The sequence below is a fragment of the Helianthus annuus genome, chromosome 14, assembly GCF_002127325.2.
Source record: "Helianthus annuus cultivar XRQ/B chromosome 14, HanXRQr2.0-SUNRISE, whole genome shotgun sequence".
Lineage (NCBI taxonomy): Eukaryota > Viridiplantae > Streptophyta > Magnoliopsida > Asterales > Asteraceae > Helianthus > Helianthus annuus.
The window spans coordinates 161,915,238-162,059,416 of NC_035446.2; the positions used below are offsets into that span (position 1 = coordinate 161,915,238).

At 35.3% G+C, this 144,179-nt stretch overlaps 13 protein-coding genes across 23 annotated transcripts; 1 reads left to right on the plus strand and 12 right to left on the minus strand.

Moving 5' to 3' along the window:
- Positions 1-4,216: 4,216 nt before the first annotated feature.
- LOC110907723 (G-type lectin S-receptor-like serine/threonine-protein kinase At4g27290) lies at positions 4,217-14,067 on the minus strand. Its single transcript, XM_035983148.1, has 4 exons — positions 13,251-14,067; positions 4,816-5,053; positions 4,580-4,730; positions 4,217-4,510 (listed from the first exon to the last, which is right to left on the minus strand). The coding sequence occupies exons 1-4, from the start codon at positions 14,065-14,067 to the stop codon at positions 4,217-4,219; spliced, it is 1,500 nt and encodes a 499-aa protein (XP_035839041.1).
- An 870-nt stretch (positions 14,068-14,937) lies between these two features.
- Positions 14,938-18,028, minus strand: LOC110907724 (putative F-box/LRR-repeat protein 22). The gene is made up of 2 exons (XM_035983149.1): positions 17,663-18,028; positions 14,938-14,994 (listed from the first exon to the last, which is right to left on the minus strand). Exons 1-2 carry the CDS (start codon positions 18,026-18,028, stop codon positions 14,938-14,940), a joined length of 423 nt encoding a protein of 140 aa, XP_035839042.1.
- A 4,152-nt stretch (positions 18,029-22,180) lies between these two features.
- LOC110907725 (G-type lectin S-receptor-like serine/threonine-protein kinase At4g27290) lies at positions 22,181-22,651 on the minus strand. Its single transcript, XM_022152663.1, has one exon. The coding sequence runs from the start codon at positions 22,649-22,651 to the stop codon at positions 22,181-22,183; it is 471 nt and encodes a 156-aa protein (XP_022008355.1).
- A 190-nt stretch (positions 22,652-22,841) lies between these two features.
- LOC110907726 (G-type lectin S-receptor-like serine/threonine-protein kinase At4g27290) lies at positions 22,842-23,414 on the minus strand. Its single transcript, XM_022152664.1, has one exon. It carries the CDS (start codon positions 23,412-23,414, stop codon positions 22,842-22,844), a length of 573 nt encoding a protein of 190 aa, XP_022008356.1.
- A 2,546-nt stretch (positions 23,415-25,960) lies between these two features.
- Positions 25,961-26,871, minus strand: LOC110907727 (putative F-box/LRR-repeat protein 23). Its single transcript, XM_022152665.1, has 2 exons — positions 26,549-26,871; positions 25,961-26,366 (listed from the first exon to the last, which is right to left on the minus strand). Exons 1-2 carry the CDS (start codon positions 26,869-26,871, stop codon positions 25,961-25,963), a joined length of 729 nt encoding a protein of 242 aa, XP_022008357.1.
- A 5,997-nt stretch (positions 26,872-32,868) lies between these two features.
- Positions 32,869-35,647, minus strand: LOC110904678 (putative F-box/LRR-repeat protein 23). 2 transcript variants are annotated; one of them, XM_022150522.2, is made up of 4 exons: positions 35,378-35,647; positions 34,970-35,153; positions 34,395-34,719; positions 32,869-33,689 (listed from the first exon to the last, which is right to left on the minus strand). In XM_022150522.2, exons 3-4 carry the CDS (start codon positions 34,715-34,717, stop codon positions 33,167-33,169), a joined length of 846 nt encoding a protein of 281 aa, XP_022006214.1. In that variant the 5' UTR covers positions 34,718-34,719; positions 34,970-35,153; positions 35,378-35,647; the 3' UTR covers positions 32,869-33,166. The 2 variants fall into 2 exon arrangements, with proteins under 2 accessions (XP_022006214.1, XP_022006213.1); XM_022150521.2 differs by lacking the exon at positions 34,970-35,153 and having other exon boundaries at positions 35,378-35,646.
- Positions 35,648-48,271: 12,624 nt separating this feature from the next.
- Positions 48,272-57,242, minus strand: LOC118486597 (F-box protein SKIP19-like). The gene is made up of 2 exons (XM_035983150.1): positions 57,107-57,242; positions 48,272-48,609 (listed from the first exon to the last, which is right to left on the minus strand). Exons 1-2 carry the CDS (start codon positions 57,240-57,242, stop codon positions 48,272-48,274), a joined length of 474 nt encoding a protein of 157 aa, XP_035839043.1.
- A 3,331-nt stretch (positions 57,243-60,573) lies between these two features.
- LOC110906189 (putative F-box/LRR-repeat protein 23) lies at positions 60,574-62,523 on the minus strand. The gene is made up of 2 exons (XM_022151422.2): positions 62,204-62,523; positions 60,574-61,081 (listed from the first exon to the last, which is right to left on the minus strand). Exons 1-2 carry the CDS (start codon positions 62,521-62,523, stop codon positions 60,574-60,576), a joined length of 828 nt encoding a protein of 275 aa, XP_022007114.2.
- A 17,028-nt stretch (positions 62,524-79,551) lies between these two features.
- Positions 79,552-83,271, minus strand: LOC110907729 (protein FAR1-RELATED SEQUENCE 5-like). The gene is made up of 6 exons (XM_022152666.1): positions 83,253-83,271; positions 81,669-82,503; positions 81,163-81,421; positions 80,391-80,960; positions 80,225-80,271; positions 79,552-80,161 (listed from the first exon to the last, which is right to left on the minus strand). Exons 1-6 carry the CDS (start codon positions 83,269-83,271, stop codon positions 79,552-79,554), a joined length of 2,340 nt encoding a protein of 779 aa, XP_022008358.1.
- A 3,195-nt stretch (positions 83,272-86,466) lies between these two features.
- Positions 86,467-88,671, minus strand: LOC110906190 (putative F-box/LRR-repeat protein 23). Its single transcript, XM_022151423.1, has 3 exons — positions 88,583-88,671; positions 87,946-88,270; positions 86,467-87,195 (listed from the first exon to the last, which is right to left on the minus strand). The coding sequence occupies exons 2-3, from the start codon at positions 88,263-88,265 to the stop codon at positions 86,655-86,657; spliced, it is 861 nt and encodes a 286-aa protein (XP_022007115.1). The 5' UTR covers positions 88,266-88,270; positions 88,583-88,671; the 3' UTR covers positions 86,467-86,654.
- Positions 88,672-92,997: 4,326 nt separating this feature from the next.
- Positions 92,998-100,292, plus strand: LOC110904680 (E3 ubiquitin-protein ligase MBR2). Of its 10 annotated transcripts, none has more exons than XM_035983464.1 (8): positions 93,010-93,140; positions 96,327-97,046; positions 97,180-97,914; positions 98,030-98,608; positions 99,110-99,480; positions 99,579-99,680; positions 99,766-99,900; positions 100,002-100,292. In XM_035983464.1, the coding sequence occupies exons 3-8, from the start codon at positions 97,818-97,820 to the stop codon at positions 100,131-100,133; spliced, it is 1,416 nt and encodes a 471-aa protein (XP_035839357.1). In that variant the 5' UTR covers positions 93,010-93,140; positions 96,327-97,046; positions 97,180-97,817; the 3' UTR covers positions 100,134-100,292. The 10 variants fall into 10 exon arrangements, with proteins under 10 accessions (XP_022006217.1, XP_035839357.1, XP_035839352.1 ...); XM_035983461.1 differs by having other exon boundaries at positions 93,013-97,303; positions 97,448-97,522; positions 97,759-97,914; XM_035983463.1 differs by having other exon boundaries at positions 93,013-97,046; positions 97,180-97,303; positions 97,759-97,914.
- A 1,473-nt stretch (positions 100,293-101,765) lies between these two features.
- On the minus strand, positions 101,766-104,957 carry LOC110904683 (tetraspanin-6). Its single transcript, XM_022150527.2, has 2 exons — positions 104,373-104,957; positions 101,766-102,205 (listed from the first exon to the last, which is right to left on the minus strand). Exons 1-2 carry the CDS (start codon positions 104,862-104,864, stop codon positions 101,894-101,896), a joined length of 804 nt encoding a protein of 267 aa, XP_022006219.1. The 5' UTR covers positions 104,865-104,957; the 3' UTR covers positions 101,766-101,893.
- A 3,135-nt stretch (positions 104,958-108,092) lies between these two features.
- On the minus strand, positions 108,093-111,196 carry LOC110904684 (serine carboxypeptidase-like 27). Its single transcript, XM_022150528.2, has 9 exons — positions 110,530-111,196; positions 110,338-110,433; positions 110,065-110,157; positions 109,883-109,968; positions 109,268-109,522; positions 108,997-109,124; positions 108,816-108,911; positions 108,611-108,716; positions 108,093-108,519 (listed from the first exon to the last, which is right to left on the minus strand). The coding sequence occupies exons 1-9, from the start codon at positions 110,888-110,890 to the stop codon at positions 108,364-108,366; spliced, it is 1,377 nt and encodes a 458-aa protein (XP_022006220.1). The 5' UTR covers positions 110,891-111,196; the 3' UTR covers positions 108,093-108,363.
- Between the last annotated feature and the right edge of the window lie 32,983 nt (positions 111,197-144,179).

A 144,179-nucleotide genomic window follows, 5' to 3' on the forward strand; every position in this document is an offset into this window, starting at 1 on the left:
AACTAACTGGCCTTGGCTTCTATCCACAGCATGCTTACACATTTTTACAGCTGAGACTTCTGCACTTGCGGTGATATCAACCAACTGGTCTTGGCTTCTATCCACAGCATGCTTACACATTTCAATAGGAAAAAGTCTTGTACCAAATCTCGGTATGTCGTTCATATTGATGACCCTCCACATAGCAGGGTCCTTGCAAATCTTACGCCAAGCAGCGCACACTTTCTGCGCATTCTCAAGTATGTCAACCATACCAATTCGGTTAAGTATATTGAACGTAACATCGGATGGGAGATCCAACCAGTTCCTTTTTTCTTGCTTCAGATTCAATTTTGATGGCACCATCACTTTAACATGTACAAAGCAAATGAAAATTATTACATGTTATTCACCTACTTAACATATATAAAAACAATAAAATGAACAAAAACCCTAACAATTTACATGCAAACTAACATGAACAGAAGAGAAACCTGTAACTAAAATATTACTTCACTAGCAAAGGACAAGCATTGTGCACACTGGGGTAACTAAAACGATTGAAAACAGAACAAATACACTAATTATGGCCCTTTCGGCTTTTAAGACATACATTCGAAGCAGAGTGAAGAATACAAAAAATAGCGTTTTCTACAATTATATTAGAAGGGACAATAAACCACAAATAATCGATCAAAATTTTTAATAATAATATAAGCAAATGATAAACCGTGAAAGAGAGAAACAACGTACCTTTGTTTGGTTTTTGTTAACCGTTGCGGGTTTAGTGGACTTATATAGCAGTAGGAAATGGAATTTCAAACGGTTCAACTACTCATAATGCCACCGCCAATCCCACCATTAATCCAATGGTTTATTTGATGTTCAAATTAATTCAAAATAATATTCTCAAATTACTTTTCCGGCTCTTACTCATTTTAATTATTAGACCATGTGTAGTGGTTAAGCCAAATAATGCCTCCACCATTGGGGGTTTTGCGATACGTTTCGATGAATCTGAAATAATTGTTTTACTGTTATAGAATATATTTCTCCACTAGAATCCAATGGAATTTGAAAATGAAGATATTTTGATTTGAATTGAAATAATTATCAAATCAAAAATTGAATTGAAATAATTTTCAAATCAAAAATGCGTTGCAGAACGATCTATAAAACAATTGATACCGTTTCATTCCTCAACTAAATTAGGAGTGCTTCTCCAGTCAGCATGGGACATTACTGCAAAAGTGGCGTAGTGGGAATAATGCCCATCATGAGGCGTTTTGCGACACGTGGCAGTCCGTTTATTTTTAATTTAAAACATAAAAAACTTCATTAATTTAAACAAAACACTACTTGAAATTAAAAAAAAAACAGAAAATAAAAAAACCGAAAAAAATAAAGTTAAAAAAAAGAAGATGATCTAGAGTCCATATTTTTCTCGAATTTTTTGGTGATGCATTTGCGCAAGGATCAACGCATCGCCTTGGAGGTGGTCGATCGGTTTGTACAAAAACTCAATGTCCTTTTCCATTTGCTTCGCCTCTTGCATCTCCTTAAACTTTTTTGTTTCGGACACTCGTTCTTTCATAATCTCATAACGTTGGTGGTCGAGGTCGCGAATGTCTTGGAGACGACGGTTCATCTCCTTGAAATCTTCCTTCAACTCGAGATCGGAAGACGACTCCACCGTTTTTTTTCCGGTTCGCTTATCCGTTCTTCTACCGGGTGGTCGGGTCAACTCTTCTTCAAGTTCCTCGTCAACGTCCACCATCTCATTTAGATCGAGATTGTGGGCATCCGATGTCGGTGTTTCAGGGTCAACGAAGGATGATGTTTTTGACCGTTTAGCTCGACGTCTACTACTAGACGTCATGGTACCTACTAGCGCCCACTTTGAACTTTTTCGTAGTAGATCCCAACATTTATAGTACGGGAAAGGGCATTTCGTTTTCTCGAACACGTCCAAAGTCTTCGTTAAAACCCCAACGTCACCTTCACCGCTCGGGCGATTATCGTAGTTACGTTGGTACACTTCTTAGAAGGCATGACACTTGTTGTTGATGTCGGTCCATTTGCTAGAAATGGAATCTTTGTCCCGATGTTCGCCTTGACCCCACGTGCTAAAAAAGAGTTCACGAACCCTATCCCAAAAAACGGGGCCCGTTTGAAAGTTTGCTACAAATTGATAAAATAAAAGTAAAGATATAAGTTGTATATTAAAAATATAATAAGTAAAAAAAATATAAAAGTTACCAATTTCGTGGTCCTCCGAAACGTCGAGCCACGTTCGAGTCAATGTGAATTCCTCGTCCTTCGACCATTTAAGGTGAGTATTTTTACGTCGAGGTTCGACCTTTTCCTTCTTCTTATGCGACCTTCTGCCGCGTTTCGATTTGTCCGGCACCTGTTCGGGTTGCGTCTCCGGCACGACATCGACTTCGGGTTCGTCTTGTTGTTGTGAAGGTTGCGACCCGCCGGCTTGACCATAGCTGAAGGTGGGAGGCACGAACGGAGTGGCGCCACTCAAGTAAGCCGCGTGCGTTAACACGCTCGGGTCCATGTCTTGAAGGTTATACGGGTGTTGCGGTTGGGTTGTGTTCGGGTTCATGGGTCTTGCGGGGACACCAAAGGGGGGTCGGAATGGATGCATATTTGTATAAAATATAGAAGAAGTAGGAGAGAAAATGTGAGTTTTTTATAAAAAATAGGAAGAAGTGGGTAAATTTTTGAATTAAAAAAAATAAATAAACAAAATGACCGTTGGCAACGGTCATATCTCGCCCCTCTGCAATTTCAGCGTTTTATATAAAACGCCACCTTCATTTTTTTTTTCAAAAAAAACGCCGAACAACGCCTACCGTAATGGGGGGGGGCGTTTTTGAGCTTTTCTTTAAATTTTTTTTAAAAAAAACCGCCCCACTACGGGTGGTCTTATATTTTTTTTCTTATTTTTAAATAATATATTTAAACAAAAAAAACTAGGGTTAATTAATAATTGAAACTAGTGAAAGATCCCGCGTGTTGCGGCGGATTTTTTCTCCATAAATTATATGCCGCAATTAGTTGGTTTTGAATAAATTTTAAAGCGAATCAACCAATAACAGGATTTCACCTAAGGCTACAAAGAAATGAATCAACGAATAAGTTGAGATTTGATAAATTTCAAAAGAGTAAAATGCACGGATAGTCCCTGTGGTTTGGTGAAATTTCACCTTTAGTCCCCAACTTTTCAGAATTACACTCTTAGTCCCTGTGGTTTGACAAGTTGTTACTCAGATAGTCCCTAAAGCGGATGAAGGTTACTCGGATAGTCCCTGTGGTTTGACAAGTTGTACTCGGATAGTCCCTGTGGTTTGACAAGTTGTACTCGGATAGTCCCTGTGGTTTGACAAGTTGTTACTCAGATAGTCCTTGTCATTTCACACCCACTTAACCAGAAAAACTAACCTCCATCCGCTTTGGGGACTATCCGACTAAAACTTGTCAAACCACAGGGACTAAGAGTGTAATTTTAAAAAGTTAGGGACTAAAGGTGAAATTTCACCAAACCACAGGGACTATCCGTGCATTTTACTCATTTCAAAACCACCATGTCATACTAAGGCTACAATATACAGAATGAGCCCCTAGAAGCTCCATTGTACCATCTCAGCTCCAAATCTCAATACGTTATCTGCCACTATCTCATTTCCTATACTTTATTTTTGAACAAATGAATAATATTCATTGATTGGTATACATAGTTTGTTTTAATGAAAACTAGCTAGCTAGAAAAGTGTTTAGACTCTGCGCACCTTATAAAGATTACATAGACACATAAACAAACCTAATAAAATATCACTTGTAGCAAAAGCTACTCGTAGGGTCTCAGGGATAACAAAGTTACCTTATAAGTTATAAAAACTAAACACATGAAATTCTTTTCCTTAGATATGTCATGTGTGATTTTATCAATTACTTCAAGGTGTCATCATCATGGAGGACACGCCTGAACGGCTGAACCTGAAGGATACATCACGTGTTGCTTGTAACTGTAGAAAGCAGAGCACAGTTGGATACAATGAAGGACACGATCATCTAACAATAGGATCGTTGAAAACTCGTTCTATAGAATTGTTAATGACTTATATTAATTTATTTCACCATTAAAAATATGACACTTGTCATGCAACAAATGGGAAGATGTAGTGAAACACTGTATGGTTTATGGACTTTGACATGAAAACTTACTCTAACGACCTGTTAGTGAAATAGTCACATTATTGACGGAAGGTTCTTGTCTCGTGTGTGCACACAGGTCGAGCTCAGGCTCCGTAAAAAATGCAAGTGATTTAGGTTGAGACAATACACCATCATTACCCAGCATCAATACCACAGATGACATTGTTGGTCTATCTTCTGCATGATTTTGCACACATAACAAACCAATGTGTATTGAAAGGAGTACCTCAGAGACAACACATGAGTCGAGTAAAGGTGCACCAACCAGATCAAGACACTTGCCATCCATATATAGTCTCCATGCCTTACATAAATTAAATTTAGTAAAAAATAATCGCAGATACTGAGATAGGCAATGTCGTAGTGAGCTTACATGTCCAAGAAGGTTGTCACGGTGCTTGTGAGAAGAAAATTCTCGGTTCTTCATCCCACTTACTATTTCCAGAACTAAAACACCGAAGCTAAACACGTCTGATTTTACAGAGAAAACTCCATGAACTGCATACTCTGGAGGAATGTAGCCGCTGCAAAGAATTTGACGAATTAACTGATATAAGCATATCAAATGGACTGAACTCGAAAGAGTGAAATTTGGTATAAGATTCTTACTAAGTTCCAACCACATTCTTTGTCTTAACCCGAGTCTCGTATCCTTTAAATCTTCTAGCAAGCCCAAAATCTGATATCTTCGGGTTCATGTCATTGTCTAACAAAATATTGGCGGCTTTCAGATCTCTATGTATGATGCGAAGGCATGAATCTTGATGCAGATAAAGAAGCCCTCGAGCGATCCCATTGATGATGTGGAATCGTTTAGTCCAATCAAGCATTGAACTTTTGGTCTCATCTGCACATAATTAATTAGTGAAGTTAATTGTGTCAACTTGCACTACTAGAAATTTGGTTTTTTCTAACAAGCTTTGCCGTCACAAACGCGTAGCAAACTCGGATTTGCTACGCATTTGCAACAAAACCTTGATGTTGGAAAAAGCCCCGTCGGAAACTAATTACTACACATTTGCTACGCAAATTTTAACGCAATTCCTACGAAAATATTGTGTCAGAAATTTTCCAACACATTTCCTACACCATTTCTTAAATATTATTACTAAAGTTTTGTGACGCATTTGCAACGGAATATTTGTAAAAAAAATAATTTGCAACGCATTTGTGACAAAATATTTATAAAATAAAGTGGAAAATCCTTTTTTTTTTTGCTAAAAGTTTAGGGAAACATCACACAAAACAACTGTTTTAAATTCACCATACATCAAAAATCATAGATAATGCAAGTTCCAATGAACTGAACGAGTGTCAAATACTTGATTAATTCATATAATTAACTGCCAAACGAGGGCACAAAAAGCTAAAACAACTCACTGAACGACAAAATACAAAAATAACACATGCTACTTGAGCCTTAGGCGACAAACTGCTCATGTGTTGCCTTGAAAACACGCTCCAAGGCCCCCTTGGCAACTAATCGACGGGAAGTGTGAATAGAGATGTCAAGTCCAAACACCACACTTTCTTATCCTGGTCCCTGTAATTAATGTAACACAGTCATCAATAGCTGAAACTTTAAGCCCAAATCTAACACAAAAAATTCATGTATGCGTCAAGTTTGACTCGTTTAACACCCCTAACGAATCAAAACTAATTCAAGGGACGCATCAACACTTATTATTTATTTTGACAAACTTGTAAATAGTTATTGTATTATATATGCTTAAAAAGGACTACTACAGATAATTATATTACAAGTTAATCTAGACAACAATCTTTTAATGTCCATGTCTAGTTTAGTTTGGCCACTTTAACGCCCTTAATGGGTCAAAACTAATTCAAGGGACGTCTAAACACTTGTTATTTATAGTCACGGACTTGTAAATATAATATATTATATATGTAAAAAAAAATCTACTACAGATAACTATGTTACAATAAGATATATATTGCTTTACCTCTGGTGCTTCAGTCACCGTCTTTTGACTACTCTTCAAGTCCAGAAGAAGCCGAATCAAAAGAAGAAGAAAAATGTTAACTTTGTGAAATCGACGGGAACGGACAAAATTGAAACGTTTGAAAATAAATCTAACTTAGATTTTGTCAAGAAAGCTACTGTTTTGAAAAGGAATGAACAAAACAGCTCAAAGCCTAGTACCTCGAGTTCACAAGGTTCAACATCATCAGCTAAGAGAACACATGATTCTTCGAGGTATGTTGAACGAAGATCATGTTTTGAGTGTGGAACCATTGGGCATATAATTCGAAATTGCCCTTACCTTCATAAGCAAAAAGGGAAGGTTGATGATCCCCGTGACAAGACTGACCGTAAGCCATCTGTTTCCACAAAACAAGATCCCCGACTTGTAAAAGAAAGGGAGATGAAGCAGAAACGCCAACAGGTCAAAAGGATCGAAAAAGCAATTAAAACCGATGTGGTTCAAAAACAATCTGTTTCTGTAAAATCAACAAATTCAAAAACTTCAAACTGTAATGAAGTTAAAATTTTAAAGAATGACACTGATAAAACAAAACAGACATGGAAACCTAAATCGGTTACTGAATCAGGGGGACCATCACAATTTACAAACCATCAAAGACAAGAAGTTATTGTCATTGATGAAAATGGAAGACCCAAGACCACAATGGCTTGGGTCCCTCTCTCCAACTAATCTCTGAATGAGTGTGCAGGAAGTTCCAGGAGGAACTATTGATAGTCTTAGGATTGTTGATAGTGGAATGTCCTTGCACAAGATAGGCGACAGAAGAAATTGTTGCCTTTGATGGAGAGAGAGAAAAGAAAAAGAAAATTTGGATGAATGAAGTTGCAAAATTCGACCAAATGAAGAACGTGTCAAAATTTGGTCAGTATGGTTTTTGATCGGGTCCTCAGGAACGAATGAAGTGAAATGTGTGCCGATGCCTTGGCATGGATTGAACATCCGCACACCATTTCTGAAAGAGAAAGTCAAAGACCTTCGCTGGTGGAATGTGGAAGACCAGCCGGACCCGGAGGTTTATGACTTTGTTGCTGTCAAGAGACTTCTCAGTAGCTGCACATTCGACCTTGAAGTTCACACCGGGTGAATATTAAGTTGGGGGAGTGCTTAGATTCCTTGCAATGCACGGAACAGTTGCAGGATACGCCTTTAAATCCTTAATCTCTCCTATACTTGTCGATATTTTAGCTGCTTTGTGAATTGTTATTATCTCGTACAGCACTCTTTGACCTGACACGTTGATCTCGGATATCACCTCACACGTGATTGTTTCAATGTGAAACTCATCAATGTTGTCATGGTTCGCACCGCTTACCGACATGCCAACTCATTTTTCCAAAATTTGTTAAATCTTTTCTGATAAAACTTAATTTTGGTAAACGGCATTAAGGTCAAGCACAAGAGTAAACCAACATCGGAAAATCATTTTTGAAAATATCTTTGTGTGTTTTAAATTTATCTTAGTTTATTGATTTTAGGGGGAGTATATCCAAAAATCTGAAAATCCAAAAACATCGAAAAATTCAAAAACACAAAAACAATAGAAAAACAAAAATGAGTTTCCTGGCGAGCAAAAGAGAAAGTGATAGTACATCAGTGGTCTATCCAAACCTCTTTAAACCTTAAATGAAAAACGATAAGCAGCTCTATATAAGATGTATCGGTAGGCTCACAATCATTTTAAAGTGTGCAGGGTGATATAAATCTTAATCGACTGAAGACCAGGTGGGAACCATTCATTGGCATATGGTCTTAGTACCGAAATTTCGTTTGATAGATTGCCGAGGTTCTGAGATATTCGGTCTTTATGCTGCTTATCATCTGGGTATCATGGTTGTATCTTTTACTGAAAAATAACGGGGACGCAAGTCTAGATCTTCCATGATACTATACATACGTGTACATATTGCATACTGCATTCGACCTCAATAAGTGATAAACAATCACATGTCCATATCAAATAAGTGATAAAATATCACATTTTTCCGGGTGTCAAGTTCGTCTCTCTGCTGTACGGAAGTACTGACCTGTTCACGGACTTGCACCTGTGCCCTCATGCATATGGAAATCAAGTTCCTCATCAATAAGTGATTATATCACAAAGGGCTTGTTTTCGAATCAAAATAAGTGAGTATCTCACAATTTATACGGTCAAACAGATGATAATCGGTATACTCACCGGTAAGATGAACTCTCGTGCATACCTTGATACGGGAATGTGTCGTGATGTGGATGAACACCGGTCGGTAAGTATAAATCATACATTAACGTATCCTCTAAACATGATTACATCTGATAAGTTGAGCTTAAGTGGACAACAATACCGATAATTGTTATAGGATGCTTATCTTAATGTTAACTAACTGAACAACAAGAGCGTTTTGGCATGACCGTACACTGATATGATTCTCTTACCCTCGAAACTCGCAAAAAGAATGTCTGTATATATTTATTTACTGCTTAACTTTTATTGTTTTCTCTTAAACAGTTTCGTCGTTTGGTGCATATCAGCACGACATTAGCGGTGATGTCGTTTGATAACACTCAAAGGATCTTAAATTGTTGTCTTTTAATTTCAAAAATACCAAAAAGATTTTAGGCTTGTTTTAATATAAACTTTATAAAAGCCAAAAAGATTTTATTTCTGCTTTATTTTCGATCGTACGATGTTGGAGCTCAAGTCTTCGTTACCTGAAACCTGACTGAAAACCGAACTGACTAAATCTTCATAAACGGTCGAAATTTGCATGTTTTGAAAGCTAAAAACTAAAATTGACAAATTTTATTAAACTTTCAAACTGTCGGACGGTGTTTGATTATGACATGGTCATTCGTGTGTCATTTGTTTATACTATATTCCAAGCAATTGTTCTCATTACGCGTTTAGATTTCTTGCATGTGCAGATTCTAAAGGCTAGGAGAACATGGTCGTTGACGAGCTTTGGAATGAAGACACGAAGGCACTCAATGAATGAAGATGATCGAGTTGCCGCTGGCCATCATCATCACCTCAAGGATCTTACTTCATAAAGTTAAAGTATTTCACGAGCATAACTCAAGGGGGAGCTTATGTTAAGGGGGAGTTTGTCAACACACTTCCTACATGATACGGGTAGTTTGTTGATACACTTTCTACTTTCAAGACGTGAAGACTTTGAAGACCCTCCGACATTGAAGACATGATAGGACATCAGAGTCTTGAAGACTTGAAGACCAAAGACCGTCGAAGTTCAAGACGAGTCTACACTTTTAGAAGAACAAGACAAAGATTAGAGATCAAAGACAAAGCTACAGCCAAGGGGGAGTTTGTTGGTGCACTTGTGTCTGTACTTTGTCTGTATTCGGTCTGATATAAACGATGTCCTTAGTAGTCTGTAAGTTGACCAAGTCAACCATCCTCCGGTTTGACTTGGACAACAGTTGAAAGATGTTCTGATCGAAGGATAGCCTCGAAGGATACACCTGATCCTTCGAGGTGATCGAAAGATATGGTTCGACCATGGTTCGACCATTAGACCTCGAAGGATGATCCTTCGAGGTCCACGCTGATCTTTCGTGTAACATGTGGTCGACAGATGATCCTTCGGACCATCTGTCGAATCCTTCGAGCAGACCTGCTGAGCTGGGTATATATACCCATGCATGTGTTGAGTGTGAGTTAGTTCTGAAGTTCTGCCATTTTCACACACCCGAGAGATAGAAGCTTAGAGAGCATTCTGCCCAGAACTCACTCACACACTTAGAGAGTTTATAGAACACTTCTGTAAACATTGAGCTTGTAACCGAAACCCTCATTGCATTAATACGACTAGTGTTAATCGGTGAATCTTTGTGTGTTTGTTTCTCTACTTGCTACTAACTCGGTTTGCTTGCTAGCTTGGATTCCGCACTCGCTAGTAGGTTTGTATAACAAGGTTTAGGTTCGTAATCCTCCGCGAAAAGGGACCTACAATCAACACTTATTATTTATTTTGACAAACTTGTAAATAGTTATTGTATTATATATGCTTAAAAAGGACTACTACAGATAATTATATTACAAGTTAATCTAGACAACAATCTTTTAATGTCCATGTCTAGTTTAGTTTGGCCACTTTAACGCCCTTAATGGGTCAAAACTAATTCAAGGGACGTACGTCTAAACACTTGTTATTTATAGTCACGGACTTGTAAATATAATATATTATATATGTAAAAAAAAATCTACTACAGATAACTATGTTACAATAAGATATATATTGCTTTACCTCTGGTGCTTCAGTCACCGTCTTTTGACTACTCTTGAATGCAAGACCAAGTTCCTTCTTAACATGTGTAATAACCAAATTCTATAAAAGCATCAAATATTAGCAGTTGCTTAATTAAGATGAAAAAAAACTAAAATATAATTAGTACAACGGTTGCTACACGACTTTTGGTTTCGTAACTTTCTCTTGAGCTACAAGAGCTACACCACTTTTGTCCTATGCGAGCATGGCCATAGTTATAAAAAGAAAAAAAGAATAAAAGCATCTTCATCACCCAACAACTTCAATGTTGGAGCCATGCTGATCAGCTGATGATTTAATCTTGGGAATCGAGTTTATATGGAGAAAATCCAAAATATGTTAAACATAACAGCTAATTGATTTGGAGTGTGAGCATCACCAGCTCCAACACAGCTAGCAATAATCGAACTTCAATGTATGGTCCAAGCAGGTAATCTACCAACCTTTTAGCCTTTGAATAAGGTAATTTCCTAACTACTTTCAACATGAGCATTACAGGTTCCATATTGTTGTACGATAACAATAACAAGTTCAAAAAAGGCTAATTAACGGTTTCTAGATTTAGCAAAGTCTGAAAGATTATACCCTCGAACAGCTGGAGGGCATACACTTTTCTTTTCAAAAACATTTTCATAGATTAATAATCTCAAAAATAACTTTAAACAAAATTGAACACACAAGAAACAAAAGTTTACAACCAAATAAATAATAAATGAAACTTTCTAAGTAAAAAAAAAAAACTTACACGGAGCAATGACTAAGTGAGCAGACAAAGGGGCCAAGTCGCCAACCGTGTCCTTCTGGTTCAGCCGCTATTTGCTGACGTTTCCTAAAATTCGGATGAGATTAATATTTAGTATGTATGCACAGTCAGCATCATAAAATAACTCAATATTTAAAGATTCGGACTCTGTCTCTCCCTAACAATGCATTATGAAAGTACATTAAAAAAGAACATATATAAAATTTCAGTAACATAGGGCAAAATAAGATTGCTTTATGATGAAGGCAAAAATTCACGTATTAAGTATTGATGTACCAGCATTAACAACTGTTTAAATGATAACAAAAAAGACACCATTGTAATATTTTGTGCAGCATGTATCGCAAGTGTGTGTCTATTCCGTAAGGTAGGATCCCCATATACTAGCATATATTCACTAAACAAGGCCTGATAGCGGGGACCATTTTGAAAAAAAAAAAAACAACATAAGGTAAGTTAGTAACACAGTACTAATAATGAGGTTATACTCGAGCAATATTGCTACAGATATAACTGAAAAGTGAAAATTAGACCTGCTGATATTATCAAGGGTAAGTTCGTCATTGAATAAGTTTGCAAATCCCAGAATTTCCTCGTTAGCAACAGAACCCCCTGCTCTAACCTGCATATCAGTTTGTAAGAACAAATGACCTGATCAATGTCTTGACCTTGTTCAAAAGAAGCTCATGCATTACACTACACAAGCAAAGAAGTACTTCCTGGCTCATGCTAAACATACAATAACTTCATTAGCACGGATCTCTTTGGATTTAAAACATCATATCTAGTTAAGCAAAAGATTGCATATTTCAAAATTTTAACTAGTGCCAGCAATCAATAACACTTAATCTATCAGTTAACGATACAGAACCATTGCTACCATCCATTTTACTCATAAAAGAGAGGGAAGGAACCTAACTCAACATATTGCCTGACCTATGTAAATCACTAATGCTTCATCTTCTAAACAAATTCAATCCCTAAAGTAGCACACTGTTCAACTTTATCTGAAAAACAACACGAAATGTTCAAATTACCTCCCAACCCGAATGTAAACAACAAATATAGAATTTCCTAACCATTAAATACATCAAACACACAAAAATACCGCATAAATTCTTCAAAAAACGAAGTTAACCAGTGAGAGCTAATTAACAATCAAAAAACAACAGCTATAGTATTTTGTATTGATTAAATGAATCAAATACACACAAAAACACTACATAAATTCTTCGACTCTTACAGTTAAAGTATTTCGTATCCATTAACCGCATCAAACATACATACAAAAACCGCACAAACTCTTCAAAACTTAAATAAATCACCTTCGGAAATCTAACTAACCGCATGTTAGGTGTGTCGTCGTTAGAGCAGTGTGATAGTGATTCTCATCGAATATGTGGATCTCGCCGGTGATTCTCGCCGAAGATGAGTGATGATCCACCGGATTTGTGTTTTTCCGGCGACATGATTGGAGTTTTGGTGAATTGGTGGATGAATTTGGGGATTTAGAACATAACGGGTGCAAATTTGGGGATCTAGGGTTTTGAATTTCAATCTGGCAGTATGGCTTATATTTGGGTTTGAAAGTTTAAAAGATGATGGCAGAAGTGTAATTAATTGGGCTATTAGGATTACGTGTATAATTGGTGGTAACGTGGCTGCTTATAAGGTGGTGAATTACAAGCGGTTTTTTTTTAATTTTTATAAGGATAAACAGTTCCGTTACAAATGTGTAGCAAATTGTAATTCGTTCCCGAAGCAACAAAGTTTTAATTAGTTTTTTTTGTTTGTGTTACAATTGTGTTGCAATTTTGTTTAAAAAACTATGGATTTTTTCTGTCAAAAACTCGTTGCAAATGTGTCAGAATTTGTATTTGTGACGCCTTTTTTTGCGTAGGAAATTTCCGTAGTAAAATGATCACTTTTCTAGTAGTGTTGTCACAGTACATTGATTAATCTTGTTCATTGGGATGTAATGAGTACCTCATTCAAAGATATTCTTACCAAATAAAAATGTATCAAGGCTTCTGTTGGGCATGTATTCATAAATCAACATGATTTCATGTTTTTGAGCACAGAATCCCAGAAGCTTCACAAGATTTCGGTGCAGAAGCCGGTGAATACATCTAACCTCGTTCATAAACTCGTCAAGTCCTTGCGTAGAAGTTTCCGACAACCGCTTCACTGCTATTTCTCTTAAGCCCATGCGCAGATCATACCATGAATGTCGGGTATCTGGCAATTTCACACCTGAAAGTTTTCGAAACGCATCCTCATTCCCACAATTTAACGATTTTTCACGTTGACAGCCACCTGACCAGTTTCCTGCATTCCATTGCACTGGAAATCTTGGTTCAAACCCTTCCATACAACTGCATGCAGGAGAACTGTTGATGTTACAGATTCCATATGCACCACAGAGTCCATATTGGGCACACATATCAACCGTTGTGACCAGATACGGCATCCAACCTTGTGCGGGATCAATCCAGTTCAAGCGCATTTCGTTGCCTTCTGGACTTAGATACACCCTCGACATAATTGAGTTATTAATAAGATGAAATATACTATATACCTCCTTTTCATTGAAGACAAAATCATACGTGTAGATAGGATTTGGCTTACTGGGAAAACCGCTAAATCGTACACCAGTCCACGGTCCAAACCTCAATTGTAAAACCGAACCTCGCTTTTGAAACGCTTGTGGATATCCATTCGTATCCATCCAACTTACATACAGACCTGGAGAAGGATCATCCGTACTTTTCCACGATGTCAAGTACCTGTCTACGCCTGTTACCAAATCCTTCCCGAATTTCATTCCCGCTAGCAATGTGTCGGTTGGGTAATCGAAACTTTACCAAACGAAATCTTCGTTAGTGCTACTATCGTAACACACAACAAGGTTCCCAGAATCAAGAAGCTTTGCTACAACGGGAGCATTACCAACAGATACCGATGAATTGGAAGACCAAATCACAGTATTATTGCCACTAAAAAGCAGTAGCATTCCATTGCTATTGACTTTGAGCACACCTGTGGTACTGGTGAGTGGAGTTTCTCTGTTAGAAACCCATACAACCATATCCCCAAGTATCGGTTCTTGGAGTTACTGGGGCTAAAGAATCCCAACTCATACGTTTCACCAGCCGAAACAAGCGTATCATCGTCTCTGAGTGCTTGACCTGTATATATGGTGTCTAATGCAGCAGAATACAACAAAACTGAGAATAAAGCACTAGAAAAGAACAGAAGTTGTGTTAAAGCCCTCATCGACGTGTTTTACAGTCTCCGGTTTCAGTAAAGAGTTGTGCAGGTTGAGACAGAATAAGGTTTGGCTCAATTATTTGATCAGAAATGTCTATAGAAATTAAATGAACTAAGACCCACAAAAGATCAAATCTACCCTTATAGTCCATTTGCGTTGACAACTTGGCATGGTCTTATCTTGATAGCATTATTTATAAGCTTAATAATGGGCCTTCATATTAGTGCTTCTGCTGTCATTCATTATTCATGCTTTCCCAGTTAATAATGTTAACACTCAATGCTGAAACTCGATAGATTACAATGAGTAACATACGAATAAACCCTGATATCAAACTACTATTAACTATAATTAACAGAATCATTACAGTTATAGCTAGTGATTAACAGAATGATTATAATACTAATTTCAAATAAACTGGAGTTACGGATTTTCTATAAGATTTGTAGCTTTGGTGCATGATATATCCAAATTCAGACACTGTGGAAAGAAAAGAAAAAAAAGAATTATAAGTAAAGAAAGGGACTCACACGACGGAGGATACAGTAGTGACAACGATGATTGAGTTGAAGTTGGTATGCATATTGATTGCATTAATTGAAGATGAACCAACCAACTTCTTATAATATATTTGTTGTGGACGTGGAAGCAGATTTCCAGCGGAGTCCACGCAGTGTCGTGGTATCACCATTATTTAATTTCAAACCCTTTGGACAATAATGCATTTTTTATATATATTTTCATAAATATTAGTTAACTAGAAACCTTTATGGATATCGTTTTGTTATTATCGGAACCGGTATCGTTAGGTTTTTTTTATCGATATTGGTACCGATGTTATTATTATTAGAACTGGTACTAGTATTCATTGTATGGTTTTCAAGGTAAAAAATATACTTTTGTGCATATTATTGACATTAAACCAAATGACGATACCATAGCAATATACCTTCATGAACCGAACCAAACCCGTCCGAATTCCCACCACATCACGCTTTGAATATTAACTTAGAAGCCTCATGAATCGAGCGGATACAGGCATCGGTACCTATATTGTTTTGTTACTATCAGAACCGGTGCCGGTAATCGTTTTTATTGTTTTTATCGACATTGGTATCAATATTGTTTTTATTAGGACCGTATCGATATTCGTCTATATGGTTTTCAATGTAAAGAATATACTTTTGTGCATATTATTGACATTAAACCAAATGACGATACCATAGCAATATACCTTCATGAACCGAACCAAACCCGTCCGAATTCCCACCACATCACGCTTTGAATATTAACTTAGAAGCCTCATGAATCGAGCGGATACAGGCATCGGTACCTATATTGTTTTGTTACTATCAGAACCGGTGCCGGTAATCGTTTTTATTGTTTTTATCGACATTGGTATCAATATTGTTTTTATTAGGACCGTATCGATATTCGTCTATATGATTTTCAATGTCTCTTTTGTTCATATCATTGACTTTAAACCAAATGTCATAATATAACAACATCGTCACGAACCACACTAATACCGTCTGAATTCAGTTATGAATAGGGTAACCAATTGTTGATTAGTTTTGTTTAGCCAATGTAACCAATTTGTTGATTGGCTGGTCTTGTGACTGAATAAAATAACTGAGCAACAAAAGTGACATTTGATTGGAAAATGAAATAAGTAATCACAATTCACAATGCTTACCTAAGAGTAATTTCTGGGTCTCAAGTGTTGGATTTAAAAACATGACATTTGAGCCAAAAAGAATAGATGAAAAATTAATGTTGGTGGCTGGAAGCCCCTGATGAAGAATTTCGGTTTTTTTTTTGTAATCAAATGTATAAAAACCAGTGAATCGTGAAAAGATATGCAATAAAAATGAGAATTAGATTAAATTTGGGATGAAGATGTTTGATTAGTTACTTCAAAGATGTTGAAATTTCATGCAACAACCATGACATGAATTTACAAGCTGCGATTCTTCGACGACTAAAGAGAAAGAGATTGCGAAAGAGTAAATGATAGATACTGAACCCATAGAGAAAGTTCTCTGGTCAGTCACACAGGAAATGCAAATAATATGAAAAAATTATACATATAAATACCCAAAAGTTGGCGCGTGTGCGCACATGCATACGTATATAAGTTTGTTTAAAAGTTTGGGTAGATTTAGTTAAAAATTTGCAAAACCAGGACTACGTTGATCTGGGTTAAAACTTAAAACCAAACCAAACCAAACCAAACCAAAAACCATATTTGATACAGCTCCATTTTAAATCAGTTCGTTCAAACTTAATATTCAGTTACAAAATTGAGTAAACCCATGGTTAATAATAAAACACCCATTAAACTAACCGTAACATTAAAACCCCACACTAAGTTAAGCACAAATAAGAAAACAATAAAGAAATGGTTAAGAGCTGTTTAGAGCATTACAAAGATATCCAAAAAGTCACTCCAATAATTTAACAAAAGCATAAGAGTATATTAGGTACTGCCTAGAGAAGATTACCATGAGTCAAAAGATAAAAAGTTCATGCAGGAAACAGCAGCTGCAGCTTAAAAAAAAAAACTATTTGTCTAATAGATCATAATAACCATCCATTTAGACTCCAAAATCAAGAAGGCTGGCAATCTGTCTTTAAAAGCATACTCTTATGTATTAATAAATATCATAGGGATCAGCGTAGTAATAGTCAGCGTCATAATACTCATTCTCTGTTACATAAATATAAGGGTAGTCTTCAAGAGAATCATTGGGAAGTTTAAGATATTTAATCTGTTTAGAACATTGTTTCCCTAGATCTCCCTTAGGCCTTGTGTAGTGGGGCTCCATCTCACCTCATAAAGCCCCATAAAGCCCTTGAACACCATTACGGGGGGCTTTATGAGATGAAAATGGGTATTGGGCGCTACTTTTTTCACGGCGTGAAGTTGTTTCCATTTTCCACTTTGGTCCCTGCATTTTACACTTTGGTCCCTGCATTAAAACACTTTGGTCCCTGCATTTTACACTTTGGTCCCTGCATTTTACACTTTGGTTATGATGAGGTAGGGCTTTATGACTACGGGCTCTAGTGACATAAAGCCCCTGTGTGACGTGGCACGACACGTGTCGCATAACGCCCACAAAAGGGCTTTATGACTACACATGACCTTAAGATCAATGTAAAAGCATTGACGCAAGTCAAGTGTTTCAAGGTGATGACAGTTATCGAGAATCACACGCAACCCCAAATTGGTCATCTTGTTTCCAATGAGTTCAAGGTGCCTTATCCCAAGCAAGTTTTGTCCAATAGCCATGGCTATCTCATTATATCTCGTTAAAGATCCTTCATCAGCATTAAACAATCTCCATCCTCTTTGATTCACTTTGAGTGTTTTTAGCATGGGGCAATAACGGCCAACAGTTTCAATCTCTTCTTTTGAGATTTCTATCTTGTAAAGGTTTAGTTCCTCCAACAATGGAAATTTCATCAAAGCAGCTGTAGTCAACTTTCCATAGAAGAATTGATGTGCCATTTCAAGCCGTCTGTAGGTCCCTTTTCGCGGAGGATTACGAACCTAAACCTTGTTATACAAACCTACTAGCGAGTGCGGAATCCAAGCTAGCAAGCAAACCGAGTTAGTAGCAAGTAGAGAAACAAACACACAAAGATTCACCGATTAACACTAGTCGTATTAATGCAATGAGGGTTTCGGTTACAAGCTCAATGTTTACAGAAGTGTTCTATAAACTCTCTAAGTGTGTGAGTGAGTTCTGGGCAGAATGCTCTCTAAGCTTCTATCTCTCGGGTGTGTGAAAATGGCAGAACTCTGGAACTCTCAACACATGCATGGGTATATATACCCAGCTCAGCAGGTCTGCTCGAAGGATTCGACAGATGGTCCGAAGGATCATCTGTCGACCACATGTTACACGAAAGATCAGCATGCACCTCGAAGGATCATCCTTCGAGGTCTAATGGTCGAACCATGATCGAACCATATCTTTCGATCACCTCGAAGGATCAGGTGTATCCTTCGAGGCTATCCTTCGATCAGAACATGTTTCAACTGTTGACTAAGTTAAACCGGAGGATGGTTGACTTGGTCAACTTACAACACAAATCAGGACATCGTTACATACAGACCGAATACAGACAAAGTACAGACACAAGTGCACCAACACCGTCTGAGCTGACTTGATCTGGACGGAAACAATCATAAAGAAACATCACTTTATGGTGCATATCTAAAAAAAGAAATGGTTCTAACTTCTAAGAAACAAGTTCAACAATCATAAAGAAACATCACTTTATGGTGCATAATGTCAAAGGGATACTATAGTTACAAAGTGCAAATAGCAAACTAAACAGTTAGCTCACATACCTATCAGCAACATATAGATGAAGTTCAGCATCATAAGTAGAAGTAGAAACAATGGTGATATCAACTAACTGGCCTTGGCTTCTATCCACAGCATGCTTACACAATTTATCAGCTGAGACTTCTGAAATTGCTCTCCGTAAGTCGTTCATATTGATAATCCTCCACATAGCAGGGTCCTTGCAAATCTTACGCCAAGCAGTGCACACTTTCTGCGCATTCTCAAGTATGTCAACCATACCAATTCTGTTAAGTATATTGAACGTAACATCGGATGGGAGATCCAACCAGTTCCTTTCTTCTTGCTTCAGATTCAGTTCTGATGGCACCATCACTTTAGCATGTACAAAGCAAACGAAAAGTATTACATGTTATTCACCTACTTAACATATATAAAAATAATAAAATGAATAAAAAACCCTAACAATTTACATGCAAACTAACATGAACAGAAGAGAAACCTGTAACTAAAACATTACTTCACTAGCAAAGGACAAGCATTGTGCACACTGGGAAACTAAAACGATTGAAAACAGAACAAATACTTTACGGATATCGTTGTTATTATCGAAACCGGTATCGTTATTCATTTATAGAACCAGTACTAGTATTCGTTGTATAGTTTTCAATGTAAAGAATATACTTTTGTGCATATTATTGACATTAAACCAAATGACTATACCATAACGATATACCTTCGTGAACCGAACCAAACCCATCCGAATTCCCACCACATCACGCTTTGAATTTTAACTTAGAAGCCTCATAAATCAAGTGGATACCGGCATCGGTACCTATATTGTTTTGTTACTATCAAAACCGGTATCGTTTTTATTGTTTTTATCGACATCTGTGTCAGTACTGTTACTATTAAGACCGTATCGATAATCGTTTATATGGTTTTCAATGTCTCTTTTGTGCATATAATTGACTTTAAAACAAATGTCATAATATAGCGACATCATCACGAACCACACTGATACCGTCTGACTTCAGTTGTGAATAGGGGAACCGATTTGTTGATTAGTTTTGTTTAGCCAATGTAACCAATTTGTTGATTGGCTGGTCTTGTGACTAAACAAAATAACTGAGCAACAAAAGTGACCTTTGATTGGAAAATGAAATAAGTAATCACTATTCACAATACTTACCTAAGAGCAATTTCTGGGTCAAGTATTGGATTTAAAAACATGACATTTGAGCCAAAAAGAATAGATGAAAAATTAATGTTGGTGGCTGGAAGCCACTGATGAAGAATTCCGGGTTTTTTCTTGTAATCAGATGTATAAACACCGGTGAATCGTGAAAAGATATGCAATAAAAATGAGAATTAGATTAAATTTGGGATGAAGATGTTTGATTAGTTAGTTACTTCAAAGATGTTGAAATTTCATGCAACAACCAAAGCCAAGAGTTTTGATTGATGGACTGGATTGCATCTGCATGTTCTATTCTATCTCTGCCCAGGGGCATACCTACCCTATGCGATGGGTGGGTGGCCGCACCCTTAAAAAAAAAAATAGTGGTATTTTTCGCGAAAAATTCCGACAGCACCCCTTTGAAATTTTCGGCCGCACCCTTTAAAAAAATTTTAGGAGTTAGATAAAAAATTGTGAACACGGATTGAAACCCGACCCAATTATGTAAACAAGTTAGCCCGCTAATCCTTTTATAAAACTTGAATTCATTCCATCAAGCCCAATAAGTTAGTATCAATTCAAGCCCAACCTAAATACAACTTTAATTAAACAAAATTAGTCCAATTTACAAAAAAAAGACCCAATCGACTGCCAACTTTTTGCGACTCACGCCCTCCCTCTGCATGACCTCACTTCCAGCGACACCCCCACCTCGACGGCGACTGCAACATTCCGGCTAATAATAGCTTAATTCCGGCTATAAACAAGTACGTGTTTTGTTTTTGGTTATTTTAATGTTTATGTGATTTTGTTAAAGACTTATGAGATTATAGGATAGGTTAAAAAATTAAACTTTTATGTGTTTTGAGGTAATTTGGGGTTGTTTTTAGTCTTTATAGGATGAGTTTGTTGTCTCTTAATCTCTTGTTGATTATATGATTCTAGTATAGAGTTTGAAAAGTTAAAATTTAAAACTTGAAACTTAAGGAATATTGATGAGTTTAATGTTTTTATTTGTTTTACATGACCTGGCCCGACCTGAACCGACCCGAATTTTTTATTTATATATCTAGGCGGCCTAAAATTTTTAAAAATATTTCGCGCCTATAGAGGAAAAATTCTTGAGTCCGCCACTGATTTGCCAGCTGCGATTCTTCAACTAAAGATTAAAGAGATTGCGAAAGAGTAAATGAAAGATACTGAACCCATAGAGAAAGTTCTCTGGTCAATCAGACACCATATGCAAATAATATAAAGAGTTAATTGTCATTTTAGTCCCTGTGGTTTGGGCCAATTTGGCAGTTTAGTCCAAAGATTTTATTTTTAACATCTGGATCCAAAAAGGTTTCATCGTTGCCATTTTGGTCCAACTGACTTAACTCCATCCATATCTGTTAAAGCTGCCAAAGGCATTTTTGTTAGAAGAATTTCTTACTCAAATTTTAGTAAAACTTCATTACAAACTAAAATTGTTAAGAGATCTTAATATCTGGTTGTTCTTAATTGTTTCTAGACTTTGGCTAGCTGCACTGAGGGGATTGTTTTAATGGAGGAACAATATGATTTGAAAAGGTATGTTGAAGTGCATATGTTCAGTCTTGTAACACCCCGACCGTCACCGAGCGGTGACAAGACCGCGCTAATGAAGGGTTTCGGTGAGTGGGTATGCGGTTACCAAAATCGGTGTGTAGTCACTGAATGTGATTGAAGAGTGATGGAAGAGAGAGAGAGGAGAGAGGAGAGAATAACCAATCAAAAGTGAGAATCACTCAAACACCCTAGAGTAATTAACCATACCCAGTGATTGAGTGCAAAACAGGGAGTAGAATGAGTTGACATGGCATAATATTATTGGGTAGAGAATCACTCAATCACCCTAAAGTGACTAACCATACCCTCACCCTAAGTAAAAAAGCGACTCACTACGACGGAGGTTACAGTTAATTGTGTCACAGTACATTGATCAATCGTTTAGTCCAATCAAGCATTGAACTTTTGGTCTCATCTGCACAGAATTAAATAGTGAAGTTAATTGTGTCACAGTACATTGATCAATCTTGTTCATTGGGATGTAATGAGCACCTCATTCAAAGATATTCTTACCAAATAAAAATGTATCAAGGCTTCTGTTGGGCATGTATTCATAAATCAACATGATTTCATGTTTTTAAGCATAGAATCCCAGAAGCTTCACTAGATTTCGGTGCTGAAGCCGGTGAATACATCTAACCTCATTCATAAACTCGTCAAGTCCTTGCGTAGAAGTTTCCGACAACCGCTTCACTGCTATTTTTCTTAAGCCCGTGCGCAGATCATACCATGAATGTCGGGTATCTGGCAATTTCACACCTGAAAGTTTTCGAAACGCATCCTCATTCCCACAATTTAACGATTTTTCACGTTGACAGCCACCTGACCAATTTCCTGCAATCCATTGCACTGGAAATATTGGTTCAAACCCTTCCATACAACTGCATGCAGGAGAACTGTTGATGTTACAGATTCCATATGCACCACAGAGTCCATATTGGGCGCACATATCAACCGTTGTGACCAGATACGGCATCCAACCTTGTGCGGGATCAATCCAGTTCAAGCGCATTTCGTTGCCTTCCGAACTTAGATACACCCTCGACATAATTGAGTTATTAATAAGATGAAATATACTATATACTTCCTTTTCATTGAAGACAAAATCATACGTGTAGATAGGATTTGGCTTACTGGGAAAACCGCTAAATCGTACACCAGTCCACGGTCCAAACCTCAATTGTAAAACCGAACCTCGCTTTTGAAACACTTGTGGATATCCGTTCGTATCCATCCAATTAACTTACATACAGACCTGGAGAAGGATCATCCATACTTTTCCACGACGTCAAGTACCTGTCTACGCCTGTTACCAAATCCTTCCCGAATTTCATTCCCGCTAGCAATGTGTCGGTTGGGTGATCGAAACTTTGCCAAACGAAATCTTCGTCAGTGCTACTATCGTCACACACAACAAGGTTCCCAGGATCGAGAAGCTTTGCTACAACGGGAGCATTACCAAGAGATACCGATGAATTGGAAGACCAAATCACGGTATTATTGCCACTAAAAAGCAGTAGCATTCCATTGCTATTGACTTTGAGCACACCTGTGGTACTGGTGAGTGGAGTTTTTCTGTTAGCAACCCATACAACTGTCTGTGGAGATATTTTCTTGAACCATATCCCCAAGTATCGGTTGTTGGAGTTACCGGGGCTAAAGAAGCCCAACTCATACGTTTCACCAGCCAAAACAAGCATATCATTGTCTCGGAGTGCTTGACCTGTATTTATGGTGTCTAATGCAGCAGAATTCAACAAAACTGAGAATAAAGCACTAGAAAAGAACAGAAGTCGTGTTAAAGCCCTCATCGATGTGTTTTACAGTCTCCCGTTTCAGTAAATAGTTGTGCAGGTTGAGACAGAATAAGGTTTGGCTCAATTATTTGTTCAGAATTAATTGTCTATACAAATTAAATGAACTAAGACCCACAAAAGATCAAATCTACCCCTGTAGTCCATTTGCGTTGACAACTTGACATGGTCTTATCTTGATGGCATTATTTATAAATTATAAGCTTAATAATGGACCTTCATATTAGTGCTGTTAATGCTTCTGCTGTCATTATTCATGCTTTCCCAGCTAATAATGTTAAAACTCAATGCTGAAACTCGATAGATTACAATGGGCTCATGAGTTGTACGAATAAACCCTGATATCAAACTACTATTATAGTGATTAACTGAACGATTATAATAATAATTTCAAATAAACTGGAGTTACTGATTTTCTGTAAGATTTGTAGCTTTGGTGCATTCCTAGATATATAGATCATCATAATCCAAATTCAGACACTGTGGAAAGAAAGAAATAAAAAAGAATTATAAGTAAAGGAAGGGAGTCACGACGACGGAGTATAAGATACAGTAGTGACAACGATGATTGAGTTGAAGTTGGTATGTATATTGATTGCATTAATTGAAGATGAATGAACCAACTCCTTATAAAATATTTGTTGTGGACGTGGAAGCAGATTTCCAGCGGAGTCCACGCAGTGTCGTGGCCATTATTTCATTTCAAACCCTTTTGACAATAATGCATTTTTTATATGTATATTTTCATAAATATTAATTAACTAGAAACCTTTACGGATATAGTTTTGTTATTATTATCGAAACCGGTATGGTTATTCATTTTTAGAACCGGTACTAGTATTTGTTGTATGGTTTTCAATGTAAAGAATATACTTTTGTGCATATTATCGACATTAAACCAAATGACTTACCATAGCGACATACCTTCATGAACCGAACCAAACCGGTCCGAATTCCCACCACATCACGCTTTGAATATTAACTTAGAAGCCTCATGAATCGAGCGATACCGGCATTGGTACCTATATTGTTTTGTTACTATCAGAACCGGTGTCAGTAATCGTTTTTATTGTTTTTATCGACATCGGTGCCAGTATTGTTATTATTAGGACCGTAGGACCGTATTGATATTCGTTTATATGGTTTTCAATGTCTCTTTTGTGCATATCATTGACTTTAAAACAAATGTCATAATATAGCGACATCGTCATGAACCACACAGATACCGTCTGAATTCAGTTGTGAATAGGGTAACCGATTTGTTGATTAGTTTTGTTTAGCCAATGTAACCAATTTGTTGATTGGCTGGTCTTGTGACTGAACAAAATAACTGAGCAACAAAAGTGACATTTGATTGGAAAATGAAATAAGTAATCACAATTCACAATGCTTACCTAAGAGTAATTTCTGGGTCTCAAGTGTTGGATTTAAAAACATGACATTTGAGCCAAAAAGAATAGATGAAAAATTAATGTTGGTGGCTGGAAGCCCCTGATGAAGAATTTCGGGGGGTTTTTTCTTGTAATCAAATGTATAAAAACCAGTGAATCGTGAAAAGATATGCAATAAAAATGAGAATTAGATTAAATTTGGGATGAAGATGTTTGATTAGTTACTTCAAAGATGTTGAAATTTCACGCAACAACCAAAGCCAAGAGTTTTCATTGATGGACTGCATTGCATCTGCATGTTTTATTTCTGCCAACCCATGACATGAATTTGCAAGCTGCGATTCTTCGACAACTAAAGAGAAAGAGATCGCGAAAGAGTAAATGATAGATACTGAACCCATAGAGAAAGTTCTCTGGTCAGTCACACAGGAAATGCAAATAATATGAAAAAAATATACATATAAATACCCATAAGTTGGCACGTGTGCGCACATGCATACGTATATAAGTTTGTATACAAGTTTGGGTAGATTTAGTTAAAAATTTGCAAAACCAGGACTAAGTTACTTGATCTGGGTTAAAACTTAAAACCAAACCAAACCAAACCAAAAACCATATTTGATACAGCTCCATTTTAAATCAGTTCGTTTAAACTTAATATTCAGTTACAAAATTGAGTAAACCCATGGTTAATAAAACACCCATTAAACTAACCGTAACATTAAAACCCCACACTAAGTTAAGCACAAATAAGAAAACAATAAAGAAATGGTTAAGAGCTGTTTAGAGCATTACAAAGATATCCAAAAAGTCACTCCAACAATTTAACAAAAGCATAAGAGTAAATTACGTACTGCCTAGAGAAGATTACCATGAGTCAAAAGATAAAAAGTTCTTGCAGGAAACAGCAGCTGCAGCTTAAAAAAAAGCTATTTGTCTAATAGATCATAATAACCATCCATTTACACTCCAAAATCAAGAAGGCCGGCAATCTGTCTTTAAAAGCTTACTCTTATGTATTAATAAATATCATAGGGATCAGCGTAGTAATAGTCATCGTCATAATACTCATTCTCTGTTACATAAATATAACGGTAGTCTTCAAGAGAATCATTGGGAAGTTTAAGATCTTTAATCTGTTTAGAACATTGTTTACCTAGGATCTCCCTTAAGATCAATGTAAAAGCATTCACGCAAGTCAAGTGTTTCAAGGTGATGACAGTTATCGAGAATCACACGCAACCCAACATTCGTCATCTTGTTTCCAATGAGTTCAAGGTGCCTTATCCCTAGCAAGTTTTGTCCAATAGCCATGGCTATCTCATTATATCTCGTTAAAGATCCTTCATCAGCATTAAACAATCTCCATCCTCTTTGATTCACTTTGAGTGTTTTTAGCATGGGGCAATAACGGCCAACAGTTTCAATCTCTTCTTTTGAGATTTCTATCTTGTAAAGGTTTAGTTCCTCCAACAATGGAAATTTCATCAAAGCAGCTGTAGTCAACTTTCCATAGAAGAATTGATGTGCCATTTCAAGCCGTCTGAGCTGACTTGATCTGGACGGAAACAATCATAAAGAAACATCACTTTATGGTGCATATCTAAAAAAAGAAATGGTTCTAACTTCTAAGAAACAAGTTCAACAATCATAAAGAAACATCACTTTATGGTGCATAATGTCAAAGGGATACTATAGTTACAAAGTGCAAATAGCAAACTAAACAGTTAGCTCACATACCTATCAGCAACATATAGATGAAGATCAGCATCATAAGTAGAAACAATGGTGATATCAACTAACTGGCCTTGGCTTCTATCCACAGCATTCTTACACATTTTACCCGCTGAGACTTCTGCAATTGTTCCCTGTAAGTCGTTCATATTGATGACCCTCCACATAGCAGGGTCCTTGCAAATCTTACGCCAAGCAGTGCACACTTTCTGCGCATTCTCAAGTATGTCAACCATACCAATTCTGTTAAGTATATTGAATGTAACATCGGATGGGAGATCCAACCAGTTCCTTTTTTCTTGCTTCAGAATCAGTTCTGATGGCACCATCACTTTAGCATGTACAAAGCAAACGAAAAGCATTACATGTTATTCACCTACTTAACATATATAAAAATAATAAAATGAATAAAAAACCCTAACAATTTACATGTAAACTAACATGAACAGAAGAGAAACCTGTAACTAAAATATTACTACTTCACTAGCAAAGGACAAGCATTGTGCACACTGGGAAACTAAAACGATTGAAAACAGAACAAATACTTTACGGATATCGTTGTTATTATCGAAACCGGTATCGTTATTCATTTATAGAACCAGTACTAGTATTCGTTGTATAGTTTTCAATGTAAAGAATATACTTTTGTGCATATTATTGACATTAAACCAAATGACTATACCATAACGATATACCTTCGTGAACCGAACCAAACCCATCCGAATTCCCACCACATCACGCTTTGAATTTTAACTTAGAAGCCTCATAAATCAAGTGGATACCGGCATCGGTACCTATATTGTTTTGTTACTATCAAAACCGGTATCGTTTTTATTGTTTTTATCGACATCTGTGTCAGTACTGTTGCTATTAAGACCGTATCGATAATCGTTTATATGGTTTTCAATGTCTCTTTTGTGCATATAATTGACTTTAAAACAAATGTCATAATATAGCGACATCATCACGAACCACACTGATACCGTCTGACTTCAGTTGTGAATAGGGGAACCGATTTGTTGATTAGTTTTGTTTAGCCAATGTAACCAATTTGTTGATTGGCTGGTCTTGTGACTAAACAAAATAACTGAGCAACAAAAGTGACCTTTGATTGGAAAATGAAATAAGTAATCACAATTCACAATACTTACCTAAGAGCAATTTCTGGGTCAAGTATTGGATTTAAAAACATGACATTTGAGCCAAAAAGAATAGATGAAAAATTAATGTTGGTGGCTGGAAGCCACTGATGAAGAATTCCGGGTTTTTTCTTGTAATCAGATGTATAAACACCGGTGAATCGTGAAAAGATATGCAATAAAAATGAGAATTAGATTAAATTTGGGATGAAGATAGTTGATTAGTTACTACAAAGATGTTGAAATTTCATGCAACAACCAAAGCCAAGAGTTTTGATTGATGGACTGGATTGCATCTGCATGTTCTATTCTATCTCTGCCCAGGGGCATACCTACCCTATGCGATGGGTGGGTGGCCGCACCCTTAAAAAAAAAAAATAGTGGTATTTTTCGCGAAAAATTCCGACCGCACCCCTTTGAAATTTTCGGCCGCACCCTTTAAAAAAATTTTAGGAGTTAGATAAAAAATTGTGAACACGGATTGAAACCCGACCCAATTATGTAAACAAGTTAGCCCGCTAATCCTTTTATAAAACTTGAATTCATTCCATCAAGCCCAATAAGTTAGTATCAATTCAAGCCCAACCTAAATACAACTTTAATTAAACAAAATTAGTCCAATTTACAAAAAAAAAAGACCCAATCGACTGCCAACTTTTTGCGACTCACGCCCTCCCTCTGCATGACCTCACTTCCAGCGACCTGCGACACCCCCACCTCGACGGCGACTGCAACATTCCGGCTAATAATAGCTTAATTCCGGCTATAAACAAGTACGTGTTTTGTTTTTGGTTATTTTAATGTTTATGTGATTTTGTTAAAGACTTATGAGATTATAGGATAGGTTAAAAAATTAAACTTTTATGTGTTTTGAGGTAATTTGGGGTTGTTTTTAGTCTTTATAGGATGAGTTTGTTGTCTCTTAATCTCTTGTTGATTATATGATTCTAGTATAGAGTTTGAAAAGTTAAAATTTAAAACTTGAAACTTAAGGAATATTGATGAGTTTAATGTTTTTATTTGTTTTACATGACCTGGCCCGACCTGAACCGACCCGAATTTTTTATTTATATATCTAGGCGGCCTAAAATTTTTAAAAATATTTCGCGCCTATAGAGGAAAAATTCTTGAGTCCGCCACTGATTTGCCAGCTGCGATTCTTCAACTAAAGATTAAAGAGATTGCGAAAGAGTAAATGAAAGATACTGAACCCATAGAGAAAGTTCTCTGGTCAATCAGACACCATATGCAAATAATATAAAGAGTTAATTGTCATTTTAGTCCCTGTGGTTTGGGCCAATTTGGCAGTTTAGTCCAAAGATTTCATTTTTAACATCTGGATCCAAAAAGGTTTCATCGTTGCCATTTTGGTCCAACTGACTTAACTCCATCCATATCTGTTAAAGCTGCCAAAGGCATTTTTGTTAGAAGAATTTCTTACTCAAATTTTAGTAAAACTTCATTACAAACTAAAATTGTTAAGAGATCTTAATATCTGGTTGTTCTTAATTGTTTCTAGACTTTGGCTGCACTGAGGGGATTGTTTTAATGGAGGAACAATATGATTTGAAAAGATATGTTGAAGTGCATATGTTCAGTCTTGTAACACCCCGACCGTCACCGAGCGGTGACAAGACCGCGCTAATGAAGGGTTTCGGTGAGTGGGTATGCGGTTACCAAAATCGGTGTGTAGTCACTGAATGTGATTGAAGAGTGATGGAAGAGAGAGAGGAGAGAGGAGAGAACAACCAATCAAAAGTGAGAATCACTCAAACACCCTAGAGTAATTAACCATACCCAGTGATTGAGTGCAAAACAGGGAGTAGAATGAGTTGACATGGCATAATATTATTGGGTAGAGAATCACTCAATCACCCTAGAGTGACTAACCATACCCTCACCCTAAGTAAAAAAAGCGACTCACTACGACGGAGGTTACAACAGTGACAACGATGATTGGTATGTATATTGATTGCATTAATTGATGATGAACCAACTCCTTATAAAATATTTGTTGTGGACGTGGAAGCAGATTTCCAGCGTAGTCCACGCAGTGACGTGGTATCACTATTAATTCATTTTAAACCCATTTGACAATAATGCATTTTTTATATTTTCATAAATATTAACTAACTAGAAACTTTTACGGATATCGTTTTGTTATTATTATCGGAACCGGTTTATTCATTTTTAGAACCGATACTAGTATTCGTTGTATGGTTTTCAAGTTAAAGAATATACTTTTGTGCATATTATTGACATTAAACCAAATGACAATACCATAGCGATACACCTTCATGAACCGAACCAAACCCGTCCAAATTCCCACCACATCACGCTTTGAATAATAACTTAGAAGCCTCATGAATCGAGCGAATACCGGCATCGGTACCTATATTGTTTTGTTACCATCAAAGACGGTAATCGTTTTTATTGTTTTTATCATCTGTATTAGTATTGTTATTATTAGGGAATATGCCACAGAATAGTAATGAAGTTTTAGGAGTGTTCCAATTAGGTCACTAATAAAATTTATTGTTCCAATTAGATCATTCTACTTTATTTTGGTGTTCTAATGCTAGATATTTTACCTGAATAGCAGGTCATAGTCCTACATGGCATTTATTTAACTTTTTTTTAAACATGATGAGATGGAATCAAATAAAAGAAATATAATAAATAAAAAAAATAAAAACCCAAAATGATCAAATATTACAAATCGTAGAATCAAATCAAATCAAACAAATAACAATTGTAAACCCTACCCTCATTCGTACGTGATTCTACGTTATTCGCTGCCGGTTTGTGTTTCGAACGAGATTCAGATCTCGTTTCGGCTGAGTTTCGGCGATTTGCGTGGAGAGGGAAAGCTTTAACGATGGCGAATCAAGAACAATCGTCAGCAACCAATGTTGATCAAGCGTTCGACTGTTCAGTACCAATCGAACAATAGGTAATCTAGAATTGAAACTGATCATAACTTCATTTACACTTAACATGCATACTGAGGACGGGTTCTTCACATGTTTTATAGTTACAAGTGCATCATTATTATACAAATATAATCATTTATGATGATACAGCATGTGTGAATGCTTTGCTCCAATAAATTTTGTTTCTTGGAAAATACATATTGATATAACTTAAATAGGAAAATACATAACAAAGTACATGGTGAATGTGTGAATGCTTTGCTCCAATAAATTGTTTCTTGGAAGCAATGGCAGTGAGTTATGCAAGAAGTTGATTAATATCAAACGTGCAGTCTTAACGGCTCACCACGGTGACCGCCACTCGTGTATCTCCGTGGTGCCGATGATCGTCGGCTTAGCAACAATTTTCTTTTTTATCGGGGCATGAGTTGCTTGAGTTCTTTTTTATCGGGGCATGACCGCCACTCGTGTATCTCTGTGGTGCCGATGATCGTCGGCGTAGCAACTTTTTAGAGATTTTGAAAAAAAATGACATTTTTTTAATTTTTTTCTGCACTTTTTTAACTTTTCTACAATTTTTTAAAAATTTTTAAACCTATTTCGCATTTTTTTTCTAATCCATTTGGCATTTATATGCCATGTCAACAAATTTTTAAATAAAAAACCTAAAGAAATGCCATGTAGGATGGATGACCTTCTATTTAGGTAAAACATCTAGAATTGAAACATCAAATGAAACTTGAATGACCTAATTGGAACAAAAAAAATTATGAGTGACCTAATTAGAACACTTTTGAAACTTTGTTACTATTGTACAAAGTTAGCCCTTGTTATTAAGACCGTATCGATAATCGTTATATGGTTTTCAATATCTCTTTTGTGCATATCATTCACTTTAAAACAAATGTCTAAATATAGCGACATCGTCACGAACCACACTGATACCGTATTAATTCAGTTGTGAATAGGGTAACCAATTTGTTGATTAGTTTTGTTTAGCCAATGTAATCAATTTGTTGATTGGCGGTCTTGTGACTGAACAAAATAACTGAGCAACAGTTGCTTCTTTGATTGGGAAATGAAATAAGTAATCACAATTCACAATACTTACCTAAGAGCAATTTCTGGGTCTCAAGTGTTGGATTTAAAAACATGAAAATTGAGCCAAAAAGAAGAGTTAATTGCCATTTTAGTCCCTGTGGTTTGGGCCATTTTGCCAGTTTAGTCCAAAGGTTTCATTTTTAACATCTGGATTCAAAAAGGTTTCATCGTTGCCATTTTGGTCCAACTGACTTAACTCCATTCATATCTGTTAAAGCTGCCAAGGCATTTTTGTTAGATATGGATGGAGTTAAGTCAGTTTGACCAAAATGAAATGACAATGCCCTTGGCAGCTTTAACAGATATGGATGGAGTTAAGTCAGTTGGACCAAAATGGCAACGATTAAACCTTTTTGGATCCAGATGTTAAAAATGAAACCTTTGGACTAAACTGGCAAAATGGCCCAAACCACAGGGACTAAAATGGCAATTTAGTCCAAAAAGAATAAATGAAAAATTAATGGTGGCTGGAAGCCACTGATGAAGAAATTCGGGTTTTTTTCTTGTAATCAGAGGTATAAACACCGGTAAATCGTGAAAAGATATGCAATAAAAAATGGGAATTAGATTAAATTTGGATGAAGATATTTGATTAGTTACTTCAAAGATGTTGAAATTTCATGCAACAACCAAAGCCAAGAGTTTTGATTGATGGACTGGATTGCATCTGCATGTTTTATCTCTGCCAACCAAGACATGAATTTGCCAGCTGCGATTCTTCAACAACTAAACAGAAAGAGATCGTGAACGAGTAAATGATAGATACCAAACCCATAGAGAAAGTTCTCTGGTCAGTCAGACAGCAAATGCAAATGATATGAAAAAGTTATACATATAAATACACATAAGTAGGCGCTTGTGCGCTCATGCATACGTATATAAGTTTGTTTTACAAGTTTGGGTAGATTTAGTAAAAAATTTGCAAAACCAGGACTGACTAAGTTACTTGATCTGGGTTAAAAATTAAAACCAAACCAAACCAAAAACCAAATTTTATATTCAGCTCCATTTTAAATCGGTTCGTCCAAACCTCATATTCAGTTACGAAAGTGAGTAAACCCATGGTTAATAATAAAACACCCATTAAACTAACCGTGAAGTATGAAAAAACTTGGTCTCTTTCAAGAGAGTATGAAACATTAAAACCCCACACTAAGTTAAGCACAACAATAAAGAAATGGTAGAGAGCTGTTTAGAGCATTACAAAGAAAGCCAAAAAGTCACTCCAATAATTTAACAAAAGCATAAGAGTAAATTAACGTACTGCAGTAAACAGCAGCTGCAGTTTCAAAAATAGAATAACCAAAAATGGTATCAACAAAGGCAATCAAACATGTGTTTCTAGTAAGCTATTTTTCATGGAAACCGACTCAACTGTTTGTAGATCATAATAACCATCATTTAGACTCCAAAATCAAGAAGAGCTGCAATCTGTCTTTAAAAGCTTACTTCTATGTAGAAACTTCATAGGCATCAACATAGTAATAGTCATCGTTAAAATACTCGCTCTCTGTTAAATAAATGTAAGGGTAGTCTTCAAGAGAATCATTGGGAAGTTTTAGATATTTAATCTGTTTAGAGCATTGTTTCCCTAGATCTCCCTCAAGGTCAATGTACAAGCATTCACGCAAGTCAAGTGTTTCAAGGTGATGACAGTTATCGAGAATCACACGCAACCCAACATTCGTCATCTTGTTTCCAATGAGTTCAAGGTGCCTTATCCCAGGCAGGTTTTGTCCAATAGCTATGGCTATCTCATTATATCTCGTTAAAGACCCTTCATATCCTCTTTTATTCACTTTGAGTGTTTTTAGCATGGGGCAATAACGGCCAACAGTTTCAATCTCTTCTTTTGAGATTCTTATCTCGTAAAGGTTTAGTTCCTCCAACAACGGATATTTCATCAAAGCAACTGTAGTCAACTTTCCAAAGAAAAATAGATGTGCCATTTCAAGCCGTCTGAGCTCACTTGTTCTGTAAAATAAACGGAAACAATCATAAAGAAACATCGCTTTATGGTGCATATCTAAAAAAAGAATCGCACAAGAAAATATTATTTTCAGCTTGGTCCTCTATTAATCACTAAGAATGTTTTGTTACAGAACAACGACTTACATTTATAAGCTGAAAATCAATATAGAAGATAAAACATAAATACAAGAAAACTTAAAATGTGTCGGCTAGTTTCATTTACTATAACAAAAGATAATCGGTAAGAAACAAGTTCAGCAACCATCCTTAAAATGTCAAAGGGATACTATAGTTACAAAGTGCAAATAACAAACTAAACAAATGGTTTAACACAAGAAAGCAGTAAAACAAAGCTAAAATCAGCCAAACAAGAATTTAAGTTGAATCACAAACATGTTTGCTTTACAAATATATACATTGATTTAACATATGTTTTATGCATAAACTTCAAATTTTTATTACATAATTTCAGATTACATGTTTATTATAGATCTAAAAAACACAGAAAAAATGATTTCAGCGTATTTCTAAACAGATCTTAAATGATACCAAAAAAACAAATTCTCTAAAAATGTTAATGTAGTTCTAGTTATACAACTTGTAAATCAATATACTTAGAACAATGTGATGGAAAAAACCAGAAGTGAATGCAAAACAATTTTGTTTGTTAAGATACACATAAAGTTCAGTCACAGTTAGCTCACATACCTATCAGCAACATATAGATGAAGTTCAGCATCATAAGTAGAAACAATGGTGATATCAACTAACTGGCCTTGGCTTCTATCCACGGCATGCTTACACATTTTATCAGCTGAGACTTCTGCAATTGCTCCCCGTAAGTCGTTCATATTGATGACCCTCCACATAGCAGGGTCCTTGCAAATCTTACGCCAAGCAGTGCACACTTTCTGCGCGTTCTCAAGTATGTCAACCATACCAATTCTGTTAAGTATATTGGCCGTAACATCGGATGGGAGATCCAACCAGTTCCTTTTTTCTTGCTTCAGATTCAATTTTGATGGCACCATCACTTTAGCATGTACAAAGCAAATAAAAATTATTACATGTCATTCTCCTACTTAACATATATAAAAATAATAAAAAGAATACTATGTCATGGTGTAAGAAGCCTACTAAACAAAAAGAAACTAAGGTGGTGTTTGTTTTTACAGATGTAAAACGTCTGCAGTCTGCGGACCACATCTGCAAACGTCTGCACAAGAAGAGGTGGACCAAATGTCTGCAGAGAGTGTAATAAAAAGAGTGTTTGATTATCTCACCTCTTTTTAAAACCCCACATCTGCAAACAGAGCACTTCAGCCTTCACCACATCTTAAATGAATCATTTTGATGTATTGTGATCTCATTTCCCCAACAATTGAAATATTCTCTAATGAGGTTTTCTTCTCTTTTGATTTGAACATATAAAAAAAAATTGCTGGCTTCCAATTTTTTTAGCATAACCTAAATTTCAAAGGCACAAACGAGCAGATGAGATCACTTCTATTTCATCTGTAAAAATAATCCCCTACTAATCTGCTATCATCGAATAAATGACTAGATTATACCAACCGAATATGAAAATCATCTATGAATCAGTTATAGCAACAGATGCAGATACATAATAAGCAGTTATAATTTAATTGAAACCCTAAATTTTAACATGAAAGAATAAGTTGGAAGATTACTCGGTGAGGTGATAATAGATGACTTCTGCCACTAGCAATGGAGGCAGAGCGACGCGCCGGAAGAGGCTTTACGACGGTAGTCGACGGCGACGGTGGCGTAACCGGAGAGAGATGAAAGTGACGACTAGCGGCTGTAGAGAGTGCGTGTGTAAATAAATATATGCCCTAACCACATATACCGTTTCTCAATTTTGAATTGTGCTTGCCGTCTTGCCGAAACATTATGTGGGAGGAGGAGAGGGGTGGAAGAGATGGGCATGTTTAGCTTTAAAAAGTCTCTTTGGATTGAGAGTGTATGTGAGGGAAAAGTGACTTTTACAAAAAGTCACTTCATCCTGACTTTTCAAAAAGTCATAAGTCATTCCTGAAAAGCTAAGGCAAACATGGCCGATGTCTGTGTTTTGTTTTGAGTTCTAGAAAGGAAATAGAAGGAAAGCTAGGCTAAATTCTTTAAGGGTCTGTTTGGTTGACAGGAATTAATAGGATTTAAAGGGAATTAGAATTTGAATTTTATTCCTCATTCCTGTGTGTGTTTTGTTGGACAAATTAGTTTCAAATTATTTAATGGAATTTAGATTCCTTCTAAATTTGAAATGAAAGTTTAAAAAACCACATTAATGTCTTCAAAGTTACGGAAATAACCCCTTGCCTCTTTCATTTTTATCTAAAAACCAAAAAATAATAAAAAAATCAAAAAATTTCTAAAAAATCCAAAAAAATAATAAAAAATAAAAAATTCTAAAAAATCAAAAAAATAATAAAAAATCCAAAATATTTTAAAAAAGAAAAAAAATAATAAAAAATCTAAAAAATCCAAAAAATTCTAAAAAATCAAAATAATTCTAAAACATAAAAAAATAATAAAAAATCAAAAAAATAATAAAACATCTAAAAATCCAAAAAATTATGAAAATTCTAAAAATCAAAAAAATAACAAAAATCCAAAAAATAATAAAAAAAATAAAAAATCTGTAAAATTTTAAAAAATGAAAAAAATAATAAAAAATCCAAAAAATTCTGAAAAATAAAAAAAATAATAAAAAAATCCAAAAAATTATAGAAAAACAAAAAAAAATTCTAAAAAATCCAAAAAATAAAAAAAAAATCCAAAAAATCCTAAAGGATCAAAAAAATTCTAAAAAATCTAAAAAATAATAAAAAAACTAAAAAACCCCAAAAAATCTAAAAAACCAAAAAAAAATTAAAAATAAAAACAATCTAAAAAATCAAAAAAAAATAATAAAAAATAAAAAAATCCCAAAAAATCTAAAAATTCAAAAATTCAAAAATATAATTTTTTGAATTTTTTCGATTTTTTATAATTTTTTGGATTTTTTTATCATTTTTTAGAATTTTTTTTATTTTTTAGAATTTTTTGGATTTTTTATTATTTTGTAGATTTTTTTTGAAATTTTTTGAATTTTTAGGATTTTTTGGATTTTTTATTATTTTTTTTTAGAATTTTTTTGATTTTTTAGAAATTTTTTTGATTATTTTGATTATTTAGATTTTTTTGGATTTTTTATTATTTTTTATTATTTTTTGATACTTTTGAACTTTTTGGATTTTTTTGAATTTTTATGATTTTTATAATTTTTTAAAATTTTTATAATTTTTTTATATTTTTTTTATAATTTTTTGGATTTTTTTGAATTTTTATTTAAGATAGTTGTTTTTAAAACTTTTGCCAATTGTTTATAAGTAGGGTAATTTTGTCTTTTTCGGTATTTTAAATTTTAATTCCATTAATCATTTATCAACCAAACACATCTATGGATTTCAAAGGAATCCATCAAATTCCAATTCCCATAGGGATTCCAATTCCAATTCCTACACATTCCGCGAACCAAACGCCCCATAAGGGTCTGTTAACGAAGGAATGGAATGGACGAGTTAATGGAATGGACGAGGGAATGCAATAGATCATTACCATTCCATGTCTTGTTTGGTTACCATGTGTGAATGAAATGAATTATTATTTTGTATTGTTCGGTATGCAAGAAAAACGGAGTAATAAAATCAGTGGTGAGTGGTGGTGGTGGTCGGTCGTAATGATTGTGGGTGGTTATAGGTGGCGGTGGTGGATGTCGGCGGCGGCGATGGGTGGTGGTGGTGGCAGCGAGTGGCGGCGCGACGGTGACGGCGAGTGGTGGTGGCGGCAAGGTGGCCATTGGTGGGAAAGACATCTTTTTTTCCTTTCCGGTCCTTTCCTTTCTCACTTTACTTTCTTTTCTTTTCTCTCGTTAAGTTAACTCGGGAATATAGCGTTAATGAAATGTCTTCTAAAAACAAACGGTCTGCAGAGCTAAACGTCTGCGCGTGATCGCACAAGAGGTTTTTCTAAAAAAACAAACACCCCAAATGTTGAGAATAAAAAACCCCAACAATTTACATGTAAACTAACATGAACGGAAGAGAAACATGCAACTAAAAAATGTCTTCACTAGCAAAGGACAAACATTGTGCACATTGGGTACTAAGGTATGTTTGGCAAATGTAGTTGTGGCTGGTAGCTGGTAGCTCTAGCTTTTTAGATATGTTTGATGTTTGACAAAGTAGCTAAAGTTTTTAATAAAATTTATAAAATGACCAAAATATACATAACTAAAAATTTAAAAAGTTTATCTTTAGAGGTTAAAATAGTAATTTTTTCCTAAAAGCTTGTAGCTCATTCTAAACACTACTAGTAGGAGCGTTTAACCAAAAGCTTCAACCTCCTAACCTAAAAGCTTCAAGCTTCTTCAACCAAATAAGGTTTTTTTGTTAGGTATGAGTTTTTTCTTAAAAGCTAGAAGCTCCTAAAAGTTTTTTGCCAAACATACCCTAAAACGAACAAATACACCAATTATGCCCCCTTTCGGCTTTTAAGAATAACATGCATACATTCGAAGCAGAGTGAAGAATACAAGCAACACAAAAAATAGCGTTTTCCACAATCATAGTAGAAAGGACAATAAACTACAAATAACCGATCAAAACTTTTAATAATTACTAATATAAGCAAATGATAAATCGTGAAAGAGAGAAAGGTACCTTTGTTTTTGTTAATCGTTGCGGCTTTAGAGGGTGTTTGGGGTTGAGTTTTGAAAATAGATTATGCGTTTTGAATAATCAGAATCAGATAATTAACTGTAACAAAACGTGATGTTGAAAGATAGTGTTTGGATTAATTATGTTGCTTGATATTACAATAATTAGATAATCAACTGTTTAAGTGTTTGGCAAATATATATTTAAAAAAATAAACAAGTGAAAATCCTTTTTCCAAACGCAAATAATCAATTTTTAGAGAACTTCTTTGTGTTGGAGTAAGGGGAGCTGCTTTTGGAAAACTGCGTTTTGTAACTTTCTAAACGCTAATAATCATTTTTTTAATTTTTTTACCCAAATACTCAAAACTGATTATTTACGATTTCAAAACTCAATAATCTAAAAATCTCCTTCAAAACTCAACCCCAAACATGCCAAACGGTTGAACTAATGCCACCGCCCAATGGTTTATTTGATGTTCAAAATAATATTCTCAAATTACTTTTCCGGCTCTTTTTCATTTTAATTATTGTGGTTTTTTTTAAATTATAAATTTAAACAAAAAAAAACTAGGATTATTTAATAACTGAAAATAGTGAAATACCCTCGCCTGTTGCGGAGGATTGTTTCTCCATAAATTATATGCCGCAATTAATCGGTTTTGATTAAATTTTAAAGCGAATCAACGAATAATAGGATTTCACCTAAGGCTACGAAGAAATGAATCAACGAATAAGTTCTGATTCGATAAATTTCAAAACTACCATGCTATATACTAAGGCTATAAGATACGGAATGAGCCCCTAGGAGCTCCATTGTACCACCTCAGTTCCACATCATCAATAAAGCCCTTCTTTAACTTAGAGGGTATGGTATGAAGTCTCATCTCCTTCAATGCCCCCCCCCCCCCTACACACACATCATCAATAAAGCCCTTCTTTAACTTAGTGCAATTTAGCCTAAAAAAAATTGTGAACACTAATTGAAACCCGACCCAATTATGTAAACAATTTAGCCCACTAACCCCTTTATAAAACTTGAATTCATTCCATCAAGCCCAATAAGTTAGTATCAATTCAAGCCCAACCTAAATACAACTTTAATTAAACAAAATTAGTCCAATTTACAAAAAAAAGACCCAATCGACTGCCAACTTTGTGCGACTCACGACCACACTCTGCCTCACCTCACTTCCAGCGACCTGCGACACCCCACCCCACCTCGACAGCGACTGCAACATTCCAGCGAAGAATAGCTTAATTCCGGCCACAAACAAGTACGTGTTTTGTTTTTGGTTATTTTAATGTTTATGTGATTTTGTTAAAGACTCGTGAGATAATAGGATAGGTTAAAAAAATTTAAACTTTTTTGTGTTTTAGGTAATTTGGGGTTGTTTCTAGTCTTTATAGGATGAGCTTGTTGTCTCTTAATCTCTTATTGATTATATGATTCTAGTATAGCTTTTGAAAAGTTGAAATTTAAAACTTGAAAATTAAGGAATATTGATGGTTGAACACTCAAAGATTTTGGTTTAATATTTTTTTGTTTTACATGACTCGACCCGAATTTTTTATTTATATATCTAAGTGGCCTAAACTTTTTAAAAATTTCCGCACCCCAATAGAAAAATTCCTGGATCCGCTGCGCACATGCATACGTATATAAGGGTGAACGGGGCGCTTTGCGGGGAGGGGTTCGGTGAGGCGAGTCCCCGAGCGGGAACACCGTCGCCGACCCCTCGAGGAGCATAAGCGGGAGTGGGGAGCGGTGGGTGTTCACTGCATGTGTAGGGAGAGAAGGAGATGGTGACCCACCATTGATTCAACCAATCAAGTATTTTCCTTTTTTTTTTCTTTTTTTTCTTTTTGATTTTTTCAACTTAATTAAAAAAATAAAAAAAAACAAGTCCCCCAAGAGACGAATGCCGCAATCAAATTGAGAATGTGGGGTGAGTTGATGTGGCGCATGCTGATTGGATGTGTGTAAGAGAGGCCACTCTCCCTTCAGATGAGTGCCCCTTACACCCTAAGGGGCTGTTTGGCAAGCCTCTTAATGAATCATTAAGAGGTTGGACCTCTTATTCGGACAGAGGTTAGCTGTTTGGTTGTGCCTCTTAATGGCAAACCTCTTAATGATTCAGTGCTGAATCATTCAGCAACTAGAACATGCTGAATGAAAAAAAAGACATGTGTTACCCCCTTTCACCCTCCCTCGTCCCTTTAACTCTCTCTCGATCAGAATTCCCGGCGACCGGAGCCGTGATTCCGGCTCCCCTTTCTTCTGTCCGGCTAGACACCCACACCCCTGAAACCCTCTCCCCTCTTGCATACAGCCGACCACCACCATGTACGGCGGCGGTGCGGCGGAGCTGGGTAACGGCATTAGCAGCATCAAACGCGGAGCTGGGTAACGGCATCATCATCATCTTCAACAGCGGCATCATCGTCTCGTAACACCACCATCACCGCTGCTGCCGCCGTTCGTTTAATTAGAGAGGAGAGGTCTGTGTGCGGCTGTAATCGAAGAAGAAAGAGAAGAAAGGGGGTCACCGACCACCGTCGGCTCCCCCGGTGTTCTTGCCGGAGCTCCGGTGTTCTAGAGAGAGAGCAGAGGAAGGGGTTTGAGAGCTTTTGAGTTTTGAAAGTCCAGTGTGTGTGTGATTTTCTTGAGTTTTGTAGTGTAAAAATGTAGACATTTTTATGTTTTTTTTTGTTTTTGTGTAGAGGGTAAAAATGTAATTTCACACGGTCATTCAGATGTGCAACCAAACAGCACTTTACTGGTTCAGCACTTACTGGTTCAGAGCCTCTTACCCATTCAGACCTCTTATTCATTCAGCACTTATTGATTCAGATGTTGCCAAACAGCCCCTAAGTTTGTTTACAAGTTTGGGTAGATTTAGTTAAAAATTTGCAAAACCAGGACTAAGTTACTTGATGTGGGTTAAAACTTAAAACCAATTCAAACCAAAAACCATATTTGATACAGCTCCATTTTAAACCAGTTCGTTCAAACTTAATATTTAGTTAAAAAATTGAGTAAACCCATGGTTAATAATAAAACACCCATTAAACTAACCGTGAAGTATGAAAAAACTTGGTCTCTTTCAAGAGAGTATTAAACCATTAAAACCCCACGCTAAGTTAAGCACAAATAAGAAAACAATATAGAAATGGTAGAGAGCGTTACAAAGAAAGCCAAAAAGTCACTCCAATAATTTAACAAAAGCATAAGAGAAAATAAACGTACTGCTGCCTAGAGAAGAATACAATAACCAAAACTGGTATCAAGAAGGCCTGCAATCTGCCTTTAAAAGCTTACTCTTATGTATTAAGTAAGAGTCATAGGGATACCGTAGTAATAGTCAAAATACTCACTCTTTGTTACATAAATATAAGGGTAGTCTTCAAGAGAATCATTGGGAAGTTTAAGATATTTAATCTGTTTAGAACATTGTTTCCCAAGATCTCCCTTAAGATCAATGCGAAAGCATTCACGCAAGTCAAGTGTTTCAAGGTGATGACAGTTATCGAGAATCACACGCAACCCCAAATTGGTCATCTTGTTTCCAATGAGTTCAAGGTGCCTTATCCCAAGCAAGTTTTGTCCAATAGCTATGGCTATCTCATTATATCTCGTTAAAGACCCGATATATCCTCTTTGATTCACTTTGATTTTTTTTAGCATGGGGCAATAACGGCCAACAGTTTCAATCTCTTCTTTTGAGATTCTTATCTTTTTTTTTTTTTTTTTGAAAAGTAAACTTCATTCACACCAAGCCGACCCAAACCGGGCCGACCCCAAACAACAAACAACTTACATATTTACAAAGGACATCCATTCTTCCCATCTAATACCTTTATATCTAGATTTGTTAGAAAACCATAAGAAACCTAAGGCTTTAACTTCACTCAAAATCCTATCAATCCTGACCGGGATATTTTCGAAAATGAACTTATTTCTCGCGCGCCAGAGACACCAACAAACTAAGATGACGATTCCGTGAATAGCCTCCTTTTTTTTGACCGAAACTGAAAGAGTCTTATGGAGTTCGAGAAGATCTTGAATCGTGAATGCATAAATGAAAGGGATTTTGCACCATATACTAATACCGTTCCAAACAACCGCGGAAGTAGAACAAGCAGTGAACAGATGTTCAGCCGATTCATCAGCCGAGGAGCATAGTGGGCAACTTGAGACTTCGAAAAAAACGTTCCTTTTCCTTAAGGCGAGCCTAGTTGGGATTCTTTCTTTTTCCGCTCTCCAAATGTGAATGTTGCACTTATCCGGGAGCCAATCACACCATTCCATGACGAAATTATTGTCCGAGGTCCTAACAGAATTAAGCAAAGATTTGACCGATCGGACAGAGAAGCTACCGTCGTGCTGAGGGGACCAAGTCCACTTATCTGCTCTGTCAACTAACCGAACCTGCGCCACCAAATCGCTGAGCTGCAAAAATCGATCAGACAAGCCTAAAACCGCCAGGTCTTCCTTCCAGTTCCACGAGAATTGAGCATCCGACCCATTACTTATAACACGGTCAGCAACAATACATTTTTTAACAGCCTCCAAGCGAAAGAGATCCGAAAAAAGAACCTTGAGGGGCTGGTCCGTGATCCAAGAATCCAACCAGAACGATATACTGTTTCCATTCCCGATGTCTCCCTTAATGTGGTTTTTAAGAGCGAGGTCCCCAACTTTGACACAATTCAGCACCTTTACAATATTCTTCCAAACACCATTCAAGGATTTCTTAATCGGAAAACCATCCCACCCAACCCGAGTTGCGTGTAAGGCGTCGATAACCTTTCGCCATAAACTGTTGCTCTCCGTTTTAAACCGCCACCCCCACTTAGACAAAAGAGAAAGGTTAATATCGGAAAGCTTGTTGAGACCCAAACCTCCCTCTTTTTTAGGCGTCGACACCAATCCCCATTTAACCCAGTGCATCTTTTTTTCTTCAGTCGATCCTCCCCATAAAAACTTCTTCACCATTGACTCTAAATCTGAGATAACCTTCTTCGGGGCTTTGTACAAAGAGAAGTAATAGCACGGCAAACTTTCCAACACGGATTTGATAATAACAACCCTTCCACCAATCGAGAGCAGATGAGATTTCCAACTAGCCAGCCGATTGCGAAAGATATCGTACACCGGTTGCCAATTGGTGATCCGATTCATGTTCGCCCCAACCTTTAGACCAAGGTATTTAAAAGGAAAAAAATCTGACTTACAACCCACCACATTAGCCATTTCTGAAACTTCGTTCGATTCCACGCCGATACCATAAAGGTTGGACTTGTCAATGTTGATTTTAAGGCCTGAACAAATGTAGAAACAACGCAACACTCTCACAATATTAACCACTTCAGATTTTGCCCATTCACCCATAACAATAGAATCGTCCGCGTAAAGAAGATGGGACAAGGACGGCCCTTCGTTAGGAGTGACAATGCCATTTATTAATTCAGCATTTTTGGCACTATTGATCATACACGACAAAGCCTCCATAACCACTAGAAAAAGGAAGGGCGAGAGCGGATCTCCCTGCCTCATACCCTTACCACATCTGAATAAAAACGTAGGCGCCCCGTTAACAAGGACCGACGAAGACGCAGATTTGAGAATACCCCTTATCCACTTACACCACCGCTCCGGAAATCCCATTTGGGATAAAATACTTAACACAAAGTTCCAATTTACGTTATCGTACGCTTTTTCGAAATCTATCTTAAGAAAAAACGCTTTCTTCTTACTCTTTTTAATCCAAGAAATGATCTCATTGATGATTAGGGGACCGTCTAGGATGTACCTGCCTTTAAGGAAAGCCGATTGGGAGTCCGAAATAACACCCTCCAGGACCAATCTCATCCTATTCGCCAAAGCTTTAGAGATCGCCTTACTAATCACTCCGATCAAATTGATTGGCCTATAGTTATTGAGCGACACCGGGTCCGGAATTTTGGCAATTAGAGCAATGAAAGACGCACCACAACCATCACTAATATCACCATGATTGAAAAACCAATCAAAAATTCTATTAAAATCCTCTTTGAAAATTTCCCAAAAGTGTTTAATGAATCTGAAGTTAAACCCATCCGGGCCAGGGGCCCGATCGTCACCGCATTCGAACACAGCATTTTTGATTTCAATCTCAGAAAACGGCTCAACTAACATATTACCTTCCTCTATAGAAATCCTTTTAATATTATTGCACTGTAACGGCGGCCTTTGCATATTGCTTTCTTTGAATTTGTCCCGGAAAAAATTAAAGATCTCTTTTTTAACTCTAACCGGTTTGGTGCACCACTCCCCCTCGATAGAAAGGCCATGGATGTTGTTCGATGCTTTCCTATTGTTGACCATAGCGTGAAAAAATTTTGAGTTCTCGTCACCGTCAATGGCCCACTTTAATCGCGCTTTTTGTTTAATGTCTGCTCTTTTTCTGTCGTCGATCTCTTTAATAATTTTCCTATTTTCCGACAAAACCCATTCTTCTTCTTCCGAAAGCTCCCTCAATTCCATTTCTAATTCCAATTTTTCCATCTCAGAAAGAGCCAAAGATTCACTTTCCCTCTCCTTTTCCAAGAACTCATCTCTCCATGCTTTAAGAGCCTCCCTGATCCGAGCAAATTTGGTCATAAGGAAGGAATCAGGAGGGTCAAAATGCTGCATACCCTCAACTGCCGCTTGAACAGACTCCTCAAATCCTTGCTTCCCAATCCAAGAATTGTAGACTCTAAACGGCCGAGGGCCGTAATTAAGACTGACCAACTCTAAAAAAATTGGGCAGTGATCGGAAAAACGATTGGACACCGCTCTAACACATGCGGAGGGCCACTTATTAAAAAAATCCGGGCACACCAAGAAACGGTCTAACTTGCTTAGTTTCTTACCATTCTCTCTTATGCACGTAAATTTCCTTCCTTGCATCGGATACTCAATCAACCCGTTATCATCAATAAAGTTATTAAAGTTTGAAGCACACACCGGTTTGAATTTCGAACGCTTCCTTTCTTCACTATATCTGACCGCGTTAAAATCCCCAACAATAACCCACTTCCCCAGCGAGTGGTCAATAATGTTCGAGAGCTCTCCCCATAACTGCAGTTTTGACGCCGTATTTTGGGGAGCATACACATTGATAAGATTGATCGGCTCCCCGCTTCCGACCACCGAACCCTTTAACAAAATATAAAATCTCTGTTGAATACTGGACTCCAGCTTGAAGATCTTAGGATCCCAAATCCAAACTAGACCGCCCGATAAACCCTCCGAAGCCGAACAAACATATTCAAAATTATTGTTGCCCCAATATTTCGAAATCAAAGATCTTTGAACAGAATTGACCATAGTTTCTTGAAAAGCAATCATACTGATTTTGTTAGACACCCGTAAATTCCTGACCCAAACAGCTTTCGCCTCCCCAGCAATACCCCTAAGATTAAGAGACATGAAATTCATGGTTCCACAACATTCATTCCTTCCTTCCTGACAGTCTCATTAACCAGATCAATGTGGTTTCCCAAATCAACTCCCACAACTTTTCCCAAATTTATCGTATCCCTGACTTCTTCGTGAAAAGACATAGAATGATTATCACTTACCTCAAAGTTCTGTTGGTCGCCCCTGTCTTCCGATCTCGAAGCACCGGCTACTGGGTTCTGAGATAAAGAATCCGTATGAACTTGACGAGCCTGATCGACCTCATGCCCCATGATCCGATTCGTACTAGCTTCGCTCCCGTCACTCTTCGAAGGGGAGTTCTGGCAGCTGACTCCAGCGACATAATTCAGATCAAAAGAGAATTCCTGGTTTTCCCTAATACGCTTCCTTGGCCTTGGATCCGAAGATGGGCTAGCATTGGGCCCACATGCTTGTTTTTTGCTCCTGGGCCTATGCCTTCTAACTTGTAAAGTGGGCCTACCCATATTAAAATAATTACCATTGAAAGAAGAACAATTAACCTCCTTGGGAACCCAATGGTCCCCACCACGATTATCCGGTTCCCCTCCTTCCTTGGAATTGGGAGCACCATTATTCCCACATGCATCGACACACTTATCCAGACCTGAACCGCCGCCATTAAACAAAGCATCCGACTGTTGGTATTCCGTCGCCGGAGGATGACCATCCGGCACCTCATTCCCGTCCCTGACATCTTCCGATCTCACCGGAACTCCCTCTTCTTCTTCGTCCGAACTTTCCTCTCCCTCTATACCATCCTCTACGTTCTGACCTGCCTGCTCGTCCATTACATGCACCTTCTTCACCCTTTCCTCTTCAAACATACAGTCAGGAATCCAGTCTTCAGATTCTTCCGATACCCAAATCTTGAATTTCTTATTTTTCCAAACGATTGAAACCGATTCAGAGATTCTAGCTCCTTGATCCACCAACACACCGACTACAGAAAAAGAAAGATCCCAATCCTCAGGAGAGAGTTGAGACCCCTTAATGACTTTCCCGAACAAGGAAGCAGTGTCATTGAAAACTTTGTTTTCAGCCAAGTGAAGAGGAACACCGTAAATTTTCAGCCAGGCCAATCTCTCATAAGCCAACGTCTGACCGGACCAAATATCAAGACAATCGAACCATTCCTTCCAAAGGTTGACATTCAGAACTAATACAGACGCATCAATGTCATCCTCCAGAGATATCATCATGTTAAGGCCCCCGAGATAAAAAAGTTTGAAACCGTTAATACCAGCCGAGTTGAGGTTAACCTTCAGGTTGATCAGACTCTCAACGTCCTTGGCTCTTCCCACCACCGCTCTGCCTTGCATGTCGAAGAATGCACTTGTCTCACTGTGAACTTCCACCGTCTTATCATTACCTAGCTCAGGGACGTCCAGTTTCGAACTCGTGTTAACATTGTTCATCAAGGCCGCTGAAAACGAACAGCCACTCCTTAAAAAAGCATCCTTCCTGTGACCTTCCATATTCAAGTCTCCCTGTCTCGAGAAAGAATGTGGCTTCTCTGCAGGGCGGCGATGCTCCTCCCCCATGTCATTCTCCCTGGCAAATCTAGCGATGTTAATCTTGAGTTTAAAACCTCCCAAGCTGAGGCCCTGAAGGTTCCGTTCCATTTCTTTCCAGTCCTTAACCCCCTTAAAGCTGACAAAGCCAAACTTCAGCCCTTCTTTAGATCTCTTCCTAGCAATGAAAGAGCCGGCAATCTCACCGTAGTTGCCCAGAAAGGTGGCCAAATCCCATGGACGACATCCATCGGGGATGTTTGCCACATAAAACTTAGTTATCCTTACAGCCATAGACCAAGAAAGAAGGAAGAAGACGAAGAAACCGTAGCCGCAAAATCTGTCGCGAATGGATATGTCCGAAAGCCAATCTAGGATGAAAGGTAAAATCCAGGAACACAAACTCAGTGTGTACCGATAAGACCTCGCATGCTAGGTGATTTACGTCGACATCGTCGAGCAAACAGGAAGCCGGCCGGTCAGAGAGAACTATACTATGATAGAGAATATTTAGATGAAATTAATGGGTCTATACGATTAACATTAGCCAAACAAGAATTTAAGTTGAATCACAAACATGTTTGCTTTACAAAAATATACGATTAACATATGTTTATGCATAAACTTCAAATTTTATTACATAATTTCAGATTACATGTTTATTATAGATCTAAAAAACACAGAAAAAATGTTTTCAGCGTATTTCTAAACAGATCTTAAATGATACCAAAAAACAAATTCTCTAAAAGTGATAATGTAGTCCTAGTTATACACTTGTAAATCAATATATTTAGAACAATGTGGTAGAAAAAACCAGAAGTGAATGCAAAACAATTTTGTTTGTTAAGTAAGATAGGAACATACACATAAAGTTCAGTCACAGTTAGCTCACATACCTATCAGCAACATATAGATGAAGTTCAGCATCACAAGTAGAAACAATGGTGATATCAACTAACTGGCCTTGGCTTCTATCCACAGCATGCTTACACATTTTATCAGCTGAGACTTCTGGAATTGCTCTCCGTAAGTGGTTCATATTGATGACCCTCCACATAGTAGGGTCCTTGCAAATCTTACGCCAAGCAGTGCACACTTTCTGCGCGTTCTGAAGAATGTCAACCATACCAATCCTTTTAAGTATATTGGCCGTTACATCGGATGGGAGATCCAACCAATTCCTTTCTTCTTGCTTCAGATTCGATGTCGAGGGCATCATGACTTTAGCATGTACAAAGCAAATGAAAATTATTACATGTTTATCACCTACTTAACATACAAAAAAAAGAATACTATGCCATGGTGTAAGAAAGAAGCCTACTAAACAAAAAATGTTTAAGAATAAAAAACCCTAACAATTTACATGTAAACTAACATGAACAGAAGAGAAACATGCAACTAAAATATTTCTTCACTAGCAAAGGACAAGCATTGTGCACACTGGGTAACTAAAACGATTGAAAACAGAACAAATATTTCTCATTAATAATTAGAAAATAACCATCCTATATTTTGTATTTTACGGGGAACTTATCTATCTATATCTATAATCTATAATCTATATTTATAATCTATACTACCTTATTAAGAGAACTAGGATTTTACCCTTTTGATAATTCTACATTGTGTACACATTTTGAAGGAAGATGTACAAGAGAGCCAAGTTATTTTACAGAGGGTAAACTTCCGTATTTTCTAAAGTTTTAAGACGCTCTAGGGTCATTCTAGGGATTTCACCTCTGCTCTAGCTCATCCCGGTTGTTGAACATCAATCGTCGTTCTTCAATGCTCTATTCATTACCTTTCTCTTCCGGTAAGCGACCGTTAAGTTGCAGGTGATTAACTCCACCCATTTTCTTTTATTCATCCTTCCAAAATCAAACCTAATCATACATGTCATTGATGGAGAGTGCAAAACATGAGTGTTAAAATGTTTATCTTGTGTGATTTATTGTCGTTTACGTGATTATACGTCTTGAATATGTTAACTACGTGTGTTTGTGGTTTTTCAGGAAAAACGTGTAATACGGTGAAGTTAAAGTGCGTGGAAGCGAATTGGAATGATCAAGGATGATAGTCGAAACACTATATTATTCATGAGCCGTTACGAGTCGAAATGTAGCTTGAGTGTGAAAGAAACGCAAAACCATGAAGTCCAGGGGCTGGTGTGTCATTATGTGAAAGTTAATATGGAGCTTATGGATCCACTATGTAACCTACGGCTGCGAAACACAGCAAGTCAACAGCGTAACTTACGGATTCATGGCGTAGGCTACGGTACAGAAAATTGGCAACGCACATGTGGGCTTGAGTGGATGGCAGATTTTTGAAGGGGATTCCTAAAGAAAAACCATTTATTGTTCACATGACTTATTGGAGGAATTTTATTATTATCACAATGCTACATCATCCATCATCATATTGACGGCATTGGGGGTTGTGTGCACTTGAGAGGCTTTGTGGAATAAAGAAAAAAAACAAACATCATCAATCATCATCATTGGCACGTGATTGGCACAAAGAAATTGGAGGGAATAATAATTAATCATCAACACATCACGAAGGAAAAGGACAGTTGGCACACATTCACGCAGACTTGGATTTTTGAGGGGATCGGTCACAATATACATGCTTACACACACTATTCTAAAGTGAGGGGACTTCTTTGGGAATTATTATTAACTGTGGGCCGAAATCTTAAGATTAAGACTGTGGGGGTATGGTGGGCTTGGGTTGGGGCATGGGTTGGGGCATTTGTTGACACGTGGAATGGGGAAAAAATGGAAAAAAAAAAACTCACGCCCATGGGGTATGGTGGGGCTTGAGTTGGGAGCTTGGGTTGGGGGCATGAGTTGACACATAGCCATTGAGAGCCTGCCATGTCACCTTGCTAGCCCGCCCCACGCCCGGCTTCAAACCCACGGAAAAGGGGCCACGCCCAAACCCATGCCCACCCGGGGTGGTGGCTTGGGCGTTTTCAGCCCACCCACGCCCAAACCCCCGCCCCATACCCCGCCAGTCTAACATAGGGGACTTTTGGATTTGTTTTGATTGGGCCGATGACAAAGGGAGCACAAAAGTCAACAATCACATCTTGAGATATCAAAACATCACGTGATCGTGAAGAAAGGGATCCATCATCACAAAGGGCCGCATATTGGACTTTGGGCCGCACACTTGGGCTTGGCAGGATACACGCATATAGAGGTTTGGCGGCAGACATTATCAGAAAAAAAACATCGATCACATCAAAAATAGAAAAGATCATATCTCGATGGGGAGTAGACGACAGAAGGGTGTGAAGATCATCCCACCAACATGAGCGGCTAGTCTTCTAGTGGTTTCCTTCGGATGGAGGGTTTTTGTAAGTTAGACAATTTTATGTGTTTGTGACAATTGTATAACTTGGTGATCTAAGCATTCGATGCTTTTCACCTTGATTTGATTTGATTTATTGGTAGTAAAGAATTGCATTTATTTAAACCTTAATTTGTAAGCATTCAGTTTCCGAGAGTTCTAGTAATTGGGATATATTTGACATGGGGTTAGGGTTTGTAAGTGTAATTGATAATCATTCGATAACCTCCCGTTATGTATTGACCGGAGTACTTAGTCGTTGGTTATCACAACTGGTTAATTAGATTCAACACTTATGTCTATGTAAGTGTTTCGATTAAACACATAACTGAATCTAGCTGCAAAACCTGAAATCTGGAGGAACCATTGTTTCTCTATCGATTTAAACTTCACTTTTTAGTTTGTAATTTTAGATAATTAATCAACTCACAACAAAGCTTTATTTTTTTCGTCTTAGTTAATCAACACTTAACCTTATAACACTTTCCACAATCCTCCTCTGGTTCGATATCCGACTTATCCTATCTACATAGTTTAGTTGGTTTTTGCATGTCCTTAACGACAGGCATCAGTCATCTTCTTTGACGATGTCGGATCTTCTATACCATCTAGATTTCTCCATCACTACGAACTCTTCATCATGAAGGTATGGTTTCTTCTCTGTTTTAGGGTTTTAATGCTCGGTCGTGCTATATTGGATCTCTTCATCAAGGTTCAATCCTTTGATTTTAGACATACATCTTGTAATTATGTCAGCACGACACTTGATTTTGAAGGATCTGGACGGGTAGAAAGCTTAAGGTATAAGATTTGCTCAGTTCTTTCATCTCTCTATAATTTCACCTTTATATTCCCTTTTATATTTAGGTTTAACTTTGAGTTAATTGCCAAAATCGTCCTTGAGGTTTGGGCAGTTTGACATTTTCGTCCAAAATGTCACTTTTGTACCAAATTGCCCCCAATGTTTGTAACTTTTTCCCATTTTCATCCAAACCACTAACTTAGTTTATTTTTTCTGTTAAGTTGAGGATATTTGGATGAAACTGTCAAATATAAAACCACAGGGACGATTTTGGCAATTTACTCAAACCCTTTTTAATTTCTTTTATTTAATTATTTTTGTTACATATAAAATAAAACAGAATATACATGGAGTTTTTAGAAGAAAAAAATTAATAGTTTTGTCTCATAATTTTTATAAATTTTCATCCAAATTACTAACTCAGTTTATTTTTTCTGTTAAGGTGAAGGATGTTTTAATTTTTATAAATTAAGACATAAATTAATTTACAGCTTCTTTATATAACTCAGTTTTATAAAGAGAAAACGTTATTGGTATGCAACATATAACAATCGATTACAACTTTTAGTATTTATCAGTTGTAGAGATAGAAAAAAATTGTAAAATGTTACATATTTTTCAAATATGTTGAGCACCTGGGAAATATGTTGGTAGAAATAAAATATTTATTTAATTAAGATTATGAGGGTACCTAACTAATACTTATTCTGAGTGGCTTGAGTAAAGAAACATTTGGTTAATAGCATTATAATTACAATTTGGTGGGTAATTTTAAGGTTTGGTAACGATACGTTGTTTGATAGAGGGGGGGGGGGGGGGACTGGCTTTTGTTTTTCTTTAGGAGCGAATTTAAAAGAGTAGAAAATGAATTACAAACTTGGTACATATGATAAGATCTTTTTTATTTGACTTTTCTTAATAAAGTCACCAACATTTTAGTTTTATAAAATTTAGAGGTTTAAGTAGATTTTATTTTTATAAACTGATCTATATAAAAAGTTAGAAATTAATTTATGTCTTAGTTTATAAACATCTTTGCCTTAATAGAAAAGTTAACTTAGTTAGTGGTTGGATGAAAATTTATAAAAATTATGTGACAAAGCTATTATTTTTTTCATATAAAAATTGCATGTATATTCTTTTTTATTATATATGTAACAAAATTAATTAAATGAAAGAAATTTAAAAGAGTTTGAGTAAATTGCCAAAATCGTCCCTGTAGTTTTATATTTGCCAGTTTCATCCAAATATCCTCAACTTAACAGAAAAAATAAACTAAGTTAGTGGTTTGGATGAAAATGGCAAAAAGTTACAAACGTTGGGGACAATTTGGTACAAAAGTGTTATTTTGGACGAAAATGGCAAACATGCCCAAACCTCAGGGACGATTTTGGCAATTAACTCTTAACTTTTTATCGTTTATTTATTTCTATTTCTTCGTCAACTGGAAATTTGCATATTTAATGATTTGAGTGGGTGTTTAGGATTGTTGGATTAAACCTTCTTGTAACGCCCTGCTTTTTCATACTTTCCATAATTAGAAAGCTCGCCTTGTAATGCTATTTTTGGAAATCTTGTATTATTGTAGTCGTCTTTTCGTTGTAAAATCCGAGACTTGGATCATAAATAAAATTCGTATTTCTTTAAATTCACCATCTACATATTCATACATGTTCATACGTTCGAATTCATTGTACCTCGAATCCTTATTTGTAATTCATACTTATACGATACTTATTCACGATGCATGTCCATGCTTGTCCTTAAATTGTTGATACTTAAAAACCCCTAATAATATGCTCATTTATACAACGGTTAATCATCTAATATGTGACATATACTTGTCACTTACAAACATGTTACATACTTGTACATTACACTTTTTACCTAGTTAAATCATGTTTTATTCCATATTTTACCTTGTTACAAGTTAGGGGAAATATTGTTGTATATTATTACACAACTTAATTAACAAAATTACTCATTATAATGTTTTAAAAAAATTAAAAAAATAAAGAAATATGGCAGCCCCAATTCAACAAAATTCAGCCCCATATAGTTGGGTTTTGTGGGCTAGTTTCAAGGTTTAACCCCTTCTAAACACTTCCAAAGCCCAACCCATTGAAACCCTAATCCTCCCCCCTATAAATACCACTTATAACCAGCCTCCCTACCACTTTTGCAACACTAAAAACTCTCAAAACATCCTCCAAACCGTAGCTGAAAGCAAGGGTTCGAGTATATTGACACCCCTTCACGAAAATGAGCATAACTCACTCAATTCTTATCCGATTCACTCGATTCTTTTTCCTACTACTTTGTATTGACCTTATCTACGTTTCCATAGGGTTTTCACAGTAAATAAGTCCCTGGAACTCCGGCAAAAAGGCTCCAAAGTCCACTGATTGTTTTTGTTTTCATGAAATCCTTGTTATTTCTTACCAAACTTGAGTCTATCTCATCTCAAACCTATGTCCTAATGCTTACAACACTTTAGTGGTTGGTTAGGCTTAAAAACAAGGTTGAGACACTTAAAAATCAGAGGATTTAACCTCATAAACTTGGTGTTTTGTTTAGGGTTTTTAACCCACAAGTCATGTCAAACTTTGTCTTTGATACATGAGTGATTATGGAACAACTTGGGTTGTCCAAACATACAATCCTCACATGATTTGATGATTTCTCTTAGTTAGTGTGTATATTTCTTATTCTTTATTGTATGTTCATGACCCTCCTTGGTTGTTTTTTTTTACATCAAGTGTAGTGGTGAATACATAGAGGTGCCTAAATGGAAGACTTGATCTTCCTACCTCCTACATGATTTCTATGACATTTAGAGGTACCTAAATGAATATTTATCTTCTACCTCATGCTTGATTGATGGACTAAATAATACCTATAATACTTATACATATATTTACTATTCGAACTCTTGATGGTGGACTTGTGTTCATTTGTCAAGATATTAGAATAACATCATCTAAGGCAAAAGACTTGTTACGATTCTAATGAGTATATTACTCATGAAAACATTAACCCTTGAGGTTTCATAGTGTCAAGAACAAGTACTTAGTGTTAAAAGATGATTACTTTTGAATACTTATATTCTTATGTTTTAACTTCCTAAATCCCTAAACAAACACATTCAACTTCGTCACATTGGATAATCGGAAAGCATATGCACAATTTGTGAGTATACTCGTATTTCCCCCTTTTTACTTTTACCACTTTTGGGGTGTAACATGTTTATCTATCAACAAACTTACACATGAACATTTTGCTTAAACACATGAACATTCCTATAACATGCTTGTATACGTGATGGCTTGATGCTTTAAACTTGGATTTATCTTATGTGTTGAACTTATCATTAACTTCGTACGAGCCAAACCGTGACATATGTAGCGCTATAGGATTAACGACCCGCCTCTTTATCTTCGGTAATGTCATGAGCATATTGCGTTTCCTTGGTTTGATATGTTGGACACATACCATATTTAAATGTTCATCTTGAATCACATGCTTGCTATGAGGAATTGTTTAAAACTTATCTTTTGCTATGTATGTATCAAACTTGTATACTCGCCTTTGCTTTTGCATTGAATTGTATTTTTAAACATGTTACAGGTTGATGAGGACAATGCTAAGAAATGAAGTAGCGTTGATGCCTAGATACACATATAGACGCTAGGGTTTAATATGTAGTATCAATTTTGTTATGATTGTTATGTTTCTTTTGTTAAACTTGTTGTATTTGAATTTCTTGTAATGCTGACAATTTGTCTTATGAAATGAAATTGGATTATTTAAATACTTGTCACAATTATTAGCGTTATGATGTCTCGAGCAATCTTCACACTTCGTCTCATCCCAATGTTTCCGCCATTGGTTGGGGTATGACACTTCTATTCCTGATAAAACCACATCAAAAGGCCAAGAAAAATAATAGTCACTTACATAACATGTTTTATTGGAAAAATTTCTTACTCAAATTTTAGTAAAACTTCATTACAAACTAAAATTGTTAAGAGATCTTAATATCTGTTCTTAATTGTTTCTAGACTTTGGCTGCACTTAAAGATGAGGGGATTGTTTTAATGGAATAACAATATGATTTGAAAAGGTATGTTGAAGTGCATATGTTCAGTATTGTAACACCCCGATCGCGTAAAAACAACAAACCGCGGCAGAAACGTCGGGGAATTATGTTACAGAACTATTGTTTCACAACACATGGTACATAAAGTTTTGTATTATTGAATTGTTAAATTACATTGTCTTAGAAATAAACACAACAAAGTGCAAAAATTGTCTTTCAAGTCTTAAAGTAACAAAGGCCCGAGTCCAAATTCAAACACTGTGGAAAGAAAAAAAAGAATCATAAATAAAGAAAGGGACTCACTACGACGGAGGATACATTAGGGTGAGGGGGGCACCCTCGGTGACCCCATGCGGGGAGGGAAGTAGCCGAGCGGGAAGGGTGTCGCCATCCAAGAGGGGACCCAAATCGGTGGGTTTGTTCGGGGCTTGTTCACCGAAGAAGGAGAGAGAAGATGGTGGGGCCACCCTCATTTTCAACCAATCAACATTTTTTTTAATAGGGGAGTGCCGCCATCAAACTGGGGTGCGATGGGAGTTTAAGAGGGGAGTTGACGTGGCATAACCTGATTGGGTGTGCGTAAGAGAGGGGACTCCCCTAAGAGGGGAGTGCCCCTCTCACCCTTAGTGACAACGATGATTGGTATGTATATTGATTGCATTAATTGATGATGAACCTACTCCTTATAAAGTTTTTGTTGTGGACGTGCAAGCAGATTTCCAGTGTAGTCCACGCAGTGACGTGGTATCACCATTATTTCATTTTAAACCCTTATGACAATAATGCATTTTTATATATATTTTCATAAATATTAATTAGAGTAAACTGTCATTTTGGTCCCTGAGGTTTGGGTAGTTTTGCCACTTTAGTCCAAATCTCAAACCTTTTGCATCTGGGTCCCTGTGGTTACAGTTTTGTTTCCATTTTGGTCCAAAAGTGAAATCAACTCAAATTCCTCAAATTAAATCCTGATATTTTGTTCTTTTCTTCAGGGGTAATTTGGTCATTTCTTTTTTATAAATAAATACAGGGACCCTAGCTCTTGACTGATTCAGTCATCTCCCTTCTCTTGACTGAAGCAGCCACCATCTTCAAAACCAAACCCTAGCTCCCTCATCTCCCTTCTCTCTACCTCTTCCGGTTACCACCACACCCCCACTGCTTCTACCTCCTTTCTCTCTGCCTCCAATTTGCCCTAAATCTAACCCCTGCACAACACTCTGTTTTCTTCCGAAAAATCTCCGGTAGCCTTTTGCAGATCCTAATACTTATAAACTGTCAACGATCCAACCGCAATCCGAACCCCTTCCGACGAAATCGACCATGAATTACTCCCAGCCGGGAGTAACGCGGTGGCCGGAGAGTGCTTCGTCAGAGGGATACCATTCTTCCCCTCCGAATCTTCCTTCTTCTAAAGCACCAAACAAGAACCCCAGACAGGGTAACAACCAGGAGCAAACCGACACCAATTCCGACACCAACAAAAACCCACTTGCTGGATGAACCACCACCACCGCTGCTAGGCGCCACCAGAATCACTGGTGGAGTAGGAGGCGGTGCTGGAGTTGCAAGAGTGTTGATTCTTGATGGTGTCATTGTAAGCGGGATCAAAATCGGAGTAAGAGGGAAGATTATATGCGTTTCATTGAGCTCATTAGCATCTAAAATACTCTCAACATTAACACCATAATATGTGTCGCCCCATGTGATTGAATCTGGTATGGTTTTTGGAATTGAATCTGGTGATTGTTTTTTTAGGGTTTTGGTTTTGTCTGTGTGGATTTGGGAGGTTTGATTGTGTTTTTGAAGGATTGATTTGGTGTGAATTGTTGTGGTGTTTGTAAAGATTGACGTTGTTGTTGATTGTGTGAATTGTTGTGGTGTTTGCAGAGCTGGTTACCACGATGATTGCATTACAATTAATAAAAGCTTAAATAAAATAAAAAAGAAATGACCAAATTACCCCTGAAGAAAAGGACAAAACATCAGGATTTAATTTGAGGAATTTGAGTTGATTTCACTTTTGGACCAAAATGACAACAAAACTGAAACCACAGGGACCCAGATGCAAAATGTTTGAGATTTGGACTAAAGTGGCAAAACTGCCCAAACCTCATGGACCAAAATGACAGTTTACTCTATTAATTAACTAGAAACTTTTACGGATATCGTTTTATTATTATTATCGGAACCGGTTTATTCATTTTTAGAACCGATACTAGTATTTGTTGTATGGTTTTCAAGTTAAAGAATATACTTTTGTGCATATTATTGACATTAAACCAAATGACGATACCATAGCGATACACCTTCATGAACCAAACCAAACCCGTCCAAATTCCCACCACAGCATGCTTTGAATATTAACTTAGAAGCCTCATGAATCGAGCGGATACCGGCATCGGTACCTATATTGTTTTGTTAGACAATGCGTAATGGGCAAGATCCACCCTTGGGCGTTTTGCGCCATGTGGCAGCCCAGTCAACAAGGGGCATTATTTGGTGTTTTTACAAAAAGGGTGTAGTGGGGATTGTGGGGCTTTATGTTTTATAATAAAATAAAATAAAAAACATTTAAAAATCTTATTGGCCACCCAATGGAAGCTCAAATATGATTGGCCAAGAATCCCCCATTCGACGTTTTTCAAACCAAGCCAAGGGGGCTTTTTTCGCGAATAACGCCGGATAACGCCCAGGGGGCGGACCTGGGGCGTTATTTGGCGTGTTTGGTCAACTTTTTTTAAAATAACGCCCGACTACGGGTGGTCTTACCATCAAAGCCGATAATCGTTTTTATTGTTTTTATCGACATCTGAAATCTGTATAAGTATTATCTATATGAATTTGAATTGACAATGAATGGTGATAAGGTTTTTAAAATAATCTTTTTAATTTAATTTTTTAAAGTATTTTTTTATTATTTATCTGTATGAAAGTATTCTTTTTAGTTTGATTTTAAAGTATTCTTTTTAGTTATTAATCTATATGAATTATATATATATATATATATATTGTTTTCGAGGGATGATGAATAGTAATTTTATTTTTATAATAATTTATAGTTTTTTTATTATTTTATTGAATAATATATTATAATAGTTTTTTATTATATTTACTTTTAATAACATATTTTTCTTTTTTTTAAATATATTTCCTTTACCTTTTTTTAATAACTGTTTTTTTCTTTTTTTGAATATATATTAATTTATCGATTAATTTGATACTTTTTTAATAAGTTACGTTTATAACTTTTTTCTAAAAACTTAAGTACATAGTTGTGCTTGATTTCTTTTCCTGACATTCCGTTATAAGTTTTGTTCAAAACGAGGTTATACTCAAAATAAAGTATTTATTTGTTATCATAAAACGGTACAATGATAAAATAAATCGTTCTAATGGTTTGACTTTCTAAACAACATGCTTTATTTCAAATCAGGTTTGTTTTACATTATCATTTGCTCGGTTTCGCCGCAACGCACGATATAAAAAAAACTAGTTGTTATTATTAAGACCGTATCGATAACCGTTATATGGTTTTCAATGTCTCTTTTGTGCATATCATTGACTTAAAACAAATGTCTAAATATAGCGTCATCGTCACGAACCACACTGATACCGTATGAATTCAGTTGTGAATAGGGTAACCGATTTGTTGATTAGTTTTGTTTAGCCAATGCAACCAATTTGTTGATTGGCTGGTCTTGTGACTGAACAAAATAACTGAGCAACAAAAGTGACATTTGATGGAAAATGAAATAAGTAATCACAATTCACAATACTTACCTAAGAGCAATTTCTGGGTCTCAAGTGTTGGATTTAAAAACATGGCATTTTGAGCCAAAAAGAATAGATGAAAATTTAATGATGGTGGCTGGAAGCCACTGATGAAAATTTTCAGGTCGTTTTTTCTTGTAATCAGATGTATAAACACCGGTGAATCGTGAAAAGATATGCAACAAAAATGAGAATTAGATCAAATTTGGGATGAAGATATTTGATTAGTTACTTCAAAGATGATGAAATTTCATGCAACAACCAAAGCCAAGAGTTTTGATTGATGGACGGGATTGCATCTGCATGATCTATCTCTGCCAACCCATGACTTGAATTTGCCAGATGTATAATCAGCTGCGACAACGACTAAAGAGAAAGAGATTGCGAAAGAGTAAATGATAGATACTGAACCCATAGAGAAAGTTCTCTGATCAGTCAGACAGCAAATGCAAATAATATGAAAAAAAACATATACATATAAATACACATAAGTAGGCGCGTGTGTGTCGTGCGCCCATGCATACGTATATAAGTTTGTTTAGAAGTTTGGGTAGATTTAGTTTTAAAATATGCAAAACCGGAACTAACTAACTTACTTGATCTGGGTTAAAACTTAAAACCAAACCAAAAACAAACTTTGATATTCAGCTACATTTTAAATCGGTTCATTCAAACCTCATATTCAGGTGTGCCATGGTTAATATTAAAACACACATTGATTAAACTAACCCTGAACTATATGAAAAAACTTGGTCTCTTTCAAGAGAGTATAAAACAATAAAACCCCACACTACGTTAAGCAGACATAAGAACAGGAACTGGTTAGATCTAACCGTAACAATAAAGAAATGGTAGAGAGCTGTTTGAACATTACAAAGAAAGCCAAAAAGTCACTCCAATAATTTAACAAAAGCATAAGAGCAAATTAACGTACTGCCTAGAGAAGATTACCATGAGTCAAAAGAAAAAAACAGCAGCTGCAGCTTCAAAAATACAATAACCAAAACTGGTATCAATAAAGACAACCAAACATGTGTTTCTAGTAAGCTATTTTTCATGGAAACCGACTCAACTATTCGTCTAACAGATCATAATAACCATCCATTTAGACTCTGAAATATAGAAGGGCTGCAATCTGTCTTTAAAAGCTTACTCATATGTAGGCATCAACGTTATAAGTCATGTTATACTGACTCTCTGTTAGATAAAGATAAGGGTAGTCTTCAAGAGAATCATTGGGAAGTTTAAGACATTTAATCTGTTTAGAACATTGTTTCCCAAGATCTACCTTAAGATCAATGCAAAAGCATTCACGCAAGTCAAGCGTTTCAAGGTGATGACAGTTATCGAGAATCACACGCAACCCAACATTGGTCATCTTGTTTCCAATGAGTTCAAGGTGCCTTATCCCAAGCAAGTTTTGTCCAATAGCTATGGCTATCTCATCAGATCTCGTTAAAGACCCTACATATCCTCTTTGATTCACTTTGAGTGTTTTTAGCATGGGGCAATAACAGCCAACAGTTTCAACCTCTTCTATTGAGATTGTTATCTCGTAAAGGTTTAGTTCCTCCAACAACGGAAATTTCATCAAAGCAACTGTAGTCAACTTTCCAAAGAAAAATATATGTGCCATTTCAAGCCGTCTAAGCTCACTTGTTCTGTAAAATAAACGGAAACAATCATAAAGAAACATCGCTTTATGGTGCATATCTAAAAAAAGAATAGCACAAGAAAATATTATGGGTCAATCTGTTTGGACACCTTATCTGCCTATTTAGACACCCTTTGCCTCGTATAGGCCTCGTATAGGCCTATACGAGGCGTATAGGGTTACATCAAAATCAGTGCCTGACTCATGTCACTTCTGGTTTGACCCCTTCAAGACGCCTCGTATAGGTCTATACTGGGCGTATGGCCTCATATGTGACCCTTTGCCCCTTATATGCCTCGTATAGGCCTATACTGGGCGTCTTGAAGGGTTTTTTTTTTTAACAAACATTTTATACAATATTAATCGTTTTAGCAAACTTTTATACAAAAACAATAAAACTTTTTTTAAAAAAACAACTCAAATTACCCCACCAAAACACCCATTTTTTTACTCAAAAAACATCACCCCCCAAAAACAATCAAATTATCCTACCAAAACATCCATTTTTCAACTCAAAAAAAAACCAACGAGGGGTCCTAATATTAATTATTTAAAATAAAAAAACTTGTTTTTGTATAAAAGTTTTGCTAAAACGATTAATATTGTTAAAATGTTTGTTAAAAAAAAAAAACCCTTATATACGCCTAGTATAGGCCTATACTAGGCATATAAGAGAGGCAAAAAAGACCAATTTACCCCAGTATAGGCCTAAATCAGGGGCTAAATGGTCTTTTTTCCCCTAGACGCCCAGTATAGGCCTATACGAGGCGTATACGAGGCAAACAAGACAAAATATGACATAATCAGAGATTCTCTTGGAAATTGAAAAAGGCTATACGCCTCGTATAGGTCTATACGAGGCGTCTTGGAAGAGTGTTCAAATAGGCAATAAGGTGTGTAAATATGTAGACCCAATATTATTTTCAGCTTGGTCCTCTATTAATCACTAAAAATGTCTTGTTAAAGCACGACTTACATTTATAAGCTAAAAATCCATATAGATGATAAAACATAGATACAAGAAAACTTAAAATGTGTTGGAAAAAACCAGAAGTGAATTCAAAACAATTTTGTTTGTCAAGTAAGATAGGAACATACACATAAATTCAGTCACAGTTAGCTCACATACCTATCAGCAACATATAGATGAAGATTAGCATCAGAGGCAGAAACAATAGTAATATCAACCAGCTGGCCTTGGCTTCTATCCACAGCATGCTTACACATTTCAAAACATGAAAGTTTTGCACCAAGTACTGGTATGTCATTCATATCGATAACCCTCCACATAGCAGGGTCCTTGCAAATCTTACGCCAAGCAGTGCACACTTTCTGCGCGTTCTCAAGTATGTCAACCATACCAATCCTTTTAAGTATATCGGCTGTTACATCGGATGGGAGATCCAACCAATTCCTTTCTTCTTGCTTCAGAATCGATGTCGAGGGCATCATGACTTTGGCATGTACAAAGCAAATGAAAATTATTACATGTTACTCACCTACTTAACATATATAAAAATAAAAAAAGAACACTATGTCAAGGTGTAAGAAAGAAGCCTACTAAACAAAACGAAACTAAATGTTAAGATTAAAAAACCCTAACAATTTACATGTAAACTAACATGAACAGAAGAGAAACATGCAACTAAAATATTTCTTCACTAGCAAAGGACAAGCACTGTGCACACTGGGGTAACTAAAACGATTGAAAACAGAACAAATACACTAATTATGGCCCTTTCGGCTTTTAAGACATACATTCGAAGCAGAGTGAAAAATACAAAAAAATAGCGTTTTCTACAATCATATTAGAAGGGACAATAAACTACAAATAATCGATGAAAATTTTTAATAATAATATAAGCAAATGATAAACCGTGAAAGAGAGAAACAACGTACCTTTGTTTGGTTTTTGTTAACCGTTGCGGCTTTAGTGGACTTATATAGCAGTAGGAAATGGAATTTCAAACGGTTGAGCTACTCATAATGCCACCGCCAATCCCACCATTGATGGCCAATGGTTTATTTGATGTTCAAATTAATTCAAAATAATATTCTCAAATTACTTTTCCGGCTCTTTCTCACTTTAATTATTATAACATGTGTAGTAGTAACAATTTATAATGCCCCATTATAGGGCATTATCCGACACGTGGCATTCTATTCACATTTGGGCATTATAGCAAAAGTGTTGTAGTGGAACATTATGTCAATAACCCTCATTCAATCATTTCACAATTATTTTTTTTTAATTTAAAAGATAAAAAACTTTATTAATTTTAAAAAAACAAATTACACTACTTGAAATTAAAAAAAAAAATAACTGGAAAAAAAACCGAAAATAAAAAAAAACCGAAAAAATAAAAGAAAGTTAAAAAAAAGAACATCATCTAGAGTCCATATTTTTCTCTAATTTTTTGGCGATGCATTTGCGCAAGGATCAACGCATCGCCTTGTAGGTGGTCGATAGGTTTGGACAAAAACTCAATGTCCTTTTCCATTTGCCTCGCCTCTTCAATCTCGTTAAACTTTTTGGTTTCGGCCACTCGTTCTTTCATAATCTCATAACGTTGGTGGCCGAGGTCGCGAATGTCTTGGAGACGACGGTTCATCTCCTCGAAATCTTCCTTTAACGCGAGATCGGAAGACGACTCGACCGTTTTTTTCCTGGTTCCCTTTCTTCTACCGGTGGGTCGGACCAACTCTTCTTGAATTCCCTCGTCAACGTCCACCGCCTCATTTAAATCAACATTGCGGGCATCCGATGTCGGAGTTGACGGGTCAACGGAGGATGATGTTTTTGACCTTTTAGCTCGACGTCTACTACTAGACGTCATTGGATTAACTAGCGCCCACTTTGGACTTTTTCGTAGTAGCTCCCAACACTTATAGTACGTGAAAGGGCATTTCGTCCGCTCGAACTCCTCCAAAGTCCTCGTTAAAACCCCGACGTCACTTTCACCGCTCGGACGAGTATCGTAGTTACGTTGGTAAACTTCTTGGAACGCGTGAGACTTGTTGTTGATGTCGGTCCATTTGCTAGAAATGGAATCTTTGTCCCGATGTTCGCCTTGACCCCACGTGCTAAAAAAGAGTGCACGAACTCTATCCAAAAAAACGGAGCCCGTTTGAAAGTTTGCTACAATTTAAAAAAAAATATATATATATATATATATATATATAGGGTAGGGTTCCAGCGTGAACCTAATCCCATGCGTGAACTGCGTGAACTAATCTGGACCATTGATTTCCTTTTTAGTTGTTAAGGGCATGATTGTAATTATATAAAAATTAGATTTAAATCATTATTTTAATAATTGAATTAAGTTACATCTTTCCTATTTTAAATTCATTATCCACATTATCTTTTATTTCATTTTTATTTTTAGATTTCACCACCAGAATTCGGATTATGATTTTTAAGATTCACGTAACCTTCATATTTCAACGGTATACACATGTGTACTTGGATATGAATTGAACAGTACACATGTGTACTCAGCATGGTAAATATGTGTAATTAGCTACATAATACATACATATAAACAAACAAAAACCTGTAAAACTATTTTATATTAAGCAAATAACAAGTTACATAATGTTTGCCAAACAAAAAAAAACATACAATTACAAGTTCCAGATTCGTGAAAACAATAAACGCAACATAATCGGAAAAATAAAAAAGACATAGTCTTTTACAACTATTCGCCACGTTGTATGCTGAATCATCCTTATCGACCAAGCAAACAAACATACGTGAATCATCCTTATCGACCTCATACGTGAATCATCCTTATCGACCTTCCATCTCCACTTTTCTCGTTTACGACATCTCCTATAATAACACAAAAAACTCAACAATTAGTGCTTTGCATAATTCACAAGTGTACATCAACTACTTTACATATTCAATACACAAAAAAATATGAGATATCACAAAAACATACGCTATACACATGTGTACATCGCATTAAAATCAGAGCAAAAATCAGAATACACATGTGTACATCGCATTAAAACAGAGAAAAATCGGAATACACATGTGTACAGCGCGTTAAAACAGAGCAAAATAAAAAAAATTGAACAAAAAAACTGGGACATCACAAAAACAGACGCTATACACATGTGTACATTGCATAAAAAACATAACAAATCAGAATACACAAGTGTACATCGCATTACAAACAGAGCAAAAACAAACAAAAAAAAAGAACTCCAAAAAAAGCTAAATAACTTTCTGATATCATTTTCAAACTAATACAAATTAAACACATTCCTATCGATTCGAATGTCAACAAAACCCTAATTCCGTAAAACAAACTGAATCTAAAAGAAAAAAAAGCAACGTATTACGCATCAGTTCAATAAACAAAACCTCATCACTAACGCACGATACAGGAATCAAAGAGATACGAACCAGCAGAACTAAAGCAGGAACTAAAGCAAATTAGGGAACTGATAACAAATGAACTGAATCTAACCTTGCCACATACATGTTCCCTACAACTCCTACACACACCAACATCAATACCTAAATAAGTAATCACTCAAATTGCCGCAAAAAAAAAAAAAACAATCAAATCAGATCCACAAAACCCTAGCACAACCAAAAACTCGTATACGATGCAGGGATCAAAGAAATGGAGACCAGCAGAATGAAAGAATTAGAAAAACTGAATACAAATAACTAAATCTAACCAGGCTGTACCTACTGCTGTTCGTGATCGGAGCCGGCGTCGGAGTGCGAAACCAGCGACGGTGGTCAAAGGCGGACCGGAAGTGTACGATGCAGAGGGTGGTCAAAGGCTGGAGTGTACGAAACCAGCGACGGTGGTCGGACCGGGTATGCAGATCGCTGATGTCGGCGGACCGGAGGTTCTCCTCTGCTTGTCGGCGATTTTGATCTTGATTTGTGAGAGAGAAAGATATGTGTGGGATTTGAAACCTAAATGTAAATTACACATTTGTGAGAGAGAAAGATATGTGTGGGATTTGAAAGATATGTGTGGGATTTGTGAGAGAGAAAGATAAACGTGATTTATGCTATCAAATTAATATGGAAATTACACAAATACCCTTGTTCCCTTAATTAATTAGTAACAAATAACCAAATAATTACCATCATGCCATTAACTTAAAATCTCAAGATCAAAAAAATCAAGGGCCAAGATCAGTTCACGCAGTTCACGCTGGAGAAATTGTTCACGTTTGAACCTAATCCTATATATATATATATATATATATATATATATATATATATATATATATATATATAAGTTGTATGTTAAAAATAAAGTAACAAAATAAGTAAAATAATATATATATAAAATAGTTACCGGTTTCTTCGTCCTCCGAAATGTCGAGCCACGCCCGAGTCAACGTGAATTCCTCTTCCTTCGTCCATTTAATGATATTTTTTGTACGCCGAGGTTCGTCTTTTTCCTTCTTCTTATGCGACCTTTTTCCGCGTTTCGATTTATCTTGCACCGGTTCGGGTTGCGTCTCCGGCACGACATCGACATCGGGTTTGGATTCGGGTTGTGACGGTTGACACCCGCCGGCTTGACCATAGCCGAAAGTGGGAGGCACAAACGGAGGGGCGCCACTCAAGTAAGCCGCGTACGTTAAAAAGCTCGGGTCCATGTCTTGAAGGTTATACTGGTTTTGCGGTTGGGTTGTGTTCGGGTTCGTGGGTCTTGCGGGGACACCAAAAGGGGGTCGGTATGGATGCATGAGTGTATAAATAATAGGATGAAGTGGGTTTTTTTTTAAATTAGAAGAAAGTGGGAGAGAAAGTAGGAGAGAAAGTGGGTTTTTTATAAAAAAAATGTGAGAATGTGGGTTGATATATATATAGTGGGTAATATTTTAAATTAAAAAATAAATAAATATGACCGTTTGTCAACGGTACAAATCTCGCCCCCCATAAATTTTAAGCGTTTTAATTAAAACGCCAAGGTGATTTTTTTTCGAAAATAACGCCCGGTAACGCCAGGTGTAACGGCTACCGGGGCGTTTTCGAGCGTTATATTTGAAAAATTTTTAAAAATAACGCCTCACTACGGGCGTTCTTAGGGTGAGAGGGGCACTCTCTTACACACACCCAATTAGGTTATGTCACGTCAACTCCTCTCTTAAACTCACCTCACACCCTCAATTTGATGGCGGCACTCCATTCACACAATTATTTTTTTATAAAAAAAGAAGGAAAAAAATATGATTGGTGGAAAAAGAGTGGACCCACATTAACAACCAATCACCCCCCCCCTCTCTCCTCTCCCTCTCCTCTCTCTCTCATGCGGTAACTACACCCCGAGACAACTCGCCGAATTCACTCACCACGGGGATGGCGGCGGTGTTCCCGCTCGAGGAATGGGGTCACCGCTTGCCTCCCGCATGGTGCCCCGTACCCCCTTATGGTTTTTTTTTTGTTTTAAATAATATATTAAAAAAACTAGGGTTAATTAATAATTGAAACTAGTGAAATATCCCTGAGTGTTGCGGTGGATTTTTTTCTCCATAAATTATATGTCGCGATTAGTTGGTTTTGTATAAATTTTAAAGCACGAATAATAGGATTTCACCTAGGCTACGAAGAAATGAATCAACGAATAAGTTCGGATTTGATAAATTTCAAAACCACCAAGCTATACTAAGGCTACAGGATACGGAATGAGCCCCTAGGAGCTCCATTGTTCCACCTCAGCTCCAACTCGTCAATAGAGGGTATGGGATAAAGTCTCGTCTCCTTTAATGGCTCCCCACACACATCTCGCTGTTGTCCCCCATTACAATAACATCTACTCCATAGCACCCGCTAATGGTGCTCGTGGTATGGTTTGGCGGGGAGGAGTGCTATTGATTTTTTTGGCTGAGGTGTCACGAGGACGACGCCCCATATGCGTAGCCTAGTATACTCTTATAGTTATTCACTCTTAAGATTTTGGAAAAAAATTCTCATTTAACTCACAATTAAAGATCTCATTAATAATTAGAAAATAAGCACCCTATATTGTGTATTTTATGACGAACTTATATATTAATATATAAATATATATATATATATAGGGTGCTACTTTCTACACCCCTAATTACTTTTTTCACCCCCCTCCTCTCACATACTTATAGGTGGAGCCCGCGTGGGATCGACAGTTTTCCTCTCACAAGGGAGTATAATCAGGAGGGAGGGAAGTGTGTTTAGAATCAGCCTATATTATATAATGACCGTTAATTTCTTTTGAGATTACTTAGTTAAAGGATATGATAGAGTTATAGTTTACTTTTTCTTAACATATATATAGACAAATATATATATATATATATATATATATATATACATAGGGTGGGGTTCAAGAGTGAACAATAGTCTTTGTGTGAACTAAGTGAACAGATCCTGACCATTGATTTAGTTGATCTATAGTTTTATACCAATGGCATGATTGTAATTTTATTGTTAGTAACTTCCTTTTAATTAAAAGCTAAAAGGGTATATTAGTCATTCGATATTTTCTATTTCCCCCTAATTTTGAGAATTCTAATCATTTCATAGATTGGGAAAAAAACTGATTCCCCAAAATACTCGCACATATCTGTAGAGAGGATCAATCTTCATTATTATAAAAATTTCCTTTATCTCTCTCTAAGAAGAGACAGACGGCGATACAAAGATTCCGACGAAAGAAGACGTCAAACGTGAGTTTCTCCTTTCAGTTTACTAATCAAGGTACATTATAATCCACAAATCTATTTCTTCTTCTTATGTAGTCTTCGTCGATTGTGTATAGGGTCTGAAGTTTTCTCCCTGTTTTCTAGTTTTCGGTTAAGTGAAATCTTGGGTTTGAAAATTTTAGTATTTTTTACGAAAGCTTCAATTATTTAGTGTACTGTTTGAAAAAAAGTTGGATTTTAACTTTGATGTGGTTTTCTGTTGTATACATATGGGTATATGATGTGTATTTCAGATGTGGTGTATGTAATAGACGTATGATTTGGAAAAAAAAAACCTTAATATGATTGGTTTGTCAATGGTTGATGTGGGTTTTTTTGTGTAAAATCGTTAATAGGTAAGTGTTAAAGCTATTCCCCTGTTTTTTGTCTACTGAAATCTAGGGTTTCAAGTTATTAGTATCTGCAAAAAAAGGATTAATTTGTTGTATATGGTGTTTATAAGTTACTGGATTTAAGTTCGATGTACATCTGTGTATAAGCAATTTTCAATATGATGTACATTTGTGTATAAGTAGTGTTTTGAGTAAGTGTTAATTGTATTCCCTTTTTTGTCTACTAAAATCTGGGGTTTCAAGTGAGTAGTATCTTTAAGAAAAGATTCTTTGGTTGAATATCGTGTTTATAAGTTACCGGATTTAAGTTCGGTGTACATCTGTGTATAAGCACTGTTCAGTATGATATACATTTGTGTCTAAGCAATGTTCTGAAAGATGTATTGGATGTACACATTTGTATAAGGTTTTGTACTTGATGGTCTGTACATATATGTAAAATTGTTTGCTTAAACAACATATGACTTTTGTCCCATTGAGCTAGTGAATGACGTAGATTTCTTCAAAAAGATGACACCATACAAAGTGGTACGTATTCATGATTGTATATAAATATGTTTGTTGTAAGTTTTATAACGTAAGTCAAATTGATTTTATTCACAGAGAGACAGTTTTACAAAGTACCTGAAGGCAGTTAATCATCTGAAAGGTAGGGATTCTGAAGGAACAATGTTGTATATGTTGGCGATTGAATTGGCGACGATAGGCAATTCAGTTGATTGTGGAGTGTTTGCAATGTGACACATGGAAACTTGGTTTGGAGATTCTGATGAAAAATGGGATAGTGGGGTTCTGCTTACACACAAGGAAAAAAGGCGTGTTTGACACGTCTAAGGAAAAGCATGCTGTGAAGTTAGTGTACGCCTATGCTAACAAGCTTTGTGATCGAGTAATGGGTGAAGCGGTTGCATACAACTTGGCTAAAAGGCTTAATGTTTAGTACATTCGATGGAAGACAATAATAAATTTATGATGTTAGTTATTGATGGTACTGTGTTTTTGAGTTGTTTTTTTTTTTTTTTTTTTGATGAAGTAGACCCTTTTTTTGGTTTGTTCGATACTGTGTAGCCTATGTGTGATATTTTTATTGTGAAAAGGATACTGTTAGACATACTACACAGCACATGAGTATTTTTATTGATAGTTATACACTGATGTATTCATAAAATATACGCTAGTGTTTAGATAAATATAAACTGTTGTATTTATAAAAAAACACTGGTGTATTGATACATGTACACTTGTCTATATGTATGTAAAAATGTAAAATGTCTTTATGAGAACATAATCAATATGACTTACCTTACAGAAATTACAACAAGTGTATTTCTCAACTGATAACGTATACGTACCACTTTGTACAGTGTCGTGTTCTTGATAAGGAGCATGTGGACAGACTACACAGCTCAAGTAATTGTATTGATAATTATACACTGATGTATTAAAATATATACACTAGTGTTTTGATCAATATAAACTAATTTTTTTTATAAAACAAAACTGGTGTTTTGATACACATACACTTGTGTATATGTACTAATACAATGGTGTATAAAACTAATAAATTTGGAGTAAGTGTTCAAGATTCGTATACTAAAATATATTTAGAATATGCGTACACCTCCTCCGGTAGTCCTAGTATGTGCATTAATTATAGCAAATAACCAGCATGAAGGTAAGAGTTTTAAACACGATATGAATTTGATGTAAAACAATGTTTGTTTTTACATATTTTCTAAATTTCAGTTCCATTGTCTTCACTTTCCGATTCTTCAGTGCCCAACAATGTTTCTTCCTCGTGTTCTTCTTCGCCATCCTCTTCCTTGGTAGACGAATCATCCTTAGTTGGCTCACCTTTTTTAATGGCCAATTGGTCTTTTGTGCTTGCCACATCATTTGCTACGTATTTTCTTTGGTGTCGTACATGAGACCTCATCAGGTTCGGTGTGTGTCGTACATGAGACCGGGAGGCACAATTGGAGTCCAATACCTACTCCCGTTGGGAGTTTCGTATACATTACTAGGAACTGACTCTGCACGTTTAGATGAAACAAACAATTAAACAACATGATGTAATATACAAAGATGATTATAAATATAATAACACCTAATATACGCATTTACCTATAATCTATGTACGCTTTTAAATCGATATTATGCACTTAAAACGGATAGGGGATAGACAAGCACAATAAGACGACAATACACCTGTGTATATACAATATAAAAATTCAAACTCCAATATTTATCCTGTAACATACCTGAGTTATACATATGTGTACAATCCGATCAAAACATAAAAAAAATAACTGGTTGAAGATGATTGTTATCAATATACATATGTGTATGTAAAAACAAAACTTACTGGTAAATCGACAGTTATTAGTCTATATATCACCGAGATCATTATAATGCTAGTTCTGAGACAAAATTAAACTATACACGAATAACAGAATCATAGCAAAAAAAGAACCACATATTTAATCTTTAAAATCGACAACAATTTTATAATCTAAACAAAAAAAAAACAATAGAAATAGACATTATACATGCACGCAACAGTTCAAACGGGTCATGTATTTATGTTTAATAAAAGAACAACAGAAGATCAACAGAGTAAAAAACCTGGACGATTCATTGTTATATAAAACACGTTATCGATTCCTGCAATACGTTGTTCTTGGGTATTTGAGTCATTCTTGTGTGAGTCTTCCATCAGGAACGTCGTTTTGTGGATGTGAAGATTTCAAAAAAAATGACTTACGAAATTATTGTTCTTGTAAGGTTGGATAGAATCATGGAATAAAATTAAAAGATAATTCAGATTTCCCTAAATATAGGAACATGTAACTGAAAATTGATTTGTAAAGAATAATAAATTAATAAAAAAAAATAAATGTTATATTACAATCCTATCCTTTTCATCTAAAAAAGAAATGGATGGTTAGGATTAGTTCACTAGGTTCACAAACAATGATGTTGTTCACTCATGATCCTAACCCTATATATATATATATATATATATATATATATAGTAAAAAATGAAAATAAAAAAAAAACTTATAGAAATTTAATAAATCACAACCAAAATATTTTATGCTCATGCAGATATTACCGGTGACAGGCCCAAGAGCGGAAATTTGTAGGTGCCGTTTGTCTAGCGTTATGTAATACTATTTTCCGTTTTGGTTTGTGTCCGGTCGTGTCGTATAAAGTTTTAATGGGTATTTCAGTGGATTTCAATAAATATTTTTTTATCAAAATGTATTTAGTGAAACATATATATATATATATATATATATATATATATATATATATATATATATATAGGGTAGGGATATGGTAAAAAGTGTCTAAAGTGTAAGAAGTGTAAGAAGTGTTTTAAACCATTGGATTTTTGATCATCTAATGGTTGAGATCAATAGGGTATTAAAATGTAAATTGTTTTTTAATTAGAAGGGCCTGATGTAAAATTGAAGGGCAATAGTGTCTTTTCCATTCTTTCAAATATGGTAACCGTATCCTACACAACCAAAACCCCCTATCAATCTCCTAAAAACAAGCGACGTTCCCGTCAAAGCAATAGTTTTATACTTTCCGGATATTTTCCGTCTAACAAACTACATTGCAAGAAGCATAAAAGGGTTTTATAGGTAAACGGAGAAGGGCTCGTCGTCAAAATCCAGTTGAACGTAAAGTGTTTTATTTTTCACTAATTAGATGACAATGGTGTTCTATTAACAGGAGAATCAAGGATCAACGAGTGTTCTATGGACCAAAAAAAGGAACTATGAAGCCAGCAGGTTTGAAGAGGAAGCGAGAATTATCCCTATCGAAACCAGGTTAGTGTTTTATTAGCTATTTGATGTTCGGTAACTGTCATGGTTGTCGAATGGTGTTTATTGAAGTGTTTGATGTTGGTAAGAAACGGTTTAGTACTTTAGGGTTTTACACAGGATTTATTGGGTGTAATATGTTATGTAAATGAGTTAATAGTGTAGTATAATCAGTAGACTTCAGTTTGTTTTAAAAGTGGTCGAATTGTAAATCGGTCTGTTCTGTGGCTTCTCTGTTTTGATTACTGCAGGGTGTTTTAAAAATGGGGTTTTAGAAATATAGTGTCCTATGAAAGAATAAAGGGTGTTTTAGTGGGTGTCTTCTCTGTTTTGATTACTACAGGGAGTCTAAAAGGGGGGTTTTATAAATATAGTGTCATATGAAAGAATAAAGGGGGTTTTAGAAATATAGTGTCTTATGAAAGAAATATAGTGTCATATGAAAGAAATGTAAATCACTACAAGGCTGATTCTGCCATGGTGTTATATCAACATCGCGGTGTCTTCTAATCACTATGTTGCATAAGACACTATATTTCTGATGAAGTTGGTGGCTTTTCATCACTGCATTGTATAAAACACTTTAAATGCATAAAACACTACACTTCTGATGTTAATGAATGCTTTAGTGCATACCTTAGTGCAAAAATACACTTAATTTGCATAAAACACTTTAAATGCATAAAACACTACAAGAATGTAAATGGTTGTAGATGATGACAGTATTGCATAACACACTACACTTCTGAATAATTTTTTCCATAAAACACCACAATTCTTTTGGTGGTAGAGTGTTATATGGAAATGGTTGTAGATGGTGAGAGTATTGCATAACACACTACACTTCTGAAGTTAATGAATACTTTAGTGCATACTTTAGTGCAAAAATACACTTTATTTGCATAGAACACTTCTGTTTCTGTCACAGTGTTAAAATTAAATGGTGGTTTTGAATAACAATAGTGCATAAAACACTACACCTCTAATGTTGGGACAGGGTTATATGTAGATAGAGTAAGTTGAGTAGTTTATTGCATATAACACCACTAGTCTTATTGTTTGTATAGAATGAAACACTACACGTCTGATTGTGAATTCATTTCATATAATTTGAAAATTCCTGGTTCGATAACTAATTGTAAAAAGGATTTAATTTTAGTCCGGAGAAGCGGCCGAATACCAAAAATCAAAATGGGAAAGGGATTCCATAACACAATTGGACAAAGCATCCAGTTGAGCGATTCGGATAATGATAACGAACTGCAAAAAGGTATATGTAAAAAAAACAAATAACTACGCATGTAAAAAACAGTTTGTGTACACTTTACTTTTAATAATTTGTTATGCACTATGACGTTTTGTCGGAATTCTTGCACCAAGTCTGACCAACAAAAATTACGACACTTTAATTTTATTGAATTTGCTGGTTTAAAGTAACAAAATGTGTTCGGATTGCAGCTAGAGCAGCACCCGATGCAAACAGCGATGACGACTTCCAAACGCCGCTTCCGGTACCGTTCGCGGAAGGTAAGAATTTGAATAACTCAAATTAAATGTTGGTGTTTTCCGTATGATATGGATCATAATGTAACATCATCTAACCGTTTTTATTAGTTCCAAATAAACACCATACTGCAGCTGAAAAAACACACCGTGTCACGGCCGAGGACGACGACTTCGTGACGCAACAACCAACGACAGATCAATCAGGTAACTTTGCACACAAAAATTGTAACCAAAAAACACTTTTCGTTTCATTGGGAATATAGTCTAACTGATGAGCTGTATATGGGTTACAGCTGCCAATTCACAGGAAGTCCGCGACAATGTTGACCACCAACATCCATGCGATGGAAAAAGACGTAAGTCAACAGCGACTAGGAGGAAGTCGACGAGACCACCAGCATCATTTCCATCGAAAAAATATGAGCCCTTTACCGGGCCAAAAATTAAACTGAAGACGTCTCCGGATAATCTTGTTATATTGGTTAACAGCTTGAATAAACCACAAAAAAAGAAGGTCATAGAAATGGGATTCGGTGCGTTGCTGAATTTCAACATACATCATGTGCCAACGCGGCTAGCATATTGGCTGGCAAGCAACTATGACGACGCTGCAGGAGTGTTGAACTTTGGAGATACCCGTTTACGGATCACATCAAAGTTGGTGAATACAATATTCGGAATACCAAACGGGGTATAAAGATTGTAGAAAAAGAAAGGGCGAGGGACAGCAATCCGGTTGTGAAAGAATGGAGGGATCAGTTCAATGATAACACTAAGGTGTCGCCAGTCGGGCTAAAGGACATGATGGTTATAGACACTTCAAGTGGCCGGGCATTTGAATTGAACTGGTTGGTGTTATATAATACTATACTTGGGGAGATAAGCGCATGCAACACAGTTAACCAGCGATTCTTGGGGTGCGTGGACCCAAATGAAAAAATATCGCGCTTCGATTGGAGCAGCTACATGATAACCTGTTTAGATCGGACGACGAATGCATGGAACCGGAAGAGGAATGACGCTTTTAGAGGCCCGATCGTGTTACTAGCGGTATGTGACTCTACTCTATTGTTTATGATATGAAAGTTAAAACACTACATGCATAAACACCACAAAAAATTTATGTAACAACATAAAATTGGTTACATCAGCTACCATTTCATACAAAACCATTAAAGTCTATTAAAACAGTAATACACTATGTTACAGTGTATAACACTACAGTCACATGTATTATAGTACAAACAAGTCTGTTTTGAATACAATATTCCATATCATATTAAACAGTACCATCATATTAAGAGACTGCATCAGTTGACTAAGTAAAACACTACAGTCAAACAGTAATACACTATGTTACAGTGTATAACACTACAGTCACGTGTATTATAATACAAACAAGTCTGTTTTGAATACAATATTCCATATCATATTAAACAGTACCATCATAATAAGACACTGCATCAGTTGACTACGTAGAACACTACAGTCAAATCGTATTAAACATGTCTACATAATCCTTATAATTTAATGCTTATATGTGCAGGCTGCATACGCGTACGAACAAAGGGATGATTTGAAGCGTAATAAGAAGGGATGTCATCCGATTGAATTGATAGATGACGGGATGCTCGACGAACTGCTCGGAAAGCTTGATGACATACTTTGGGATTCTCACATAAAGCATAACACCCCAATGATACCTAAAATTCATGTAGATGAAGAAAAGCCGATGAGTGAAAAGGTTAAGAAGATACCTGAAGACAAAAAATCAGCATCAACCAGCGCTGAAATAGTTGAAACGGCAGCAGAAAAACGTGCGGATGACAACAAGGATGGGGGCAACGAAGAATACGGACCGTACGATGAAGGGGATGACGACCATCTGGGAATATATAAACATTGCAAAAATTATCTGTTGTCACAGCCAAGTACACAGGAGCTGTCGTTTGTATGTCAAGTTGGGGCAGACGGCGAGTTTCGGATCCCAATGGTATCACAGTATGGGACGCCGCCCGTCTACTCACAAGAAGAAAAAGATAGTGAAGAGGTACATGACTTGATAACCTTTTTAACGTTTGGTGCAATATCAGACCTATTTATACTTATATACATCTGACAATGTTTTGGATAACACTTTATAATTTGGTTAGCAGGATATGGCGACAAATCTGGATGATGCACTTAAGGAATTTGAAGATTGCGTTGAGAAGATACAAAATGCAATGAGGGAAGCTTTACGTTTGCACCCCAACAGTGAAAAGATATTGAGTAGGAAAACGTCATGGATTGCGACGGTCCGCAAACATCTAAAGGACATTGCGGATAATGAGGAAGGCGATGTTGTGTCAGAAAAAACCCCCACACCTGTCAAAAACACTGGACTGTTGACACAAGGTAATCAATCTCCTTTCTCGCCCATGACTTCATCAGTTTGCGCAGAAATAGATGAACTGATATCTGCAATACAATCCATACGACACCCAGGCACACAATCGAAAGCTGAGGGGATCCAACCAGTAAACTTGCAAAGTGAACTGGACAACGTCGCAACAACTTCAAGTATTCCAGACACTGAACCGGAAGGAAACGCCTTACTGCAATATAAACTCCAAAGGCCAAAAAGAAACACCAATCTTCCAGATGTTTTCAGGTCACCGTACGTGCAGCGTGTGGTTTCGTTAACAGATAAACGAGAACAATTGGAATCTGCATTGGCTAGCTGTATACTCAGCGCAACGGGAAACAAATGGTAGGCATCGACAACAACAAAAAAATTAAATAACTGAACGAATTTGCTTGTTAATTAACGATTGAGTTTCATGTTATCACGTAGGGATATTATATTCGATTGCCCAGGAGGTGTCTCGATTTTGAGAGGCTCGTTTGAGACGATGTACCCTTCCTTGTGCTTGGATGCAGATATTATATCAGCATGGGCCGCAGTCTTTAACCACGAGGAGCGGTTACGGGCACCGGGTACCCCCGCGAGGCTGTTTTGCAATGCCGGAATGTTGGTAAGACACTTTTCACACCTTATAGAACACTACTTGATAATGTAGACCAATTGATAATGTAGACCAGTTTATAACACCACAATACTAAAATTAAATTAAAAAAAAATACTTATAACACTATATGCTGCAATCAAACATATAAAACAGCTTATACATATAAACAGCTTATATGAAACTAAATATTATGCATTTATACATATAAAACAGCTTATAACACTACACCCCCAGCTTATAACCCAGTTATTGGAATATCGTCGAAATAACAAACGGACAAAGTAGCTTATATAAACTAAAATCTGTTATTTATTATGAAACAGGTGGCAGGCGATTTTAAAGGGACCGATGAATACAGAAGCTCGATGTTCGGTAGCCGGATGGAAACAATACTAGGCCAAGCAGATAGCATGGACATCAGAAACTTCCAAATGGTATTCGTGTCGGTGCTGTATAATACACACTATATACTAGTGTTCTTCAATCTAGCACAATCACAAATATTGGTGATCGACAATATCGAGGGTGATGTCCCTATCAACATACGATACAGCGGCTACGTAGAAAAAGTTGTAAGAACACTACCATTAAAAATATTAGTTGACATACAATATGTATAACTTTTAAAAAACCCCATTTGACGTCATAAAATTCACAGGTCAATGCATTCTGCTCGTATGTGAAAAACCACTCTCCTGCAATTGCTAAAAAACTGCGATCAACATCACCGGTTAGTCTGAAGTTCCCGTGGCAAACATTGTATAACGGAACAGATTGTGGAATATTCGTCATGCGTCATATGGAGACTTTTAAAGGTGTTATTGTAATTATAGTTTTATTATTAAAGTTGACACTGGCATGTACGCTAAATTGGTTTGCATTTCTATTCACTAGGGACAAGTGTGCGCGAATGGAACTGCGGGCTATCGCCAGAGCGAGACATCACGGGGGAGGTGTTGAAAGACCAATCGATAGAACTATGTGACTTGCGAATAAAGTACTTATCAAAAATCTTGTTAGGTGACATAAACTCAATGCGGTCTAAAATGGAGAAAGAAGTACATGAGTACGCAAATAAGAGTCAACATGAAAGACTGGAAATTGCTAAGACTGCAAAGGACAGGATCGAGTTACGATTGTCAGAAGAATAGCACATAGTTTCGTTACAACTGATGTTTTGATACATGTCTTATTTTAGATATTAGCCTGATGGCATGGTTCTGAAATGTTTTGATACACGTTATAATTAGACTGGTTTCATTTTGTCTGGTACAAACACTGTAAAAAAGTGATGGTATTGGTCTATTTCGTTAATATAACACTATATTTCATTACAAAACACTGCATTTAAAAGTAAATAACGGACTTTAAACTAACTGTATATGACAATAGCAACATACTGCAGGTCCCTAATACTGCATTTAACACTATAATTATAGATAAAACACTATAGGTAAATGTCAGACTTTAAACTAATTATAGAACCTATAATAAAACACTACAAAACAATTATAAAACACTATATATCATTACAAAACACTGCCTTAATAATGTGACAGCAATTAAGTGTTTGATTCAACTGATAATTGTTGTCATAGTTTAAACAATGATAAAACACTACATTTAAATATAAAACACTATATTATAAACCAAGGAATTCATGTATGTCAATTAAAAAAAAAATTACAATTTCTATTCATATTGACAAACGTACAAATTCAAAAAACATATAACACTATAATTATAGTTAAAACACTATAAGAAAATGACAGACTTTAAACTAACTGTATATGACAAAAACACCATACTGCAGGTCACTATTACTGCATTTAACACTATAATTATAGATAAAACACTATAAGTAAATGTCAGACTTTAAACTAATTATAGAACCTATAATATAACACTACAAATCAATTATAAAACACTATAATTATAAAATATGATAAACGACCAGGTCCTTAAGAAATAACAACGTCAAACACAAGGAATCGAACAAAAAAAATTAAACGTCATTAAAAAAAATAGAAATAAAACTCAAAGTTTGCATAAATTAGTAATCAACTACTCTTGCTCTTCATCTTCTAGCTCCTCTTCGTCGTCTCCTTCACCCGCCACATCTTCTAGCTCCTCTTCGTCGTCTCCTTCAAGATCCGCTTCATCACTTTCTGAGGAGTCGTCGGCATTTTCCCTTGCCGGGAACGAGCAGGTACGTCTATTATGCCCCCGACGTTTGCAATTGCCACATTCGCGACCCTTTTTTTTCTTCGCAGATTGAATAATGGCAATTTCACGATTACTCTTCATTCTGGAAGGTTTGCCCAAACCTTTAAATCTAACGGTTTTCGGCATACGAACAGTTACAGGTGTTTCTTGCGTGTATCCAGTTATTTCAGCAAACCTATCGCGACGACTCCTAGGGGGAGCGTTTACGACTGCCTGATCAGCGGTCGATTGATACTGGACAACATGGTCCCTAAAAGCGCACAACGCATCAAAGTTATAAACCAACCTGTTAATAAGAGACTCGGCTGACCTTGTTATCTCCCTCACAACACCATTAACTTGCTGGTACCGATCATCACTTTCACTAATCCCCAAGATCGCTCCCGGCGCACTGTTAGGAACAGCTTCCCTTGTCCACCGTCGCATTATGTACCTTTCAGGGAACTGCCTGATATCAAGAAGCCGCAAAACAAAAAAAATATGCGCACACAGAAGCCCAAACTGTTCATACCTATTGCATGAGCAACTAACGGTCATGTCTAGCTGCCGCATCATAACCTAATACATAAAAACAAAAAAAAATGAGAACAAAAATATATACTCAATCAAAACTATAAGATAAAACACCATGAACAAAGAAAAATTATAAACAAACAATTGTTACATCCTATAGTTACCTGAAAAAATGTAGTACACGCTTGAGAAAAGTCCTTCACAAAGAAGTTCACAAAGTTATCCTCTCTATCCTCCCATTTTCCAACAGCACACTTGTGAATGGCTGTCTGAATTTCAAGTTGCGCATCAAAGAAAATTGTCCGTGTGTATATGTTTGCCGCCTGTTGCTCTAAGACAAACTCTTTTGCAAATATTTGGGGGTTCGTGTGCCTAGTATCTTGATCATTCTTCCTGTGCTCGTGTCTTTGGGCTTCAATTGCAGAATCAAAATGCCCCAAGAATTCAACAAGGGTACAATTCGGGTTGCAAAACTGCCCAAAGAAATGGTTCTCACTCTCCGAACGTGATGAGGTACGCATCAGCCCAGACATGTGTTGATCGCGATAATACGCAGGGATCCATGTATCCCTAATCTGATACATTGACTGTAACCATTCATGATTCAGCAAATCAAAATCAGCCAATATAACACCCCATTCATTTTCAAACTGTTCTGGCAGTAAGGCATCGGTCCAAACAATATCACACAACCTCTTCTTAAAATCAGTGCTATTGCATAGGTTGGCGCCAACCTAAAAAACAACGATTCAACAATCAAAAAATTAAATATACAAAAAATACATGATACAACCTGATAAAACATTATATAAAAGTAAAACGACATCAATAAACAAAAAGAGACATATTCATATATAAAAAGGTACAAAAAATCCAGAAAACCAATTCCATTAAAACAAATAACGTCGTAAAACATAATTTTGGTATTTAATAAACCTTGGTAGTGAGTTTCTCCATTATATGCCACATGCAAAGCCTGTGCCTACTTTCAGGCCAAGTATCTTGAATAGCTTTCCTCATCGTTGGGTCTTGATCAGTTACAATAACAGGTGGTGCGCGCCCAAACGCCTGCCGAAATGCGTTGAGCAACCAGCTATATGTTTCGGCAGTTTCATCCCCTATAATAGCAGCACCCAAGGTAACATTACGATAGTGATTGTCAACGCCGGTAAAAGGTACAAACATCATATTGTACCTACGCAAAAAAAAAAACGGGAGTGATTACTGATTTGATATTGTAAAATCCATACAAGTTTAAAAACATGAAACAACATACATTTTTAAATATTTGCAAATTAAAACACTATTAGTTTGAGATAAAAGTTACGAGTCTTTTCATGCATATACCAAAACACTATAAAGACATTATCATGCTGATAAAACACTATGATATATATCTATTATGGATGTAATGTATCTAGAAACAAAGGAAGGATACGAACTTGTTACGACGATAAGTAGCATCGAACGACACAACATCCCCAAAAATATTAAAATTTCTCTTTGTATCACCATCGGCCCAGAACAACGCACGTAAAACGCCCTCGGCAGTTGTAAGGTATTCCATAGAGAAATTGGGCATAAATTCTTTCTTCCTTCTTAGGCGTTTGATAACCATGTCAGCATCGTACTCAGCTATATACCTATTTAAGTCTCTCTTGAAGTTCTTGAAGTCAACTTTAGTTGCGCCTACCTTATCCAAACCTCCATAAAGAGTCCTCATAATGTTAAACGCTCTAACTGGACCAACATTTATGGCACTCAAAGCATTCACGGCTTCTTCCTGCACGTAATTCATAGATCTGTTTTCAGGAAGCAAGTACCTGTCATCCTCAGCAACAAATGAGTGATTATGCGACTCCTCGAAGTAATAAACCACGTAAAGATTATCCGGAGTTATTAACTTAACCCGAATGCACGCTTCACATCCGGTCCTTATAGAAGGAACCCTACGAGTAATCTTAGACTTCGAGTTAACATTAGAACTACCAGCTTCCTGAGTCGAGTCAATCGCCTTTAAGGGTTTAGTACCCTCTTTTGAGCATACGAACCATTTATTATGTATTACACCCTTTCGAGGCTCGTATTGAGTACCCTTCCTAGCTGTGAAGCCTCCCGCCTTAGCATATCTTTGGTAAAAAAGAAAAGCATTTTCCAGCGAATCAAACGTCATATGCATCTGAGGTTTAATCAAATCATCAACATCTGGAATAAATGTCCTCCTTCCAGAATTTGGGGACACCTGAACATTACCAACGGGCTGGTATGTAGGAATATCTACAACGAAAAAACGACAAATCAGTCTTTTATAAAAAACATTGATAATAAACACTATATCAAGAAATAACACTATCTGTACGGAATAAAACAGTATTTGTGTCGGGAAAAACACTATGAAAATAAATTAATATTCCTGTACATAATATAACACTATACATTGTGGATATAAACACTATGCATCTGATAAAAAAAATAAATAACTTTCTTAATGATAAAACACTAGAACAGGACTAGAACATACAATTAAATTTATAAAACACTATGAATGGGGATTCAGATGTGTGAATAGAATCTAACCCTATTGTTCTTACATATGACACTATAACAGACTACAAAAAAACTTACTAAAACAAAGGTAAACAATTCAATGTATAAAACACTATGAAAGGAAAATAAGATGTGTGAACAGAATATTGATCATGTATATAACACTACCCATCTAAAAAAGTATAAAACAGATAATTGATCTTGCATATACCACTACACTAAAACACTACGGATCATGCATATAACACTACAAAACTAAAAATCTAAAATAATAATAAACAAAACGTGATCAATAAAAAAACATTAAAAGAACAATACCCTAAACACCTAAATGTATAAAACACTATATTCACACAAAATCAAACCAGAGTAATGCCCTGTAAAAACGACATACTAAACAACAAAACGAGAAACAAATAATACTAAATATCGGAACATGCTAACTATTAAGAGATTAAAACACTATGATACACATGAACCTGCATCGCCGGACTCCATTGAAATTGATATAAAACACCAGAATCGACAAAAGTCGCAGACGTTAATCAACTGTATTGTGTATATCGATTTGATAAGCCTTTATGTACCTGTATTTATAATTAACGATGATTGAAAGATACGTAGAACACAATCGTATTGTATCTTGCATGAAATTACAAAATTCGTTCAAATCCCTAAACAATCTCATGGACGGTTATTTTTGGATCAGTTATGTTGAAATTCAATTAAATGACAAAATTGTACAATTACAATTCTACCCTTTTGAATTAATTAAGAGGATGGACACTTGTCATTCCAAGAATATTTCTTACACTTCTTACAAATTATGCACTTTGTACAGGATCCTAAACCTATATATATATATATATATATATATATATATATATATATATATATATATATATATATATATATATATATATATATATAATGAACAATAAACTAAATAAGTAATAAAGAAATATATAAAAAAGTGTAAGAGTTAAATGCTAAAATTGTCCTTAAGAGCATACGTAGTGGGGCGGTATAACCCCCCATAGTGCCGCCATGGCGCCGCCCACACCGAAACGTGGGGCGCTATGCTGGAAAAAAAGGGAGGCCGCGCGATGATTTTAGCGGCGTTATTTGATGAATGTTTTTAATATTTGACCGTTGTCAAACGGTCATATTTAAAAAAAATTCAATTTTTTTTTATTTTCACACTATAAATACATTCCAACTCTTCCATTTTTTTTACAAATCAAACTCAAATATTCTCTCATTCTCTATATATTTTTTAAAAAGTGTTGAAGCTACTCTCACCCTATTCAAAAAAATGGGTTCCCCGTCGGAAGACTCTTTCACCGAAATTTACCGAAAATTTTTTTCGCCCGAAGAAGACGCAGCCGAGGAAGAAGCGGTTACGAGTGCATGTACTTTTGTGATACAAGCATTTGAGCACATTCGGCCTACTCCCCCTCCACGACCCATCTTGCGACGCACCTATATCTTGCGAGATCGTGAAGCCGCGAACGAGCGTTTGATGAAAGACTATTTTGATGCGACACCGGTTCACGGACCGAATGTTTTTAGACAGCGTTTTCGGATGAGCCAAATGTTATTTTTGCGCATTAATAATGATTTGGAAAATAGGTATGATTTCTTTAAGCAAAGAATGGACGCGCGAGAATATCTAGGCTTCACCTCAATTCAAAAGGTCACATCCGCCTTACGCGTATTATCATACGGAAACACGTACGACATCAACGACGAGTACTTGAAGATGGCGGAGAAAACAACCCGAGATTGCTTGGAACATTTTTGCTATGGTAATTTTTATTGTCTTTTATTTATTTACTTTTATATATTTATTTTTTAGTAGCTTACTAGTAAAACTTTTATATATTAAATTATATTTTAGGTATATGCCAGTTATATGGAAAACGTTATTTGAGACACCCCACTTGGAACGACCTTCAACAAATATATGAGGTGCATCTAGAAAAGCATGGAATACCCGGCATGATTGGTAGCTTGGATTGTCGTCAATGGCGTTGGTATAATTGTCCAACCGCATGGCGAGGTCAACATACACGGGGTGATCAAAAAGGGCCAACTTTGGTATTACAAGCTGTTGCGTCATACGACCTTTGGGTTTGGTCGGCCTTCTTTGGTGTAGCCGGGTGTTTTAACGATATTAATACATTAGAGGCTTCACCATTAATAGAGGGCTACATTTCTGGAACTATACCAAAGGCCGGTTTTCATGCAAACGGGAACGACTACGAGCATGGCTACTACTTGGCGGATGGTATCTACCCGGAGTATTCGATTATTGTTAAAACGTTTTCTGAAACAATGGAAGAGAGATATGCCAAAACTATTTCCAGAAGATTTAGTCGAAGGAACCCAAGCAACAATGGAAGAGAGACTCGCAAATGCTCAGCTATTGCGATCTAGAGAAATACATAACACGTTGAAGGCGGATTTGGTTGAGCATGCTTGGGCGATTCGCCCAATTCGATTCAACAGTGATCACGACGAAGATTCCGAGGAAGAAGAGGTTGAGGAATTCAAAGACGGGAACTTTGAAGACGTAGGTTTGGATGCTGGAGAAAACGAAGAGGAAGAAGGAGAGAACGAAAATGAAACCGAAGAATAAAATTATTTTTTAGGTGTAATTTTTTTTTCTTTAACTTTTTTTTATTTTAATGTATTGTTTTTTATTTAATGGAATGTTTTTTAATTTTATAAAACTTAGAAATTAATTAAAAAATTAAAATTAAATTACTTGAGTAATGATGACAAAGGGGCTTTATGACTACGGCCTCAAATTGCATAACGCCCCATAAAGCCCCTTACTGACGTGCCATGCCACATGTCGCATAACGTCCCCAAAAGGGCTTTATGACTACACATGGCCTAAGTCTTAGTTATATTTGCTTGTACCATACAAAAGAAGAAAAATGTTACTCGCCTTAACTGAAAAAATAAACTGAGTTGGTCATTTGGATTGAAATGGTAATAAAACGCAAACGCAACGTTTAACACAATGTTAACGGATAATTCGTTAATTATCAAGTTCTTATCCACGTGACGGTGATGTAGCAATGAGTTTAGTTAAACCACAACATATAGTCTTATTAATTTATTATTTACTACTCCTATTTTGTTTCTTCCTACGGTCCGTCGCGTTGACGAACGATTGTGACGAGCCACTTTCTCCCTTTATTTAACCTATTTTATTATTTGTTAGAGCTCTACTTTGCTACTTTTGTCTTTTTATCTAATATATTTATTATTTATTATTGCAAACAAATGAATTTAGTTTTGTTTTCTGTATATTTGATTATTTCCATTACATTTTTTTATTTATTTCTAGCTTAATCATATTTTGTTTCTAACATCTATTTATCTTTCTACATCCGTCTTTTTAAATTTTGAATCAAATTATTCTAATAATTTAATTAATTTCATATTTCTGAAAACTATAAACTAATGTTAAATAGGAAGGTGATGGCACCCGGTGACGTCGCCACTTATGTGACAGACCATCACCAAGTGATGGACTACCTCCACAACCCTCCAGCCTAATCTCTTTCGTCAACATTTCAATACAAATTGTATTGAAATTAGAGCTCTATTAACATTCATGTTTTTATTTTTTAGCACGTAGTAACTAGTAACTGTTCTTAAGAGCAAAAGAAAAAAAAAGAAATAAAATAACTGGTTTCCTTCAAAAGAACAATACGCCCACACAAACATCTTTTGCCTTTACCAAATTTGAGCACAAAACTGAAATGAAAATAAATAGCCGGCAATTGTTTAGAGTGTTACAAAGAGAGCCAGAAAGCAACTCCTAAAATTGGACAGGAGCATCAGCAAAATGATAACTACCAAAATTAGTTTACCTTTGGATCCGATCCCCACTTAAATAGATCCAAGATGGATAAGTTATATATATAAGGGCAGCCTTCAAGAGAATCATTGGGAAGTTTAAGATATTTAATCTGTTTAGAACATTGTTTCCCTAGATCTCCCTTAAGATCAATGTAAAAGCATTCACGCAAGTCAAGTGTTTCAAGGTGATGACAGTTATCCAGAATCACACGCAACCCAACATTGGTCATCTTGTTTCCAATGAGTTCAAGGTGCCTTATCCCAAGCAAGTTTTGTCCAACAGCTATGGCTATCTCATTATAACTAATCGAAGACCACTCGTCAGTGTCTGTGTCTCTCACCCGAGAACTGCATGGTCCTCCATTCACTTTGAGTGTTTTTAGCATTGGGCAATAACGACCAACAGTTTCAATTTCTTCTTTTAAAACTTTTATCAAGTAAAGATTGAGTTCCTCCAACATAGGAAATTTCATCAAAGCATTAGTCATACTTCTATTATTGAAAAAACCATAGACCATTTCAAGGCGTCTAAGCTGACTTGATCTGTAATACAAACATAAACAATTAGAATGAAACTTCATGCAATGATGATTTGTGCCGTTACGTCTATACTTATAAGCAAAACCTTTGAGTTGGAAATTTTGACATCTTTTATTAAATAAAATATCAGATTCAATCTGGTCTTCTATGGTATGATAGTTGATAAAAAGAAACATCAGATACCAAACAAACTTATGCATGACAGTAGCTTAAGTCCATTCTGTTCAAAGTCAGTGGCGGCTATGATGGTGTGCGGGAAAGACCTCCGCGCGCACAAGGCCCGCAATTTTGAGGGGCACGCGATTTAATATATATATATATATATATGTTATTTTTTTTAATACTAAACTAACTCCAATATAGGCCCATTTACAAATCATTTTTTATGGTTTAGAATTTAGCCCACTTGGCATTAGGTTCATTGAGCCCAATACTAATTTCATTTTTTTTAAATAATAAAACATTATGGAATGGCACATTTTTCAAATCAGCCAAACAATGAATAATGTTGAATTAATTTAAAAGTTTGGCTTCTATGTTTTGATGAAATAAGAACAAAGTATTTTTTTAAAGAAACCAAAATGTTTTCAACATAATTCTAGACAGATCTTAAAAGTTATTGAAAAACAATGTTACATAATGTTTTGTACAAAAATCATATTAGTTAAAGTCATGGAAAAGTAAAGGCAAGACATCTTTTTGTGCTATAATAGAAATATACACAAACAAAATACTGACAGTTAGCCCACATACCTCTCAGCAACGTAATAAAGAAGAGTAACATTATAGGCATACGCAAGGGTAATGTCAACCAATTGGCCTTGGCTTCTGTTGACAGCAAGCCTACACATATTTGTAGGAGTTTGTTTTGCAACTGAGCTCAGTAAGTCGTTCATATTAATGACCGTCCACATAGCAGGGTCCTTGCAGATTTTTAGCCAGGCAGGGCACACTTTCTCGGCATTCTCAAATATGTCACTCATACCAATCCTGCTAAGTATATTAGCCATTACATCAGATGGAAGATCCAGCCAATTCCTTTCTTGTTGCTTGATATTTGATGTCGATGCCATCGTCACTTTATCATGCACAAAGCATATTAATTAAGGTTAACTTACACGAAAGAATAGAATGGATGGATATTGATTAGCTTCTTAACATACATAAATTAAAATACTATGTCATAGTGTAGACTGTAGCGCAGGTTCGATCAAAAGAATGTTTTGATTTAAAGACGATTATAACAAAGACGCAGAAGAACGTTTTCAACAATAATAATAAAGCCCTAAAACTGGTAAACATGGAAAATAATCAAAGAAACGATCAAAATTTCTATTTCAAAAATTTTAGTAGATGATAAACTCAGATCACCGTGAAAGAGAGAATGTACCTTCGTTTTTTTATAACCGTTTGATGGGATAGGGCTGAGTAATAAAAACAAAGGGAACTAGATTTATAAGAAAGTAGTTTCAAATTGTGGTTGGAAATGGAATTTAGAACGGTTCAACTACTCATAACCGTTCGCTCAAAGGTTTATGATGTTCAAGTTAAAGTTATGTATAAACCCAATTTATTTTTACTCGATGGTTATTTCGAAAATTTAATACATATTCATAAAGTATCATTTGGCGGTTAATTAGCTATTTATAAAGTATCATTTGGGGTTAATTAATAGCTTAAAAACCAGTCAAGCTAGTGGTAACTGGTAAGCCTAAAATCTAATGGTTTTTTTTACATATTTTTCAACGTGCTCTCTATTTGACTTGTTTTTTTCTCTTTAACGGCCCACAAATACTTCAGATGGGCTACTAACGAAATTTATCAAATTGGGATGCACTTGTCTTCGAACCGGAGAAAACCCTCACCTAGGGCCGAAACCCGTGAACACTCGCCCAAAGGGACGATAGTGCGGTGAGGTAAAACTCACTCAGTTCAAGAATCGAACTAGCGATCGCCGCCTACTCGCCTAGTCTCCCATCATCACCAGGTGTCGCCGAAAATAAATGGTGAGGATATGAATCGAACCTTGGTCACTTGGAACACCATGTCTCTCTCTTAGCACTCCACCACTAGCTCATTAGCAATTTTTGAGTTTCTGTTATTACAAAATACGAGCGACGATGACACAATATTAAGGTTACCACCTACTTTTAGATCCAACAATAACCAAGCCACGTGTTTGATTAAAACAGCAATATTATACCCTTATACAAATACTAACTTGGGTTACCTTAACATAAAATCACATCGCTTCATGAAAGGCACTCATTCATTCAACATACCCACCGATTCACAAATATCGTTATTTAACCGCCAACAACTTCTAAACTTTAAAACAAATCCTCAAGGTAAAGGATATCCGCACTATTATTTAAACGTTGCAATTATTCAATTGTCGTCGTAGCGTCATGTTCCGATGCGCCTCCTCCAACAGTCACCGCCGTTTCCCCCGTGCCACCGTTTCACACTCTTTATAATGCTTAAAGCCACCGACATAGTCACACTAACACAATCATTTACCACATAATTTCTCGAATTCTTTAAATTGGCCAATGAAGAAGAAGAACAAATGAACAATATCAACGATGAGTGTGAACCCTCCACTAACAATTTACTCTGCCATGAAAAACCGCCGTCGTCGTCACTGATCTACGACTCGCCCCCCGTCACCGGTTCAACAGGAAGAAGTGATGGCAGGTGATGGTTCTATCATTCTATGACTCCATCTATACACTAATAATATGGCAGAGGGAAGGGATGAGTATTGGTTGCGTTTCAGAAATAAAAAACTTGGAATTATTGTTTTGATTTGAACCACAAAATAGAGAGAACATCTAATTCGAACCAAAAAAATGAATGTCAAACGAAAATCAATGTAGGGGTGAGCAAGTTTAGGTCCGGACCGAAAATAACTGAGAACCGAACTGAAAATATACCCAACTCGACCCGAATACCCAATTACCTAGGTATTTAGATCGGTTCCAATTTTTCATATAAAATAGGGTCGGGTCGGTTCTCGGTTCTTTTCATGGTGAAACCCGACTTGGAAATATGGACCGGAACCGACCCTATATTTAGGGTAGTGAATCAGTTTTGTATTTTATATTTGATCGGTTCTCAGGTCCGGTCGGGTAATGGTCAGGTAGGGTCGGATTTTTCCTATTGCTCACCCCTAAATGAATGTTTGTTGGTGGAGAGAACATAAGAGTCCTGTTTTACTGTTCCGATTATTTTACTGCCCTTTTGTATCTTTTCAATTTTGAAAGGCCATGGAGTTATGAGTTGTCCATCCCAATCTTTTTACTTTCATTTATTAAATCATTAAATTTTTAAACAAGATATAATTTTAGATTAAGTTCCAGTTAGGCTATAAGGTATGGTGATGGTCCTCCCTTGGAGGATGGTCCGTCACGTAAGCGCCAAGTAGGATGGGCATGAGGATGGGGCAAAGAGGATGGAGGGGTGGAAATGTGGGATGATCCTAAATATATATTATATATTGTATGTATATATATGTGTGTGAGGTAGTTTTGTCCTCACATGGACCGTCCTGGACGGCAAGAAGAAGATGGACTCGACGCGACGGAGGGGGGGCGAGATGGAGGGTGGATCGGCGCCAGAGCTGGACGGCGGAGCACGAACCTCCATACCGTCCAGCCTTATGGTTTTTTTTTTAAGAATATCAAATTTAGTTATTAAATCCATTTACGTGTTTTGGAAATGCTTAATGTTTAATTTGTTTATTTTGTTAAATATATAGATATATGATATGAATGTGGCTGAAGTTCAATAAGTATTTTGGATATTTTGTTGTGGTTTTAATATTTATATTTATGGGTCAAGTTAATTCTACAAAGGCTCTTAATTGTAAGAAGTGTAAGAAGGATTTATAGAGTGCCAAGGTTCAATAACTTAAAATTAAACCCACTACATCACCGCCTAAAACAATCCTTTTTAACATTTCAATGCACTTATAATGGTTTAGTGGTAAATTCATTTTAAGTCAATTTAGTAAATTCATTTTTGAGTCTTTATGTTTTAGTGGTTTTAACCATTTAAGTCTAAAATAAAAAAGTTTAACGTTTTGAGTCCCTAACTGCTCATTTTATAACGTTTTGAGTCTATTTTTTTTCATCTTATAACGTTTTGAGTCCAATTTTGTTAAAAAGAATTGGACTCAAAAGGACTCAAAAGGTTATAAAAAAGCGTCTAAGGGCTCAGGACGTTAAACTTTTTGATTTAGAACTCAAATGGTTAAAACCACTAAAACAAAAGGACTCAAAAAGTAATTTACTCTTAAAATTTTAAGGGTATTGAGATTGACTATTCAATATAAGAAATACATGGTTAACATTTTTTTGTGCAAGTGGTGTTGTAAGTCGGAGGTTAGGCAAAATGAAAAAATATGTTGCATTAATTAAAGAATTTTTGCATCTGTTGTAGTGACACTAAAGACATTAATAATCAACATCCCGTCGCAACGCGCGGGTTAACGTAAACTCGTTTTTTCATAAAAACCAATGTCTTCGTTGATGTTTCTGGGGACAATGTCACTAGCGGGCCGCCTTTCTTACACACCTGTCATTGGTGCTACCGTCGGTGTTTGTTTTTAAATTAAACAAACGCTAGTTTTTTTTTTGTTTGTTTGAATTAAACAAACAAGGGTGTCGACGCCCAGAAGCCCACGTTTGTGTTTTTATCTGTAATTTTAGTGTTAAAGTCGGTTGTGATGTTGTTTCCTAGGCGAGGGAACGATTTGTTCTATGACGGAAGGACGATGATGCATCTTTGCTTGCACGCGGGACCAACAATATAACAGTGACGAAAGAAGGACAGTGCTTAGAGATTCAGCACTCAATAATGAGGTGACGTGACAACTTTTGGAAGAACTTCTTGGAAAAGATTTTGGTCAATGCAAACCCTTAGGTAGTGTTTGGTATGCAGGAATGAGAGGTGGAATGGAATGGATGATTACGAGGGAATGAAGAAAAGGGTGTTTGGTTGGTTAATGGAATGAAATCACCCATTCCAAAAGTCATTTCATTCCCTCAAATCATTCCTTCCACCTCCTATGTTTTTTTCCATTCCATCCCCTCTTGCACTATTCATCAACAACACCACAACCCACCACTTTCACCACAACCCACCACCACCCGCCATCGCCGCCACCCGCCACCACCTCACCCCAACAGCCACCGTCGCCGCCGCCACCCACTCGCAATCGTTATCACCCACAGCCGCGACCAACCGCCAACGCCACTCGCAGTCACCGCCCACCACCATCGTCGACGCCACCACCATCACCATCAACCGCCATCGCCGCCACCCATCGCCACCTCTGCTACCACCCACCACCAACGACCACCTTGCCGCCACCACCACTCACCGCCACCACCACCACCCATCGCCGGCACCCACCACCGCCACCTATAACCACCTACAATTACTACCACCGACCACCACAACCACTCCCCGCTTATTTTATTACTCCGTTTTTCTTGCCTACCGAACAATACACAATAATCATTCATTCCATTTACACATGGTAACCAAACAAGACATGGAATGGTAATGATTCATTGCATTCCTTCGTCCATTCCATTCCTTCGTCCGTTAGCGTTTGGTATGAATGAATGGAAGATGGAATTGAATAGATCATTCTAATGGAATGAAAAGAAACATGTTTGGTTATCATGAAACAAACACAAACTTGGCTTTTATCTATTTTGGATGGATGTGTCCGAAACCGGGTCGGATCACGAACTAAAGTTTTTGGTAGGAAAAGTCGATTATATAATTGGTAACCACCACCCAACTCAAATCAACAACACACTTCCGTACGCAAACGTTTTGCATCCTTGATTTGACAAAGAAACCCCTCTAAATTCATTCTCTCATCACATCTCCGTCGTCGATCTTTCACCACCGCCACTTCACGCTTTTCTGCGGTACGATCCTTCATCGCCACCGTTATTCATCATCTTCTTACCGATCATTTTCTTTTCAATTTGTTTTCTATGTTACTTTTCGTTTAATCGGTTGAAATCCGATATTGATCATCTAATATTTTCCATACCTAGGGTTCTGCTAACAAAATAATAATAATTATCTTAATTTATCGTCTGATTACGCCTGAACAGAGGATCGTTGGGGGTTTATGTTGTAATTATCATCGGATTATACCGACACGTGTACATAAATTATTATTATTATGTTAGATTGTAATTATTTATGGATTTAATATATTGTTATGTTAAAAAAACTGGATCTGTGTGCGATGAACAAATTAATAAGACGATTAAGAGGCTGATTGATGATTTTTTTACGCATCAATTTGTTGGCTTTGTTACCTAACTTTTTAGGGTTTGATTTGGTATTTTATTTTTTTCACAATTTGTTTGTATGGTGTGTAGCTGATTGATTCTTTTGACTTCTTAAGTTTAAACTTATCATGTGGTCTTTTTATTTGATCGATGATTCGGATGCCTAGATTCCTTTTTATAATAAGGGTAATAAAGGCATAATAATTGAGAGGCATCCACTGGGTGCAAATTGGGTGAGTTGGATTGAGTGCACCCTTGATGGATGTATCTCGTACGCAAGCATCGGACAAAATAAAACAAATCCGGTGTATTTTGGGTGGAAAGTTTTGAATCCTTTGGGGTCAAAAAGAAATAGGAAATGCGTTAAATATCTGAACATGTTATGTATAGTGGAAAACTATGTTGTCAAAAGCGAGCTAGGCGTGTGCCTAGGCGCTCAGGCGCAGCTAAACCGCCTGATGGAGAGCTAGGCGCAAATCTGCGTCTTTTTTTTAAAAAAACGCACTCAGGCGCCCGCCTAGAGCTGGGCGCAGGCGTAGAAAGCGACCCCAAACCCAAAAAAACAGCCTAAAACAAGAAGAAACATCTTGAAACGTTAAATTAGAGCGGGTAGATAGTTAGGAATCTAGTTTAGCAACTTCTTGAAGACTCAACAGAGGGAGGCGAAAACATGGTTACACTTTACAGCACTGTGGTCGGCACCAGCAATATGGTGGACTGGTGTCGGCTGCTCTTTTTTGATAGGATACCCTAATCCAATAAAATTGATGGGCTCCCTTTTGTATAGATGATGTGTAGATTGTATTGGGCCAGTCTTTGTTTTAAATAACATAACTATTTTAAAGAATAGATGGATGGCCCAACTAAAGATCTTTAAATTGTTTTTCACTTTATTGTTTTAGTTTGTTACAAATACCCAGATATTTTTATAAACATTAATTATTGTTGCACATATTATAAAAAGATATCAGGATTTTTTACATTACATTTGTATGATAGTGTAAAACTATTAGTTTTATTCCCATTATATATAATTTCTTCTTTTTTTTTTTCACTATGGCGCCTTACCTAAAAAAGCCCTCGCTTTTTTTGCGCCTTGCGCCTAGGCTCCAGGCGTGGCCTTTGCGCCTTAAGTGCGCCTAACGCTTTTGACAACATAGGTGGAAAACATAAGTCATGCTCTGTCTTTAAAGATAATCAAAGTTTTGAGATGTTTGCTGTTTTCCATCTAACCGTACACAACTGTCTAATCTTTTAGAAAATATTGGACATATTTCTTGTTCGGTTTTATTAGCTTTCATGAATCTTGTTTTGTATTTGCTTTAGGATATTCAGCTTTGTGGTAAACATGTGCTATAATGAATTATCTGTCACGAGTAAAAATTATCCTTCTTTTATTTGTTAAGTTAGTTTTTGTTTTATTAATTGCCAAACCAATGTGCCTGATCCTATCGCACCTAATATCCACATTTCCGAGCTTTTAGGCATGTATATAAGTGAGTTTTCTTATAGTTTTTCTAAAAGAATAAGTAACATAGAAAGTGTATTTTTTTCATTACTTGGAAAGCTTTGTCTACCTTGTTTTCAGTTGAATTGATTTTTATTTCTGGGTTTGTACTTTGTAGTGTAGCTTTACGCCTTTGTTTTCTAACCCACACTCCCTCAAGTGTGATATATATACTTTTCTTGCAGAATCAACTCTTACTTATCATTTTACATATTATGATGGGCGTGTAAAAACATTATAAAATATGCTCAGATTAGACAGAAGAGGTGGTTATATAAAAAAAAGTTTCGTAAACATTTATCGTCAGTTACATCAACCCCGTTGTTGAAAGTTGGTTGCAGCTCACAACATATCATATTGCTCATTACCATTCTAGACGAAGATTGGATCATGATAGTACATACCGCTTTTTATTGGAGAGATGACATGCCATTCTATGATCAAAGAGAAGAGTTTTCTATTATTTTATTTTATTTTTGTCACCGAATGTATGCTCTAAAGTATAAGTATGAAAAAGGAAGAAATGGGAAATTGAACTGCCTCACATTTGTAAAGATGTGAACTGTAAGTTCGTTGGAAGTTGAGTGGACATTCATTTCCCATATCGTAGTCGATAGGAGTGTGCTATCCATAATTAAAACTAGGTTGCATTCAGTGATGCATACTGCATAGTATCACTAGCTTTCTGTAATTTTTAAAACTCATGTTGTAACAGGTTACTGGTTATTGTCCCTATTTGAACATGAAAACGTCATAATTAAATGTGTTTAATTATGCACGTCATTGTAGCTGTTCTGTTACCTACTCCCAGTCTGTGCTCCTTATGCTATGTATCTATTATGTCTATTTCTATACCGATATATACTCTGATTTTTCATATTTCAGATGTGTGTTTTATCTGTTTAAAACATCACTCTGTTTGCTCTTATGAGAAAGCACAGGGGAAAATGAGAGAAAAGATGTTAAGTATCTGAGTCTGATTACAGATACTAATATAAGTTGATTTTTCTATAGACCGAGAAAATAAGCTCTTGTATAGTAGATGGTATATGATCAGGGATAGGATGTGAGTGTGATGAATCAAAATCCTCTGTTAAACAGATTTTCCGCTCTCGCTTCAGTTTATGCATCTGTATGGGATCTGCTTCAGAAAACTCACAATCGGGCATTGGTATTTTAGCCATTTATACATATATCTAGTTAGCTGTAGTCTGTAGCCAGCAGTTGGATCTTCACCTAACAGACGGCTATTTGGAGTTTTGTCTTCCCCTGTTTTCTAAATCGCAAATGGCATTACATTGCAGGCACTATTGACCTATCTGAGCAACAGAAGGTTTCCTATAAGTATGTCCTCATCAAGATTAATATTTTATAACGAACGCAAATGGTTGTACAAGAGCATGCTCTTGTACATATTTAGACTCTTTCTTATGAGGTGCTGCGTCCTAAAAAATGGTTGAAATGATGGTAACTGTCACTTTTAACTGTTCGGACACGCTTTTAAGAAGGAAACGATGATATGGGTTTCCGTTGTAATTCATGTCATCACTCGGAAGCTTACAAGAGTCGATGACAATTCTCTTCACTATGTATATGATTTGGAGGTCGTTTGTGACATCAGCAATCCAACTGAGAAAGAGTAACAACATGATGCCAATCGGTGCAATTGGTACAAAAGAATATCTGGTTTTTTTCTGGATCCGTGTTAAAGGCCATACTAATGGCATGATGGAACATATATTCCAGATGATTCTAGAATAAAGAAGTATGGATCCACAGGATTAGTATAGATTTGTGGCCATGCGATGCACAGATCTGGTGTGTATTTGCTTGAAGACTATTTTCAAATTTTATGAAGATTGTAAATTGTTGTCATATGGCAAGAAATACATATACAAGCGATGTATCCCTTTGTGGTGGAGACGTAGCTATTGGTTGTAAACTCAGTTGAGCTGCAAATTTCATTCTATCGAGGCTCATCGTTGGTTGTTGTAGGTCATTGGTATATGTTCATTAGTGTTACTGTAAGTTCTGTTTGTTTTAAGTAGAGTATTTCTTTGTGACCCTTAAAACTATTTTCGAAAACGCAATCATTGGGTCCTTATATATTAGGCAATAGTTCCTTCTTTTCAGGATAACCTTTTTTGTGCGGTGCAGGATTTGAATTTTTATAGATCAATTTCCAGGGAGATATATACGAGGTACCTTTTGATCCTATCTTGGCAATAAAATAAGATAGGCATCTCGCGTTGAGGTTCGACTCATAGTAAGCCTTTAATAGGTACGGAGTAACTTCACAAAGCATCTTCTAGTTTAACGTTCAGTTTTATCACCCGAATTGATGGGAGTTTTTGAAGATAAGTAGCATTAGTAGTTAGTTACTTTGATACAATTGTCATGAGCGTTTGATTATTGTTGTTTCTAGATTTGGTTACTTAAATTAATAGGTAAAGGTTGAATGTCTTAGCACGGTCTGGCAAAGCATAGGTTGCAACTACAGGTACGTGAGAAGACGCAAGTGATATATATGAACTTATATTGAAGCATTTACTAATCATAAGCCAAGTAAAAATAAATAATCTTGTTTATATGAGTGTGAACTACTTTTTGACAATATTTTTTTAAATATTTAGGGCGTTTCTTCTTCCACTTTTTTTCGGATTGACTGGTAGTTACACTTGTATATTTGCTATTACTCTTCTTAAGGTTAAACCTATTCTCCTCACATGTGTACAGGCTGGCAAAACTGCAACTTCTTTAACTAAGAAGCAAAATAGAATTATCTGTTGAAAAAGATGAGGCGTAGACCCTTATCTAACCCTTTTACAAGATCTGGAATTGACCAACATGGAGGCAACCATACTCCAACAGAGCAGTCTTACTTTCCTACAGGTAGCTTTTTGATATATATATATATATATGTGTGTGTGTGAATTTAATATACAAACCCCGAGGAATATAGTAATGATAGTAATGATAGCAAGTCTGTTATATGGAGTTATATCAGGTAGGGGTGCTGCTCCAGAGAATGGTGCTTTTGTCGGTCAAATGAATCATATGACAAGACATCACAATTCGGAAAGCAGGGCAAATGTTGGCACGGAAGTACAACCTTACGTGCCTGTTGATCCGTACTCACATTCATCAACGACGGAAACAAGATCTTTGACACCTGTCAGCCACACTCATTGCACTAACTACAATGCTCCGATTATGCGTGATGTGGAGGCCGATCTGTCGAACCGCCAAACAGGCAATGGCGGGCCCCTTAAAAGAAGAAGGTCAGGTAGCTTCTATAGTGCAGGAGGAAGCTCTTCCGGTTCTTCTCATATGCCACTGGAGAAACCATCTGTTGATTTTCAAAGTGCACCTTCGTATAGGAGTAATCTCACAATTAATGACGAAGATTCTTCTAGAAACGTGAGACGTAGATATAGACTTGATTTGGAGCCTAGCGTTACAAGATCTCATGTACCGGCCCATTCTCAGGTTTACCATTCTGCCCCTGGTCAACATGCTAATGGTGGACAGTGGAATTGTTTTTCTAATTATCCTGCTTCCTCTCAAAGAAGGATCTCCCCTTCAGGTGATTCTCTATTTGTATTAATGATTGAAAAAGTAGAGGTTATTAAAATGCCATTTTCGTCCATGAGGTTTGGTCAATTTACAACTTCGTCCAAAGGTTTGTTTTTTCGCATCTGGATCAAAAAAGGTTTGAAATTTTGCCATTTTCATCCGGCTCATTAACTCCAACCATTTTCTTCGTTAAGTCAGGGGTATTTCCGTCTTTTGTGTTAACTTAGGGTGCAATTTGGTCTTTTTCACTGTAAAAAGACCGAATACCCCTGAATCCTTCCTGATTTGAACTGCCCTTTAAGTTAACAAAAAGACGGAAATATCCCTGACTTAATGGAGAAAAATGGATGGAGTTAACGAGCCGGATGGAAATGACAAGATTTCAAACCTTATGGATCCAAATGCGGAAAAACAAACCTTTGGACGAAAGTCGCAAAACTGGCCAAACCTCAGGGACGAAAATGGCATTTTACCCATCAACTATTAATGTTTTTAATCAAAACAAAAACAGATATGAGCAGCGGCTCGAGACACGAGATGAATCAAGTCCAAGTTGGAGGGAGTTCTAGCGATCCGTTTTTCAGCAGGCATCCTGCGTCTTCCTCACACGGCCCAACTATGAGGGAAGATCATGTTAACCATTCTAGAAGATCTGAGTCATCATATGGGAACGGTTCAAGGTACTCCCACTATGCACATGGTGGGACATCAACCGATGGAGCGCACACGCACACACCGGCTCATTTCTCATCCAGAAATTATTCTAGGCATAGCTATGCAGGAGGATGGCGTAGTAGTTACAGGAGTGGGAGGCCAAGGCTAGCTGCTATTGACAGGTTTCCACCGTCAACAGAATCCCATGATAGAATGGGACATCATGAGGTACGTAATGTCGTAATCCTTTTGTTCCTTTTAAAAGGTGCACATTGTTATTTTATAGCAACAAAACAATTAATTTGAACTTGAATTCTCATCTACAGACCATCCTGATGGTAGATCAAGCACCCTTTTATGGTAATTCCAGGAACTTCTCCGACCAATATAGAGATATGAGGCTAGACATCGACAACATGAGTTATGAGGTTTGATAATAGTTAGTTATATACATATTAATGTTCTTTTATATGTTACTATTCTTTTTTATTTAGTATGTTGGATTTTTGGCAGGACCTGCTTAATCTCGAGGAAAGTATAGGGAATGTTAGCACGGGTTTATCCGAAGATAACATGTCCAAGTATTTAATGGAAAAAAATCACTGTTTTGATGAAAACCAGGAGGAAGTTTCTTGTCCCATATGCCTTGTAATATATATACATCTGATCTTGAGGATTTTTAAGTTTGTGTTTTATATATTTTAAAAAAATAATTTGTGTTTGGTTTTGGCTTGTGTTTGTTTGTTTAGGAAGAGTACAAGAATGGTGATAAGATTGGAAGGATGGGGAAATGTGGACATGAGTATCATGTGGATTGCATCAAGAAGTGGTTGTTGATGAAGAAATTATGTCCAATCTGCAAGACCGAATGCTCGGGTTAAAGAACCAAGTCCCTTTTAAGGTGTACATACCAAATATAAATATCATCCCAAATGCATTCAACTTGTACAAGTTGCAATTTCACTCATCTGTTTCATTGTTTTAACAAAAGAATTATGTATGCTCAAGTTAAGTTAATAGAAGAACTCAATTGTGAAATATGATTTGTGTGAGATTTTTGTTTACTAAATTACCTTTTAAAACATAAGCTAGCAGAGTTTAACTTTTTTTTTTTTTAATTTGATGTTCATAGATAAGTTTTTGTTTTGAGAATGTGTACCAAAATTAGACTAAAGACTTTTGTTTTTCGTGAGAGTGGTCAGTGGCGGTTAAAACATATGTCAGTTGTTCGGTCACCATCCGGTAACTATGTTGGTAGGAAGGTTTTTAACTTACCGTTGCTCATTTTTGTTTGTAGTAATTGCTAATCGTAGCTACTACCGACATCATATTTCAGTTACTACTAATAATCAATTCATACTAATTATCCAAGCAAACAGGAGAGACCGGAAGCAATTTCCAGATAATTGGAATTTTGCGCTCCCATCGGGGGCTCAACCTATTGGACCCTACATTGGGGTGCCCCCTCAGTGTCCCTTTGTCTAGGAGAGGTTTGTCTTCTTAAACCCAAGGTTCATTAGTATCTGATATCAAAATAGGTTTAAAGAAGTGTGCACTTTACATCTATTAATTTGTATCCATGTTTATGTTTATTTAGATTTATCTTTCATTTAGACTGCGGGAAGTCAGGGCGTTGGTTGGGCGGGGAAAGCCCTTCAACGCCAGTTGCTCCACTCTGGGTTAGGCTTGGGCATGGCGTTGCCCCTTTGGCTTGGGAATTCAGCCTGGCGTGGGGCGGGGAGCAGGTTGGCTGGTTGGCTACTTTAATTAAAAAAAATTCGCATGGCTGGTCACGCACGCCAAGCTAAGCCACGCCACGCTACACCTCTCATTTTTCACTATAAGCTTGTGGATTCCACCCTCGTCACGTGTTGAGCAATGCCCCCATCCCAAGTTCCTCCACTCCCCGCAGTTTTAAGTAACCCATAAATGAAATGCTTGATGAAACTAAAATTATGACAATTTTAACTATTGAATTAGTTAATGCCATCTTCTTGAAATTTGTTTCTTCTGAATGATGTTAATCAATTTGATTAAAATTAGAGTTAATTACTGTTTTCGTTCCCGTGGTTTGTCAAAAATCACTATTTCAGTCCATTAGTTTAAAAATTGCGATTTCAATCCCTGTGGTTTCACTTTCGTAACCATTTTAGTCCCTGTGGTTTCACTTTCGTAACCATTTCAATCCATTTATTCTGTTAGTACAGGGACTGAAATGGTTACGAGGTGGATTGAAATGGTTGCGAAAGTGAAACCACAGTGACTGAAATCGCAATTTTTAAACTACTGGACTGAATAGTGATTTTTGACAAACCACAGGGACAAAAATAGTAATTAACTCTTAAAATTATAACACAAATGATATGAATATTGATACTTTTAAAAATATTTAGTAAAATAAAGCCAAAGCAAAGCAGAAAAGCTTCTGGCTCGGAGGATTCTGGAATCAGGTATATGAATACTAGGTTTTATGATTTTTTTAGATAAAAATATAAAATCATAATACTCCCTTGTTCAATTACTAATCATGCACTCGCTAAAACTTTCAAGTTATATCATTTTGGATACATTTCATTATACACATGTAGATTTCACTATAATTCTACCATCAAACAAAATCCGTGCTAAACTATCGTAACTATTAATAAAAATTCCATTTCGGTCTAGCTTTGTACATTCTAGCTTCATATGAGTTATAGCTATCAGCCCTCTTTGCATTTTGATATGCACAACAACCGACAAAATAAATTAAGATGAGAAGCAAGACCATGATGATGTTGAGAATTGAGAGCCTGTGCCAATCTCGTCTCACGTCCTCCAGCACCCCGGCCTTGCACGAGTCACAATCGTAGCACAACAAATTCGGATCGTTGTTCCACTTATAACAGTCGGAATCTTGTGTCATCATTGGCGCCTGGTAGTCACACGCGCTTGGCGGTTTGCAACAACCCGACTACATAAATTAACCAAAAGATGATTGATTATATAGGGGGCTGCTAGAATGAGAACCACCCCGAGTTGTAAGAACCGCGAGAACTACACCCCACGGAGCGCCGTTCGCCATGATTTTTTTTTACAAGTAGATGTGTATATTATAAACACAGCCGTAAAAAATCATGGCGAACGGCGCTCCGTGGGGTGTAGTTTTTTACACAAGTTTGGTGTTTTTTAATTTTTTTCTTTTTTCTTTTTTTTTTCACCAAACTTGTGGTGTAATAAACTACACCCCACGGAGCGCCGTTCACCATGATTTTTTACGGCTGTGTTTATAATATACACATCTACTTGTAAAAAAAAATCATGGCGAACGGCGCTCCGTGGGGTGTAGTTCTCGCGGTTCTTACAACTCGAGGTGGTTTTCATTCTAGCGGCATATATATATATATATATATATAGGATGAGGTTCATGAGTGAACAACATCCTTGTTTGTGAACTGAGTGAACCAATCTCAATCATTCATTTGATTAGATGATGCAAAGGTTAGGATTGTAATTCTACATTTAATCTTTTTTTCTAATTAATTTTCTTTAATGATTTGCATTTACTCACTCCTTTATTTTTGGAATGTTTTAGAAGATTTTTTATGATTCTTTAATGATTAGTATTTACTTTCTCCTTTATTTTCGGAATTTTTAGAAGATTTTTTATGATCCTCTATCAATCCAGTATATTCGTAATTTTTGTTATCATCCCCTTTTTTTTTGCTAACTTACGAGGATGAATTAGAAGATCTCCATTGATTATTTCAAAGATTATATTATATCTTCATCTAGTATATTCGAAGTTATTATCAATCATCCTATTTTTTTCTAATTACGAGGTTATTCATTTACAATACCATTATACATATGTGTATTCACATATAGCCCTGGTATAGATATGTGTACACACAGTGTATTTATAACTATTGTGAGTGATATACACAAGTGTATACACATACAGCCCTGCTATACATATGTGGATACACATACAACCCTACTATACGAATGTGTACACAGAGTTTATTTATAACTATTGTGACCGATATACACAAGTGTACAGCATCAAACATTGATCTAATACATATATGTATAGAGAATGTAATTAAATATTTTTAATCATGTTTTAGATGAAACAATATTTGATAATGTTTGTATTTTTTTTTAAATTATCAAATATTAAGTTAGGTAACTTGTGAGAAAAAAAGTATAGAAAATGTAATTAAATATTTTTTTAATTGGAAAGAGAAATCAAGAGAGAGAAAAAATCAGTTAATTAAATAAAGGGAGAAAAATACAATTATACCCTTGTATTTATTAAAATACATGTAAGTTACAAAAGAGAATTACAATCTTGCCACTAAAGAAAAAAATGTAGATCTACAAAATCAATGGTCAGGATAAGTTCATTTTGTTCACAAATACATCATTGTTCACTCATGAACCCTACCCTATATATATTATATATGTGTGTGTGGGGGGGGGGTTCATGCGAGAAATTTTAACGTTATTTTACTAATTTCGTGAAAATAACGTTAAAAAGCGTGGGATGGTTAATCATGCATCATGTGGTGGCGTTAATAGCCGAAAGACAAGGGGGTACATGCACCAATCGGCTTTTGTCCCAATTGCTAACTGTTGTGCCTTATGTCCAAGGCTTGATGCAAAACTATTACAAAGTCGGGGGTCTCACTGGAAGCAGCCTCTCTATTTCTACGGGGTAGAGGTAACGTTGTCTACATCTTACCCTCTTCAGACCCTACCTTAGCTTTGCTATTGGTGGGATATACTGAGTATGATGATGTTCATGCGAGAACCACCTTTATCGCGAGAACCAATGTGAACACAACCAAAATAAACCCACCCCACCATAACCCAAAAACCTAAACCCCCACCCCACCCCCCACAAAAAAAAAAAAAAAAAAAAAAAAAAAAAAAAAAAAACTAAACTCCCCTTCCAAGCTAAATGCTAAAAACTAAACTCTAAAACTAAATGCTAAAAAATGCTTTTTTTTAACAATTAAATCGCGACTTTTACAAAAACAAAATAAATAAAATAAAAATTGTGTGTTTTTTAAGCTTTATATATATATGTGTGTGTTTGTTTTGTTGGATAATTGACTTGTGAAAAAATATATTACCTGAATTGGAGACAAGTTTCTAGTCCAATAGTCAGCGGGAGTCCACATAACAATCTTACTACAAGTTTTTGATCCCAAAATGCAACTTTTAACGGTCATCCAATAATTAGGATTCTCAATCCTCTTCCTTAGCCAAGGTGAATAACTTTGCAAGTGATACTCCTTGTAAACCCTACCGGGTACATCCACACCACCACCGGGACCCACAACCACGAACCCAAAAACTGTCACGGCCAACAAGGCCGCGATCAAGAACAACATGACCGCTAAGTACATCCATAACGCCCACACCACGTGAAAACATGCCCCTATAAAACCAGCCAACGATACAAGCAAGATCACAAATCCCACGATCATAAGCGGCCGTTGGAGGAAGCTTTCACATGTGGCGGTGCTTTTCGCCATCCATAATCCGCCACCGATGATTGGAATTGAAACTAAGAGTGTCAATAGGTTCAAGAAACCTATCAAAGTGTTGCTAACTCTTGACATGTTTTCTTGTTAAATGATTTCTTATGAGCTCATGGTTTCTTTAGCTTTTAAATGGTCTTATTGTTCTAAAAAGCTATGTGGATTCAAATTTATGTATATCTGGCTCGATTGCTTTTTTAGGCATTATGGGCATGGACGAACTTTAATATACAAAGCATGGAAATTGACTAAAATGCACTTCTTAGCCATTAAGTAACTTCAATTCAAAGTGAGAAATCACAATTTTACCCATATATTGTTGAACTTTACAAGGTTCTATTTGTAAATTGGTTTTTATATCTATGGAAATAAATATTACTTGAAAATAATGTTTTTAATACGAAAACTATTTGTTGTATTTAATTTAATTATTTTATAATATAAAAAATATATATTGTGTGAAAAGAAGCGAGTGGAATGTGACTTGAGCTTGAAGTCCAACACCTTAAGTTTAGGGTGAGGGGTAATTTGGTAAATGTGTACAAAGGTAGTATCTTTTGGATAGGGCCCATTTAGTATGGAACTTGAGGTCTTGAGTACATTTCTTTATTATTTTTGAGGCTCCACTAGCTTTGCTTTGTAAAAGGAAGTTAATATCACCATCAACCGATATCTTAAAATAACATATGTTAAAAATAATGTGGCCCTTTCATTCTTTGCTACCTACACAACCAATATCTAATAATAATAATGTGGCCCTTTCATTCTTTGCTACCTACAAAACCAATATCTAATAATACAAAAATAATATTCTACTCCATTCGACTCTTGGAGAAACAACTTTTAAAAAAAGATAAAGACTCAAAATGGATCAATGATTGTCATTTAGTATTAGATAACTAAGGCTTACGATGAAATTTCAATTGTTTGCGCTCATTATGTTCGTTTGTGTAGTGTAGCAACGTGGATTTTCAAGCAGTTCGTCTTTAATACTATAATATGTTTATAATCCGCGAACATGATATATGTGTTTAGTTCCTACACACTACGTATGTATTTAGAAAAAATTGTTCGCTACATATTGTATTATGAAGTCTCGTGAACATAAGTTTCCAGAACATTCAAAACCACATAATTTATTATTTATTATTAATAAACTATTTATAAGAGTACACTGATGATAATTACAAATGAAACTTAATCAAATTATATATTATAACTATAGTAGCAATAAAACAATAAACCCTAAGTAATATTTCTAAATAATAATTCTCCCACATGGGGAGGAAATTGGGCGCTAGACAGGAGTGAAAAACAATGAATATGTTGGTATAGATAAGAACATACAATCGTGAAAAAAGTAGCAAAAAACAACCATAGAAACATAAACGTAAGAAAACTCCAGAGCGTTAAACGGCAACGACGGATCTACACCCATAAAGGTAGCAGCAAGAGGCACGACCATAGGGCTAGGGTGTCAAAAGCTACGACTAGGACGACACGGCGACAACATGATAATAGAAGAATAAACAAAACCTAATCATCAATTTATAGAATGCGTCCCGAGATAAGACATATTGGAGAAACAAAGTTGTCACGTAAAGAAGGCGACCGGGAAAGAGGGTTGATAGCCAATCAATATGCGGAGGCACAAATGAGGAGATATAAGAAAAAGAACAAAAAAAAGGGAATAACTCTAAGGCTCAGACACCATATAAAATAACATAACTATATCAGGTATTGTGTATTATTGATCAACTATTTGTAGAACTATTTATAGAGGTATATTGAGGATAATTACGAAGTAAACATAATCAAATTAAATATTCTAACTAGCGTGATAATATAACACGAGAACCTCATAATATAATTAAAAAAAAAAAAAAAGCTTAAGATTCTAACTAATAAATGTTGAATGCTACCACTAGAAAACATGTGTAGCAAACTTTCTTTGCAGCGAAAAGAACATGTGAAACCAAAAAAAGACAAAAAGAAAATAAACAAGCGAATATGAATACAGTTCACACACATTAAGGACAACTGACATAATTTATGAATACATTAGATAAACACCAATAAAAGTATTAACGTGTTAATAATTGCACAAAATAAGTAGTTGTATATTATGTTTTGAAAGTCGACTACTCAACTTTTTCCTTTGAAAAGCCACCACATTTGATAGGTATTGTGTCATGGATTTTCAAGCCCATAGCTTTAAACCAAACAATATGTCACTTTTATTCTCATTCATCCATTCCTAAACATCAACACCAAACATACCCTACTCAATGGAATCAATCAAATCAATAATCGACCGTAGAGGTGCACAAACCGGGTTTTTGCCCAAACCTATTTGCAATGTTTTAAAAACTGGTTTTTAAGTCATACGGGGTTGGGCTCTGAAATGGTTCAACTGGTTGAACCAGGTTGTACAGTGTGGTTGAACCGGGTTACTAATTAACCCTAGTAATTCCATAAAATACAAATTCATCTCAAAATACACTCCAATATCAATTAGGATTTATGTAATTGATCATACCTTTATCTAAAAACAACTATTTTTTGTATAATATTAAACGTTTTAAAAGTATTTTATTATTTATAAATAATTTGTATTATACGAGGTAGTAGTAGTTTCAACAACAATGAGAAATATTGGAATAGAAGGCACTAGGTTAACTACCAGAAATATGGAAGGTCATAATACCTTAATATCGAAATTTTAGATAAAATAAAAGAATCAAATCTTAAGATAATGCAAACCGGTTCTACCGGATTTACCATCGGTACATAAAACATACCGTATTCGGGTTTTACCGCTCGTATCTGATATCCGTTTTAACCGGTATATAACCAGCCAGTTCATACCGGTATTTAAAACATTGCCTATTTGGGTTGGGCCTGGTTTAAGTCAAACATGGTCAAAACCGGTTTTAGTAAGAACAGGTTCGGGCTGGAACTGGTTTTTGAGGGAGAAATGACTGGTTCAGTTCCAGTTCCGGTTCGAGTCTAAAACCGGGTTTTAACAGGTTCAGTTTGGGTTTAACTAGTTTAAAATTTTAAGTTCTCAACCCGATTACAACCCATTGGTTCGGGTTGATTTCAAACCGGAGGTTTTTTCTTTTTTGCACCCAAAATTAACCATGAGTCCATAACTCACATAAAGCCCAAATTACAAGTAGGCCTAGACCCAAATTCCTTATAAGGCTTCGCTAAAACAAAACTCCATCATTAAGCCCAAGAATAAAATGCATCAAGAACCAACCTTCAAACCATATGACACCAAAACATTTATTCTCAACTATCAAATTATCATAACATAAAACTGTATATATATTCAATGAAATTACTTTAATATGGTTTAAAATTACTATATAAGGAATCTCACTAACGAATGTTTTCTTCGGTTCGCCACATCTAGTGTGACAAGAATATAACAATCATCAACTAACTTAAAACAAATTTATGATCACTTGGAAGCAAGAATGAAGGGGTCTCCTTATTTCTTTCTTCTTCTGCAACCCCATAAATAATGACTTTTTATACAGTTTTCGCTTATTATACAAACGGTAAACTGAACCTAGATGAAGCTTTGGCTTCCTTCCATTGCTTTGTTCTCCAAAAATGACCTGAAAAGTATAAACGCTTGTCGAGGGCGATGCAATGGCACTTCATGTCCCGCACCCGTTACTGTCACGAATGTCAACCCTTTATATATTTGGCTCCATCCCGCAACCTAACCGAAAAATCATTAAAATATTTAGAGAATTATTTATAAACATATATAAAACCTGTAAAAAAATAAATAAATAAATAAAGTTCATTACCTTCCCGTTATCATACCACGGATACCAATTGGCGATTGTTGAAAGATTTAATGCATCGATCGAGTATCTTGTTGCGGTGAGAGGAACAACTGAATCGGTATCACCACTGCACACATTATAATTGAAACCATTGTGTCAATTGTCGTGTTATGTCGACAAAATGTATTATACATTTATACTACAGGTGAAGTACAAGAAATTGTACCTGAATACCCATACCCGTAAACCAGCGGCTATGAGTTCCTTGTAGATAGGAAGCATTGACAGCGGAGAGTCTGTCCAATACCCGCCAACAATATCACTGTAATCAAGAAAATACGACGTCAAAATTAGATATTAAAGAGAGTGAAAAGGAGCTAAAGATTTTTAAAAATTTATAAACATACCTGCATGTTTTCCATGGATATGAAAGCTTAGTTATATTGGCATGAAAAGCCTTTTGAACTTCAGGAAGATTAAAGTACTGATTTGCGTAATTCTCCGTACAGGGATCATATGCCCCGCGCATCCATGGCTGTTCATAAAAAGAAAAATAAAGTTATTTTTGTGTCTTTTTTCCTAATCATGATTGATTCAAGGGGATATTAGTAATTTCACATTTGAATCCTTTGTTTTGTATGGTAAATTTATGAGGAAATTTTAGTATAATTAACTTACATAACGTCCTCTACGCTTTAGCGTTGAGGTGTAACCGCAGGGTTTTGTATATATGCTATAAGGATCGATACGTCCCTGTTCCATTTCAGCAGTACCTAGAGCCCTAATGCACTCAATGGGTGGATGCTCGGAGGAACTTCCCTCACAAGATTTTTGAAGAGATTTATAAGTAGAATCCGAAATTAAACCGTGGGTCCACCAGTACTCGAATGTGCCAACATAATCATTGTAATCATCAGTAACAGCATTTCCCACCTAAAAAGAATGATTCAAAGTTAGAAATTATGAAATGTGATATGATAACAAATTAACAATTAGCAAAGGATGTTGGCTGGCAATTGGGTACCTGTTAAGACACGATTATTGGACATGTTTGACTGAAAAATACACGTTTTGACTTTTTTAATTTTTAAAATAATTAAAATTACAATGTTAGGATCTATCATTTATTCATCTTTGTACATAAAACATAAAACTGTTTTATAAACATGAGTAGAAAGTAGTTAAATGAGTCGTAATCATGTTTGAAACTTATGTTGTGTGCGCTGTCAGAAACTTGTTAAACCTGTTAAGACACGATTTGCCAGCCTTAAATACTTCAGTTTAATACTATACCATGAAACCCTTGAAGTTAATAACTGGATTCTTTACGCCTTTGTTTCTTCGGTAAATAAGTTGAGACAGTTGCGGAACATAATGACCTAAATTAAGTTATTTAACAAGCATTAGAAAACATTTCGCAAGCCGAAATATTGTAAATATAACAAGATTAGTGGGTGCTACAAGATTATAATAACCTGCATAACTTTCTCCAGCAATGTAAAAATCTCTATGCTTGTACTGAGGAAATCTTTCAAACCAATTAACAAGAAATGCATATGAATCTTCAGCTGCAAATTCACAATACCCAGATTCCAAAATCACCCAAAAAGTCAAAATCAAGAAACTTTAAGCCAAAAGATCACAACTTTATGCAGTTCAATCAACTAAAAGTATTAATTAAACACAATAAAATATTTCTGAACAACTCAAAAAGGGGAAACTTTTTGCAGAGATCTTGTGGCTCATACCTGTTCTTGCATCACCAAAACTATACAGATCTGATGTAGTGTTTGTATATGAATAACCAACTCCTGCTGGTGATTCAAGAAACAGCAAATTTGCCACTACCAAGTTTAAAAAATTCAAGATCAATCACAATATAAACCACAATTAACATAAAAATTGGATTTTTTTTTATTTTTTTTTAGCAAATTACATACATTTATTCCAAGAATAAGGGTTTGTGAAAAGGGTCTTCCCATCAGAATTTATATGCAAAGGACCAATTTCTTCAGCAGCCCCATAAGCTACAGAAGAACAACCAGGACCACCATTGAGCCACAACAAAAGTGGCCTTGACTTTGGATCACGACTTGCAGGTGACTCAGTCAACCAATAAAATAAAGCTCTCCCAGATGTTTGATTCACAGTAACATAACCAGAATATTGTGCAAAATCAACATTTGCAGGCTGCCCAGGAAGCTGATCAATCTTATCTTTTTCTTGATCAGATAAAGATTTACAAGTTCCCACTACAACAAATGTAAAACAAACAGCAAATAACAAGAATGAATTAGCCATATGAATATAAAGACTGGATCTTGGAACAAAAAGATCGCAAAAGTCTTTATGGGTTATCTGCAGAATAAGATGAATAGACACATGTAAATTTTTTCTGCTTTTGTGGTGAAGATGACAAAGCACATTGAATGAAGAAAATATCAAACAAGAGTACGGGTAAAATTGAATGGAAAGATAAAGGGTTGTGGTTTCTGGTGAATTCAATAAATGATTGTGATTTATATATACTGAGATGAGATATGTAGGGAGTATAGAAGGAGGATATTATGAAGAATTGAAGAGAGACAGCGAGACACCAAAGAGTTGACGTCGACTTTCTTGATTGAATTCACAATTTTTTATTTTTTTTTTTGTTGATTAGTTGTAAATGTAAATATTATTCGGTTATTTGTAAATATATAAAATATTAATCGGTTATTATGAGATGTAGGATAATTATAAAATCGGTTACTATGAGATGTAGGATATTATAAAAAAAAAAAAAAAAACAAGTTAAACTATAACTCTGATTAAGATAATGATATTATCAAAAGTTTTATCTGTATAAAAGAATCTGAAAATATATTTTGTATAATCCTAATTCCTAAAACACCAGGATCATGATCATTTACAAAGTGCAAAATAAATAAATAAAAAGAGTAAACTGTTAAAATAGTCCCTGAGATTCGGTCACGTTTACCATTTTAGTACAAAACTCAAACCCTTTTGAAGTTGGTCCATGTGGTTTCAATTTTGTTGCTAGTTTCATCCAAAATTAAAATTTGATAAGATTTTTCAGTTAACATCCAGTTTTTTGTTTTTTTTCCTCCCTTGACATATTCTTTAACATTTGTCACTTTATAATAACTTCTTACCCTTCTTATTTTTAACCCCTTTGTACTTAGACACTTGTCACTTTATGATAACTAGGATTAAGATCCGCCCGCGTTGCGGCGCGTGTACATCGTAAACATCAAATGAATTGGTTCAAACGTTATATGATGCATTAACCATATGAAATCACACATTTCGACGTATCCAGTTGAACTTAATGTAACATGTATAAGCATTGTGCTTTGATCAAACGTAAAGTAAATCAAATTCATATCGAACAATCATAACGTATTATATGTGACTCAACTCATACATAGAAAACGTAGCGGGTAAGAAGGAAAATCTGCACATGTAATCGAAAGGGCTTAATTAGAGCATTCGAAAAAAAAGGAGAAAAATAAACTATAATTTGACTCCACTCGGTTCGAAACAAACTTTACGAAACATATATAAAATAAACACGGAAACTATTATATTTGACCCGAATCATTTCCCAAAAAAGTTTACGTCGAACGTATAACAACTTGAATTTATACCAAAACGTACATAAAAATATGCACGTAAAAATGGCTGCTTTAAACAAAAATGTATCGTATTTGACCTGACTCGTCTATAAAAAAAGTTTACGTCAGAATCTACAACAAATCATATTTATACATACCCGTACATAAAATATGCACGTAAAAAAACAGTTTTTTAAGTAAAGGAAGTATAGGGGTAAATCGAAACCAAATATTAGTAAAAAAATTAATTGGTTAAAAACGCTCGTAAAACAGTGCCAAGTAGCACCAATGCCACAACGGCATCGACTCTCAACATCGTAAAAATAAAATAGATAAAATGGGAAAATTACATTGAACGAAAAGCATATTTAAAATCGTTAAACCACGCACACACGTTACATTGTGTTAATGCGAAAAATTAACAAGAAATGTAAAACGTAGAAAATAATAATTTAGTCGATCTAGGAACCGCCTGTTGCGGCGAACTTGTCAAAAAGGGAAAAAATGGACACGTTGCGACGGGTCCGTCAAATATGAAAAAATAGAGCAAAAAACGTTGAACCTCACATGCACGCTACGACGTGTTAACTTGCAAAATTTAGAACGGTACATAAAACTTGCGAAAGATAAAAAGTATGGGTGACCAAGTTGTAAATAATAAAGTGTTGTGTTAAATTATAAAAGATAGAAAAGTTTGGGTTAAAAGTAAAACAATTAAAAGGGGGTTAAAATACAAAATATGAAAATGTTAGAGTTAAAAGTGAAAAATCAAAGTTTTTTTTTGAAAAACTCCCTAAACCCATGGTACAACCAACATATGCAAAAAGTTATTGCTTATTTATATATGGAATAGTTAATTACCCTTCTTATTTTTTAACCCCTTTGTACTATAACTCAACACTATAAGGCTAAATGATGTGGTCATGACTTTCATGACCACCATGACCTTCCACATAGGCACCATGCCACCCACATCTAATCCACCATCCAAAGCCACTACTATAAAGGTGTGGTCATTACCTAAACCACTACTCTTATATTATTTTAATTTATTTTTTAAAACGTCAAAATCTAAGAAAATGAAAAAAGTGGCCCATGGTAATCGTGGTTCAATCCACGCCAACCACCACGAATCATTGAATATGTGGTTTAACTTTCCATTCATGTTCTTATGTGACGAATTATGTTCAAACCATAATCCCCACACCCTACAGTAAGATTTTTTTTTCTTTTTTTTTCTTTAAATTTAACTTAAACACTTGCATCCCTTTCACTTTAACTATATACACTTGCACCCCCTACGCTTTAATCAAGTCTTTTCTTTCAGTGGTGAAGTTTGACCCGAATGACGGGGGGAGTGTAACAACCGTAAATTTATTTAGCTATTTCCATAAATAATCACAATTATTGAGTAATTGTATATAAACATTCACGCTAAAATACTGGTTTATTAAAAACTTTTTCAATTTAAAGTGATACAACATAATGTGGTTTAATTCGCCATTTTAGAATAACGATGAACAACATTGCGGAAGCTTCGTTTAACGTGTGTTCGGTTCTTGCTCGATGCTTGATCTTCATCCGGGACCTTTGACATTCACCTGTGATCAAAACCAACTTAAAAGTTAGTTTTGATAATTAGATAACTAGTACAACAAGGATGATTGGGTCGAATAATCGAATTAAACAAGGAAATCGAGAAATTCCAACATGGATATCTTGATCCCAAAAACAAGGATTTGAAACTGGCCTCCAACGTAACTTACGGTGGGCACCGTAAGTTACGGTGGCCCCTGGTATAGCATGCCCTTACCGTAGATCAGTAGGCAGCTGCCGTAATGCTTTCAGCTCCACTGTAACTTACGGTGGGCACCGTAAGTTATGGTGGCCCCTGCAACAGAACTCCCATTTTACCGTTTTTTGACACGAAAACTTTCGTATCTTTCAATCCGCTCGTCCGTTTGACCTACCGTTTCTTCCTACGTAATTGTAATTTGATTCTCCACCTTATGGAGTTAAAATCCAACATCCAGTTTAACAAAATTTCAGACTTTTAAGTCTTCGGCTTATTACCATTTTACCAAATTTTGACCCGTTCGATTATTTTATCAAACAAACATATTTATTTGATCCTTAAACTCATGAAATTCAAACTTTCCATATCTCCTATCATATTAATTTCAAATCACGGGATTCTTACATAATAAAAACCCGTTTACGCTCAAGTTCTTATTTTGACCCGTTTAGAGCGAATTATGTACATTTAAGCATCAAAACTCTCTCTTCTCTTCCTACGCTTCATATTCTCATTTTAAAATAGCCTCTTACATTCCACCACAACTATTTTTGTGGTGGATTCAACATAATGAACCGCTATCCTCATTTTTACCCTTAGGATAGTCATTTTACGTGATTGACCCGTTCATAGACATTTGACCCCCAAGGTTGATGCCTGCAACTCTTACATATGTCTAAGAGTTACACAATGATAATACTAGTATCTAAATGACTTCTAAGGGCCGTTTGCCCGATTTACCTATCGAGGGCATTTTCGTCAACTTATTTCCTCCTTTTACGACATAGGTCCTTTTGTTAAGGTATTTGTCCCTCATTGCATTTTTAACTATAAATTTATATATATATGTATACCTGGCTCGAGTCAACATATAGACCCGTTCTATACCTCACGTTAATTTAACCAATATTCCATGGTGTCGCAATTATCCAAATTGCTAATCGCTCTTGATAACCTACGACTTAACAATCACATTAGTTGATATTGTCAAATGGTGTTATCATCACCATTTGACCCGTTTGGACTATAAGACCAAAAATAAAAGCATGGTTTTAAATTTCCAAATTCGCCCATTTGCCCCGTTTACCATAAACCATGGTTTGTATCATTTACACTTGTTCCGACTTGTATCAATCGTGTCGGAACCCTTATTTTGGATATTACGTCATTCGCATTTATAATTTATAAAATAAACATGTGTCCTACAAAAAGGGTGTAAGTTTTACTTACCTCGTATCCAAGCTACACTTTTCTTTTCCTTTTTGATTCGTTTGACCCGCTTTCTCCCCAAGCTTCACCTAGCTTGTTAAGCGCCAACTATTATTCATCATTCACAAGGTGGTTAGTTTAGTCATGACTTAATATGATTTTTCCACCTTACACATTTCTATATCTAGTTATCATTCATCATATCATAGGTTGGTTTGACCTTTTTAAAAGTCAAATGCCCATTAGTATACTAAATGCATATTCGAGTTCATCAACTAGTTTTTGCATTCTTTAATTACCCGGTAGACGTTATCTTTAGGCCACCGTTTTAACCAAAGTTCTAACCACGTTTATCACATTTCAATCACTTTAATTAGTTCAAGTTATTATCAAGACTAATTTATGCATTCATTTCACAAGAACTAAGGGTTCTCATCTATAAGTGAGACCCGTTCATCATATCACTAGCATTCATCCCAACACCTTATATAATCAAGTTCTTCATATGAACTAATATACTACACGATTTCATACACCTATTTATATGAACGAAATTACCAATTTCATCATAACATACAAAAACCCACTTCAAGTCAAGCATAAGCTTTCACTCAAACTTATAATTTGTTCAAGTATCTAACTTCAACTATCAATTTTGATGATTTTTAGAACAAATATATCATCATCTTCACTACATAATCAAAACCCACTTGTCTAAAAGTGGTAAATCATCAAATTACTCGAATCATAGCATGTTATGTATGATTTTCACTTAGGGTTTCGTTCCTAAGCAAGTATACATCACTAATCTAGCCACAACTTCTCTAATCCATGCCTAATTCGCGATTAGGATGATAATCAAATTCTTACAACTTCACCAAACATCAAGATTTTACATACTTTATGATCCCCATGACTTGGTGATCGTTTATACGTGTTCATGCATTTGATTTGAGCTTGATTTGACCTTCAATTTGTTGATTCTTGTTGAAGTTAGGGTTTGGGCTCCAAAGAGCTCTTCCTGGTCGATCTCCACGCACACCCTTAGTGTGTGTATTGTGTGTTATTACTTGTTTTAATTAAAACAAGTTTCCCACTTGGCAAGTATTAGTCCCTCATGTTTTACTTTGATCAATTGAAGCTACAACTTACCATTTATCACTTAGCCACATACTAGTAACTAGGTTAATTATCCCTAGTTAACTTAATAGGTTCGGGAAGTTATAACCCGTTATTTTTTTAAGTCCCGTTAACTCGGGCCTTTCATAACTTTATTTTTCTCAAGCATTTATTTCCCCCTATTAATTAATATTATGTTTATTTATTTAAGTCCTAATATTTATCGGGTTAAATTTTACCACTAACGGTATTTTACCCGTCCATCACTATTCACGAGGTTTGATTACTAAACCCGTTTCGGGGTGTTACAGGGAGGGGGTTGAAAACGTATATATCAAAAATTTCTATTAAACCGGGGGGTTGAAAACGTATATACCCAAAAAATTCTATACGAAAACTACATATATAGTACTAATGAGCGAAAAGTTTGGGGGGTCGGGCGCCCCTCCACGCCCCTTCTATACTTGCCACTGTTTTCTTTTAACAATTTACATTTCTACCCTTAAACTTTAATAGATATATCATAAGACACCTAAACATTTTGCATCCCCTTTACTTTTAATTGTTTACACTTCACCCTTACAATTTAATAAAGTCTTTTCTTTTATCAATTTAAGTTTCTACACTTGAACTCTAATAATTACAAGGCTAAATTTGAAACATTAAAAACTGAATAGGTTAATTTGTAAGACTTGTAAAAAGAAGTAAGGGCTATAAATGACAATCAGCAAAGCGAAGGGAAGTTTAAGTAAAAAAATGTTATTTTCTTATATGGGAGATAACTAAGGTTGCAAGCAAAAATATACTTGAAATAAAATCTGCAGAAAGAAGGGCCATGTGAGTAACCAAAGTTGTAAATGGTGGGCACAAATATACTCCAAATAAAATCCGGAGATAAGGAGGGTTATTTATGAAAAATGCACCGACTTTGATCTTTAAGATTATGTATAATTTTCCAATAACCAATTTATGTTTATATCTCTCCAACTTTAATAGAGTTAATACATGGCCTTTGAAGTTTAATAACGTAATTTTCTTCTTTTTTAACCAATTTTTTTCTTTTATCTTCTTTATATGTTTAATTCTCTTTTTATTTAACTTATTATAATTAAAGTTGACGTTTGACTTTAGACATGTTTACTTAATCGTGCGGCATGCATATTGTTACCGTCGTTTCAACGTTAATTTTTTTAAATTACTATTTTTTTTTAAAAAACGGGATTCTATGATTTATAGAATAGGGCCAACATATGCTGTAATTGTAAAAAACCCGAAAATATCATCAACTAATGACAAAGTTTTATAATTACCTTCAATAGATTAAGGGTCTGTTTGGTATGGGGTAATGGAATAGATGAGAGAATGGAATAGATGAGGTAATGGAATGGACAACGGAATGAAATGGATCATTCCATTCCATTGTGATGTTTGGTTACTCATATGTGAATAGAATGAATCATTACTTTGTACAATTTGATAAACAAACAAAGATGAAGTAACGAAATACAACTTTATTAAAAACTTAAAAACGACAAAAATATAATTGACTCAATAATAATAATAATAATAATAATAATAATAATAATATATTAATGATAAAAATTAATAATAGGTTTTTTTATATATATTAATACTAGGTTAGAACCCCGTGTATTACACGGGTTAAATAAATGTTATTTTATATATTAAATAATAAAAAATATATCTTTAAAATATCGTTTATTACACGGGTTGAATAAATGCAAGAGTTAATTACAAAGATAGTCCTTGTGGTTTACCAAAAGTAACACCTTTGGGTACTAACTTTTTTTGTAACATGTTCGGGGCTTATGGTTAGAAAGATTTATTTAACAATAGATAAACTCGTGTAATACACAAGGTTTTTAAACATATAAGATTTTTTATTATCTATACTATATAAAATTAAATTTATTCAACCCGTACAATACACCGATTTTTTTTAAATATAATTTTTTTATTATTTAGTATATAAATTTACATTTCTTCCACCCGTGAATACACAGGCTTTTTTTTTAAATATAACTTTTTTTATTGTTTGTTATATAAAATTACTTTTATTCAACCCGTACAATACACGAGGCTTTTAAATATATAATTTTTTATTATTTAATTTTAAAATTATATTTACTGTCAACTTCCGTTAAATTTTCTGTTAAGTTTTGCTTAAATTACCAAAATGCCCTGCAATAACATTTGATTTTAGGAATAATTTTGTAACCATAACCATAGAAATTATTAATTATATATTAAAATCAACTTCGTCGTCTTATCTATAAGTTCGATCCATAACCATAGCAATTATATTTATATATTAAAAAATGTATTTTGTAAATTCCTTACTCCTTCAACTTCGTCGTCATTATCTATAATTTTAATTTTATAATATATACTATAATTGATATTAATTATCTATAAAAAAATAGATGGCTTCAATGAATGACATGTGTCCTTATATTGGTTTCTTTTATTATATAGTATAGAAGACTAGTCTAAGTTCCCGTGTAATACACGGGTGGCTAAACAACAAAAAAAGTATACTTTAATACGTAAATACTTTATTACATCCTGATGATATTGAGCTATAAGAGAGTAACTGAGTGCTTCTCTTTGACACCCTAAAGTTATGTATATTGATCGTAAACATAATTTTTGCATAGATATAAAATAAATAATGATAAGTTAAAAATACACTCATAGTTAAGTAAAACGACTCTTTAAGAGTCCAAAAAACACAGGGCAGTGATAAAATAACGAAAGGTCGATACGTTGAGCACCTACCCTTTGATACAACTCTAAAAAACCTGTCACCCTTGCAAATAACGAAAGATCTAAAATTAAAGTACCTGCCCTTCAATACTATTCCAAAAATCCTTCACCCGAACATTAAGAGAGCAAAATATCAAAACTTTAATCACATACCTGCGACACAACTCTAAAAACCCGTGACCCGGAAATTATAACAATGAAAGATCAAAACTTTAATCACCTACCCTTCTATACAACTCTAAACCCATCACCTGGACATTAAAATTATGAAAGATCGAAAATTTAATCATACCCTTTGATACAACTCCAAAAACCCATCACCCGGAAGATTAAAAATGCCGAAATAAAAAATTCTGTTTTTATAAGGACGGTTTTCCAATAAATCGTAAACTAAACCATTTGCTATGCTTGGAAAAATAAAACGCAAATTTAAAAGTCAAAACCATTAATAATTACTCGATTCTAAATTTAACAATTAAAAATTATTCAATTATAACTCTAACAATCAATAAAACATCAAATTTAGACAATGCTATACGAACTACGAAATTTCGTATGAACAAATAAGTCAAGTGACTCATAACAAAGTTAAGTGTTTTAGACAAAAATTAATGTGTTTCGAGTGAAGTTTAACGTTGCAGAAGATTAAATAATGTTACAAATTGAGTCAATTTTAGTGGTTGACATTTGGTGTTATATTATAAATAAAGGTTTTCTACTCTTCATGACATGATCTAAAATTTAAACCAACTAACAATCTTTATAATTGTAATCATATTCAATCTCAAATCTATGTAATAGATTTACTTATCTGCATCTTTTCTAGAAACGATCACATCAAAAACGCCACAGACGACCTTGTTTCTTCTGCTCCCGCCTTCTCCTGGATCATCATAAATCCTAGCATTCCATAAATTTAACCATAAATCCTAGCATTAAGTTCAGTTAAAAAATCAAATAATATTATCTGAATATAAATTGAAGTGCTTACATTCAAGAAAAGAAACGGTATAAGATCTAGAAGTGTTGTGTCTTCAACTTCACATTTCCATGGTTCTATTGCTACACAGTTCGCTGACTTTAGGCAACTATCAAGAGCATTACCACTCACATAAAAAAACCTTGAAGGATCTCTGTTAAGCTTTGACAAATCCTACAAAAAGGGTCAACATTTTCTGCTTTATCATATACTCTATCCACCGTATAAAAACATTTACTCTTTCTAGAAAAAAAAACATTGTAAACTTATTGAATCTATAATTTGCAAGCTTTGACTTTTGACCATAAAGTCAACATGTAACTCCATTATGCTGGGAACAAATATATTATATAATTTGAGCAGTTTTCTTAATATATCTTACCCTAATTGTCCTACAGAAATTTCGAGGATCTCTAGGATTCTCAAAAGGATAAGCTCCCATGAGTATAAGAAAAAAGAGTCACCCCACATGACCATACATTATCGATCTAAAACAAAACATGTGATCAAACAAAACAGTGGTATGTTTGCATGTGTGGCAATTTGACCCATTTATTTGTAAATTGGTCATTTGGGTTACGCTTTTTCTGTATCAAGATCAAACAGGTAAACAAAAATAACTTAGCTTATGAAATGGATCAAACAGTCGGCTAAAAATAAAATCCTATTACTTTATTCAATGACTATATTATTACTGAAGTATGTAATTTATGTGATTCTATTTGCACAATAAGTATTTACAAATGGGTCAATCCAACCCGCACATAAAAACAACTATTTTGACCCGATACCCAACTCGCGTGACCCACCATTTTGCCCCTCTAGTCTTTTCCTACAAAACAAACTAACCAAAAGATGCAACAAAGTACCTTTGTGCATAATGTTTCACTGGATAATGTAAAATAAAGTTAAAAGAACATGGAACTATAGCAAATGATACTTGATAGCATAGGTCTTATAAGTCAACACACCACAAAAGTAAAGCATTTACTAAATATCGATTTTCTTGCTTATGTTATTTTAAAATCAGAATATGGAACTGTAGCCAAGGAAAAATAAAAAAATCAAGTATATAATTGGATATATAGTTCGGGTAAACATGTATATCCACAATATTTTTTAAAACTAATCCCATATCCGTCAGGGTTCGGGTATACACGTCCCATATGTTACTGTTTTGAGTATACCCGTTGGGTTCTAGTTTTTTGCCATCCTTAGTTTGAAGCTTTTAGTTTTTTATAAAGTCTTAGTGTTTGTTGATTTATAAGTAAATGACCCCAAATAATTACATAATCAAAATCATTTATTATTTTTTTTTGCAACTTGCAACTATTCCGAAACGGATTAGTAAATCAACCAAAACAAACAATGTCTAAAAAATAAGGATTTACTGGTATATCAAAAACATACATGAAAGAGCTAAACATATCTTATGCTTGTAAGTAGAGTTATGTAGTTTAATCCTATAAGTTCTTGTTTTCAACTATTTGGTAATGTGAACCACCTTTTGTTCTTCACAAATCATTTGGACAATAAACAATACACATATATAGGAAAGGTTCAAAATTCCAATAAGGGTGTGGTCATGATCCTTATGACCACCATGACCCTCTACATAGCCGTCATGTCATCCATCTTTAATCCACTATTCAAAATCACTACCCTAAGGGTGTTGTCATGACCCAAAACCACTATCCCCTTTATTAATGGTCGTAGGTGGAAATAATGCTCCAATCCATGACCCCACACCCCATAGCCTAAGAACATAATAAAAATAACAGCAATAAGAACCATCTTGAGACACTTACGTATGTCAGTTGAGATAGAAGATACACTTTATGCTATTCGAACAACTATCTACTTAAAACAAATAAAAAATATTTCTAAACAAAGAGGACAATTTTTTGAATGAAGATAAAAGCAGATTTATATCAAATATTATATAAATGTTATAAGTGGTGACAAACAGAATCAGAATGTCAAACAGAAAACAAAAAAATATTAATAGAAAATTATAACTATCATAGGATTAAATTGGAAAAGCAAAGTAAGACCAAACGTTATCTCTACTGAACCGAACCAACAGGGATCACGCCCACTGAACCGAACTCAATCCAATATATATATGTGTGTGAAATAAATAATTAATTAACTCGAGTGATCGTTTATACCTTCCCTCGCGTTGGTTTTAGAATCTGTGCCCACTAATACCCGCCGTAGACCGAGCTGACTTAGTGGGCTAAGTTTGACCAGTTAACTCGTGCCTTGAGTCATCTCCAAGTTGTCCCGAATACTTCACTCAAACCATAGTAACTGTCATCTATTGATGTATAATGGCTAAGAGTTCCCACGCTGATGCCTATACCCACCGCAAATTAATTATAGAATTTAATAGTAAATAGTTTTGTAAAGCAAAACGTTTCTTTTAAAACAGTTTTCAGTTCGAGTAAATCCAAAAAACCTTTAAGGATGAAAAAAAGAGCAAAGATTACCATCAGAAACACAGCCCAATCACCACAGATGTAGATCAAATCAGTTGTTAGTAAGTGAATCATCTGTTTATTTTTCTTGTCACCATTGGTAGTTTTTTGCATCAATCAATCATCAGTTGTTTTGGACCAACAATGATAAGTTGTTTTATTGTTCAGGTCAATTGTTTGAAGAACATTAGATGCTAGACATTATATTTTAAGTTCCCAAAAAAAATTATGGGGACACTTGACTTAAATGGTACGATGGTTGAAATTGTAACAACAGAGTGAAGCTACGACGGTTGAAATTGTTAACATCCTTACAATGCGCATATGAATCGATCTCCAAATGGGTAAATATTGTCCTAAATGGTCTTATTTGGTACCTTACCAAATAAGATTAGATGAAAGTTACCTGTAACAACAATAAACATCCACTATATTATAGTAAAAATCAAACGTAAGAACAGATAAAGTTGACAAAAAAAACCTAAAATAAAGCTATGTAAGAACAGATAAAGTTATCAAATGGCATCTTGACATTAACATCAAACATCTTTCAAAAATCCTCTTTTTTTGCTTAATGTAAAAGAATTTATGACATTAACATCAAACATCTTTCAAAAATCCTCTTTTTTTATCTTTATTATCCAACTTCCTTATAACGATTTAACCTCTTTGCATACTGGCACTTGCTGAACATCTTACGCTCCCATCTCCCAAAATTTGCACAGATTTACGTCACTATTCAACATACACACATACGAATATCTACACTAAATTGAAAGTTTAGGGTATCTAATTAACAAAAAACATATAAAGGAATTCTTGGTGTAGGGTTTCAGATAAACAAATATATATATAGACATCGACATATAAAGTTAGGGTTTCTAAACATCAAATAAAAAGAAAAAATCAAACCGGCCATTAACCAATGTATCATTGTAAAATCAAAAGTACATAAGAAATCATACGGAATTAGAGTAAAAACCTGTACAAATTGTGGATTCAGAGAACATACTTTCGCAAAACAAAACAGGCGACTTCAATTGTGGAGCGATGGAACAGGCAAGATAAATGAGAACGAAATTAGGGTTTTAAGGATTGATTGAAGAGACTACGTATTGGAGAAGATTTAGGGCTGTAAACGAACCGAACGTTCAGCGAACAGTTCGTGAACCGTTCGGCGGGAAGTTCGTTTATGTTCGTTCGAGAAGCTTAACGAACGAACACGAACAAAACATTTCGTTTGATAAGCTTAACGAACGAACACGAACAAAGGTCTCGTTCGTTCAACTGCGTTCGTGAACGTTCGGTAATATGTTCGTTTATGTTCGTTCGTGTTCGTTCGTTTATGTTCGCTCGTGTTCGGTTTTTTATGTTTATTTTTCTAAAAGTTTTAATGTTTTATTAATTTTTTACTTTCCCCTATAAGTATTATTTCCCTCACTTTTTGTTTACCTTTCCCACCTTTTTTTACTTTCTGGCCTAATTCCTACACTTCAGTACACTAATTATATTAAAAAATTAGTAAAAACTAATAACCCATGTGGCCTTAACGGTGCCTCTTTTTAATTTTCAAAATTAATGTTCATTTGTGTCCGTTTGTGTTCGTTTGCGTTCGTGGTTAGTGTTCACGAACTGTTCGCGAACAACCAAAATTCTTTATCGAACGAACACGAACACAAACTTCTGTTCGTCATGTGTTCGCGAACAGTTCACGAACATCAAAATTTCCTTAACGAACGAACACGAACATAGCCTTGTTCGTGTTCGTTCGGTTCGTTTACAGCCCTAAGAAGATTTGTAATTGATTGATTGAGAATTGAGTGGGTTTCCATATAAAGAATTGAAGGAATTGAAGGAAATTGAAGGAAAATAGAGAGAAAAGGAGAATGGCGCCCATTTTCACAATTCTCTGGCCAAAGAGAGCTGCCACATCATGGTCAAATAGTCAACCATTATTTTGCTTTAGTATAATAGATAGATTAGTATGAATATTAATAAATATAAATATAAATACAAATAAAAGTATAAGTATAAATAATAATAATAATAATAACATATTTCTTTCCATTCCTTGAAGGAATGAAAAAAAACACCTAGTCTGTTTGGTATGGGGTAATGGAATAGATGAGAGAATGGAATAGATGAGGTAATGGAATGGACAACGGAATGAAATGGATCATTCCATTCCATTGTGATGTTTGGTTACTCATATGTGAATAGAATGAATCATTACTTTGTACAATTTGATAAACAAACAAAGATGAAGTAACGAAATACAACTGTATTAAAAACTTAAAAACGACAAAAATATAATTGACTCAATAATAATAATAATAATAATAATAATAATAATATATTAATGATAAAAATTAATAATAGGTTTTTTTATATATATTAATACTAGGTTAGAACCCCGTGTATTACACGGGTTAAATAAATGTTATTTTATATATTAAATAATAAAAAATATATCTTTAAAATATCGTTTATTACACGGGTTGAATAAATGCAAGAGTTAATTACAAAGATAGTCCTTGTGGTTTACCAAAAGTAACACCTTTGGGTACTAACTTTTTTTTGTAACATGTTCGGGGCTTATGGTTAGAAAGATTTATTTAACAATAGATAAACTCGTGTAATACACAAGGTTTTTAAACATATAAGATTTTTTATTATCTATACTATATAAAATTAAATTTATTCAACCCGTACAATACACCGATTTTTTTTAAATATAATTTTTTTATTATTTAGTATATAAATTTACATTTCTTCCACCCGTGAATACACAGGCTTTTTTTTTAAATATAACTTTTTTTATTGTTTGTTATATAAAATTACTTTTATTCAACCCGTACAATACACGAGGCTTTTAAATATATAATTTTTTATTATTTAATTTTAAAATTATATTTACTGTCAACTTCCGTTAAATTTTCTGTTAAGTTTTGCTTAAATTACCAAAATGCCCTGCAATAACATTTGATTTTAGGAATAATTTTGTAACCATAACCATAGAAATTATTAATTATATATTAAAATCAACTTCGTCGTCTTATCTATAAGTTCGATCCATAACCATAGCAATTATATTTATATATTAAAAAATGTATTTTGTAAATTCCTTACTCCTTCAACTTCAACGTCATTATCTATAATTTTAATTTTATAATATATACTATAATTGATATTAATTATCTATAAAAAATAGATGGCTTCAATGAATGACATGTGTCCTTATATTGGTTTCTTTTATTATATAGTATAGATATAGATTAGTATGAATATTAATAAATATAAATATAAATACAAATAAAAGTATAAGTATAAATAATAATAATAATAATAATAATAACATATATTTCTTTCCATTCCTTGAAGGAATGAAAAAAAACACCTACATACCAAGGAATGAAAATTATTATATTAGGAAGGAGTTACATTCCCTTGGAATGCTCTATTCCATTACCACATGGTAACCAAACATGTTTATTTTCATTCCATCAGAATGATCCATTCCATTCCACCTTCCATTCCTTTATACCAAACGCTACCCTACATACCAAGGAATGAAAATTATTATATTAGGAAGGAGTTACATTCCCTTGGAATGCTCCATTCCATTACCACATGGTAACCAAACATGTTTATTTTCATTCCATCAGAATGATCCATTCCATTCCACCTTCCATTCCTTTATACCAAACGCTACCCTACATACCAAGGAATGAAAATTATTATATTAGGAAGGAGTTACATTCCCTTGGAATGCTCCATTCCATTACCACATGGTAACCAAACATGTTTATTTTCATTCCATCAGAATGATCCATTCCATTCCACCTTCCATTCCTTTATACCAAACGCTACCTAAAGAATTTAATAAACAAGACTATTTCAACCGTTAGCAGTGGCGGACCCAGGAATTATTTGTTGGGGGTGCGGATGAGTTGCTCAAGCATATTTTCAAGGGGTGCGGTCGGGTTTTTTGCCTAAAATATACACTAAAATTTTTTTTTCAAGGGGTGCGCCCGCCCACCTTGGGCATAACCTAGGTCCGCCCCTGACCGTTAGGCTGACTCTTAGAAAACTCGTTTTTGTGAGTTAAAAATATATCTAAATTCTCTTGTGTCGATTCAGATGTTGGTGTTTTAACTTAAGTGATGATGTAAATCATGAAATTTTCTGCGTCGACTTTCCCTAGTTTCTTATTGGGGCTGTTCTATTCCGTCTTAATATAATCCCGGTCACTATTAAAAAAAGTTAATTTGAACATTATATGAAAAATTACAGTATTGAAACTTAGATGATTAGCATAATCAGGGAAAAGTGTGACTGATTTGTCAATACATTATTATATAATCTTATCTAAAAGTATTAAAGTAACGATCTGGCTTTAGACTCACTTGTGTATTGGGTATAATTTTTTTATTTTTTTTCTTTTGACATTTGACCGAAGAGTTAATAGTTGCACATGCATGGCCGAAGAAGCTGACAATGTTGAAATAAAAAGATATAAAATGCAGGAAAAAAGGTTGGCAACTTTATTATGGATCTGATTTGCAGGGAAGAAAGAATAAACTGACTTGCTATTATCGCAATCAAAGGAAGAAGATGATGATGTATGCCATGACCATCAAATACTATAAATAATTTCCAATAATTAATTATGTCCAATTCAATGGTTTCATCATTCGATATTTCCTTATGATGGTTGGTTAGGTCTTTTCAAATGAAAAGACAATGAAGTCCACATTCACGATTAGAAGAATGAAGGGTTGCACTTATCAATAATTGTAATTTTGTTTTTATATTGCAGCTGAGAGTGTGCTTGACATTATAATTTATAAGTTATAACACAATTATTTGTTTGAAATTTTATAAAATATAATCAAGTTTTTACTTAGAGAAACTATTTACAAAAGTTTCAAAAACCAAAGAGGTACATTTTATTAGAGGATCCAGAATATGTAATACTTAACAATCTGTGGTAGACGTAACGACCAATAGAGGTCAACGTGGAGGAGAGAGAGAGAGAAGAGAGAGGGAATGGTGAAATATGTGGGCATCAATGTCCTGGATGAAGGTTGTAGAGGGGGTAAAGATATACATTGTGAGAGCGTAGAAATCCGTCAAGGCAAGGGGCAAAGCCAACGCGCAGGAGAGAAGGGTCATCTGTGAGCTGAGGGGTGTTCAAAAAACTCGTGGCTCGTAGCTCGCTTGAAAAAAAGCTCGAAGAAAGCTCGGCTCGAAATTGGCTCGGTTGTTAACGAGCCAGCTCGGCTCGCTCGGTTTGTAAACAAGCTGACCTCGAGCTTGGTCTGGCTCGGCTCGTGAGCTGGCTCGATAAGGTTTACATCCTACATTTTTTTTGTCCCACATCGCTTAGAAAACAAAAACTAAGGGATTATTTCTTCTATAAAAGAAGGTAAAGCCAATGTACAAAGTCAATTACATCCATTTTGTTGTCGATAATTAGGCTATGCGGTATGGTGCAAAGAAGATGGATGTATGGAAATGGGGGATGGACCTAAAATGTATATGTATATATTGTATGTATAGGTGTGGGAGAGAGGGGGAGGGCTGGTTTTTGTCCTTTTGTGGCCTGTCACCATCGTCCCCAGCAAGACGTAGAGGACGATGACAGAGGGGGCGGGATGGTGTTCCCACCAGCTCTGTTCTGGGACGAAGTAGGGACGCTCTTCATACCATGTAGCCTTACAGTATGTTGATTATTTATATGACAAAATCCACCTTTGAAAGTTAATATTAATTAATCAGGCAACATTGAACGAATTATTACTCTTGGAAAGTAAATTGTGATTTGATATCAAGCAACATTGAAAGAATCATATAAAAGATCTCCAGGTATCTTAAAATATATAGTAAATAAATAAAAAGCATTGGAACACTTTTAAACCGGCTCTAGTGAAGATGATGGTTGACTTTCACATTTCTGGCAAGATAAGTAAGGGTTGTAATGCTTCGTTTATTGTGCTTATACCAAAATCAAGCGACCCCCAGGTGAGCACTGATTTCCGCCCTATTTCTTTAGTTGGTTCGATCTATAAAATAATATCAAAGGTTCTTGCGGGGCGCATAAAAAATGTGATGGATAGCCTTGTCTCGCCGACTCAATCGGCTTTTGTGGGAGGTCAGTTTATTCTTGATAGCCCCCTTATAGTCAGCGAAACTGTTGCATGGGCGAAAAAATGCAAACGTAAAATGATGGTTTTTAAAGTAGATTTTCAACGGGCTTACGATTCATTAAATTGGAAATTTTTATTCAAACTTATGGGATAAATGAGTTTTCCTGAAATTTGGGTGAAGTGGATTCACAGATGCCTTAAGTCGGGGAGGGGTTCGGTGTTGGTCAATGGTTCGCCCTCACATGAATTTCAATATAAACGGGGATTGAGGCAAGGAGACCCTATATCTCCTTTCCTTTTTATCCTCGCTATGGAAGTCCTTGTTATGTTCATCAACAAAGCAGTTAAGGTGGGATTGTACCAAGGATTCAAACTCTCTAATGACGGGCCCGTCTTATCGCATCTTTGTTATGCCGATGACGTTCTTTTCATTGGGGAATGGTCGGAAGATAACACGGTGAGTCTTAACCGTTTCCTTAGATGTTTGTTCCTTGTCTCGGGTCTAAAAGTTAACCACCAAAAGTGTCACCTCTTTGGGGTTGGGGTTGAAGAGGCGGATGTGAGAAGGCTTGCTCGGATCCTAAATTGTGGTATTGGTACATTCCCCTTCAATTATTTGGGAATCCCTATAGGTGCCAATATGAAAAGAAGTGTTTTTTTTGGAAACCGGTTGTGGAAAAATTTAGAAAGAAATTATCGGGGTGGAAAGCTAGACATTTGTCTCTAGCTGGAAGGGTTACGTTGGCAAAAGACATTCTTCCTAGCTTGCCCTCGTACTACCTTTCTTTATTCTCGGCCCCTAAGTGCGTTATTAAACAATTGGAAGGAATTAGGCGCGATTTTGTGTGGGGCAAAATGGGTCGAGCACATAAAATGAGGTGGGTGAAGTGGGAAAGGTTCTTAAAACCGAAGGCTCAAGGGGGTGTAGGAGTTGGAGGGATCTATGATTTAAACTTGGCGATGCTCTCAAAATGGTGGTGGTGATATAAGGCGGAACCTAATCAACTTTGGGTTGCGGTTGTTAGGGCCATCCATTCTTCTAAAAATGCCAACTTTTCCATCCCAGTTAAAAAAACTAAACTATCCCTGGAGTCTGGAAAGATATTATTGGTATTAAGGAGACCCTTGTGAAATTTAATATTTCTATTGAAGATCAAATTCGAGTCAATATTGGAGACGAAAAGAAAACTTACTTTTGGTTGGATCAGTGGCTTTTAAACGAACCGTTGAAGGATCGGTTTCCAGATATTTTTAAAATTGCTGCTGACCAAAAAGGGAGTGTCGTTGAACATTTGAAATCTCGGGACGGTTTGCAGCAATGGGGTTGGGACTAGTTGAGAAACCCGATCTCTATAAGGGAATGGGATCAGATTTCAGGCCTTATGAATTTGCTTCAACAGCAAAGATTGAAATTTAATGGGGATATTTGGTACTGAAACAATGATAGTGGAACGAATTTCTCGGTTAAACACATTAGGCAGCAGATTATGTCCGCAGGGGTGCAAAACAATGTAGATACTACCTTCCAGTGGAATGCTTGGGCGATCTCTAAGAGTAATTTCCTAACTTGGAGAGCTATTATGGGTAAGTTGCCTACCAAAATAGAGCTTCAGAACAGAGGAGTTGTGCTTCCGGATGTTAATTGTGATCGATGCGGATACGGGATAGAAGATGCTAACCATGCCTTTGTAAATTGTTTGTTGGCAAAAGGAATATGGTGGAGCATTTTTGTTTGGGTCAGAGTCCCGCTGCCAAGTGATGTTAACTCGGTGGCTAGCCTTGTTGGGAGTATGGATAACGCCCTCGGTTCGTAAAAATGGAAGAAAGTGGTGGATACTATCTTTAAGGCGACTTTTTGGAGGATATGGTACGCGAGGAACCAACAAATTTTCGAGGGAAAGTTCATGCGGGTTCAAGAGTTGGTCGAGCAAATCAAAGAAGACTCCTACTTGTGGTTAAAGCATTGTTCGAAACTTCCAGCCGTATCGTGGGAGAGTTGGTTAGATTTTGATATTTAGAGTCTTTTGTAATCTATTTTTTGTCGTCTCTCCTTTTTTGTAAGCTTTCCAGCGGCTTGCTGGCTCTGTATATATAGATGTTTTGCTGTTAAAAAAAATTGTTATTGTGAAAAATGATATCATATTGTGGTACAGAAATTTATGTAGTGGTATAAGTGGTAGATCTGTAAATTCTTGGATTGGTTAGTTTTTTGAATTAAAATGGTACGTTTCAAGCATGTCAACAGGGAAATGATATGATTTTGAAATTAATCAGAAATGAGATTATTTTTGTGTTATGAGTTTACATTGAGATAGTTGGTAAACGGGCAACAAGTTGCACCGCTATCCTTTTTTAAATAGCAAAATAATTCTTTTAAAAATTGCATCCATAGATCTCGGGTCCGGGTCATAATATTACTATGCATGACCCTTTGAACTCGACTAAGTAGCTCCACAGCCTCTGACGCCAGAAACCAAAAGTATCAAAAGCAAATGGGATAAACATGTGTTGTCAAGACATGCTTTCTCGTATTTGATCACTTTACCTGAAACAGCCTGACTAAGGGGGTGTTTGGCCTACCTTTTATTTTTTTGGCTTGTGCTTATAATTTAGTGTAGCTTATAGCTTATTTTCTATCATTTGATAAGCTCTTTTTAAGTGTTTGGATTAGCTTATAGCTTATTTTATATAATTTGCTCTTACACAAAGAAGTTTTTCAAATAAGCTAGAAAACCATCTTGAAATAAGCTTATTCAAATTAGCTTATATAAGCTAATAAACATAACCTTAAAAAGCTAAACCAAACACCAACTTAAACTTATTTTGTAAAAAAAAAAGCTAAAAAAGCTATAAGCTTTGTTAAAAAAGCTAGGCCAAACACCCCCTAAGTGGACAAACCATATGAACGTAAATGCTTTAAATGTTGACTCTATAATAAAAATTATGTAAGGATGTTCAACAAACCAAATTTTGAGTTACTTTCGACAAATGTATCATGCTATTTGAATTTAGAAAATTAGAAGTTGAAGTCGAATTAGATTCGAAAAATCGTCTCGAAACAATAAAAAAAAGAATTCAATTTAATAAACCCATAATTTTATTTTAGATATATAAAAATTGATGTAATTTGAAAATTGAAATTAGATAGGTTGTTGTTTTACCCATGGCATTATAGCCTACTGGTATTTTGGGGGTGGGGTAAGGCTTATGACCATTAGGTCATGAGTTCGATTCCCACAAAGTGGGTTTTCCCAGATTTATTGGGTTTCCTCCTGAATTGGTGTATAGGCATTATTGCCTAGTGGAAATGGATATGATTGGGTGGTTCTGCTGGTGGCACGATAATACTCCAGTGGTCCGTCAGTGATCCAAATTTGCCGTTTAAAAAAAAAAAAAAAAAAAAAAAAAAAAAAAAAAAAAAAAAGATAGGTTGTTGTTTTAAAAGCTCAATAACAAATTCGAAATAATTTTGAGTTTTTCCTATTCGAGTCGACTATTAAAAACTTTTAATTATATTTTAATTATATGCACCTCTCGCCTTAAATAATTAAAAGTGGGATAGATGTAAATGAACCAAAGTATTGCCCAACTTGGGTAGTTGCTTGAATCATCCCCACATAGAAAACATAAATGTGTTATTTAAGTAGATTATATTCGTATATCACACTCATACGAGACGTCATATCTGTTGATAACAAATTAACAATGGATAAATTATACAATATAAATAGAGATCAAATATAAGATTATAAAGAATTCAATTATGAAGTTTGTTATAATCTAAAATTGAAGGATTAATATTCTGAGACCTAACATAACTTTATCATAAAACTAAGAAATATACGTCACCATAAACAAAAAAGTAGACATCAAACGAAAACTTCAATTTATGTTGTTGTGAAATGCGTAGTTGTTTGCGACAAAAAATAAATAAATAAAAAAAAATTAATGTTCTATGATAACATATATAATTGTCTGAAGTTTATTTAAATATATGGTTTATAGTATATTTAACTTTTAACTAGAATTTTCTAACCATATAATACCATAAGAAGTACATTTGCCTTCTTATGTACGTTAGGTTGCAAGGATATTCAAGAAAGACTTAGATGGATGGTTTGAGGGATTAAAGACGCACATGGATTTTCATAAGATTTTAAAATATTTTTATAATATTTTGACTCATTTGAAACAATGTAAAGTTTTACAATTTATGGAATGAAGTTTTGACCTCTGATGTACTGTATAAGTAACACGTCAGCCCGTTCCGGGTTGGGGTGTTACAAAAAACCACGCCCCACTACGGGTGGTCTTAGGCCATCCGTAGTCATAAAGCCCCTTGTGGGGCGTTATGCGACACGTGTCGTGCCACGACACACAGGGGCTTTATGGGGTGTTATATCACTAGAGACCGTAGTCATAAAGCCCCTACTCATCATTACCTAATTATTAATTTTCGTTTTTATTAATTAATTATAAAAACCCATGTTTTTTTGTGATTGGTCTAATTTTTTAAAAGTATCTCCAAAACACCGCTGTAATAATGGCGCCTCCCCCAAATTTCTGAAACATGGCGCTGTAACGCCCCAAAATCTGAATGTTAATATTTGTCGGATGTTCCTTTATGACACGTCATGAAATAAATAACTAGGCTATTTAACATAGTTAAGGGTATGGTCAAAAGTATTAAGTAATGAAAGGTAGTGTCATTTATGTTTTAAAGGAAAACCCGAGGGGCTAAAGTGGAAACAAATGAAAGTTGTTTACTATTAAAAGATCAACACACACACACAAACACACATACGTGTGTGTTCGTGAAGCTACAGGAGCTCTCAAGAACTCCAAACCCTAAGCATGAAAGATCATCCAAATTGAAAGGCTAAATGATGCTTAAATCTATAACCGAGCATGGATTAATGATCACCAACATGAGGAGATCATAAGGTATGTTTTAAATTTAAGATTGGTGATCATGGGTGAAGTGGGTTATGCTCTAATCCGTGAGATAATATGAAATTGATTATGTATAAGGGTTAGAAACATCATATAGAACATGGGTTATGTAAGATTTGTGTTAATTTGAAGTTTAGATGCGAAACCCGTTTGTTATGGTGAGGATGATGACTTGAATCACCATTTATGTTTAATTCTTGTTGAAAGAATGATGTATTATGTGGGTATGATGAATTATTGTTAGATAATGGCATAAAAGTTATATGATTCTAGTTGAAATTGATGATCTATGTTATGAACTAGGAAGAGTATGCATAAAATACTTGTACTATAGGCTTAAGTGATGGCATGCACACCAAGTGTTTGATGAAATGCCCAAGTGATATTAGGATATGAGAATTTTATCAAAGGGCTTGACATTTATGAATGAATTGGGGAATGACGAGGTCGGTAGTAAAGTAACTTGAATAATGTGCCTTAGAGGAAATTCATAAAGAGAATTCGGGTTGAATGTATGTGATGATCAAGATTATGCATTAGAAGCTTGTACGTTGTGCTTGAACGGGCGATGCTCCCCATGTGTTTTTATTAATCACTTAATTTCAATCAAGAAGTGAATGTGTACTAAATATATAATATATGACCATGCTAGTAAAGGATGATGTTATGAATTACGTTAGGTTGTCTAACTGAACAATGTGGTTGACAATTTATGTCGTATGCGTGTTAGTGAAAGTCAATGTAGATAAGAGCTGGAAAATGTGTATTAATATGAATAAGCATGAGTACTAACATTATTATGGCATGACGACCTGAAAGGATAGGAACCACACTAGCATGGACCAAGCATGAAAGGCTAACGGGTCGAAATGAGGCAAGGAAGCGGTTACGAACATGGATGCACGAGGTAAGTGATTTCCGTAATCACTTCTTATTTTGTTTAAGTAATGTAGTGTTAGTAAATTGAGCATGATGATGAATGAAATTTGATATGGTTTTGGTTGTATGAAATCGGTGAAGACATTACCATTTGGCAATATTGACTAATGAATTGTTTGTCAAGTATTATGCATTCACAGGATGATTAGCGAAAGGGATTATGTTGCTATTACTTAGTCAATTAGTGCACGAAGTATTAAAACGGGTCATAGCTTTGATCCGAGCCAGGTATGTGCGATTAGAGTTGTAGTTAAGTCATGGGAGTAGTCAAATGTTTAAGGAAGCCCTTTATAGTAAAGGATGGAACAAAGTTGACAAAAACGCCCTTGAAGGGTAAATTGGGCTAACGATATTAAAAGTAGTTTAGAAACAAGCTAATCGATTGGTGTAATGTTTTGGTCAAGTATGAAAATTGAGAAGTATAGGGTTTTGTATGTCGTAGACCTTTTTATGCACGAATACCCATGACGTGTAACACCCCAAAGATAAAAGACACAATAAATAGTAATATGGTACCTAAATGTGGGATCCTAAAGAATATGTAGCAAAAAGGTACCTAAAAGTGGGATTCTAAAGGATACATAGTAATATGGTACCTAAATGTGGGATCCTAAAGAATATGTAGCAATAAGGTACCTAAAAGTGGGATTCTAAAGGATACATAGTAATATGGTACCTAAATGTGGGATCCTAAAGAATATGTAGCAAAAAGGTACCTAAAAGTGGGATTCTAAAGGATACATAGTAATATGGTACCTAAATGTGGGATCCTAAAGAATATGTAGCAAAAAGGTACCTAAAAGTGGGATTCTAAAGGATACATAGTAATATGGTACCTAAATGTGGGATCCTAAAGAATATGTAGCAAAAAGGTACCTAAAAGTGGGATTCTAAAGGATACATAGTAATATGGTACCTAAATGTGGGATCCTAAAGAATATGTAGCAATAAGGTACCTAAAAGTGGGATTCTAAAGGATACATAGTAATATGGTACCTAAATGTGGGATCCTAAAGAATATGTAGTAATATGGTACCTAAACGTGGGATTCTAAGTTAAGAATTTCCTCAAGTAGATACGTATGAAGGTATGTATGTATGTATGTGTGAATATAAGTGGTATGTACGAATGAAGGTATGTATGTATGTATGTGTGAATATAAGTGGTATGTATGAATGAATGTATGTATGTATGTATGTAGGTGTGTATGTAGGTAGTATGTGTATGTGTATATATATATCCAAGTGAGTATGTACGAATGGGTGCACGTATGTAAGGTTGTGAGAAGGCATGTAATAGGTACGTATGTAGACATGTATGCATGTATGTATGTAGGTATGCACGTATGTAGGAACGTACGTAAGAATGTAGGTACGTAGGTTTGTAAGTAGTTATGTGTGAACGGATGCATATATGTAAGTACGTATGAAAGTATATACGCATGTATTCAATGAAATTGAGTATTGACGATAATAATAGTGTGCCTTGTGAACGAAGTGTAACGCAGGTACAATGAGAAAGTCTCACCACGGATTGTACGATCAGATGGGAAGCTGGGATGTAAAGAGTTAACGGAACAGAAAGTAAATGTGAATAAATCTTGTATGTTTATAATGCGTACTAATGTTATGAATTTTATGTGGTGAGCGCAGGTAGTACGAGTCATGAGGATCATCAAGGAATAGAGATCGAGGATCGAGTCACTAGTGAGATTGTACGGGAACGTTGATGTATATAATGTAGTAAACATAAGCTATGTTTTTACTTAGTAAATAAGTCGATTGATGGATTTATGTGAAAGAGTTATGTTAAAGTTAATTTTTAAACAAGTTAAGGTGTTTATAATGAAAGAAAGTTTATGGCTTGAACTTCCGCTGCGACTTTTAGTCAAATACGTATTAGGGTCTTACAGGCGCCGATCGTTTTGGTGTTCCCGGCGTTTTGGCGGCGCTATCAAAGGGCATACCGCCCCACTACGGATCACCTTATGAAACAAATTTTGGGTCCATCAATCCATAACAGATACACCTAATCCTTACAAGCAGGGTCGGACCTATAGTATAATAAACTTAGGCTTGGATGCTAACTATTAATATTAGTGCAAACTTATTGTTTAAGATTTGTTTGATTCCTTATATAAGCAAACCACTATGTGTTATAATTGTGTTAGATTTTTGTTTGATTCAAAACACGGATAAATGAGTATCGTTTATAATAACCAAAAAAGAAAAAAAAGACCTCAAAATTTCATTTTGTCTTAGGCCTTTAAAATACTTGGAACGACCCTACTTAAAAGTATACACAAAACATGAACCACTTTTAGACCACCGTAGTGGGACAGTATTTGGGCATGAATTGCCTCAAAACGCCCGCACACCGCCCCTAGGGGCGTTTTTCTTCAAAAATTTGGTTGGGGCGTGCAAAATTAAACGTCCGATGAAGATATTGTTGGTCAATTACAGGTAACCTTCTTTTTCTTTGGCCAATCACTTTTTTATGGTTTTTTTATTTATTTAATTCTTTACACCCCTTTAAATATAATGTTCCACAATACCCACATACTCACTACATCCATTTTAAAAAACACCTAATAATACCCCATTGCTAAGTGGACCACCACATGACAAATAGTTTCACAACATTCTTAAAATTCGTATTATTAAAAGAAACATAGAATGTTTTGGAGAGAAAGAAGAAACAAGACATGATAACTAAGACTAGGAACTTTTTTCCCATAACGTCACATGATTAAATAATAGTGTTGCATAACATATATGATTGATTTCACCGATGAGTATATTATTCAGTTGTTTCTTGGATGGGGACCGGAATGGCGGTGACAGCCGATTGGGGTTCCATCCCGGCTGGCCATCTTCATTGTTTTCTATAAGCACCCTTCAATTTTATTATCCAACATTTTAACCCTTCAAATACTTATAATCTGTTACTTGAGTCTCATCTTCTACTTATATATATTGTATACTTGTATGGTTTGTTTGTTTTTTTCTAAACCAACTTATATTTGTATAACTTATTTAAAAATTTGTTTTGAAAAGTTAACCCATATGACAAGAGCATATAAAACATATACCTTTAATTTGCTAGGGACCACGCTACGAATATGACTCCATATAAGTTAAGAAAAATGCTAGACAATTATAAATAAATAATTAAGTTATATAGTGGATAAAAAATTCTCTCTCTGGTCAAGTCAAAGTTTGATTTTTAACAAAAGAGTGGATGCTCAATTTTCCAAAGACGAGGGACCCAAATAGGCCGCTCTTTCGGTTGTTTCCTTTCAAAGTTAAAGATAACTTTTTACTTGTACTGATAAAAAGGGGAATTTTGTAATTGTTAAAACGTTTTACATCATTATAATTTATTATGTATGCTTGTTGATTTTTTTTTCCAACTGCAAATTTAATTTGTTTTAAATTAGAGGATTGTTCTCGCAATGCGATGAGAAATACATACACTGGTAATCACGTCACATGCTAATTTTCTTTAATCCAAAAAATACATCACTTATGCCTTAATGCATAGTAACAAACGGTCTCAGATGGCATGTTTTGATGTTTTTATGCATGAGTGGCCTCGTCTAGTGTTGATATTGTAAATTTTGTAAAATATTAGTATTAAATGTTGGAAATTTAGATATTATGAATGGATATTAATTTAGTGAGATTATAATTTAATGAAATTATAATTATTTACTAGATTATTATATGGAATATAAACTCTTAAGAAGAGTTTTTATGTCAATTCATTAGTGTTTATTAGAGTTTATGTCTCTAATAAATCTCTAATTAAGTACTAGACTCTTCATATGTAACATAAACTCTTAAGTAGAGTTTTTATGTCAATTTATTAGTGTTTATGTCTCTAATAAATTTCTAATTAAGTGAGACATGTCTCTACCCATGTCTTTTGTATTAGTAGTAGGCTATGTGCCTAACTTGATAAATTGTAGATATAAAACTACAAGAGTAAGAATACAAGTAGTAGACATAAAGTTATGCATGAAGAGTTCTTGAAGAAGAAGTACTTGATGACCCATATGTTGGGAACATATAGAGATAAGTTTCTCTACATGATCAACTACAATTCTATTCTTAATTTCCAAAAGGTCTAACACTATGTTTTTATCCGGTGTAACCTCGGGCGCGTGGCCTTCTCCGGCAGTACAAACTGCTTCGGCTGTTGTACCCTGGGAGACAGACGCGTCGTCTTTAGTAGAGGCGCGAAATCTGTTTTAAGGGAAGCGTGTTGAACACGTGCCTCAGCCACAACCATCAACATCAGTTTGTTCATTTTTGCAGCCAAGAAGGATCGTAAAAGGAGACGCGGTTCAAGTTCTCGTAGCAGAAATTGTACAAGAAGACGCTTCTCAAGCTCTTGTCAAAGACAACAATTTGAATCGATTTATTAAATATGTTGTAGTTCATATTTATTTTCGTTTGAATTTGTACACGGTTCATGTACTACAATTTCCCAAAATTATGTAAAGAGAGTATCTTTACAATTTTTTTTATATTTATTTATATATTTTTTATTATAAAATTGTGACCAATTTCCTACAAACTTAAAACAGATTTCGTGAGATTGTGGCTACAATCTTAAAACCTTATTTATAAGGATTTTGGGTTCACGAAAAAATTTATAATAAAAAAAATATTTTTTAGAGATTAGGATCTTATATATATTTTTTTTTTTTTGGGAAATATGTTAGTAGTACAACTTGTTGTGTTTGGATTTATTGAGATTGAGATACAATCTTAAATCCTATACCGTGGTACAAAACGAACAGTTTTGGTTCAAACGTTTGGTTTTGAAACGATTTTGGAAATCGTTAATTTTTCTAACTTTGTGTTAGATGGGTTTAATAGTGTAAACCATACGTTTTTTGTAAACGTTAATTTCTCTAACGTGTGCGTTAGACCGGCTTTATTTTTATAAGCAATACGTTTTTTTGTAAACGTTTCATGTTCTAACATGCTTGTTAGAAATGATCATATTATTTATATAATATGATTTAAAAAAAAGAGTGTTAAAAATAAGTTTATTTTATATAAACTAATAAGCCTTATAATGATTTTTGTAATCATTTATTTCTACACGAGCGTGTTAGAATTGGGTTATTTATACAAACCCCTCATAACAATTTATTTATTGATAAGCTTTATAACAATTTTTGTAATTTTTTATTTCCAACAAAAATGTTAGAAACTGTTTATAAAACTGTTAAATTTGAAAATGATTTTTGTAATCATTTATATTCTAACATGTGTGTTAGAAACATTCATGGAAAGTGTTAGTTTGGACAATTTTTTAATTGTTTATTTTCTAACGTGTGTGTTGGAAATGGCTTATTTATTTAAACCATACATGTGTTTATAGCAGGTCGAATTAACATTTTGTGGAAATGTTAATATTTCTAACGTGCGCGTTAGAATTTCTTTCATTTTAACATGATTGTTAAAAATGGTTAAATACAAATGCTTTGAAATGTTTTATGTAATCATTTGATATAAGTAATTTGTTGTAGCATTGATTTTAATGAATATAAACACTTATTTTATTCTTTGTATGGTTTAGAAACAAAAGGTCATACATTGAAGTTGATGTTTGATTGGCTTCAAGATTCAAATCACCATAAAGTGATGATGTAGTTGTGTGGGATTTATCACCAATCTTAATTTGTGATTTCTAAATCCATTTGAGTGAAATTTTAATTACTAATTAAACTCTTCATATGGTGAAACTCTTGAGTAGAGTTTTAATGATGGCATTGATGAGTTTTATTATAGTTTAAATATATAATTATTGAGACTCTTAACTCATCTTATGGTGAAACTCTTGAGTAGAGTTTTAATGATGACATTTGATGGGTTTTATTAGAGTTTAAGTCTATAATTATTAAGACTCTTAACTCTTTATATGTGAAACTCTTGAGTAGAGTTTTATTGATAACATTTGATGAGTTTTAATGATGACATGTAATGCCTTAATTTGGTCATGTTTTATATATATATAATGACTTAAATTTCTAACACATGTGTTAGAAAATGTGTATCACGAATACAAGGTTAGAAATTGTTCATAATGAACATAAATGTTTTATGTAAATATTTAATTACCTATATGTGCATTAAAAATGATGAGAAATTGTTTATTTTATAAACTATATCTTTGGAAAACGTTTTATGTAAACGTTCGATTCTATAATGTGCTTATTATAACATTTTTTTTTATCTAACATGCTTGTTAGAAAATGTTATTTGGTGAAAAACAACTTGGTGTTGTTGTGAACAAATTTAATTATTCAAGTTTACTGCTTAAATGTAGTATTTGTAACAACTTGGTGTTGTTTTAAGCATAATTGTCCAAGTTTAAAGTTTCAAGATGAAATGGGGAACTTGTACTTACAAGTGCATGGAGTCTTATTGAGGGAGTACCTTAAGACATGCCATGGGACGATATTGTTGAGAAGATTTCAGTCAAATTATAAAGTGTTGAAGATAAAAGCACTTTGCTATTTGATGTCTACATATTGTCTATGCTTCCGTTTAAATTTCAAAAGTGATTGACATTTATGATTTAGTTTCCAATGTATTTTATTGTTTTGTGTTCAATATCTTCGGATAACACATGCAATTTTTTACAAAGAAATAAATCACTAATGTTTGTGACGTATAAATTATTTTTGTGAAAATAATTATAACGCCAATTATACATTGTTTAACAGAATATGGTTTTAAACGGATAGTACATGAAAATTCTTGGACATAAACAACTTAAGAGTTGTTGCGTTGACTAAATGTCAAAGACGAGACATCAAATGTGTAACCACATCGTGAGAGAATAATGAAAGAACGTACTAAGTGTATTGAGATGAAATACACAAACGAGATTCATGTCGACATACTTCGTTAGGAGTCATTGGAAAATTCATAAGTGTGAATAATAAATCTTGCGAGATTTGTTCCAAGTGATCTACATGTAGATGCGTCTACCACTTGATTATTGTTAGAACTATATGAAGATTTTACCTTTATTTGGGAGAGCATCCTAAATATATATATCTCCTAATGAATAACAATTATTGTGTGCAAATCACTTATAGCAAAATTATGAATGCCATGTTGTTGAGTGTCAATCTAATTGACTCTATGTCACACATAATAGTGATTGTAGACGAGGAACATTCATCTTGTTGGTGATGAATGTGTTCACCAAGTGACTTGGATTAAGACTTATGTTTAAGTCATTATGAGTCAATGGTAAAGTGTTGGAGATCAAAGGTAAACAAGTTATGTTCCTTAAATGAATGATAAAATTTAGCTATGTGCTATATACAATAATTCGTGAGACCTTCCTAAATATTGTTGTTTTAGGATTATGAATAAGTCTCATTATTTTGTCTTAACAAGGGATGAATGTTGCAAAGTGATATTATGATATCCTTAGGGCTGTGAAGAATCAGAATGATGCATCTTCTGTTCACATGCTAAAGTATTGTAGTCTAAAGCATGCTAGACTAGTACTTGGTTAATTGTGGGTCTTGACGGAGACTAATTAACTCTAAACATTCAAATGTGTATGAACACAAAAAGAATTTGTGTATAGACAAAGTTGAGGGAGAATTTTCATTCATTATAAGGAAAATGCATGTAACATTTTAAGAGTTTGTTCGAAAAGCTAATGAGGAGAACTCATTGTCTAAGCTTATTCTAGATGTTAAATTAGAATTATTCTAAATTGGTGACAAACTTATGCCAATGGCATGTGTTGCTTTGCTTAGCTCGGAAGCTTATGTAAGCTAATGCAATATGAGTTGAATCAAATGGCAAGAAATGTGGGGGAAGATCCATTTAAGAAACAACCCTATAAGGGTATATAGAAATGGTTCTCATTAACCCATCTAGATTTTATCCAATAACACTTAAATGTGGGGGTGTCTTGCATTTGTACCATAAAATTTTGGCAATAAGGATTTTGTAATCCAATCTAACATTGCAAACAGACGACTAAGTGGAGGACACAAATGTCGTACTGCATAATGGAGATGTGTTTGCCTTATATAATAAATGTATCATTCTAAGGCAAATATTATAACCAGATTCAGGTGGCCACTGAGGTTATAGTCTTAGAAGTTGACAATAGGCAATGTTAACTTTCGAGTTACGAACACGTCATGACAATTGATCTCAATTGCAAAGTTATCTTCAGTGACTTGTCAAAGACAAATATAATGTTATGGATCCAACAACCTGAGGGTCTATTAGAGATCAAGTTGTGGAATGAGACTAAAGCTCATGGAAAAAGGGTGTGTGAAGGAAACCTACCTTAGTTGACTGGAGATCCCAAGATCTAAGTTCAATAGGACAACAAATTCATATGCCTAAGGGCGGTCACTGTGGGGGCATAGCTGATATGCATAAGCTAGTATATATGGTCATATATACCCCCTAAACGATAAAAGGGTGTTTAAATACGTCCTAGTTCATTCCTATGAAATTCAGTGACAAATTGTGAGGCTAAGCATATTATGAGGTAAATGATTTTGCGTAATCATGATAACTACGATGCTTTTAATGATTTAAGGAGAATCACCTATGTTAGAGAGAAGTGGGGTCGCTTCGAATGGAATTGGGGGCACAATTCCTAGAGCTCTCGCAGAACCAGGAAAGTGTTCCACGACCATTATTGGACACGACTATGAGGGGATGACCCAGCTAAGGAGAGTATTGTGTGAATTGTATTGTCGTCTACATAAATGGGGGTTTGTTCAAGGACATCGTGTCTACAAACCGCTAGGAGGCTAAGTATGCTTCACAACGGAAAGTTCAAAGGGATACCTACTTATCCGGCAATACTCAACTGTCGAGGTTCCATTGGAAACTTTGTGTTTTGATCAATCTCCATTCATGTGGGGGATTGTTGGAAATTTAGATATTATGAATGGATATTAATTTAGTGAGATTATAATTTAATGAAATTATAATTATTTACTAGATTATTATATGGAATATAAACTCTTAAGAAGAGTTTTTATGTCAATTCATTAGTGTTTATTAGAGTTTATGTCTCTAATAAATCTCTAATTAAGTACTAGACTCTTCATATGTAACATAAACTCTTAAGTAGAGTTTTTATGTCAATTTATTAGTGTTTATGTCTCTAATAAATTTCTAATTAAGTGAGACATGTCTCTACCCATGTCTTTTGTATTAGTAGTAGGCTATGTGCCTAACTTGATAAATTGTAGATATAAAACTACAAGAGTAAGAATACAAGTAGTAGACATAAAGTTATGCATGAAGAGTTCTTGAAGAAGAAGTACTTGATGACCCATATGTTGGGAACATATAGAGATAAGTTTCTCTACATGATCAACTACAATTCTATTCTTAATTTCCAAAAGGTCTAACACTATGTTTTTATCCGGTGTAACCTCGGGCGCGTGGCCTTCTCCGGCAGTACAAACTGCTTCGGCTGTTGTACCCTGGGAGACAGACGCGTCGTCTTTAGTAGAGGCGCGAAATCTGTTTTAAGGGAAGCGT

Bases quoted from the DNA above. Each gene is read 5' to 3' on its own strand.
- LOC110907723 (XM_035983148.1), bottom strand. From the start codon at position 14,067: ATGAAATTCGGGAAGGATTTGGTAACAGGCGTAGACAGGTACTTGACA. The intron at 4,731-4,815 runs GTAAGAATCTTA...AATTCTTTGCAG, and splicing joins AAGAATGTGGTTGGAACTTA to CGGCTACATTCCTCCAGAGT. The intron at 4,511-4,579 runs GTAAGCTCACTA...AATTTATGTAAG, and splicing joins GTGACAACCTTCTTGGACAT to GCATGGAGACTATATATGGA.
- LOC110907724 (XM_035983149.1), bottom strand. From the start codon at position 18,028: ATGGCACATCAATTCTTCTATGGAAAGTTGACTACAGCTGCTTTGATG. The intron at 14,995-17,662 runs GTCATGTGTAGT...TTCTTTCCACAG, and splicing joins GCTTTTACATTGATCTTAAG to TGTCTGAATTTGGATATATC.
- LOC110907725 (XM_022152663.1), bottom strand. From the start codon at position 22,651: ATGTCGAGGGTGTATCTAAGTTCGGAAGGCAACGAAATGCGCTTGAAC.
- LOC110907726 (XM_022152664.1), bottom strand. From the start codon at position 23,414: ATGAGGGCTTTAACACGACTTCTGTTCTTTTCTAGTGCTTTATTCTCA.
- LOC110907727 (XM_022152665.1), bottom strand. From the start codon at position 26,871: ATGGTGCCATCAGAACTGATTCTGAAGCAAGAAAAAAGGAACTGGTTG. The intron at 26,367-26,548 runs GTATGTGAGCTA...GTTTCCGTCCAG, and splicing joins CATCTATATGTTGCTGATAG to ATCAAGTCAGCTCAGACGGC.
- LOC110904678 (XM_022150521.2), bottom strand. The intron at 33,690-34,394 runs GTATGTGAGCTA...TTTATTTTACAG, and splicing joins CATCTATATGTTGCTGATAG to AACAAGTGAGCTCAGACGGC.
- LOC118486597 (XM_035983150.1), bottom strand. From the start codon at position 57,242: ATGACACCATCAAGAATCAACACTCTTGCAACTCCAGCACCGCCTCCT. The intron at 48,610-57,106 runs GTTTGCTCCTGG...TACATGCTAAAG, and splicing joins TGGTGTCGGAATTGGTGTCG to TCATGATGCCCTCGACATCG.
- LOC110906189 (XM_022151422.2), bottom strand. From the start codon at position 62,523: ATGCCCTCGACATCGATTCTGAAGCAAGAAGAAAGGAATTGGTTGGAT. The intron at 61,082-62,203 runs GTATGTGAGCTA...TTTATTTTACAG, and splicing joins CATCTATATGTTGCTGATAG to AACAAGTGAGCTTAGACGGC.
- LOC110907729 (XM_022152666.1), bottom strand. The intron at 80,961-81,162 runs GTTTATTAAATA...GTTGTTTTTTAG, and splicing joins TGGAGAAACTCACTACCAAG to GTTGGCGCCAACCTATGCAA. The intron at 80,162-80,224 runs GTATGAACAGTT...TCTTGATATCAG, and splicing joins GTTAGTTGCTCATGCAATAG to GCAGTTCCCTGAAAGGTACA.
- LOC110906190 (XM_022151423.1), bottom strand. From the start codon at position 88,265: ATGGCATCGACATCAAATATCAAGCAACAAGAAAGGAATTGGCTGGAT. The intron at 87,196-87,945 runs GTATGTGGGCTA...TTTGTATTACAG, and splicing joins CTTTATTACGTTGCTGAGAG to ATCAAGTCAGCTTAGACGCC.
- LOC110904680 (XM_022150525.2), top strand. From the start codon at position 97,818: ATGAGGCGTAGACCCTTATCTAACCCTTTTACAAGATCTGGAATTGAC. The intron at 98,609-99,109 runs GTGATTCTCTAT...AAACAAAAACAG, and splicing joins AAGAAGGATCTCCCCTTCAG to ATATGAGCAGCGGCTCGAGA. The intron at 99,901-100,001 runs GTAATATATATA...TTGTTTGTTTAG, and splicing joins TTTCTTGTCCCATATGCCTT to GAAGAGTACAAGAATGGTGA.
- LOC110904683 (XM_022150527.2), bottom strand. From the start codon at position 104,864: ATGTCAAGAGTTAGCAACACTTTGATAGGTTTCTTGAACCTATTGACA. The intron at 102,206-104,372 runs GTAATATATTTT...TAATTTATGTAG, and splicing joins GAAACTTGTCTCCAATTCAG to TCGGGTTGTTGCAAACCGCC.
- LOC110904684 (XM_022150528.2), bottom strand. From the start codon at position 110,890: ATGGCTAATTCATTCTTGTTATTTGCTGTTTGTTTTACATTTGTTGTA. The intron at 110,434-110,529 runs GTATGTAATTTG...TAAACTTGGTAG, and splicing joins CCCTTATTCTTGGAATAAAT to TGGCAAATTTGCTGTTTCTT. The intron at 109,523-109,882 runs GTATAGTATTAA...CATTCTTTTTAG, and splicing joins TTAACTTCAAGGGTTTCATG to GTGGGAAATGCTGTTACTGA.